The sequence below is a fragment of the Panthera uncia genome, chromosome D1 (genome assembly GCF_023721935.1).
Source record: "Panthera uncia isolate 11264 chromosome D1, Puncia_PCG_1.0, whole genome shotgun sequence".
NCBI classification, from domain to species: domain Eukaryota; kingdom Metazoa; phylum Chordata; class Mammalia; order Carnivora; family Felidae; genus Panthera; species Panthera uncia.
In genome coordinates, this window is record NC_064808.1 from 73,711,759 (window position 1) to 73,855,937 (window position 144,179).

The 144,179-nt window shown below is 41.5% G+C and overlaps 2 protein-coding genes and 3 long non-coding RNA genes across 5 annotated transcripts; 2 read left to right on the plus strand and 3 right to left on the minus strand.

Annotated features, from left to right (window-relative positions):
• Positions 1 to 49: 49 nt before the first annotated feature.
• LOC125929516 (serine/arginine repetitive matrix protein 3-like) lies at positions 50 to 960 on the minus strand. Its single transcript, XM_049640805.1, has 3 exons — positions 907 to 960; positions 316 to 844; positions 50 to 235 (listed from the first exon to the last, which is right to left on the minus strand). Exons 1-2 carry the CDS (start codon positions 958 to 960, stop codon positions 335 to 337), a joined length of 564 nt encoding a protein of 187 aa, XP_049496762.1. The 3' UTR covers positions 50 to 235; positions 316 to 334.
• An 18,104-nt stretch (positions 961 to 19,064) lies between these two features.
• On the minus strand, positions 19,065 to 91,984 carry SESN3 (sestrin 3). Its single transcript, XM_049620430.1, has 10 exons — positions 91,815 to 91,984; positions 48,062 to 48,127; positions 45,024 to 45,221; positions 43,387 to 43,569; positions 39,281 to 39,517; positions 38,615 to 38,789; positions 32,588 to 32,706; positions 31,574 to 31,764; positions 28,668 to 28,812; positions 19,065 to 26,918 (listed from the first exon to the last, which is right to left on the minus strand). Exons 1-10 carry the CDS (start codon positions 91,890 to 91,892, stop codon positions 26,832 to 26,834), a joined length of 1,479 nt encoding a protein of 492 aa, XP_049476387.1. The 5' UTR covers positions 91,893 to 91,984; the 3' UTR covers positions 19,065 to 26,831.
• Positions 31,600 to 43,864, plus strand: LOC125914899 (uncharacterized). Its single transcript, XR_007455473.1, has 3 exons — positions 31,600 to 31,663; positions 38,373 to 38,551; positions 43,691 to 43,864. It is a non-coding gene; the product is annotated as an uncharacterized LOC125914899 (long non-coding RNA).
• Positions 91,985 to 93,036: 1,052 nt separating the features above from the next.
• LOC125914885 (uncharacterized) lies at positions 93,037 to 93,541 on the minus strand. Its single transcript, XR_007455470.1, has 2 exons — positions 93,453 to 93,541; positions 93,037 to 93,264 (listed from the first exon to the last, which is right to left on the minus strand). It is a non-coding gene; the product is annotated as an uncharacterized LOC125914885 (long non-coding RNA).
• Positions 93,542 to 93,546: 5 nt separating this feature from the next.
• On the plus strand, positions 93,547 to 95,541 carry LOC125914890 (uncharacterized). The gene is made up of 3 exons (XR_007455471.1): positions 93,547 to 93,734; positions 95,010 to 95,151; positions 95,321 to 95,541. It is a non-coding gene; the product is annotated as an uncharacterized LOC125914890 (long non-coding RNA).
• Positions 95,542 to 144,179: the final 48,638 nt, after the last annotated feature.

A 144,179-nucleotide genomic window follows, 5' to 3' on the forward strand; every position in this document is an offset into this window, starting at 1 on the left:
GTTGAAAATCAGGAATGCAGGAAAATGCCAGCGACTGTTTATTTTCCCCTGGGGTAGTTGGGGGAGAAAGCCACTCCTTCTCTTGGGCTGGACCGAGTCTGTCCACCCCCTCCCCCCCACCGCTGCGTGTGGCTGCACCAAGTTCCGAAGTCGTCGGGGAGGCGGCCAGGTGACAGCACTGTCCCTTCCTCCGGGCGACCGCGCGCCTTTCCGAGGCCGCTCGGCCAGTTTCCTCCTGGGCAAAAGGACAGGCCGATGCTTAGGACACAAGGCCCAAACCGGGATGAAACCCCCTTCCCTATCCCAATCCAGTACCGGGAGACTGAGCGGAGACTCAGTTCTGAAAGCTGGTGGTCCCGCAGCCGTCACTGGGCAACTGACTTAGACGCAGGGAAAGCCGGCGCCGCCTCTGACAGCCCCTGGGCCCTCGAGGGCAGCGGTGGGGCGGACTCTCGGGGAGGAGGGCGGCGGGGCGCCCGTCGCTGCTCGGGGCTGTCGGCCGCCTGGGGGGGGGGGTCCGGAGGCGCCGCGGCGAGAACCGTTCTCCAGGGTCGCCGTGGGCCCCGCGGCCTCCAGGTGGCGCGCCCTGCGACTGCAGCCGGCCCAGTCCGACGGCGGCGGCACAAGGTGGGGTGGGGTCCTGTCGGCGCAGGGCCCTGCGTGTCCGAGGGCGGCGGCCCCACCAATCTCCCGACACCCACCCGCTCCCTGCATCCCTGGTGACGGCCGCCGCCGCGGGGAAGGTGGGCCCAAGGGAAAGGGCTGAGACGAGTCGGACAGCCAGGGGGATCGCTGGCGGGACCTCCGTCCTTCCTTCCGGCGCGGGGTCTTCCCCGGCCTCCGGCTGCGAAGGAAGGAGGCCTTAGACTCCCAGGAAAGGGCACTCTCATCCACCCAATTCCGCACTGTCGCCTGGGCCTCCCTGTAGCCGCCGAGGGCCCCGCTGGGGCTCGAGCCCATCCCGCGAAGGGCGGAGCACGCGGGAGGCCAGCGCTCGGCTCCGGGGTCTGGGCCCCGGCCCGCCCCAGGGTGACCCTACCCGGCCAGCGTTGGCGGCTCCGGCAGAGCTGGGCGCCCCCGACCGCCAACGGCCTCACCTGGTGACCCGACTGGTAAGGACCGGGAGGCGCTGACCCGGCTGAGGGTCACTTGTGACCTTACACCGAGAAGGGGCTGCGGGGGGTCCACACCTGTGAATCCGCCTATGCAGTGTCTCTCCCTGGAGGCGAGCTCCAAGGGAGGCCCGAACAAGCGAAGTTGCTGGAAGACCGTGAACTCAGAGCAGGGGAGTTAGGTGAATCAAAGGTACACTTGCATCAGGCTCGGACAGTCTGTTAACCCACCTCAGTGGGGCCCGTAGGGCCCGCCCTTCCCTACCCGTGTGCCCTTTTTTGTGTGTGACGCGCCGCATCTGAGATGTGCTAACAAGTGCATCGGGTTTCAGCTGAGTCCGGCAGGTATTTGCTCCCATTATCCCTGCGCTCTTCCTCTGTGCGCTGATTTCATAGGTTTGCCAGCAGGGGGCAGTCTTATCCCAAGTTCCCTCCCTAACGGGTGAGGCGGGACTAGGTGACTTCCTTCACAGCCATCGCGGTCACCTTGCAGGAAGGCTTCCGGGGAGGGTCTCCTGCGCCTCTTGTCTCTTGCAGAGCCAGTGCGAGTCCGGTTGATTGTACTTGTATTCGTCCTCTTGAGAGCTGTTTGCATTTTAAGGAGCCACAAAGTCTCCACACGAAAGAAAGCGGGCCAAGGAGGGCAGGGTGTATGGAATCCCTCAGATTCCAAGTCAGGTCTCATGGGAAAGCGCCTACTCTGTGCACACCGTCTGGGCGGAAGAAGCCCTGGCTGGGGAGCTGTTACATCCAGCTGGAGTTCCCCCTCCCTCCCTGTGAATTTCCTCTTACCAAAGTGCATCTTCTTTCTAGCACTTACCACTCTACGATTCAGTGCTTGAATAGTCACTTTAACCATTCAACACATATTTATAGAGTGCCCACTCTGTGCCAGTTAATGGTTCCTTGCTGAGCTTGTAGTCAGACAATAGACAATACATATAATAGCGAAATCGTTTCTGTTGGAAGGGGGCCGATTATACAGGGCTTGGCAGTTTATGACTTTGGCCTTCACGTGAAAGAAATGGGGAGCCACTCCTGGGGTTTTGAGCAGCAGGTGGACATTTGCTTTTCACAAGGTTCCCCTTGGTTGCTGTGTTGAGAATAGACGGTGGGAGACAATTAAGCAAAATGGAGGCCACAGTAATGAGCCAGGTGAGAAGGGTGTTCTCTCAGGCCAGTGGGGGGGGGGGGGGGGGGGGGGGGGGGCGGGAGAGGGGGGGGAGCGGGGTGGTCACATAGTGGGTGTGCATTTCAAACTAGAGTAAAAAAGATTCTTGGGGCTCCTGGGGGGCTCAGCCAGTTGAACGTCCAACTCTTGATTTCAGCTCCCTTTATGATCCCAGGGTCGTGGGATCGAGCCCCATGACAGGCTCCGCACTGAGTGTGGAGCCTGCTTGGGATTCTCTCTTGAGCTTCCTCTGCCCCTCTCCCCCGCTCACTTTCTCTCTCTCTCTAAAATAAAGTTTTTGGTTTTTTTTTTTAAGTCTTAAAAAAAAAAAAAGATTTTTGTCTGATTGTGGACATAGAGCCGCTACCGACCGAGACTGGAAGACTGTGGAGAAAGGCACAGAAAAGCTTAAGTTTGGGACATTTCAAGGTTGAGTCGTCTACTAGAAGAACTATTGGAGAGGTTGTCTGGAGAGGGCCGGGCTGGAGATAGAAGTGTGGGGCTGTCAGGGTACATAGAGGTGGCACTGAAAGGCATGAGTTTGGAAAGATCCAGAAAGAGTGAGTAGGATGTAGGAGTGTAAGCACTGCTCCCGGGGCTGCCAATAGGCACGCCGCGGCTGTTCCCTTTGCTCGGTTGTAGTTCCTGTGATCCTCTCTTCTTCATGGCTCCATTGGTACCTGCTCACAGAACATCTGATTCTTACATGTAAGATCCACCTAAACGTGCTTCCTACTTTATAAGATTGCTGTCAGGAAGAGTTAGATGAGGTCATGAAAGTGAAAATGCCTTACAAAATAGTAGGCACTTAGTAGACAGTTTTTAAATGTCAGCTTGATTATCTCATTCTTACTTACAACTCAGGTTTTATGAACTTCACGGTCTGTGTTACTTGGTGGTATCTTCGCACTTCCTAATACGTGCAGGGAAAACACTGTTATTCTCAGTTTTATAGATGAGGGAAGTAGGCTTGGTGAGGTAAAAGAACTTCCTGAAGGCGGACACATAATAGTAACACCAGTGGCTAATTATGTGTCGGGCACTGTTTAACTCTTTTGCGTATATCTTGCAACGGTGCTCTGAGGTGGGTATTATTCCCCTTGTTTGCAAATGAGGAACCTGAAGCATAGAAAGGGTGGTTAACTCAGCCAAGGTCACATGCTGAGTGGGTGGCAGAGCCTGGGTCAGGAAGCACACACCTCCTGACCCTGAAGTGAATGTTCTTTTCCCAACCTTGCGGCTCCCTTTCCTCCACATCCTAGCCTCCTGCCAGGGCTGAGCCTCACCACAGGCAAAGTGAGTGGCTACCTCCTGGCTTTGAAGTTAGCAAAATTCTCTCTCCTTACACTTCTCTCCTACCAGGCCCACTGCGGAATCTGAACGTTCAGTCGCTCCTTGGGAACTTTCTAGAGCAAGAGAGGTCAAAGCATTCTGGTTCAGGGCTCCCTCCCTCTGGAATGTCCTTTCCCAGGCTCTCTTCATGGGGAGCATTTCCTGTGTGTTTCTCCAAATTCCGGTGAACCCCTATGTGTTTTTCCAAACCCAACGCATATGTCTCTTCCACTGTGAGGTCTTGCCTGCTTGCTGCCGACAGAGTTAGTCACGACTTAGTTCACGTGACGCTTTGTTCATACCTCTGTTGCAGCAAGTGTCACAACGAACGGACAGTTTCCTGTGGATTTGACTGATGCCACTGTAAGATGATGATTTCCTCTAGGGAAGACCTATTTTTTGTGCGTCTTTGTATTGACGTGGTGTTTACTTCATGAACACAGAAGTGAATGAATGACCCATCAACAATCACTATCACAAAGCAATTTTACGCATATTAAATACTGTTTTAGAGATAAGGAAACAGGCCCAAAGCAGTGACCGGCCCAAAGTCCCTCAGCTAATTAAATGTTGGAGGGTGAGCTCCAGAGGGATGATGATGTTACGTTGTGCCTCACGAAGTCTCCGACAGCGAGGGAAGCCCAAAGACTTCACGCTGCTGTTAACCTGCTTTTTCCACTGCCGTCCAAGGTCACTGAACTCTCCCCCAAATGATCCTGCAGGTGGCAACAGAGGCCAAGGAAAGGTGCGGTGTCCTGAAAGGGGCCCCTGTTTAGGGGTGTGTGTGTGAGGCAGGCAGAGCCCCCTCCCGCCCCCCAGGGCGAGGTGACCTGAGGAAATCCAGGCAGGGGAGAGCATCTGATGCCCCGATCCTTTGTAACCCAGAGAGAAATTGTTTAGACTCATGAAATTGACATGAAGAAAAAAAACAATTAAAAGGACATCAAAAGGCGAAATGGAACTTTATCTCTGGATGGAAAAGCCGCATGACCTGTCCCGAGTGACAGAGGTGGAAAGTGGCAGAGAAGAGGGTTGGACTCCGAACCCACCGGCATTTGTCATCTCCAGAGCAAGCTTCTGCCTGATGGCTGAGCACAGAGAAGCCAGGTGTGGGTATAGGCACATTAGATGGGCCCCGCAGGGTGTTTGGTCATGGACGGAGGGCCAGAATTTATAGCCTGTGGGGCTCTGTCCCTAACTCTGCCCTCAGAAACATTTTTACCCAGGCTCACTAAAAAAGTGGAGGAAACCTCATCAAGTTTGCCGAGGGAAAGAACCTCTGAGCACGTGCGAGTGCCCACGTGGGAGAGCAGGGAATTGCACAAGTCCAAGGGGCACGGGCCAGGGGGAAATGGGACAAGGTGACATTTCACCCTTGCGTTCAAAATAACCAGGCACAGGGGCGCCTGGGTGGCTCAGTCGGTTGAGCGTCCGACTGACTTCGGCTCAGGTCATGATCTCTCGGTCTGTGAGTTTGAGCCCCGCGTCGGTCTCTGTGCTGACAGCTTGGAGCCTGCTTCGGATTCTGTGTCTCCCTCTCTCTCTGCCCCTTCCCCACTCATGCTCTGTCTCTCTCTCTGTCAAAAATAAATAAAAAATTAAAAAGAACAAATAATCAGGCACAGACAGCGTGGAAGACACATGGCTTTAGCAGCCGTGGATGTGGAGAAGAACAGGGCTGGGGCCTTGTGATAACAATTCATGCTTGTGCAGTGCCTGTAAGGCATTTCCACCACCTCTTTACTCCTCGTGACACATTTTGAGGTGCTAATGGGGAAACTGAGGCGGGGAGAATCCTGCCTAATTAAGTGGCAGAGCGACAGTGTGAATTGTCCTTCTCTAACTCTTAGGGAACTTCTCTGTCTTTGCTCCGCATCTCTGACCAGGCTGTGGGTTCTTTTTTTTTTTTTTTTCATAAGTTTATTTTAAGAGAGAGAGAGTGTGCACATGCACGCAAGTGGGGGAGGGGCAGAGAGAGGGAGAGACTCCCAAGCAGGATCTACACCATCTGACCCCACAAACTGAGATCGTGACCTGAGCCGAAACCAAGAGTCGGACCCTGAACCCGCTGAGCCACCCAGGTGCCCCTGGATGTTCTGCCTGTTCCTTCTTCAGAACCTCTGTCCCCTCCTGTCCAGCCACCTGCCCAGTAAGGGGGATTATCGATCTCTTTTGGGGGATCCTGTACAACCTCCACATTTGATCTCATCCTCTTTTCCTCCCAATAATCTGATACACACCACATGAGTACAGTTGCCAGATTCAGCCAAAACCAAAACCACAATGCTCAGTTAAGTTTGAATTTTAGAAAAGCAGTGAAAACTTTTTATTGTATGGGACATACTCGCATTAAAAATATTTTTGTTGTTTCCCTGAAATTCAAATTGTTTTTTAAATTTTTTTAGTGTTTATTTCTGAGACAGAAAGAAACAGACAGAGCATGAGTTGGGGGAGGGACAGAGAGAGAAGGAAACACAGAATCAGAAGCAGGCTCCAGGCTCTGTGCTGTCAGCATAGAGCCCGACGCAGGGCTCGAACTCACAAACCGTGAGATCATGACCTGAGCCAAAGTCAGTCGCTCAACTGACTGAGCCACCCAGGCACCCCCTGAAATTCAAATTTAACTGGGCATCTGTATTTGATCTGCCAACCCTACGTGCGAGTGATAGTTCTGAAACACCATTTCCATCCTTCTGAAAACATCCCCTTTTCCCGTTGCCCATCGGGTTAGGATCCACAAACTCAAGTTCCTACAGGACCTGGGGGAGGGTAACAGAAACGTATGAATCCGGTGGTCAGCAGGAGGAGTGGGGCCTGGAGCAAAATTGAAAATTGAAGAGCAACTTTTCCCCCACCCCAGACATTCAAATTCAGATTTTGCAAATCTATAAGAAATCCCTAGTAAAGCAAAAAGCAAACACACACACACACACACACACACACACACACACACAGCTGTCAGAGTCTGGCACCCCAATCTCGAAGCCAGGATAATCCAAACCAGTTGGCCTGGCGGTGGGGGCCCCTGACTGAACGTTCTGTGCCCCTCTCCCATCTCCCTTCCAGCACCAGCTAGAGCTCACTCATCATGGCCCACCTCACCCCTGGCCGTGTCTCCCGTGCCGATCCTGCTGGCCACTCAGGCCCACCCAGGTCTTTCCCTTTCCATGGTCAAAGTGCATCTGTCTGCCCCAGGACATCTCTAGTGGTCACCTCACTTCCTCTCCAACAGCCCAAAGAGAAGACAGGAAGTGACTTGGAGAGGCCCTGCCACGTGCCACGTCCTTTATACACCGATCTTCGCTTATTTCAGGCCCCGAACTCCCTGGTGAGGTGATGAATCACTCGGAGGGTGGCGCCCTGTGGCTGACACCTTCAGATTCCACACTAAGTTTTAGTTCCAGGACGTGCTCAGTATATACTTGCCAATGGGGCCAAGAGTGTGCAAGCTCATGAACTCAGTCATCGCAGACTGGAAGCCAAACCCTACACCAGTGTTTCCCCCGCCCCCACATTTCCTTACCACCTCCCATGTCCTCTCCCAGTTCTGGTTGTAAACATTTTTCAAATCTGGGGCTTCAACACATGTTTAAGCTTTGGCTGAAAAATCCATTTTTTTACAGAGCTGACAAGGACCTGAATTTGAAAGATGTCTGTTCTTTATCTGGCCTCGATCCCGCTGGGTAGTTTTGCGTTATTAGAAAAATTAGCCGTAGCACCTTCAAAGGCCTCCTCTTGTGCGCGTTGAACTGAGCCAGACTGGGGAGTTTTGAAAGACAGGCCATTTAATCTTGGCAAAGCCACACTTTTTGTTTCTAAGTGTGTGTGTTGGGGGCGGGGGGTCGGGGGGGCGCAAGAACGTGGAACACTCAGGGCAAAGGACCAGTTGGCCCCAGACCTGATCCAGGTCTGATGGGAAAGGAAAGAATCCTGGAGATGTGCAATTTAGACCATAAACTGTGAGGCAAGAAAAGGGACAATCACCAGCCGGGCAGCCTTTCAGTCTTGCTAACTCCAAGGATTTTGCCCAAATCCTCTGTCTCTCAGGACTGCTTATCTTCGTGCTACATTCTGGCTGAGAGACGAGCACGGGGCTGTGCAGCCTTCACAGTGCTCCCCTTGTGGCTCTCCAGCGGCCTCCAGGAGCTGCCCCGCCAGAGAGCGACCTTTCTGGAAGCCCCATTGCCATTTGAATTCTGCTATTATTCTTTTCTTTAAAAACAGAATCCCTTGGGGCACCTGGGTGGCTCAGTTGGTTAGGCGGCCGACTTCAGCTCAGGTCATGATCTTGCGGTCCGTGAGTTCTAGCCCCGTGTCGGGCTCTGTGCTGACAGCTCAGAGCCTGGAGCCTGCTTCATATTCTGTGTCTCCCGCTCTCTGACCCTCCCCTGTTCATGCTCTGTCTCTCCCTGTCTCAAAAATAAATAAACGTTAAAATAAATTTAAAAAAAAATAAAAATAAAAACAGAATCCCTCTCTTTCAATGGGAAAAGGTGTCACTACAAATGCTATGTCTCTGTTTATAATTAGGCTCCAGGCTTCTCTCCATGGGGAAAAATAAAAGCTGTTTTAAAAAGCATTGGATGAACTAGAAGTTCTTTATTAGACATCAACTTCAAAGAGACTGTACTTGGCCCCTTGCACAGGAATCAGAGTGGAATTTCCCAATCAGAAATCAGGGACAGAAAGAAAAGGAGACCAGGACACGTGGGTGAGTTTTCTTGGATTAGTGGTTTTTCCTTTAATAATCTGTTTATTGTCTTGGGGGAAGGAGGTTGCATGAGCTTGTGTGCCGGGTACTGTGCTGAGATCCTGGGGTGGTTGGGGGGGGCCAGGAATGATGGAACACAGTCCCCCGGCTCTCCCTGCCTGACACGGAAGAGAAGGGCCCAGGCACCCTGCACCAAGAGAAGCAGCATAGTGTGGTGACCACGGTCCTAGCTCTGCAGTTTGTGCCCTGGCCCTGCTGCTTCTGGGCTGTGTGGCACTGGGCAAGTTACTTAGCATCTCCGTGCCTCACGTTTTGTATCTAAAGCAGAGTCAATTATAAAACCTGCATTATAGGGTCCCTGCGGTTATTTGATGGGTTTAGAAAGCTAAGGGACTTCAGCGCATTGCTCAGCGCTTGTGTTTATCAGTCTTAGGTGTGGAGGAAGTGTGTGGGAGCGCTGAGGAAGGTGCAGCTGACTGCGGCCTGCCTGCAGCCCCCGGAGGCTTCAAAGAAAAGGGGGCGTTTGGTTTGCACCTGAAAAGCGAGTAGGAGTTGGGGAGACAGAGGTGGTGGGAGGGAGCCCAGTTGGAGCCTGTGGTCAGAGGCAGGAGAGAAGGTGGGGGCTGTAAGAAGGAGCGAGGCCAGTGTGGCTGCAGTCAAGGCCCTGTATTGGGCTTAAGGAGTGGGGAAGGGCACAAGGAAGGATGTGGAGAGGCGGGACCAGGCAAAAAGGCCTGGACTTCTGGGAAATAGGTCATTCTTTCACTCGTTCATTCATGTAAACCGCTTTGACCGTATCAGGTGTACTGTAAGTGTGCAGTCAACATTAGCATCATAATTACTCCTATTATCATCAAGTCCTTTACAGGCATTATCTCACTGAATTCTCAAAACATCCCTGGGAAGGAAGTTCTATTATCCGCATTCTAGAAGACCGAGAAGGAAGATGAAGTTGTGGAATCTGCCCAAGGTCACAGAACCAGTTGGGGTGGAGCCGGTAGGTGGCAGAGCTGGGCTTTGAATCTGGGTCTGAGTCCCGGGAGGGCGCCTGGGTGGCTCAGTCAGGTCAGCATCCAACTTGGGCTCAGGTCGAACTTGGAGAGTTCAAGCCCCGCATTGGGCTTGCTGCTGTCAGGCGGGGCGGCTTCCGATCCTCTGTCCCTTCTCTCTCTGCCCCTCCCCCGCTCTCTCTCTCTCAAAAAGAAATAAACATTTAAATCTGGATCTGAGGCCAGAGCCTAAGGACTCCCTTCACAGTGACTTGGTGCTTTCTCACAGTGTTTAAGGCTGCCGCCTTACAAGGGTGCTTCTCATTTGCCTTGGTTAAATGGGATTGTGTATGAATAATACCACACCGTTTACTTTGCAAAGAATTAAATTAAAGAAATCCAATAAAGCAGTCTGACAGGGACCTTGGGTGGAGAAATGCACCTTTAGTCTGGGGTGTATTTCAGGCAGCCTGGGCAGGAAAAGTCTTGGGCTGTATCTCCAAGGCCATCAGAATCCCTGGTGCCCTCACCACAAAAATCACCATGGCAACCCCAGTTAGCATTTCTTTGCAGACTGCTTGGCAGGGCTGAGTGGTACCTGACACCCTCTCTGTCACTTTACTTTGAACAAGGGCTTGGCTCCCTCACGGGTCAGTGCAGGCCAGGTTGTACATGTCCCTAGGCTGTGGACAAGAGCCCAAACATCTTCCAACTGGACCAGGGCCTGTGGTACCTTCTCTCCACTTATTGATGGCCGGCCAGACATTCGTCCTGGGCCAATCCCACCAGTCCTGTCCCCTTCTTTTGGGAGATACTCACTGGTCAAAAATAGTCAGTGGGTCCCCATGGGTCCTCAGCACCTCCTAGCAGTTGCTGGGGAGGGAAGAATGGGCTCCAGTGGGGAGGCAGACAATGGGCGCCAGGAGCACCCCTCCTCCCCAAACACGTCCCTGTTCCCTGTGCACTGGTGTCTTCAATCCAGGAGTTAAAGAAATCAACGTGGATCCTGGGGCGTATTTACCTGGGACCAGCGGCCCCCCATTAGCATCCCAGTGGAGAGGAGCTGATCTGCGGAACGTCCCCTCCTCCAACAACCCTTCCCTGAGCCACAATTCACCCTTATTCCCCCTGTCTTTCCCTTTACAACACTTACTGCGATTTGTAGTTCTATTGTTTTGTGGATTGCAAAGTCCCCGGGAGCATATGTATTTATCCCCTGTTGTGTGGCTCCCACTGAGAACAGGTGGGGCACGAGGCCTTTCTGCCTGCGTCTCTGGGAGTCCCTTTGCTACCTCCTAACCTGGCACAGTGCCTTCTCCTCGTCCTGGCCTCCAGGCTGGCTTTCAGGTCACCTTCAACCCTCACTCTTCATCCTAAGCCATCGCACCTAGGAGCAGAGCTTCAGCTCACCTACGTGACATTTTTGTGTGTCTTAAAGGCACCCCAGACCCCCAGGGACCAAGGCAAAAGACACATGGTCTCTTCCCTATGACTTGGCCCCCTCCCATGTTCTCTAAGTGGCTCCAGCAGGTGGCGACTTGGGCCAGGCAAGAACCTGGGGGTCGTCCTGACATCTTCTTACTGTTTACGCCTGTCCCCCCATCTGTGTGCTTGCGGCTACTCCTCACGTGTCCTGGAATCCATCTACTCTCACCCTCTGTGCAGCGCCCACCCCAGTGGGTGCCACCTGCACCTCTTACTGCTCTGCCTGCCTCCTTAAACCAGCCTTCACACTTCTATTCTGGGCCCCTCCATTCTCTGTGCCCCCTCCAGAATGTTCTTGAAATGCAAATCCCATCATGTCCCTATCCTTCCTTCCTCCCTCCTCCACACACAGTTTTAAACTCTGCTGTAGCTTTTGTTGCTCTTATAATAAAAGCCAACAGCGCAGGCCACAGTGGATGCAATCGGAAGACGTACTCTGGGGGTGGTCTCTTGCGGACCCTCTCCCCAGTCTGGCCTATGTTTGTGTTTGGGGGTGGGGTGGGGCGGGCAACCTTACTCTGGCAGATCCTCTTCCTCTTTTATTTTTTTAATGCTTATTTTTTTTATTTTTGAGAGAGCACGAGCAGGGGAGGGGAAGGGGGGGACAGAGCATCCGAGGCAGGCTCAGTGCAGACATTTTAATGTTTATTTTTTATTTTTGAGAGAGCAGGAGCAGGGGAGGGGAGGGGGGGAGGAGACAGAAGATCTGAGGCAAGCTCAGTGCTGACAGCAGTGACCCAACACAGGGCTCGAACTCAAGAACCACAAGATCGTGACCTGAGCCCGAGTCAGATGCTCAACCGACTGAGCCACCCAGGCGCCCCAAGGGTGCTCTTCCTAAACAGTGTCCCTTCAAATGCTGCAGCCTGGTTACCCCTCCTGGCCTCCGTAAGGGGAGCAGACATCCTTGCCATGGCAGGTGCTGGGCGGGTAGTTGTGTCTGCCCCTTGCCCCCTCTCCCGGGCTGGCCTGCCCACCAGGGAAGCCCAGGCCACAGTTTCGCTGTGTGCTTCCTTAGAGTGGAGTTGAATAGCAATCTGTAAGTTTCTCTAAACTCCCCAAGACATGTATAAATTCCTCAGAGTGGTCTCTGTGAAGGGAGCTGGGACTCGAGCCCAGTTCTTTCTAAAGAAAGAACTCTTCTCTCTCGGCTCTTTCATAGCCAGTAGCGGGGCTGGAGGAAGGGTCGCCGAGAGGATTAGGGTCACCTCTGTTGCCAGTCCCGAATACATGGGGCATCATTCCACTTTGGCATACGGGGGCACTTTACCTTCTCCTGAATCCTTTTGGGGGCCACAGGCAGAATTGGTAGAAAGAGTTACAGAATCCTGTATTACGTAGCAGGGTTCAGTGAAAGGAGTTGGTTAGAATCTACTATTCTGAGATGAGAAGGGGCATATTCCTTTCGGAAAAGTCAGGCCAGTACAGCTCTGAGCAGCTAGAGGCCCCACGAGAGCCCAGGAAGTAGACAGGCTGTACCAGCTATCTTGCCTCCATCACCACCATGCCTGGTGCCCGCAGTCAGGGTGGAGGGGCTTCTGAAGCCCACAACCTCCCCCTCCCCTGCTCACCTCCCAGCCTCCCAGTCAGCTCCTGGACCCCATCTGGTTTCCCAGTCCAATACTGAACACAGAGAGAGTATAGGCAGTCAAGGTGCATTTAAGGGCATGTAACTCTGTGGATAATGTGGTCTAAGGAGACTTGCTCCCAAAAGCTACATGGTTCTCAAAAGCAGGACTTCGAGGGATGGTGCTGAATGCATAAAAATTTGTGTGCAGAGCTCATAGAAAGGGAAACCGTCTGAGCCCTTACCTTTCAGTCTAATCCAGTAAATCTGAGTGTTTCCAGGAATGTTTATTTTTAAGGAACTTTCCTGTAGATTTTGATGCTCCGAGGGAAGGTTTGAGAACCACAATTTAGACTACAGTCTAGCATAGTCCATTTAATTTTTTTTTTAATTTCTACCCAAGTTAGTTAGCATATGGTACAACAATGATTTCAGGAGTAGATTCCTTAGTGGCCCTTACCCCTTTAGCCCATCCCCCCTCCCACACCCCCTCCAGTAACCCTCTGTTTGTTCTGCATATTTAAGAGTCTCTTATGTTTTGTTGCCCTCCCTGTTTTTATATTATTTTTGCTTCCCTTCCCTTATGTTCATCTGTTGTGTATCTTAAAGTCCTCGTATGAGTGAAGTCATATGATATTCGTCTTCCTCTGACTAATTTCGCTCCAGTTCCATCCACGTGCTTGCAAATGGCAAGATTTCATTCTTTTTGACTGCCGAGTGATACTCCATTGTGCATATATACCACATCTTCTTTATCCATTCATCCACCGAAAGCAGAGTCCGTTTAATTTTTAGATTCCCCCTATGTCTTTTTTTCATGGGTGTATCTCATTCTTACCACAAAGTTACAGGGAGCAGAGTGATGACAGAAGACACAATGTAGCTCATGCACCATCCTGGTAAGTACACATATAGGCACAGCAATGTAGATACATAGAAATACAGATGTAAAAATGTAGAGAAATCTAGAATGACTTCAATGTGCACTGGTGCTCTGCTCAGAAGCGGGCAGGGGCGCTTGTCTTCTTTTCCTAGGGGTCCTGTGAGATGGGTGTGTGTTTCCCTGTTCACCTTCCCAGCACTTCTGAGATCCCACCGTGAGGACGCCGTCTTAGAAGCGGCTGGGAATTCTTTTTCATTTCTGCCTAATCTTTCTTCTCCGCATTCTGCCTGCAGGTCAGTGTGGTAAATCAGGGCTGCAATTTTTTCCACTGTTAGAAAGAAATCTCTTCAAGTGGGATGTGTTCTAATTCTGCCCGCTGGTTCTCAAAATGGGCTGGGCATTGGAATCACCAGGAGAGATTTCAAAACCAATTGACCTGGACGCAACTCAAACTAATTCCATCAAAGTCTCAGCGTGGGGGATCGTTTTCAGATATCAGTATTTTTAAAGTCCCCAGGGTTGAGAACTATTAATTTGGCCTACACTCCACCTGAGAGAGCAATAAAAGTATAGCAGGAACCTTCACTGAGATGCCGGGAGAAAACTATTCCTTTTCCTTGTACCTACCCCCATTCATGATTTCATCATTACTTTCTGTAGCCACTTGTCCTTCTGGGGTTGATTTCCTTTTTCTTTTTCCGTGGTGTGTACCTGTATTGTAGTTTTAGTACATTTAGAACTGTGAAGTTCTTTTTTAAATTTTTAAATGTTTTTTATTTTGAAAGTGAGAGAAAGAGAGAGAGCACAAGCAGGGGAGGGAGGGAGAGAGAGAGAGAGAAGAGAGAGGGAATCCCAAACAGGCTCCACGCTGTCACATAGAGCCCAACATGGGGCTCGATCCCGTGACCCTGGGATGATGACCTGAGCCGAGATCAAGAGTCAGATGCTTAACCGACTGAGCCACCCAGGCGCCCCAGAACTGTAAAGTTCTTATAACCCAACCATTTTCCTTCCAGGTCTGACTATGTGGCCCCCGGTTACTTGAGATTTTAAAAATGGAGGTCTGTACTCACTCAGTCAGAATTGCTGCGGGTGGTTTCCTGAATCTGGATTTTTAAAAAGCTCCTCAGTCATTCTTATCCTCTGAAGTTTGGATATTTTGGCCCTGACCTCACCAGGCCAGGTATGGGTACAGTCATGCTTAAGGGCCCAAAGTATAGAGGGTGAAGACCTAAGAACAAGCTTAGTAGGAATGTGATATATCAACCTCGCAAAGATGGACATTCTGACAAAGGGCTGATTGGTAAGTTCCTAACTGCATTGACTCTGGAGATACAAATGAAAATCCCTAAGACTATTCTCCAGGCTATCCTTCATGAACTGCGATCTGAGCAAGACATTTCCCAATGCAGATTCTGTACGGGGTGCAGTACTGACCGCATCCAGCACGTACACGACACCAGCTACCTGTTGCCACGACAATGCTGTCTAACATTCAAGCAGAGAACCTCAGTAGGAATAATGAGGTATGCTCATGTGTCTGGGTCGCCTGGGTGATTATGCTTATCTGCACTGAGCTCAGTGAGCTATCAGTCAGGTGGAGGTCAGCTAACGACTACTGATCTTGGGTGAGCTTCTCTACCCAAGGCCTTGGCCAGAGTATCTGGATCAACTCGTTGCGGGTGTCCTATCCTCCAGCAGCCTGGCCCCAGGCACGGCAGGATTCCGAGAGAGGGCAGACGCATGCGAGGTTTCTTAGAACCTAGGTCTGCAACTTATACAATGTCACTTCTGCCATACTGTGGGCCACACCAAGTCACAAGACGAACCAAGAAAAATAGGCTCTACTCCTTGATAAGTTGTTAAAGTCACATTTCAAAGGTTGTGGCTGCTGGCAGGACATTAATTGTTGCATTTATGCAAACAATCTACCTGAACTTTAGGTAATGCACAGCCAGAAAGCACGAAGTTCCCTTCTGACGGCTCTCGGGTTGGTCCTGGGCATCAGAAGGGTCTTGCGTGGGAAGGGAAGGCCTTGCATGTCCACAGTATGGCTTCCAGGATCTCATTCCGGTACAGTGAGGGTGTGCCATACATCACTGTCGGGGATGTGCGAAAATATTCAGGAAATTATTCAAGATACTCAGGACACCTCCCAAAGACGGCATCCCAGCTACCTGCTTCCACGAGGCCCTGAAATTCTAGTCAGGCTCTGGTTGTCAAGGAGATGCTGTGGTTTCAAAGCGGGACATGTCCATTCCCGTGCTCAAGACCTATTGAAAATGGCTTTCATCCATGAATAAGTACACGTATTTTAGCCTAACCCTTAAGACCCTGCACAGTCTGAGCAAATTACACTTTCCAAATTCATCTTCTAATGCAAAGTGCCACACCCATGGCCTGAGCATGGCGCTCGGGGGCTTGCTCCCTCTGGCTTCTCTACCTAAATGTGCCGTTCTGCAGTCTGCAAATCCAAATCGTAGCAATTCTACAAGCGCCCGTTAGACCTTCACTCAGAACACCAAGCAGAATGTGATGGCGTAGAAGAAACAGAAGAGCAACTCAAGCTAGACAAACCTGAGGGTGGTTCTACCATCCACCTGTTTGACCTTAGACAAGTCACTTCATTTTGCTCAGCCTATTTTTTTTTAACTCTTTTTTTTTTTAATATATTTTTTTAACGTTTATTTATTTTTGAGAGAGAGAGACAGAGCATGAATGGGGGAGGGTCAGAGAGAGGGAGACATAGAATCTGAAACAGGCTCCGGGCTCTGAGCTGTCAGCACAGGGGCCCGATGCGGGGCTCGAACTCACAGACCGCGAGATCGTGACCTGAGCCGAAGTCGGCGCTCAACCGACTGAGCCACCCAGGCGCCCCTTTTTTTAACTCTTTAAACTGGAGGAAATACCCACTTGCAGATTATAATAAAATAATGTCTTCAAAGTTCCTAACACTGAGAGAAGGTTCTTGGTAAATGATAGCTATTTTTATGACCCCGGGCTACAAACGATTACTTTATTCTTTTCTATGTTGTCTGATGTCGCTATATTACCTTCTTCCTACCCATACCTCCCCTTTCTTAAGGACAGGGGCTATGTCCTTCTTAATACTGTGATCTGCAGTTTACAGTTGAGGAAACAGAGAAACCACAGCATTAAGTTCCTTGTTCAAGGCCAGATAGCTAGCAATGGTGGCACTGAGATTTGAATTTATTCTAGGATGTGTTTTCTAAGCTCCTATCTCGCACTGCCTTGTCAATGCGCTGGTCAGTACTGGTTATACATGCCTCGTGCAAAGGCGGTTGGCTCTGGCATCCTGCCACGAGCACTCACTTGGAGCATCCCCAGGGCCAGAAGCCAGAAGCCAGCTGTCCACGGCCCATCGAACATTCTCCCCCATCGAACCTGGCCAGTGCCTCCAACCTGGCCAGAGGCCTACAACTGGCCTCAGCAGCAAGGCGGGAGGGAGTTAGCAAGAGGCCACCGTGACCAAGTGAAGGAGAGAGTTAATGGGTGGTGGAAAGTTGTGTAACCAGGGCCATTTTCAGAAATTCCGCCTTGAAACGAAAATGACGGATTTGTTAATGTTTATTTTAGGAGCAGGCTGATGCCAAACAGGGAGCATGAAGAAGTCTAGCCTCACCTTCCTTTGAAAGAGTTCTGTGGAGAGTTTGGCTCACCTGTGTTTTGACACAGGTCAAGGATGTGAGATTAGGGAGAAGAGACATTTTCTGCCACTGACTTCTCTTCTCCATCCATAGTGAGAAAGTTAGGTGCATTAGAAACTATGACTTTGAATTGGTAACTTCCACCAAATAGTAGAGTGCTCCTAAGAATAAAAATGCAATACATTAAAAAAAATTTTTTTTAATTAATTTATTTATTTAGAGAGAGTGAGCAGGGGAGGGGCAGAGAGAGAGGGGGAGAAAGAACCCCAAGCAGGCTCCACACTGTCAGCGTGAAACCTGATGTGGGACTTGAACTCATGAACTGTGATATCATGACCTGAGCCGAAACCAAGAGTCTGGACGCTTGACCAGCTGAGCCGCCCAGGCACCCCGGAAATGCAATACATTCTTAAATTTTCCTCAGTCTTCTTTAGGATCAGGCTTGTTCTCTTGGGAAAAATTTTTAGCTTTTAAATTTACAGCTACTGATTTGATATAATTGGTCTGGGAACCTTTCCCCTGGGGACTGTATTTTAAATAGAAGCGCCCCTACAGGACTGGAAGAAAAAACAAACAAAAAAACCCCTATTTTTTAAAATTCAAAAAAGTTGCAAGTTACCCAGAGAGGAAAATTCTCTAACCTCTTGTTTGGAGCATGGACTAGCCTTTCATTTTTTAGTAAAATATCATGCTGATGGTACTTACATCATCAAGTAAGAAGTGTAGGCTGAATAAAGGTGGAGAAGTTTAGTATAAAAAGTGATATTAGAAAGACGACTTCAGGTCCTCAGTGTGACTCTTCTAGGTGCCAACTCTTAGGCAGACAAAGCTCTCTAAGGCTCAACTTCCTCGTCTGCAAAATGGACACAGTGGCTCTTTCCAAAGTTACCATGAGACATAAATGAGATCGTGTATGTGAAACGACCAAGCATACACGTAAACATGGACTTTTATTTCACTTTAAAAAATGGTTCAGGGTTGTTAACAAATTCTCAGGGAACCAGTGTTCAAAAGGGGGATTTTGAGTTGAGGGAGGCCGTGGGGAAGGGCCAGGCTGCTGGCTGAGTTGGCCGGATGTGCCCTCCCCTAATTCTCCCCCGGAAGTTGCATATTATTAAAAGAGACAGACTCTCATCAGCAAGGAGGTGGTTTCTGCCGATCCTCCCTTACAGCTGGACAGGCGGCACAAAGGGAAAGCGCTCGCCTTTGATAGGGATTTTTATGTAATCAGCATAAATCAAAATTAGGACTTGGCTTAGAAAACCCTACATGAAAGACTTTACACATCCTCTGTAGCTTTCCAAAAGCCTATCTTACATTTCTACTTGGGACTTTACCATCACTTCCCATTACACATTATAACCTCCCTTTCCCCATCTGTTCTTATCTGTTTCAATTAGCCACAACACTGCTTTCAGGCTTTCTCATTTAGCTGCTCAAACTCACCACTGTATGTATATTTCGAATACATGGCTACATTTCACCTAATTCTCAAATAACCACGTCAAGGAGGTATTACTCCCCTCAGACTGTGGTGTGGAAATCATGGATCACAGAGATTAAATTACTTCTAGGGTCACAAAGCTAACACTGGAATACAAAGAGAAAGTTTCGAAGCCAGGCTCTGACCCCAGGTTCAATGCTCCATTCCCATTCTACATTACTGTTTTGGCTCACAAGAGACAATGGTGAAATTAATTTGCCTCTTGCTGTGATCACAACTGACATTTTATGCTTTTGGGGGGGTGGGCACGGAGGGGGAGGCAGAGGATCTGAAGCAGGCTCCGCACTGACAGCAATGAGCCTGATGGGGCTTGAACTCCTGAACCAGGAGATCGTGACCTGAGCAGAAATCAGACGCTCAACTGAATGAGCCACCCAGGTGCCCCTCACAAATGACATTTAAAAAGGTAACAGGATTTATATATTTTGCACAACTTAACGCTATTGCAATATTCCATTAATACAATATCAAGTGATAATAAGAACTGTCACCAGAAATCTGTGGGTCAGGAATTCGGGGAAAAAACGACTTACTGTTGTGATGTCTTTCCGAACGCATGTCTCAATAATTGAGCAGAAACAAACCTACGCAAGAATGCTACTCCAATAAAAATGTAAATATATAAAAGCAAATAATCAAGGATCAGTTTTGCCAATTTTATTGAACCAATAAAATTCCTACTAATAACAATGAAATAAATTTCTGCAAGTATAAATGTGATACAGTTTAACAAAACCCATTGTTCTGTACCTATAAATAGATTTTCAAAATGTCATAAAAAGTGCAGTTATGAATTGTTAACATGTTAATACACAGTTCCTTTATTTCAAATGTGTTTGTCTTGACTCACTAACAGTTCCTTCTGCATCTGTTCAAATAATATTACCCATCCCTCCAAAAAAAAAAAAAAAAAGCCATTAAAGCACTAGAATATTACACATAAACTGATCCATTCAGGTCAGCTTTAGTCAGAATTGTAAAATCAGCAACATAAGAAAAATAAAACCTACTTATACATACAAAAAGCTTTCATGGGTTCTATAATCTCCTTAACTGCTGACTCTGTGGAGGGCATAATAGTTGAAAAGGCTTATATGGTTAACTACCTTAGACTACTACATCTAGAGCAGGGTCTGGTTTGCCAGAACAAGTTTAAAGTGGCTGTTTATCAAGTTTGCTATCTTCAGAATTGAAACTATAAATATAAGACCGCCATTGGACGCTGAAAACTGCGTGAATCCTAAATTGCATCAATGATCTATTTGATAAAAGCTTATTCTAATTGAAAACCTTATATAGTAAGAGACTGATATATATAGCAGTCTTAAAGATCATGTCATCTGCCTCACATTAGTCCAAAGTCACGTGCTTCGTAAAAAAAAAAAAAAAATTACAGTAACAAAGCACAGGACTACAAAGGCAAAACATCACAGCTTCTGATTACACTGAATAAAAAGTACCAAGGAACGCAAAAGATAATTCTGTATTAATACTGATGAATTAAAGAACTATAATAGACGTTTCACAGCATGCTACATATATCGCTCACAACTTAAGGATAAAATGATGTCTAAAATTGAAAGTCAAGAAGTTGGCAATCTGATTTCATGTGCAATTCAGCTACAAAGTCTTAATATATACATTCATTATGTAGCTGCCCTGCAGAATCAGGATTTAAAAAAAAAAAAAAAAGATTTCAAGTTCAAATCCTATTTCATAAGCTAAAGGATACATCCAGTTCTTCCATGACCAGGAAAGTTATTTTCAGGTTCGAAGGAGCTAATCCAAGAAGCAAGGCCAGGTTCCGAGTTGACCTGACAAGGTTCTTTTTTACCTTGCTCAAACTGTGCATGTGGATGGGACTATTCTATTAGCATGGAGATGATGCCGAACTGGCTTGATTTGCTTCCTGTGTCTGTCTTATTTTGAGTTGAAAAGAGTACATATGAAGAGAAAGAGGAAGGGAAAAATCGTATTTTCTTTCCAGAGAAGATATGCGGATGCAAAGAAAATATGTGCACGAGATAGAGAGTTTGGATCACTTGCCTTGATGAACAAGGGTACCAGTGAACTCTTACCTTTAATTTTAGAGAACCAGTGAAATTCAGAAAGGAGAAAATAGTCTCTCAATGTTACAAAGGAAACGACTTGGCTACCCAACTGATAGGTTTCCTTTATCCTACCTTTGGGTCCTTCCTTACAAGATTTGGAAGTCAGTGGAAAATCTGTAAAGACTGATTAAGAAAGATATCTGCTAAATGTCATAGTGCATACACTTAGCTAATCAGAATTCATGAACAATACTTTAGCATTACATACCAGAGATTCTCTCTCCCTTTGATAATCTTTCTGTGGAAATTATACATTCATTTCTAAGAGGGTAAGCTGAGGGATGCAAGAAAATAGACTGTTTTAGCAAAATTTATATACCAAAAATTATATTTATCGTACTTAGACTCACTAATGTTTGATGTTGTCCTATAAGCTAGAAGTAAAATGGGGTGTTTGTTCTAAAGGCTATTTTATAGTATGCATATCGTTACCTCAAAGATTTCCACAAGCACTGAAAAAAATCAGATACTCCTTCTTCCCCCACCCCTGTATTTTTTTCTTTGTTAGTTCTGTATTTCATGGTGGTGCAGCCAGAATTAATTTAAGCTAGAATGAACCCTTCACCACATACGATTTTGCGAGAACCATCCCTTCGGTCTCCATTATTAAGTGTCACTTCTCAATGAGGCATCGATTCACTCCTGGGAACCTTAAAGACATCTATGAGACTCTGCCATCAGGTTGGGTTGTTCACGAATGGAACGTAAAGCATTCAAATGCCACCACAGATTGTATTAATCTACACTTCCAAACAGGGTGGTTCATCACCGGGTCAGCCAGCCATCTGTAGATGAACATGCCCCGTGTTAGAAACCGGACAGAGTCGTCAGCCATGAACAGGGTGCACACTGGCTGGAGAGGAAGACTGTTGTTGCTTCTTCTGTGCACTTGTTCCTTAAGGACAGTCTGGATATACCCGAACTGCAGCCAGGGGAATAAAGACTACAAAGTCAATGCATTCCCTTTTCACCCCATAGTACTTTTCTCCCCCGTGGAGAACACAAGGTAGGAATGGGGGCTAGAAGCCTAGTCTAATCCAGGAGAGCTTGTTCAAAAACCCTTATGTACCCAATTGTGTAGTATTTTATCTATGTTATATATCAAATGGGCTTCTGCGATCCAATGGGACCACCTCAACACTCTTTATCATACGTCCTTCTCTTAGAAGCGTGTTTCAAGGCCCAAGTAACGACACCCATGGATATGCCAGAAATTTCCTGTTTCCCCGAGGGGTTACACATCAGTCTGGATTGCTAGAGAATTGTTCATTTACATTCAAATAACTTGGACTAACACCAGTATTTATTACCTAATATAGATCCAGGTTAGGGTGGTAACTCAATCAATCACTTTACAGTCCTGCTAAATGCTAAATTCTGCATGGTAGAAATAGTTCCATTTCTGTATCGTGTATAAATATAAAGACTTCTACTTTGATAGAAGGCAAAAATCTTCTAAGATTTATTAAAATATGGAAGTAGCATTACTGAACAACAGAGAGTGAATCCATGAAAAGGTTGGATACTCTGAATTTATAGGCTCTTTGGGGATGAGGTAGAGGCAGCCGGGAAAGGGTATTCGAGTATGGGATGGACAGGATTACACTCGGTGCTGCATAATATCTGCTAGGGTGTCTATGGAGAAGGTTAGCCGACATGTCGCTGGATGACTGGGGGATGTAGAGGAGCGGGGACAAAGTCCTATTCTTAACGAGTGGAGAAAAAGGAACTCAGAAAAGTAAATGCTGGTGACTATCAGCAGGTGGCTGGTGATGTTTGGTTTGGATTGTGAAGAGGCCTTCAGACCAAGATGGGCTGAGGGAAGGGGAAGATGGCGAGCATGTAGAGGTTGAGGCACTTGGGGGAAGAAAGCAGGCAGGAAAGGGTGGACTGAATGCAGATAGGAACTCCCACATGGGAATGTTCCTTAATATCAGGCGCACGATGCTGAGGATGGCCACGCTCGAATGTTCCATGCGTTCACTGAAAACCTTCTCCTTCCTCACAGGGCTCTGCCTCCACCTCTAGGATCCGTTTCACCCCAGCGATGTTTGTTCTACTTCTCACCTGAGCAGACACTACTAACTAAGCCAAATCAGCGTGGACGTAGGCTCCACACACAGGGGGGCGTTGCAGTTCTGTGGACTGAGAGGGATACATTCATGTTACAGTACTGCTCTGAGGAAAGACGACGTCATTTGATTCTCTGTCTCCGGAGGGATACGATAGGGAAACAGATTAAAATGACGGCCACCGAGAATAGGTTCTGATTATACAAATTAGGTGACTTAACACTCGATCCGAACTGTGGGGCCCCGTGTCTTTCAGGGCGCTGTTGCATTATACTACTAAGAAAATTTCATATGCTATTTATACAACGTTACTGTTGCATACTTTTTACTCCATGCAAGACCGTCTATTTGCATAAAAGAAGAAAAAGTCCATTAGGTAAAGAGAAGAGTTTAAGGTCTTGCTTTCCAGAGGGATGATTTAGAATCGTCTTCAAAACACAACACAAAACGAAAACCTCATTTTACTATCACAGTGCAAATCATTCTTATAACATGCACTGAAATTAATTTTTGTCCCCGATGAACCGGATTTACGAGTTTAAAAGAATCTTACCTTCACACATGCATGCACTCTGCACTAAAGTGGTAAACTATTTTTAAGTATAGATCTTTGATTGTTTGCTGATCATTTTATTTTGCTGCGGCCTAAGAATCTAGGATTTTGGATTAAACAAAACAAAACAAAACTCTGTAAGGTGGAAAAGGGAAAAGCTGCTGTAGACTAATGTGATTTAGTTTTTAGAAGAATTTAAAATCCTTAGGGGACTTCCTAACAATTAAAATAGGGGCTCTGGTTCAAATATGATTTTAATATAAAGCTTCCACTGAGTTTTCTGTTTGAAAACAGCCCTGTGTTGCTCTGCCATTGTTTGGGTTTAAAGCCATAACTAAAGGCCAAGGCCATGGCCCAGATTCCACATTAGCCATCTTTTATTGTAAAAGTACCCCGGATGGGACAAAGATTCTTCCTGAGACTGAGACAACATACTTGGTTCAAAAAGGTAAAGAAGGTAATGAGTGGTCTCATCTCAGCAAGCCTCGTTTCCTCTGATTATCAAGGATCCATCTGAGGAGACCGAAGCTGAAGGATCCAGGGGGCCAGCTGCCTGGCCAACCCCACAGTCAAGGGATGGGTTTACAGATCAGATTGACGTTCAGGTGGGAGAGTCTTTATTTAGGTATTTCCTAAGGTGCTCTGAGAAATTAAGAATGACAAGGGAAGCCGGGAAGTAAATAGACATCAACCAGGCAGATTATCAGTGGCTTGTTAGACTAATTTCAACGTAATAAGCAACGAAGTTAGAGAATTCACAGTCACATGTGCTGTTTTTCCAAGTACACTTGCACATTTAAGTTTGGCACAATGTGAGCCCCAAGGTGGAGGTTAGCGTATCGTATAATCATATCGTTACACTAATTGAACCAGATATCTCTTTGAAAAATATCACATTTTAATATAAAAAGCTATACTATAAATTACTACATAGTAAATTCAATACTCTGAAAAAATACCACCCTGGAAAACCGCATCAGAATTTCAAGTCTGCATTAGAGAAAGTTCACAGCAACCTCGCTGTAAAATGGTACTCATGTTGTGCGTGCTGCGTCTCAGTAGGTGCCCCAGCACCTTCGGAAGTCAATTTTTCTAGGCTGGTTCACTGAGGTTCATAAAGACATTGTTTTGTTTTTGTTTATAGTTCCAAGTCAATTTACGTTCCTGATTACTGATGAGTAGAGCAATGCTGAGCTAAAAAGAAACTCTGCTAGAAAAGAGATCTAGTAAAGGCACTAATATTTCCAAAACCCAAACTCCAACTACTTCCATTTCTGGGGTAAAAAAAAAAAAAAAAAAAAAGACAAAAACTAAGTGGCCATTTTCATTACGTACACCTTGTTTCCCCTTTTGGTCTAAAGCTCATAATGGTTTTTCTGTGAGAATTTCTCCTTCTTTTCCATTTTATAAAGATCCTTTTTTATCCTGTAATACAGGTCACCTGCACAATAATACAGGGTTATTAACTGAAAGGATTGTAGTTAAAAAACAAAACAAAATAAAAAAACATCAAGAATAAAAGATATCCTCAACTCGAAAGTTCTAAGGTTAGGGAAGTCAAATATGCATTGATGTTATTATCCGTGTTTTATCATTTTCCTAAATACTTTCCTTGCAGTTAACAGACATATCTACATGATGTGATGCCGAATGAAGTCAACATATGGCATATGCAATAAACAGAAGAGATCTGGCATGAATTATCTGAATGATATCTTTAAATAAACCACCCTGTCTTAAAAAATATTAGCGATTTTTTCCTCACGTGGAAGATTTCAAATGAGATCCTGGAATCTAAAAATGCAGAACCACCTTGTGTTAGTAGGTTTACAGTCATCTTTCTATTTTCTTATCTGGGACAAACTCTAAAAGAAAGCAACCTAATGTACTGTATCAGAAAAGGATAGTGAACAGAAGGGGAAAATGACTTAACAAAACCCAAGATTCTTTCATGAGAGAAAAAGTCCTATACAACAAATAAGTCAGTCTTTGATGAAATCTTTGTGGGAACTCTAATGGAGAATTTTGACTCTATTATTTACCATGAGAAAATGGAGTTGTTTTTAAAAAATTAGCAGATTTGTGAAAATTCAAGTCACCCTTAGTTAACCAAAAAGTGTTTAAGCAGTGTGGTCGTGTCCTACTGGATAGTTGTAAGCATCTCTTAGGCACTTCACTGGTTCATTAACACAATACAAATTAAAGCTAGAAACACATAATATTGTGCTCTGTAAGGATAGTCTAATCAGGCAACACAAACCGATGCAAAAATGTGACTTTTTGGATGCTTCTTCCTCCCCTAAGACTTGATAGCTTTTTTAAACCAGTTGTCCAAAGAGATTTTTTTTTTTTTCTGGGGAAGGGGGTGCTTTGGCATTAGGAAAACAATATTGTTCAACCCCAGTAAGGCAAAAGCCTTGTGCAATAAAGAAATTTGAACAAAATTTCTTTATGGCTCTGTTTACAAGGACACTTCTGCAATGACATAATGGGGGGAAAGTTCAGCTGAGTATTTTTTTCCCGACATATTGCACTTTTTTTGTTGTTGTTGTTGCTGTTCAATCACATTAATGCATAGAAACACAATTGTTACCTCTGAATATTCAACTCCTCAGCCTATTAGAAGAAAAATCATGGGAAAGAAGTTCTAAAAGCTACCAGGAAAAAATACAACTACATTAACCTTCCTCTGCTTACTGCGATATAGAAAACGCTATGAGAAAAGAAAAACGTGCAAAGAAACTTTTTTGGTCAGTCTTGTGTGGGTACAGGCTTGCGTGTGCCAACTGAATGAGCGGTGAGCAGCTCTGTGAGCGCTGATGACTTACATGACTGAGGAGGACTGTTAGTGATAGAAAGGATTGTGCATAATTCTGCTTTTAATATATACATCTGATACGGAAAACGGAAACTTCTGTTTCAGAAGAGAAAGAAAAGAGCTGAATTTGGCATTTCAGTAGCATGCTATAAAATTCATCATGATTAATTTCACATTAAATTATGGACAATGGCTGTATCACATTTCACGTTATCGCCAATAGCAGTAAAAAAAAAAAAAAAAACCCAAAAAACAAAAACAAACAAACAAACAAAAACCACAAACAGTGCCTGACAAATAATCTCCTGGGGACACAGATATGTGTCCTGTGAGCAGCTTAGTTCAACAGCGCATGCTTCTCCTCCATCAGATTTAGGACACAACGTTAAAAGTTTAGAATGGCCAGAAGAGGTCATTCTTTGCTGAATTCCAATATCTGAAAAACAATCACTTGAGCAGATTGTAAGCGCTTTTCCTTATTCCAAAAAAAAAAAATAATAATAATAATAAAAAAAAAGAAAGAAGGAAATAAAAGAATACACATACATACAAACCCAAAAGCGCTGAAGTTAAGCATTAATAAACCAGGTTCGTGATTTATGATCAGTATCCAAAACTCCAACTATAAAACAATGCAAAGTAGTGCTCCTCAGTATTATTTTTGCAATTGTTAGTAATGTTAAGCATCAAGAAAAATAAAACACATCATTGCACATTACAGCCGCCAAAGAGAACGGCTAAACTTTGACACTAGAGAATTGAATAACTTTTGATGCCCATCACAAACAGCTTCTGATGTATGTTCTTGTGTGGAAAGGTCTTTACACACATATGACGTTTCCGCTGGGTGATGCTTCAGGTCAAATGCCGAGTTATGGCACGAAGGGCATAAAGAAGTTCAGCTTGCATCCGTGCTTCCATTAAAAGCAAATTTACGTGAACCTAGAAACGACAACGTTAGCAACTTAGTGACAATTACAAACAACTGAAAAAACTTCCTTTTTTTTTTTTTAACAGACATTCACAAGGGTTTGTCTTGTGTACAACACACATGCAAACACACATGCCTCGGCATATCTACGCGTGTAAATGATGGAACGCTCATAACAAAACTGTGTCTATAAAAGAGAAAGGGATCTTGTGAGTGGCAAAAATGACCTCTAAAAGTCTTGAAAGTACCAAGCATTATGTCAGAATGTACACGATGTGTATAAAGCCAATCAATCTTCTGGATTACGAAATCACATACTTTTCAATTTTTTAATAAATTGCAACTTTCTCTTCTTCCAGTTGTATGTGGCTAAAAATCAGCTCTACATGTCTCAGAGCCTATGTTCAGTCCTCGGAAAGCTTTTAAAAACATTTCTTCCTGTATACTTGGAAAGGTACGGAAGTGAAAACCTGAAGCTTACAGCAGTTTGCAATTACTGTCTGGTCCTTGTTAGATATGTGTACCTTCCCTGGAGTCTTTCGGATACAAGCCCCTAAGTGTTGGGGGAGACACACATTAGCTGATAGGTTAAAATTAATACCAATGTATTTTTCAAAATAGACTACAAAGAAATGTGTTTTGATATTGGATTTATTTTGATAATGTTCTACGGGTTAGGGATATTCTCTCGATGAATAAAGGGAATTTCTAGATACAACCCAGTAAAGTAATGCAAACATATAAATATATCGTATGTGTGACTGGCCCAAAGACTTCATAAAATCCGTTAGGTATGGAGGCCATAACATTTTCTGTCAAGGCCACAGAGTTAATTAGTGAATATTAGGACCCTAAATGGATTTTCTTACTCTCAAAAGCTGGGAACCTGTGGTGTAAATGGAAGATTCTTGGACTTACAGGTCAAAATGATCTAGGATTTAAGGCCAGTTCTTCAACTACAACGTTGGTAAAGATCCTTAACATTTATTAGATCTTACATAATGATTCCTATGTATTTCATCCAAAGAAATATTCTTTTTTTTTTTTAATTTTTTTTAACGCTTATTTATTATTGAGAGACAGAGCATGAGCATGGGAGGGGCAGAGAGAGAGGGAGACACAGAATCTGAAGCAGGTTCCAGGCTCTGAGCTGGAGCACAGAGAGTCTAACCTGGGGCTCGAACTTGTAAACCGCGAGATCATGACCTGAGCTGAAGTCGGACACTTAACTGACTGAGCCACCCAGGCGCCCCGAAAGAAATATTCTTACATAAGGGTATATATATTTGGCTCAAAGGTCCTGCATTATATTGTCAAAATACAAAATTACCAAATTGGAATGAGAGACTATCGTACAAATAGGTTAACTCTAATGGCTAGTTCATCTAAATGGATATACCTTCTGGGCACGGCACAACCACACCTAACACATCTCAGTAGGGTTGATTTTTGTTAGTTGCTGGACTGGTAGACATTTTCCTAAATGGACTTCAAAAATACCAATATTCAGATCCAGTCTTGCAACGGCTGATTCTATGCTTTTGCCGTACTTACCACACCGGACAAAACGCACAACAAAAATTTAATCTTCAGTAAACCTGAATTTGAAAACATTGTTCAAGGGATAGCCAGATGACGCCGCTTCCTCTTCTTTAATGGCGCTGATTTATTAACACTTTCACGTGCAATTTTTCACAGTCCTTCCTAATGATAGTGGACACGTGTCTAAGGCACACAGAACGTGCAGTCATGCAACGCACCTTTTCTGAGTGCTTGAACTGACGCCAGTAACTATCATACATGCGCTTGGTAGTTCTCTCAGGATAGCAGGTCACTGTCTTAATGTAAACCTTCAGGCTTCGTTCAAGTAGTTGATTAACTTCTCCGTAATCATAGTCATCATACCTACGAGCAGGAGGACAACAGTTTTATAATGACAAAATCAAACTTCTGATTTCTCGATCTGCCTCAAGAGATGTTTATGGTCTAGCAGTTAAATGCCAACAGCTCATCAACTAACTGTTCTAACAGATATTCACTGAGTGCCTCTTAGGTGCCGTGCGCTTTGCGTGTCCTCTTCTAGGTACTGGTGATACACTGATGAACAGACTGAACAAAAAAATCCTTGGTCTCATGGAACTGAAATCCTATTGGAGAGAAAAGAGGGAAAAAAAAAAAGACAAGCACATAATATGTCAGGTGGTGCTAACCGCTTCGGAGAGAAAAGGAAATTGAAGCCTGTGGTAGGAGGAGCTGCTGATTTTAGGTAGGGTGGCTGACATCTGAGCAAAGGCTAGGAGGAACAGGGCACATGTAAAGCCCCAAGGCAGGAGCCAGGGTTCCAAGGCGGAGGGAGTTAATCCACTGTGTCAGATGCCGCCGGCTGATCGGATCAGATAGGAGCTGAGCACCGAGCACTGGGAGCAGCCGTCCAGAGATCACCGGGAACCTCCCCAAAAGTGGTTTCTCTGGTGTAGTACCTTAGTGCACTCAACGGGGAATGGGGGATGAGAAGATGGTGACAGATGTGCGGCGCCTGGGAGCAGGAAAAGGATGCAGCAGCCAGAAGGAAAAGTAGGATGAAGAAAGGATTTTGTTTTTAAAGATCAGAGAAGGAACAGGATTGTTTACATACTAACGGGAACGATCCAATAAACAGGGTAAAGTTGATTTTGCAGGAAAGAGAAGGAAGAATTTTTACTTTTTTTTTTTTTGTTTTAATGTTTATTTGTTTCTGAGAGAGAGAGAGAGACAGAGTGTGAGCAGGGGAGCAGAGAGAGAGGGAGACACAGAATCCAAAGCAGGCTCCAGACTCCGAGCTGTCAGCATAGAGCCCGTAGGGCTTGAACCCACGAACCGCGAGATCATGACCTAAGCTGAAGTCAGACGCTCAGCTGTCTGAGCCACCCAGGCACCCCGAAGTTTTACTTTTAATTACAGTTGACAACCAACTGTATTGGTTATAGGTGTATGACATAGTGATTCAACATTAATGTATTTTACAAAATGCTCACCGCAAAGGTAGTTACCATCTGCCACCATACAAAGTTATTACAATCTTACTGACTGGATTCCTTGTGCTGAACATTACATCATCATGACTTATTTTATAACTTTAAGTTTTACCTCTTGATTCCCTTCACCAATTCTGGCCTTCCCTCCACACACACACACATACACACACACACACCCGCCCCCCTCCCACCATCAGTTTGTTCTCTTTAACTGTCCGTTTCTGTTTCTCTGCTTTGTTTTCTAGATTCCACATATAAGTGAAATCATATGGTATTTGTCTCTCTCTGACTTATTTCACTTAGCATCATACCCTCTAAGTCTATCCCTGTTGTCACAAATGGCAAGATCTGATTATTTTTTTATGGCTGAGTAATATTCCATTGTATGTATATACCACATCTCCTTTATCCTAGAATAGGGATCCTAAATGAGAGGAGATGAGATTTTGTGCCCAAGTGTACAGGGGGACAGTTCATCCATAATACGAGGGAAGAGACAGCAGAGTAAAGGGACACAGAGGCAGACGGGAGGGTAAAGGCAGTAGTGGGAGGTTGTGGGATTTCTCTTCTATGTTTTCAGTTCATTTTTAACCCCAAAATATGCTTAGTTAAACATAAGTATTCAAAGATTTTTATCTGAGCTTTTTAGGGTAGTATCCAACAGGTAAATATAATCACCATAACATATGTTATTTAGTGTCTTGAATACAATTTATCATAATTGAATTAAATTGTTAGTATTTATTTTTCTTAATTAGGTAGATATAATGTGTGTGTTTCAAAATGTGATGGTTCTGTGATAATTTATCGTCTGGACTGGTAAATGAGCAAAGAGCACAGTTATTATTTACCATCACAATAGTGTCTTCTAGGTAGAATGCTTTACTCTTAGATGTTTCAGGAAAATTTCTGTAAATTAAAACTACAGAAGATACTTTGCTCAACAAATTGCATTCTAATTCCATTCCATAAAGATTTTCTGATCCTGTATCAGAAAGGATACAGTAGAGTCAAGTTGAATGTATTCATGACGGCAAATCTTCTCTTTCTGCAAATCTATCTCCATAAACGCCTTCAAAACCCAGCTCAAAAAGGCACATTCTCCCAAAAAAGCTTTCCTGATTAGACCATTCAATCTCATTCGCTCATGTACTCACTGTTCTCTCAATGCCAATTTTCTAAAGTTAGAGGCCATTAATTTATATTGACTGATGGTTTCATTTCAGTGTTCTCCTGTGATCTTTATGAGGACACAATCTATCCTACTTTTATTTAAACCCTAATTACTATTCTTTTAAAAATAAACAAACAAACCAACATTTAAGGGACATAATAGATGGTTTTTTAACTCCCTGATTCTTACAGGAAGGATTCTTAAAATGAGTCTGAGCCGATCCTATCCCCCGATGATTACTGATTTTTTTCCCTCCTCAATAAATTCTTATTATTGTATTTACAGGTACATGCTAAGATTCCCCACAGTTAAACAAAGAAAAATGTTCTTCTCTAAAATGGAAGGAATTTTTAAAAATCAGAAGCCCACAGGTAATATTCTCTCCCTAGGACTATATAGCGTTGAAGAAGACAGAAGCGAGGCTCAGGCCAGAATTTTCATTTAGAAATGTTCCAAACTGTCTTGACAACGAACATACCTGATTCCAAACATACAGTGAACATAGTTGAATAAAGCTCTGCGCAGCATGGTGGTGTCAACATCCTCGTGGGTGGCCATAGTGTTATAGGTGAGATTGTAGACCATGCGAAACTTCTCATCAAGAAGGTGTCCAATGTCAGAATAAAGTCTGTTCACCAGGGAGAATCCATGATTTTCCCAGGTATAGTCCTAAAAGGAGAAGTTGTATCCAGTTGCAAAATGGTCACTCTCCATTTACACTGTGTATTTTTATTAAATATAATTACTGAAGCAAGTACGTGAACGTATTTCAACTCTAATTCTAAGTTGATAGCTTTACGAAGAACCTTTCACGTCGGTCTGTAGATGAGAGTGCCTCCTCAGTGGGGACCACGGTTTGACATGTTGGGATGAACTCTGGCCACCTCCTGTAGTCAGGTAGGATGCAAACGACACCCTTATCTGGAAGAACACCTTCCAGAATGCTGGAATATTCCTACGTGACCAAAGCTGCTCAGTGACACAATCAGCAGATCACGTGGACAAGTGTCAAGGAGTCTGTCTTAATTCAAACTTACACTCTTGTTAGGAGCCGTATCGCTATGGTGGCTCCGTTTTGTAGGGGTGGGAGTAGGGTGGTGCTTGAGCCCAGAGCTACCGGTGGGTGATCTTATTACCAAACGCCATTTTATTATAAATGGAACTTTAATCGCTTGATTTCCTCCCTGCTCCTCTCCAAGAAGAAAAAATGGTATGAACATTATACAATTACCATGTAATAATGCAAGTAACTGACCAAGACAGATTCCTTTTCCTTTCTTAGAGGGGGAAACATAGAAATAATAAAATAATAAGCTGTCTACTGGGAGATCAAATTAGACTAGGCTAAAAACAAGGTTACGTAAAAGGATTTACAGACTCTATCAAAATGACCATTAATTTCTTTAGAAGTCAATGGATTTACATTTCAACGTTTCACAGTTAGAGGACAGTATTTATTCTCTAGTTCCTCTGAACAAAAGGCATCTTCTACCTGAGCTCGGAATGTTGGCAAATGCTCTTCTCCTCGTCTGGCAAAATCCTCATACCCAAAACCAGGGTCTTCAATGTATCGGGAGACATCAGATGTTATAATCATGTCATCTTCAAAATCTAAGGGCAACAATGAACATTCTAGTATAAAGGAAACTGAATACAGATCAATGCAACTGTTCCATTTCCCTCCACTTTTTAGCTTTTCCATGGATTTCCGAAGTGACAATATTGACTTTACGGCTTAAGGTTTGAATACAATTTCATTACCAAAACAGAGGCAAGTGTAGTTGTCTGGGCGAGAAAATGACTACACTGAAATATCTAAGCAGTAGTGGCAAAGGATCAATACACTAGTTTTACTCGCGCATCTAAATGGAGTATAAAGCTTAAACGTTATTTGAACTCAACGCGGGATGAAGAGGGAAAGAGAGGAGGCGAAGGGAAAAGACCACTTCAGTGGAGCTTAAAGTTAAGGTAGATTTTGTTAAAATTTGATGGTGTTTCATCTGGATGTGTTCGTGGTAAAAAATTAATGCAGTGTAGTTCATGATTAGCTCACCAGCCGGCATTTACGGAGAGGGCCTGGGAAGGGAACTCAGCAGGGAGGAAAGTGGCCTTTTTGGGTACCACTGTTCTAATTCTTAGTTGACTTGGGTGCTAAAATAGGAAGATTCAGTTTGGGAAAATTCACTGAGTTTTACACCTAACCTATGTGTGCTTTCCTGTGCATGTGGAGATAAAAAAAGCTTGCATGCAACATAGGAAGTAAACAATGTGTTGATGAGATTGTGATTAAAATATTATAAACGTGGCATTCAGGAAGATAGACTACAAGAACCTTTAAGACAGCTGGCTTCTGCATATTTGAGAAGAGTAAAAATTTACCACTGAAAAATTTTATTTCATTTTTTAAAGTTTATTTATTTTGAGACAGAGAGAGAGAGAGAGAAACAAGAGAGAATCCCAAGCAAGCTCCACACCATGAGCATGGAGCCTGATGTGGGGCTCGAACTCACAAACCAGGAGATCATGACCTGAGCTGAAGTCAAGAGTTAGATGCCCAACCAACTGAGTGCTACCCAGGAGCCCACCACTGAAAAATTTAAAATGCTCAGTGCATGTTAATTTGGTGTAAAAACAACTCTCTTCTAACTCACTTTTTTTTTAGGTTAGTCTGTCTTCATACTTTTTTCCGATTTCAACCACTGAAAGGGAATGAGCTACCTTTATTTACTACCTTCTACTCTAGAAAGTGAACATGCTCTTTTCAAAATAAGAGAAAAAATACTCCTTCCATGCAAAGACCAATGTTTTCTTATTAAGTTATTTTAATCAGTATCAAATAAGTCTAATACTTAATAAGTAATTAATAAACAAATATTAAGTAGCTCCTAAAACAATTTGATGGCTTAAAAAAACGAATTCTTAACCAGTCTTGAGAAGCTTAAATAAACAAGTACAATTATAGTAATGCATCCAGAAGATGTGGTCAATTAGTACTGCCTTCATTATCTTTAATCTCTGTTCTTTTGTGAAAATCCTAGCAATAATTATTCTTTCCTTACAAGGTTTAACCTTTCCTTAGGTCACTGCCATGGCCTAATGGGTGCTTGATAATGTCAGGGGAGATCAAGCATCCAGGCTACCCAACTTTGGAAATATTAAAATTCTTACCTAACTTCTTTATTATACCAAATGAGAAGAGACTGGCATTTGTTGAGGACTTACTATATACAAGGTACTATGCTATGTACTTAATATCTATTTTTTTTTGTTTGTTTCATTAATGTAAAAAGAAGTACCTCCTTAAGAAAAAAGTAAACTAAGTGTCAGTTACACCACTGTCAGTAAGAAATACCATGCGGATTCATTTAGGAGGATGTGGAAAACTTGGAAACACTGGACTACGTAATCTGATCTGAAGCTTTCAAGTGACTTTCCGTTTTCTAAAACAAAATCTCAGACTTATCCCTCGCCCAACCCACAACCACTGCGCTGTCTCCCCCTGTTGCACAACTCTCTTCGGGTAAATGGAAACACTTTGAAAATGGCATTTTCGATCCTTTATCTCTTAACATTTACGATTGACGTTAGGCTTTCCTTAAGTCAGTCCATCACAGACTAATCAATAGAAACGAGGGAAAAAATTAAAAATTTGCAGCGATCACTGCAGTGCTAGGAAAACGAGAAGTTTTGTAGGTTGTGAAGTAAAATCAAACCAAGAACAGTGAGTGATAACTAAAGTGTGTGAAACAGTTTCTCTCCTGACGTGATCCTTCCACCCACACTGCACAACCAGTTGGGTTTCATTTGGCAAATACCGATACGAGAGTTGACCATTACACAACTGGTTCATTTGATGGTGATGCTAGTTTTTGTTTTGCTCATACGCATTTTCAAAGTTGTCGTATGCCTTTCAACGTTTTTAAATAAACAATGAGTAACTAAACAAATAAGATAGAATTTATCCTACGAATAATATCCCTTTATTCATTTTAAAATTAGGAGTTAGGGTGCCAGCGTGGCTCAGTCAGTTAAGCATCTGACTCTTGACTTCAGCTCAGGTCATGATCTCACGGTTCGTGGGCTCAAGCCCTGCATCAGGCTCTGCGTCTCTCCTTCTCTGCCCTTCCCCTACTTGCTCTCTCTCTTTCTCTCTCACTCTCACTCTCAAAATAAATAAACTTAAAACAATAAAAAATTTAAAAAAATAAATAAAATTAAGAGTCAATCAAAACCTGTTTGCCGATTTCATCCACGGAAAGAAATGTACAAAGGTCTCTTAAACTACAAATGCTTTTTCTCTAAATTTATTTCGAGAAGTTAAAATTAGTACTCTGATCAACAAATCTAAAACTCCAATTTTAACTCTATCTAAAACAAATATTTCAGTCTAGACTCAAAGGAAATAGTATGTTGCACACAGGCTGGATTCGTCTGCCCCTAACAGAACACAGAAAACACTCTATTACAGTAATGGGATGGCTTTCTAACTTGAGCAACAAAAAAAGAATAAAAGCTAGTTAACTCGATTACCAAGCTATAGAATACTACCTCTGTAGAACATTTTAAACATTTTCTTCAAAAGGCTTGAAAAGCTATTCTTAGAATCTCCACATGGAATCTGGAATGCTTTACCACACTGGTCAAACCAAGAAATTCATTACAGAAAAAATATAAATTTCTATTTTCATTTTAAAACATGGTTAAGATTATAAAAATGACTCCATAAGCCATCGTACAGAGTCCTTTTGCTGTTACCTTTGTGGGACTAGCAAATGTAGTATTGGGAATGGTTAAGAGTAAACAACAAAATGATTTCTTTCCCTGAATGATTTACAAATGATACAGCCTCTCTTGTCAAAACTAGAACATAATTTCTGGCTAGGATTTAAAACTTGCTAGTAAAAATTCACTGTAGAAGGCAGAAGTCCCTGCTCAAGGGTCCAAGAAGGCAGAGGCTGGGGTCCAGAATGTATTTTCAATATTAAAAACAAAACCGACTAAAAGAAATAAAATATTTCTATCCTTCAAGCTCTAGTGATGTTAGAGAAGCTCTTAAAAGTTAATGTCTGGGGGTCCATGGGTGGCTCAGTTGGTTAGGCAACCGACTTCAGCTCAGGTCATGATCTCACAGTTCTTGAGTTCGAGCCCTGCATCGGGCTCTGTGCTGACAGCTCAGAGCCTGGAGCCTACTTCAGATTCTGTGTCTCCCCTCTCTCTACCCCTCCCCTACTCACGCTCTGTATCTCCCTGTCTCTCAATAATAAATAAACGTTAAAAAATTTTAAAAAAAGTTAATGTCTGAAAGCAAATAGATATTACTAACCTTAATAAAAATGTTCACATTTTAAAATATTGGTTTACCCAGAAGGTTCACCCTAAGTTTATAATTTTCCTTTGTCCCATGTATTCTCTCTGGATGGTTTTTATAAATAACTCTTTTGATTTTAACTCCCAATTACATGCCTATAACTTCCAAAATTTCATCCTGAGTTTAAAACCCTCTCCTGGGGGCACCTGGGTGGCTCAGTCGGTTAAGCATCTGACTCTTGATTTCTGCTCAGGTCATGATCTCATGGTTTGTGGGTTCAAGCTCTGCCTTAGGCTCTGTGCTGACAGTGGGAGCCTGCTTGGGATTCTCTATCTCTCCCCCACTTGTGTGCACACACATGCTCTATCAAGATAAATAAACTTAAAAAATTAAAAAAACAAACACACAAATCAAACCCTTTCCTGACCCTCAGACTATCTGCCAGCCCCTTCCTACTCAGGTGTGGTTTGCAGACTGGCAGCACTGACAGGACTTGGGGGGAATTTTAGAAATGTGGCCTCTCAGGTCCTAGCCCAGACTGACTGAATCAAAATCGGCATTTCAACAAGATTCCCCCAGGGACTCACATGCAGTGAAAGTCTGAGAAGCAGTGTACTAGACATCTCCAGACCTCTTAGCTCAAAATGTCCCAAATATGGCAGACTGCATGCTCCTGAAGGTTAGAAAGGTCATCACGATAAGGCCTCTGTTTACCTAACCGGCTTATGTGATGACATTACCTACATCATCACCTCTGCCCTAACAACACGGAACCACTTGTTCCTGTGCCCAGCATCCTGTTTCCTTACCATCATGCCTTGGCTCACTTGACTGTTTGCCACCAACCCCCTTGCACTCAAGTCTCTTAGAACCAAATGGCTGGAGGAAGTCTTGTAGGGCCCCTTCTGTGCAGGTTCCTCTCCCACCAACAGTGGATTCAGGGCCCTCTTCTAGGCTCCTATACTGTTCACATTCTGCTACATAATTGAAATTGTTTCTCTCCCATCAGCACTGAGAGCTCCCAAAGGGTAGGAGTTGGGTCCTATTTAGCCTGAAAGCCTTAGCTCCCATTACAGTGCCAAGACCATCTAGGGAACTCAAGGCATGTTTGTAGAATGGATATTAAGCTAATACCTAAAACACCATGTTTCTTTACTTGGGATTTCCTGCCGCTTAGAAGCTCTGAGAAACTAGAACTTAATATACTCAATTTGGTGGATAAAAATCTATCATAAAAAAGATCGTCAGGGGAGATGATAAAAGAGGTTTTTGTTCTTTTTGGCAAAACTTCTGAGAACTACTGGTCAGTGCTATGTTTAACAAGCAAGTTATGTTTAACAAACAAGTTGTGGCCAAATCAGTTACCCTTGGAATTTATGAGACTGGGCTTAAGACTAAAAATTTTTTAAATCAATGGAACTCTATTTTTAAAATGTGATGTAGATTGATGACTTTGAAGGGTTTCGGCTTTCTACCGAGTCAATGCTATTTTAATAACATTTACTATGTGGTATTCAACATCTTTTTTAGTCATAACTGAAAAGTCTCCTAATTCAATGTCTCTGAGAGTATTAGAAAAAAAAGTACATTTTTAAGACTAGAGCCAAGAAGCCTAGCTTTTAATACAGAATGAATTCCTCCTTTTAAAAGAGAATGAATTCCTCCAAATTCCATACAAGAAAATGACCTAAATAATACATTTTTATTAAATTCTGAAGATTTCTCCAAAGAAATCTTGCAAACGCAAGTACAATGTAATTTTAGAACTAATGTGGAAAAGTAACAGTGCGAGAACAATCCTCCCACACGCTCCCCACGCGCACACAAAAAAGGCAGAGATGTATTATAAGAATGTTATCTATTGAAACAGGATTTCACTTATCACTTGAAAACATCACAAAAGTAGAATGAATCAGGTATCTCTTAACTTTCTAAGCAACTGTTCTGCTTTGAATAACATTTTCTGCAGGACAGAGTGCGTCCTGCGAAGCTGGAAGTTCCTGTCAGCTGGACCTGGGGTGCATTGAAAGATGCATGAACCTAACGGGAGAGCACCAGCATTCGGGCAAGGTGGAGGAGGAGGCCTACATAAGAGGAACATGGTGGTCGCAGAGTCGCTTCTACATGTCTATATGAAAAATACCGAAGGTGGTCTGTCAGGGATACAGCAAGTCAAGGGCAAAGACAGTGGGGGCTTAGGCAGAAGCACACCTGAATGAGGAAATGAATGAAAAGTATCTCCAGAGACCACAAAAAGACTTTCTTTCTTCTCCTTCTCAAAGCGAGTGGTCATTTCTTCCTGAGATGCCTCTTCATCTTCCCTTTCTTCATGAAGCCTTTTCATTCTTTCCATTAAGGCCTCTAGCTCGCTTAGAGAATCTACAATCTGGAGCCAGGAAAGATCATGTTGGGTGTTATTAAGAATTATTCTAGTACATGTCTCTGTCTCCCAATGTCACCTTATTATGTACAGTGGCACGGGCACAGTTTAGGCGGGTTTTAACTCCAAAGGGAATCAAATGACAGATTTCAGACATTTTCAGAAGTATGATGTTTCTGCTTCAGTTGCAAACACAGAAAATTGATAAGTATAGATATATTTAACCTAGAATTCTAGCATTTGGTATATATTACAGTTTATTTTAAAAAATGAGGCAGCCTTATGATTTGTAATAATATCTATTTGCTTTAAAAGCCTCTTAAGACAATTCAGAACTTCGTGTACAGGTTGCATTTTTACAGTAAGAAAAACTGTACAAAAATATTTCAAGTATATGATATCCTGTAGAGTCCGACAATGATTTCTTTCTAGATATTTTTAACATTGGGGAATTTAAAGGCAAAATAGTAAAGAAAAACAAAGTTCAGAAAACTGACCCCGAAGTTGCTGCCTGTGAGGGATGCATTCTCTATGCTGTTGTCATTAGCGAGATCGCAAACACAGAAATTGTTGACTGATATTAGCCTGAATCCGTTGGAGATTTCTGGATCTCTCTCTGGATTGATGCCACTACCAAAAACAAAGCTTGCCAAAGCATGATAATGTGCCAGTAGGACCACAGCATGTACCAGTTCGGGCAGAGACCAATTATTTTCTCCAGTTTTGACAAGTTTCTGAAACGAGAAAAGCAAATCAGAGTAAAAATGAAAATCACAGAATGCTACAAAGCAATTTTGGAAAGCATGAAAACTCCGCCAGTTTTACGTCCATTTATAGTAATCAAACATAAAACTCCCTTTTGAAAATGTTTCACATAACAAAGATATGGCTTTGGCCAAACAATATTGCATTAAACTGTGAAACCTAACAATATAATTCTGTGGCAGATTCTTCTAAATCCCTTATACGCTCAATGGAACTTCTGCTTCCAAAGCACTTTTACATGTTATGTGGTTTTCATAAGATATTTCAGAGAATCAAAGAACACGGAAGCTAGAAGGGACTTTAGGGATGATCTTGCAAAACCATTCATTTTAAGGTTTTTAGGTAAAGACTTTTACCTGAAAAGTGACACAAAAAAACCCAATTCAGTAAGGCAACTCTGTTAGTCGTCTTTTAGATATCTTTCCTGATGGAGAAAGAGCCTACGGCAGATGATAGAAACCATACCTCACCTTTGAACAAGAACTTCAAAAGTTTCAGAGCACTGTTTCGTATGCTATTTTACTTCATCCTCCAGCTGAATGATGGAATCACAAGTGAAGCCATTGAAAACAGTGCTGCTTCCATCCCCATTTTCTCCGAGACCCAATTCCATCTGGCAATCCACTGGGGATTCTTTCCCATCAGTGTTCTTGCTCTCTTGCTTGGGGTACATGTCTGTGTCCTGCTGCTCCCCACGAACCTAAACTTTTATTTAATTTTGCTCACTTCACAGCCAACCCCCCACCAAAACCTCTTTTGCTTTACTCTCCATTAACCACACACACACACAAACACGCACACTCAGACACACACACACTCACACACATGAAATTTAATATATTACCAAAGGCTCAGGAAAAAGGAAAAATTAATCACAATTTACCATCCTAATATAGTTTTTATGTATTTTATTTTATTTTATTTTTATAAGCATAATTACGTCATCAGAGGATACCTCTATTTTGGGGGGCCTCACATTTTGACATGTTCAGTTTTCACGAGGCTCCACGGTCTTACGTTAAGCGTGGGCCATCTATCGCATGGCAGTGGAAATATGGAACTAATTCTCCATCTTCGAATACCCTGTCAGATCCTCAAATTGCTTCTATTTTTTTGTGTACCTGTTATTATAAATAGCATCTTCATGCTACAGCTGTGTTCATATTCTAGCAACAACTCCTAATAGGACTTTTAGGGCAATTATGATGTGAAGACTTTTGCTAATGCTGCCAAAGAGACTTCCAAAAGGATTGGTAGAATTTACAATGCCTTTGCCAGTCTTCTCCAAGAGTATTAAACCTGAGAGGACAGCCAGCCAACACTCATCACCCTCAAAATTCGCATCTCACATTCATTTCTGTATCTTTAGTTCATTAGAACCTGCTTTTTGAAGCAAGCTCCAGAAGCTACTTTCACTAAGGGCACATATGACCTCCAACAGGGCAGATCTATTTCTTTTTTAGCACGTATCCTATTTGATCTCTGTAGAATTTATGTTTTCCTTACTTCCTCCCTTGAAATTAACCTCCCTTGCCTTCAGCACTCCCACTAATTTGTTTTGCACCCTGTCTACCCTGCGATGCATGTCTCCCCATCTCCCTCCCAGCCCCCTTCTTCTGCTTGCCTCTGAAATGCTCTCTTCTACCCATGATCTCCTTTCCTTGTGCAGTATCTCCCTGGAAGGATCGGCCATTCGTTCAACTTGATCTTCACTTATCTGTAAATAACTGTCTGATTTTATTTCTAATCTATCCTTTATCTTGAGTCACAGACCTGTGTTTCCTCCGGTAACTGGACATCACTAAACAGATGTCACAATCTTCCATTCTCAGGGCTGCGTGTATGCCGTCCCGCTCATGGCACTGCCTCTTTCCCGGTCAGGAAGGTAGAAACCTTACTGATTCCCCTCTCTCACCCAGCCCCTCCACCCTCACATTCTATGAGTCAGCAAGCCCTGCTTTTTCTCATGCAGACTGCTTACATACAGTCTGATCGCTCCTCTTTATCTCTCCAGGGCTTAAAAAAAGTCATCTCTCAAGTGGACTGCGGCAATGGCTTTATGACTGGCTCCCCTGTGTCTAGCCTGTACCATTTGTGATTTGTCTTCTGCACCACCACATACACTCATATTACAACTCAGCTCAAGAACCTTTAATGGTTCTTCATTCTTTATCCTAGGGATTCCCTAGGATCGACATCTTCTGATCACATATACTTCTGACAGTGCCAGTTGGAGGGGCCCAACCCCCGAGAGCACGTACATTTACGTATAAATTAAGACATACTAAAAAAAAATACTCAATAAAGTACATTTTATATAGTTAGTTATAAAAATATACTGTACTACTAATATTGTAAAATATACAAGTAGAGGAACTGATTAAGGAGAGAATACATGTGCACACATGCATGCATATACACGATTTGCTAACATTTTGAAGAACTGCCTTGTGTACCCCTGAGGTGACATAACATGACTCTGGAGAACACAGCTTTCTAAGGATAGGACATAAATTCTTTAGTACAGTATCTGCCGTGTCATAACAACATGCTCTCAATTCTTCCCATCTCTTACCCCCACCTCACATAACCTGCCCTTGATTCAGTCACCCAAAGCTATTGGCTACTTTCCCAACATAAAATGTTTCCATTGTCTGTCTGGAATACCTTCTGCTACCTGAAAATTCCCACTTACTCTTCAAGACCTGTCTCAAACGTTACCTCTTTCATGCAACTTCCTGGTCCCATTCTTTTTATTCATACCTTCATACACTACGGTGCGGTGATCATCGTCATTACCTCTCTTTCTTTCCTCCCCTAGATTCCAAGCATGGGTAAGGGAAGGGTCTCCCTTTTTAGACCCACCAAACCACAGGGCACCAAGTTATTAACATATGACATAAAAATAATGATTACTTCTTCTATCTAAGTTACACATGATCAAATCAGAACATAAACTTCAGGACAGCATTATGTTTTCACGTGTTCCCAGACAGATGTTCAAAAGCTACGAGTATAAAGAATAACCAAAGCTCGGCCTGGTTTAACTGGGGAAATAATTAACAAAAATGTAGTCTAATAAGAGTATCAAAAAAACCAAGAACATTTATATACATTAGAAGCAGAGATTTTAAATACCTAAGACTTCTCTGATAGTAATTTCAATGACAGCTGCTAGGTACTGAATAGTTACCAAATGCCAAGCACAGTGCAGGGATATTGCATAATGGCCTCACTGAAGCTCCTTTCTGCTACCAAGTGCTCTAGTCAATTGCAACTCTGTTTCTCGTCTAAGCTGGCGGGTCCAGGGAGCATTTCAGTGTTCACACCACTTGGCAAATCATTTTGTATTTGCAAAACTGTATCTTGCAAATCTTAAAATTATGAAATGTTGAGGACCAGAAAAGGGTATAGAACTCATTTAATCCAGGCCCCTCATTTTACAGATGGGGGAACTGAGGCCCACAGAAGTGAATTCACTAAAAGTCACAAACATGTGAGAACCCAGGTATCCTAAACTGCCAGTTTATTTTCTTTGTTCCACTTCCTGCCTGAAAACAGAAATCAACTTTTCTCTTGGCCACTCACTAAAGTACCCATAGAGCTAATTATTGATTACCTAAGGAGGCATATTCATCTGCATCTAAATTACAGACTTCCTACATTTATCTCTTCTACATACTGATATACTATGTTTAACTTTCTAATATGCAAGTATTTAAAACTAAGTCTTAAGCAAAAACAAAAACAAAAAAACCAAACAAACAAAAAAACCCAAAACAAAAAAGCTCTTAGTTAGAATCATTAGTAAACCTTCTTACAACCCAGCACTTGGTACCTGAATGTGCTCTTTCGTGATGAGCCAGGGTCGGTGTGCTAGCAGCTTATTTATTTCATTAAGATTCTTCAGTCTTTGTGGTACGTATTCCAAGCCATTCAACCACTCAGCAATGCCTCCTGTCTTTAAAAATTCATCCACGTGCATGTTTATTAAGTAAGAACACTGATGTCTAGCTGCAGCCTAAAACACAAAAAGAGTTAGTTGACAGAACCATCATGGTAAAAGTCTTAGTCTACTATTTCTAAACAAATCATTTATTTGGCATTTAATAATTTTAACACCAGTAATTCTTTTCTTACAGATTCCTCTTCCTTCTAAAACTTCTATCACAATACTGCCATAGATTCCTGACTCAATACACGTGGCTGATATCTGTACAAGCAAACACTTGTCACATGAAGGCAATTCCTTCCTCATCCAGAAGCTGGCACAGATCAACCTAGAATCCACTTTCTAGCTGTGTCAAGAAAATACATGTCCGTTTCATTATGGTAAGTGATATAAACTATATTCTACCTGAGACACAGTAAAAGCTCACTAACTTGTATTCTCCCCACTCAAGAAGGCAGGCTAATTTGGCCGTCTCTCTTACCCCGGCAAGATAACTGTGATTTCAGAATTATCTGTGCACATCAGCCCTACTGAGATAAAACTGAAGCCGGCGGACACTGTTCCTTCCTATGCAGTCAAAACCGCCAATCTGGGAAATCCATGCGAAGCAGACTTTTCACAGCTCTCTTCCCCAGGAACTGCCTCTCAGCGAAATAGCAGTGTTTGCTCGTTCTGCTTTCTGTATCTTGTTTCTCTCTTAGTTTGTGATCATTCTAAGTCTGCCTTCGGCCTGTCGTCAACACTGTAAGCCGGCATTACAGTCTCGGGCGTGTTCATCAGTCGACAGAACACAGAACGCTGCCCTTCTCTTGTTTAAAACCGCAGGGAGTGCATAAACAGGATCATCACGTTAAACTAGCCTGCTAACTCCCCAGCTGTTCTCCTACACTCTCAACACATGGCACTTGGGCCATGTCCCTCCTCTTTTTCTCCACTAACAGTCCAACTGTAACACTGTTTCTTTCTATCCTTCTCGCTCCTGCTGCCTACCATCCCGATTTATAATTCTCTCCCCACCCCCAGCGAAACATTAACTAGTTTGTACCAAGTACGATACTTGGCAGTGTTATCATCCATTTAAGAATTCTCTCATCCAGAGTCTCCACTGGTGCTGATACTTTTCTTTGGCCAAATTACTGATGCACTTCACGTATTAAACGGCTAAACAAGAGGTCACAACCAACCTGTTTCATATTCGTAATAAAAACAAGGTGTCAGTAGCAAACCCCAAACTTGTGGGATATTAGGGGTATCGCTTTGGACCCTAGACGCATCATTAACAAGAGAAGAGACTGACACACTTAAGTGAGAAATATTCAGTGCCTTAAGGAATTTGAAAGCAGTCAAAATGTATCCAAGAGACGGTGTCCGAAAAGCCACGGGCTTCTTCAATTCTTAGTTCTACAAAATGATACGCAGCTCTACACACACGAACACACACACACACACACACACTAGAAGGGCGGAGAAGGAGCGCGCGAGGACGACGTCCCGCGAATCAGGAGCCGGGGAACCCAGCGCACCATTATTGCGATGTAGTGCCGGTGTGGCAGAGGAAGGGGGCCGTCCATGCGCAGCATGTAGAACTGGCTCCGCAGGAAAGACTCCAGGTACTGAGCGTGCAAACTCATGACCTGTGTGATGTTGTCCAGGCGACCGGATGTAGAGTATTCTTCCACGAGAAAGTTAGTACGTTCATCCACTGTGTTTGCTTGGACAACCTAAGAAACGCACAAAATGATTACCGAGAACTAACGTATCTTTCGTTGACCGAAATTATGCCACCATCGGAGCAAATGAATGTTCTTTTCATACGAACAGACACTGAAATTACGCAGTTGCTCAGGCTAGAAACAGAAATAAAAAAAAAAAAAAAAAAAAAAAAAAAGAAAGCACCACTCTTTCTTGGCTCTGGGACCACCATTTATTAGACAACAAATGTCGAGTTATCAAACACTATACACACAGCTACGAGTCTGGAGAAAAGAAGCTTCCATCTGCTGCACCAGGCACATAAGGCAAAATTTTCAGGGCCCACTTGCCTGGCCGTTATTACACCACTTCGTGGTGCGGCGAAAGCAGTGGCGTTTGATTCATGTATTTACAATTTTATCGCAATGGCCCACGAAGATACTTAATCACATAATCTTAAGGCAAATATTTTCGGTCTGATCTTTTGCTTGTTTTCGTTCAACATAAAATAAAAAGCTTTCTGAAGTTCTTTTAGGGACAAAGGAAAATATGATAATTTGTAGAAAGTGTTCATTGGAAAAATTAGTAAGGACACTAGAATACGGTCATTCCTATTTTCAGCCTATTGTATTAATGACTACAAACAAGGTCAGTTATTAAAATGGACGTCCTCCATCTCAGGGAATCAAAAGAGCTGTCTCAAGAATACATGAGTCCATATAGCTTTATACACAATGACAGCTTGGGCATCACACCAAGAATTGACTCTGAAGGTGCTAAGAGCTTATCAGCACCTTGTAGAAGAGAGCTGGCTCTGTGGGAATTAATGGACAGGAGATGAATATTTCTATGATTGGTTCATTACTTACTGATACTTTAGAATTAGAATTCCAGACTTAAGAATATTTTCCCCACTTTAGATTCAGAATGAAATTCGAGCTCTTGCATCGAGTTAACAGCACAGCCTGGTCTAGAATCCAGATTTTCTGAAGTCCAGGCTAATGGTCTTTCTAAAGACCCGTACTGCTATCAGAAACTCTGCTTACTCTTTAGGGCTGGCTTCACAGTCTCTTCTGAAAAAATAAGTACAAATTACACAAAGGCACTATTGACTGAGGAAAATGTAATCCCAAAGGAAATACAATGTTTGAAAAGTGTGAACTGTGAGGAAATGTTAATTACAATGGTGTAAAAGAGCAATTTCAGTTCAGCTAGTTAAAAAGCCACATACACTTTCATTTGCCCATTTCCCCACATTTTGTCAACTACAGGGACCAAGTGATGTGAACAGCAGTAAGATCTGGGTCAACCACGTGTCATTAAAAAGAGATTTGTTGGTTTGGTTTTGTTTTCCCCAGCAGTTTCTTTTGTTTAACTGATGCGGAAGACATTAATAGATGCAAGAGGTCCCGAAAACAGTGGTGGCTTCTGCAAACCAGATGACCTTCAGATACACAGCGTGAACACAGCTGTTTCTGGAAGTCTTTATGTATATGAGGCAATCACTCCGCCAAGAGCCGCCCCTACCCTGTCTGAGGAAAATGGGCATCGGCACAGCTGTCTTTCTAATGACTGGTCACTACCAAGATCAGCTAGAGATGCCGAGTTCTCCAAACATTACTGTTCACTTTCCTTTAACCTTTCCATTCAAACGGTAAGGTCACTAAAAAAGCAAAATGAAGATGCAGAAAAACTGACACTGGCCATGACCTGGTAGACATTCTTCAAATTCTATTCTTCCCTTCTGTTCAGAAAATGCCCCGCAGATAAGAGCTGCTCTGTAAACAATCTTTTTTGACTACTTTAAGAACAGTATAGGAATAACGCCGATGCTCTAAGATGAATGTCTTTACAGTAAATAGTCAATCAGCATATACAATCATATTCAGTAAGTTAATAACTCCTTCAAGCAGAGAAAAACTCCTCAATCAGTGGTTCTTAAACTTTTCTTAGCTCAAGTTTCTATCTGCGAGGCACCTAGGAATCTAGGAAGTCCTGCACATTGCTATGATCTTTCATGGAGATGTATATCCACAAAACAGGCACAAATCTTCTATTGGTTATAATTTCCTTTGCATTATGTTTTACAACCTCTCTTTCTGGCATTTACCATCTTGACTCCCCACCTTCGCCAAAGGTACAGATTATACAGATTATGTTGACATTCCTCCCGGAGACTTAGAACCAAAACAAAAGAGTAATTGCTAATGATGTAACAGCATGTTTTGTTTAATAGGTTTAGTTGGGAAACTCATATTTTCATTTCAAAATATTTATTTTCTTAACATTTATATAACCTATATTCACCATGAAATGGTGGCTATTTAAAAACCCAAAAACCTTCAAGTTAATATTAAACTTAATTAAAAAAAAAACTTCATTACTGTTAGCAGCTTTGTTCAGAAAAGTTATATTTGAAGTCAAATAGGGTAAAATTTAATTTTTCTAACCTCATAGGACAACTAACTCTAAAATAAAAAGGCAGATTCTTATACACATAAACTTGCAAGTGACATTCAAAAGAAAATACCTCTGTGGTTCTCTGACATATAAATAAGAAACAAGAGCAAAACACAGGTTTACTTCCATATTAAAAACGGAGAGGGGAGCCTGGGTGACTCATTCGGTTGAGTGTCCACCTCTTAATCTTGGCTCAGGTCATGATCTCACAGTTAGTGAGATCGAGCCTCATGTCGGGCTCTGTGCTGACAGTGTGGAGCCTGCTTAGGATTCACTCTATCTGCCCCTCCCCTCCCCCCAAAATAAATAAACTTAAAAAAATATTTAAAAAAATGGAAATATTCTTTGATATAATGAAGTTGCTTTTTTGTGAGTCACACTTAGTGTATTTTAACACAGATAAACTTACTTCCTTCTCTGGAATAAAGGCACTTGGTCCTCTTGTCAAGGGTTGAGACACTCTGATTCTTTTATCCTGTTTTTAAAAGAAAAGTTTTATGTGTTAATGATGACTTTCTAAGGAAAGTTAAATTGGTACAGATTTATTGCTGAGGTACTCAACCAAATTGAATAAATAAATAGAATTATATAAAATCAAAATAAAGTTTAAATCTCAGAACCCAGAAAACCTGGCAATCGCACTACTGGGTATTTACCCAGAGAATATAAGAACACTAATTCAAAGGTGCACGCATCCCTATGTTTATAGCACCATTACTTAGAATAGCCAAGATATGGAAGCAGCCCCAGTGTCCATCCATTGATGGATGGACAAAAAAGAAGTGAGATATTTCACTGTGTGTATGTATATATATGTATACATACACACAGTGGAATATCATTCAGCCATAAAAAAGAATGAAGTCTTGGGGCACCAGGGTGGCTCAGTCGGTTGAGTGTCCGACTTCGGCTCAGGTCATGATCTCGCGGTTAGTGAGTTTGAGCCCCGTGTCGGGCTCTGTGCTGACAGCTCAGAGCCTGGAGCCTGCTTCAGATTCTGTGTCTCCCTCTCTCTCTGCCCCACCCCTGCTTGTGCTCTGTCTCTCTCTGTCTTTCAAAAAATGAATAAACATTAAAAAAAAATTAAAAAAAAAAGAACGAAGTCTTGCCATTTGCAGCAACATGAATGTACCTAGAGAGTATAAATAAATCAGTTAGAGAAAGACAAATAGCATATGATTTCACTCCTATGTGGAATTTAAGAAACAAAACAAACATACAAGGGGGAAAAAATAAGAGAGAGAGAGACAAAACAAGAAACACTCTTAACTACAGAGGACAAACTGATGGTTGCCAGAGGGGAGGGGGGAGGGGGATGGGTGAAACAGGTGATGGGGATTAAGGAGTGCACTTGAGACAAGCTCCGGGTGATGTAAGGGAAGTGCTGAATCGCTACAGTGTATACCTGAAGCTAATATGAAAACTGTATTTAACTAACTGGAATCAAAATAAAACTTAAAAACAAAAACAGATAATGGGGTAAGCTCCTATCCCAGCGCGGGATACACAGTAGGCTTCTGAAATTTCATTTCCCTTTGTCATATTCTGTAGCACCAGAGATTTTTAGCCCGTTTTTGACATGGCTGAAAACGGTCGGTCTCCCTAATAAAATCGTATCTGATATTATACTAGCGGACTGTTACACCTCAACTGAGCTACAACGAAAGGTGGAATTCAGAGGATTGCTTGCGACTCCTCAGAGCAATGACCTGACCTGTGGGGGTTTTTCCTGAATAAGGCAGGAATAAACATGCCCAAGATAAAGTTGTGAAGCTTTAAGAAAAAATGTGAAACGTGGAGAAGTGGAGGTTCACTTAATCCAAGAAATGGAGAGCACAGTGATGCTTAGGGCAACTCTTGCTACACTGAGAAGGAACTGGTAGACCGCCAATGGTGTGTCTGAGGGTTAGAGTTTTTCAAGTTAGAAAATTTTTGTTAAAAAATTTTTAATTAAAAATATATGTGGTATCCCTATTTAAGTGTGATATTCACAAAGCCAGAAATATTTCAATCAGGTAATAATAACTTCTCTGCAGGCATGCTGAAGAACAGAAATGGTCAGAGGGAGGCTCTCAAGTCTTGAAGTCCTTCTTAGCCAGAAGGAGAGGGAGGAGAGCCACTTAATTTTCTATAATAAAAGCAATATTCTAAAGTTTTAAAAAAGAAGCCCTAAGAAACCGCAACACAAAAATGGGGACTATACTTACCCCACACACAAAAATTGTCTCAATATGGATTAAAGACTTGAATGGAGGGGTGCCCACTCTTGATTTTGACTCAGGTCATGATCCCAGGGTCGGGGGATCGAGCTCAGCGTTGGCTCCCTCTTTCTCTGCCCCTCCCCCACCTGCATGAGCGTTTTCTCTCTCTCTCAAAAATGAATAATAAACTTAAAAAAAATTAAAAATAGAACTACCATATGATCTAGCCATCCTACTGCTAGGAACTTATCTGAAGAAAATGAAAACACTAATTTGGAAAGATATAAATACACCTCTATGTTTACTGCAGCATTATTTACAATAATCAAGATATGGAAATAATCTAAGTATTCATGAATGGATGAATGGGTAAAGATGTACTATACTGTATATGACAATGGAATACCTTTCAGCCATAAAAAAAGAAAGGAATCTTTCCATCTGTGACAACACGAATAGACCTTGAGGACATTATGCCAAATGACGGAAGTTAGACAAAGGTAAATACTGTATGATTTCACTACATGTGGAATCTAAATGATAAAAAAAATGAACACACAAAACCAAACCAAACTCCTAGACAGAGAAAACCGATGGCTGACTCCCAGAGGGGAGAAGGGTGGAGAGGTGGGCAAAGTGGTGAGGAAGATAAAGAGGCACCAACTTCCAGTTATAAAACGAGTAAGTCACAGGGATCGATGTGCAGCACGGCGACTACGGTCAATAATATTGCGTAGCAAATTTGAAAGTTGCTAAGAAAGTACTTCTTAAAAAGTTCTCATCACAAGACCAAAAAATGTGGACCTCTGCATGGTGACAGATGGTAACTCGACTTTTGCAATGTAGGTGAGCGTTGGATCATTATGTTGTACACCTGAAACTAACACAATGTATGTCAATGTCACGGTTGACAAAGATTATAAAGACTGCGTGGGAAATCAAACATGAGAACAGAGGTCTACTGGAAAAGAGTGTACTAAGTTTCAGATGCCACTAAGTCCTCCTCAGGAAACCTGTAAACTGAGGAAGCCACTCTAAACGGTTCCTTATGCAAGGATGGCAGTATCTAGTTCACGTGACCTCATCTCCTGGCCACAGCAGACTAGACCAATCAACACAGAGGTTCATCTGCAGCCTACGGGTGCCTTGATGCAAAAGTTCTGCCCAAACAGAATTGAGGGTACTCAGCTGGACCCCTAAGATCTAGAGTTGCTAGACTTGTATGAAAGGAATGCACTGTGACAGAGAGAAGAGCAACAAAATAGCACTCAGAAGCAGAGCAGAGAACACAAGAAGGAAGCATTAGAGGAGGCAACAATAGTACCTGCTTCCAAGGAGAACAGCACTAGAGTTTCTATGGAGTCACTAGAGGAAGTCAAGTCTAACCATGGGCTCTCCTGTGTCTTTTTCTCCCTTCCTCCTGCCCCTTTCTCCCTCCAGAAAGGTAGCCAGAATCTTTTTTATTCCTTACAATCAGAAAGCCTACCAAACACAAAATAGCTAATCAAATCCCTTACTTCAATCGCAGTTACAAAACAAACTGACAAAAGGAGGTGGCCAGGCATTCAACGAGTTTTTGAGAACCTAATCAGATACTGCGTCAGACTCGGGGCATACAGAGGAAGTGAAACAGAAAGGGTCCCTGCCCTCATGAGCCTGGCACACAATCCCCATCAATTTTCGGAATCGTATCAGAATAAATACATTGAATAATGGTCACCTAAACCTGCTCAAGTTTCAGAAAGGCATCTAGGCTGTATTTATCAAGTAATGATAAGCATATCGCAGCCTACTGGTCAAATACACTAGAGGACTCCATGTAAAAAGGAGTGATTTAGAATTTCTAATATTGGCATTTCCGGTCTACATCAACCACAATCTAGTTTTACCCAGAAAAATAATTTAAAAGAAAATAACAGCTTTCGTCCCTCTGCTAGCCTCTGTAAGTTATAGAAAACAAAATTTCAAATATTCTCTTTATAGTACAGCCTAATTACATGAAAAGTAATTTCCTTGATGACTAATCATTTAAATGAAAAAAGCAGTTAAGAGACTGTGAGGACCAATCACAGGTGTGAGGAGGAAAATGCCCATGGGGAGATGAGTGGAGGTTTTTATGTCCTTTAGAAATAATAAATAAAATTCAAAGAAAATATAGGGAAGGAAAAATAAACTAAAAGTGTACAAAGGGACTGTGGGAGACAAAGAATGATTTACTACCAATATGACTGGTTTCTAAAAATCACTATGTAATTCAGTTAATAAATCAGGTCATGATTTCAGGGTTCGTAGGACTGAGCCCCACAACTGGCTCTGCGCTCACAAGGCAGAGCCTGCTTGGGATTCTCTCCCCCCACTCTGCCCCTCCCCTGCTCACGCTCTCCCTCTTTGTGTGTCAGAAATAAAGAAACTTTATATAACAACAACAACAAGCATCCAGGACTGATTTCCTACCTCATTCATACCCCGATTAACTTTTCTGAAGTCCCTAGACCTGTGTTGCCTTGTAAGGTAGTCATCAGCCACATGTGACTACATCTAGATTAATTAAAGCTAAATAAAGTTAAAAGTACAGTTCCTCAGTCACACTAGTCACACTTCACACACTCACCAGCCACATGCGCCCATGGCTACTGCAAAGGACAGTGCAGACATTCCGTGTGCCAAGGCAGAAGGTTCTGCCAGACAGCACCTCTCTAGACTCTTCATTTACTTTTTTAAAATCACATCTTAGGCATTTTTAATGCCTTTTTGACACGAGAAATGATTTCTCTGCTGAGCTATCAGCTTGATGATCACACCTCCTCAATCCCATAACCAAGCATTTTAACGTAATTGCAGAAATGCTCTCAAATTAAGAGTGAATCCAGAGAAGGACAATTCAGGAAAAACACACAAAATCGGCCCGTTCCAAGAATCGTTATCTCCGTTTCTGTTCGTATTACAGATCATCTCCAGAAAAATAAAAACTGTTTCTCCCTTTCAAAAAATTATGCTAAGAAACAGATAACATGAGACCTACCCTCGGGACAAGTCAGGTAGTACGGTACAGTATTGTTAACTGTTAAGTACAATGTTATACAACAGATGTCTAGGACTTTTTCTCTTGCATAACTGAAATTTTATACCCACTGAACAACAACTCTGCTTTTCCCTCCACCCCCCCCCCAGCCCTTGGCAACCACTACTTTTGTGGTTTTCACACAAGCGTGCTCTTCAGATCCCAGCTGAGATGCTCCTTACACAATGGCCAGTTTTCTTGCCTCCTTGCATGATTCAGATGTGTCCCCTTGGTTGCTTCCATAACGCTGGACCACCTGATCTACCTAGTCTTTGGCCATTTTTACACTTTTCCTAGACACCCTCTGCCTTTGTTTCATGAACAGTCGTTCTCTCAAGTGAGTATTTTCTTCCAGGGCTTCCATCTTCCTTACATAAAACCACATTTACTGAATGGTGTGACAGTCACTGTCCTGGGGAGAGGAGGGAGGAGAGAAAAGGGCATGTGAATGAAAACGAGCAAGCCATGCAATGGACTCCTTGTATCTGGCTCTTCTCTGCCCTTCAGTCTGGCTTTGGGGCGCTTTGATTGGCCTGTGACATCACCTGTTTGTACTCTCTGCACCTTAAAACCAAGCTTAAAACTAACCTTCTATCCCAGAGCCACTGTCCCGTCTCACCTTCCTGTCTGACTTATAAAATCACTGCCACGCACCAGTAGCCCTGGTTCTGATTCAGAGTTATCTTGGACTCTGCACCCTACGAGTCTGCGTTCAAACGCTAGACAAATCCTGTAACTGCCTTTTCCCAACTAAAGCTTTAAGTCATCCTCTCCACAGATCCTCCCCAGCCACAGGAGTTGAGAAATACTTTCCTCTCACAAATAAGAATAATTTTCACTTGTTCCCTCTTTTCGGGAGGCTTTGAGAACATAACACACACAAAAATGCAAAGCACCTGGGGGGCTCAGCCGGTTAAGCATCTGACTCTTGATTTCAGGTCAGGTCATGATCTCACAGTTCATGAGTTCGGGCCCCGCGTCCAGCCCCAGGTCCAGCCTGGCGTCGAGCCCCACACTGATACTACCAGCATGGAGCCTGCTTGGGATCTTCTCTCTCAAAAATAAACATTTAAAAAAAAATGCAAAGCACAATACAAAATAAGGTCTTAGTTTTATTTTTCTTCTGCCAATTTTCCCTAATGTAAAACAACAAAGCACCCAAACTAGAAGAGCTATATTTTCTCAACAGATGCTGCTCTAATTCAAGAATTCAAGGGTTGTTCTAGAAGTGAAAGTCACCTGCAGCTGCATTAGTTTTGAGAAGAATAGTGCCATATTTTCCTCTTTCTAAGTATAAAACTAATATCTTATTCTGCAGAAACAAATGGTTTTGTTTGTACTAGCGACTCTTGTACAATGGCCTTGTTTTATTCCTACAAACATCGAAAATCCCAGGGCGCCGGTCTGGCTCAGTTGGTGGAGCATGTGACTCTTGATCTTTGGGGTTGTGGGTTCAAGCCCCACGTTGGGTTTAGAAAAATTAAAAAATGTAAAGACATCTAAAATCCCAAAATTGGGGCGCCTGGGTGGCTCAGTCGGGTTAAGTGTCCGACTTTGGCTCAGGTCATGATCTCACAGTCCGTGAGTTCGAGCCCCGCATCGGGCTCTGTGCTGACAGCTCAGAGCCTGGAGCCTGTTTCAGATTCTGTGTCTCCCTCTCTCTGACCCTCCCCCGTTCATGCTCTGTCTCTCTCTGTCTCAAAAATAAATAAACGTTAAAAAAAAATTAAAAAAAATAAAATAAAATCCCCAAATTAGCCCTTAAGGTTTTTGAAGCTACACTGTCCATTACAGTAGCCACTAGTCACAATGTGGCAATTGAAATTTAAGTTAACATTAAATAAAGTTAAAAATTTAGTGCCTTAATTACACTTGTCATGTCTGATGGTGTACAATAGTCACATGTTGCTAATGAGTGTCATGCTGTATACAATGCCAATCTAGACTTTTCGAATCATCGCCAAAGGGTCTGTGGTACAGCATTGCTCCATAACATCAATCAGTCCTGACTTTAGCAACTGGGATGTTGCAAAAATACAGAATGGTTAAAATTTCAGGGATGAATATAAGCATAATAAACATGTATCACGTATTACAGTCACTTTATGGAAATCAAATCAAAGTTAATTTGCATATTAAAACTGGAAAACCAACAAATTAACTGTAATGGCAGAAAAGCCAGAAGATCCCATTCTTTGGAGTCTTAATTTGATGACAATGTTCAAATTACTAATGAAAAAGAAGAAAGTCTCTAAAATGTTGACTTTAGTGTTAAAAAATCAAAGAGTATAGAAAATTTCAAGAAACTTTAGACAACAGTAAATGTAATTGTGCTTTGTTTTCAAATGTCTTAGCAGTCACAGGATTTGTTTACATTTTTTTCCCACAAAACTCTGTAATTTCAATCAAGAAAAAAAAATAGTTATAGGAACTGATATTCTGTCAGTTCTATGTGTTTTAAGATTGTTTTACAAGGGTTTTAAGGTCAAGAATGCTACCATTCTTACCATAAGGAAAGTTTCTTTTTTTCAGATATGTCATTATAGCTGAAAGAAACTGTGCTTGAAATTCATCAGCAGAGATTATGCTTATTAAGTAATAATCTGCTAGAAAACACTGAAAGGATGAAGATTAATTATATTTAGAAAGTTGTTTCTTTTGACATGCAACAGCCAAGCAGTTTACCAGATAACTTTATATAAATTAATCCCAATAGGAAATTAAGATACTTGGAAGTTAGGAATTCTTAAAATTATGAGTTTTTAGAGGTAATCAACAAATTACTTGGCTCTAAAAAGCTGACTGCTCAGCGGAATTAATTTCTGCACTTCCTGCTCCTAAATACTTTTAATTAAATTTAATTTTTACCCATCTCACCAGTTTACAATGGAAAAGCAAAACACATAACATTCTATTTATTAAAATGTAAAAACCGCTTATGAATTTATCTCTATAGGACAGAAAAATACTGAGTAATATGTACAATTAAGTTTTTACATAGAGACACTTACAAGAAGAGCTTTTTTTTTCTTTTTATATCTTCAACATATAAAAATTATGGCAAGAACACCTGGGTGGTTCAGTCGATTAAGCGTCTGACTCTTGATCTTGGCTCAGGTCATGATCTCACGGTCTGTGAGATCGAGCCCCACATCAGGCTCACACTGACAGCCAGAGTCTGCTAGGGATTCTGTCTCCCTCTCTCTCTGCCCTCCCTTGTTCTCTCTCTCAATATAAATAAATAAACTTAATAAAATTTTTTAAAAATGATGGCAAAACAGAGATTTGACTCTACGGAGCATACTAATCCCACAGTTTTAAAAGATATCCTGAGAAGACAGTTTTATAGCTTCAACGTTCTTTTTTTTTTTTTTTTTAACACATGACAGTGACAAAACATCTGACATATGAAACACATGCCCCAAACAGAGTTTTTAAGTGTGACTATAAGAAAGCCAACTGCAATTATCAACACGAATAGTACATTTCGGTTGTTGAATCTCCTTTTTTTACAGATGTTTCACTTTGGCACAAACCACTGCAAAAAGGGCAGAGATGGACAGGTGGCTCTATGCTATGAAATAATGCTGATGCCATTTTTTTATTCCTTGGCAGACAATTTCAGGAATAATAGCTGGCTTTATAAAAATTGATGACATTACATATTTCAGAGGAAAAGGGCAAATGGAGAGGAACAGAGATATAAACTCTCTCTATCCATACCTTAATGAGAAAAGAACAGGCTTCAAGATGAACTACAACAGAGGTAATTTTACGGTAAATTCACATTTAAATTTCTGTAATGACCTGGAATATACCTTATGTTCCCACCACCCCAAAATGGCCTAAAAGACAATTTAACAAAATTGTGACTTCTCCTACACTAGATTATAATACGTATTAGCCTACCTGATATTATAATAATGGAGATCTAAGGTTATTTTGTGAGAAAAGATATGGAAGCAGAAAATGGCAATTGTACCCAGGGGGAAATCTCACCAACATCTCTCCTATTCCTTAGAGTGAAGGGTGGTGCAAAGAACCACTGGGCATCAGAAGCCGAGCCAGGCATCGGAGGGTGTGGCAGAAATGCACTGACACTCCAAAGAACACTTCAAATTCCCGCTCACAGGTAGGGGATTCTGCCTCATTCTCAGGGCCTGGGCCCAAGAGTGGACTCCTTTGAACTGATCTAGTGAAAGAAAGCCTATCGAGTCCTTCCTACGACAGTAGCTCCAACCCTGGGTAGAATCACCGGAAGAACAATGCAAAGACCTTGTTGACTGTGAACTTCAGCATTAACAACACATACTGATGAAAATTTTAACTTGCAATCTCATAACACTTCCACCAAAAGCAATGCACTCATCAAGTGTATTTGTTTCAGTGATGTCTTTACCTCCTCATTCCCTTACTAGGCTGCCCAGTCCAGGTGGGCTCAGAAAGTGCCTTGTTCGTCTTTGAGGATTTCATCTTAATACAGTATACAGTGTGAGGGAAACGTCTCGTCCATTTCTGGAAGTCTTATGTAATCATCATTTAAATAATAGTATTTATCGATTTCATTTTTCAAAAAAGGAGCTCCAAGAAATAACGAGACATCATGATTAAGCAACTCTCATTAAAAATATTAAAAACCTTGGTGTGCCAAAGTAGTAGGAACCATCTGGGAAATTTGTTTTACCAACTGTGGGCCTAAAGGTAGACAAACTCGCCTATGGAGAAGTATTATTTGTCACTAGCAGGAATCAGTAATCATAGTTGTTGCGGTAGGTGTATTTAAGTATGCAAAGATGAATACGTCTCATCCCACCAATAATTAAACATGTATATCCATAGAGCAAAGGGTAGCTACTGAGTTAAATTTGCACTGCAGAATAGCTGAATTTCTAAATGAAAAAATTTCTAAATGACTTTCTAAATGTTGGCTAGTGCAAAATCTCTTAAATTTTACTCATTAGAACACACGGTGAACACGTGTGCAAAGTGCAGGCAAGTGCTTCCATTTTCATACTGACTACGGGATAGCAAACTTGCAAAAACGAAAGGACCACTAGCACCCTGTACAGCCACAGAGTGGCACAAATTTACAAAGGTGGAAACATTAAAAACAAATCGGAAGCTAGGATAGTCTTTAAACAGCACAAGTAGTATCATACTGCTAGCTAGGTAACCCTTTAGACCGGAGCCAATCTAAAATCATGTTCATGTCCAAGGTCACCCGAGAGGCGAGCAGCAAAGAACACACCTCCCTTTCTACGTTCCATGTAATGCCACAGAGTAGCATGAATCCATCAAGTTAGATTCACCTATAAATTAAAAGTTGGTAGTTCTGGGGCGCCTGGGTGGCTCAGTCAGTTAAGCGTCTGGCTCTTGATTTCGGCTCAGGTCACGATCTCACAGTTGTAAGATCGAGCCCTGCATCAGGCTCCGCAATAAGCGTGGAGCCTGCTTGGAATTCTCTGTCTCTCTCTCTGGTCCTCACCTGCTCTCTCTCTGTCTCTTTCAAAATAAATAAAAACATTTAAAAAAAAATAAATAAAAGTTGGTAGTTCTAATACGGCAAGTCTTTTCTGTAGTCTGTGGAATCCAGATAGATTTGAACCAGCATTCCCCAAGACTCTGTCTTCCCTTTTTTATGTCTATTGAAATTCTCCCCATTCCTTGAGGTGCTAAGATCCAGCTCCAATACTGTCTCTTTTGGGCTCCCCTCTCCCCATTCCTACCAATTCCCAATCTCTGCTATGAATTTAAAGCTATTCTTCTTAAGATTCACAATTTTGTTTCTCTTATAGCTATGAATGTGTATCATTATCTTATTACTCCTCTCAAACAATAAATAAGCACCTTAAAGAGCATGATCGATTTCTGATGCAATATCTGTAGTATTGCATAACACAGCAACATAAAAATAATAGCTACTCGTATATTTGTTGCACTGAACTTAGGAGACAGGAGTCTGGTACAGGCTCTTCCATCCTTTTACTCTTCTTTCAGCACGGCAAGAGCATCCTATGGACTTGAGGTCATTCTCTGTATTCTTATTGAGAAACAAGAAGTTAAACTAATAAACACAGTCCTGGATATCAATCCATTACCTTCCTCGTACCCTCTGAATTCCCTATGTGACACTTTTTCCCACTTGTTTATTTTTTTATATTGATAAAACAAGCAATATCTGCAATTTCCTATAATCTGTAGTATTTTCTAGAAATCAGTAATAATGTTATAACATGCTGTGACACTAATCTTGAGCCACAAAGGCTCCTATATAAGTTTTTCAGCATTGAGCACTTTTTTTAAGAGATGCAGAAGTACGAAATATATGTGCTGACTATGCTATTAAAATTTTGGGCTAAAGTCCAAGAAAATGAGGAGAGAGAGGCGCCTGGGTGGCTCAATCAGTTGAGCGTCCAACTCTTGATTTAGGCTCAGGTCATGATCCCAGAGTCATGGGATTGAGCCCTGTGTGGAGCCTGCTTGAGATTCTCTCTCTCAAAAAAAAAAAAAAAAAAAAAAAAAAAGAAGAGAGAACTATTACTCTTTGTATCTGAGAGATAATGCAAATCTGTAATAACTACCTAACTCAATACTTCTCTATTAACATATAGACAATATACTTTTCTACCACCAATTATAAGATCTCTCCCCAAGTTCCCCAAAAGTATTAACAAGAGCCTTACATCCCTATAAACATTTTTTAAAGGGGCGCCTGGGTGGCTCAGTCGGTTAAGCGTCCGACTTCAGCTCAGGTCACGATCTCGCGGTCCGTGAGTTCGAGCCCCACGTCGGGCTCTGGGTTGATGGCTCAGAGCCTGGAGCCTGCTTCCGATTCTGTGTCTCCCTCTCTCTCTGCCCCTCCCCCGTTCATGCTCTGTCTCTCTCTGTCTCAAAAATAAATAAAACGTTAAAAAAAATTTTTTTTTAAGTTTTGTATTCTGTAATAATAAAAACTCTCCTTGATTTTACAAAGATTTACTATTAAAATTATGTACTCGTTAGATTCAAAGAAATTAAAATTGTGAGTTTTAGAAAGTAAGACTCCTATTAGAGACAAATACAGTTTCATAATATTCTGATGGTAATCAGTATATGGTCGATAGTACAAGTCTTGGAAAAACAAAAAAAGTGCTGTGAATGTAGTCCCCTTGGTATATAGGGAAACATAGTCTTTTTCTTTTCAAATGTTCACTTACTGATTTGAGAGAGAGAGATAGCAAGCAAGCAGGGGAGGGGCAAAGAGAGAAGGAGAGAGAATCCCTAGCGGGCTCTACACTGTCAGCACCGAGTCGAACGCTGGGCTCAATCCCACAAACCATGAGATCATGACCTGAGTTGAAACTAAGAGTCAGATGCTTAATCCACTGAGCCACCCAGGCGCCCCAATGGAAACACAGTTTTAAATCAAACTTCTATAACTCAGCATCTACTGACTAGGTTGTAAGAAAATCAAAAGGCCTTTATGTCACCCTACTGGAACACAAAACGCCAGGCCAATTTCCAGATCCTTCAAGCCACAGTGATTAACAAAATACAGATCCCTTGCTTAGCTTAGAGGACACAACGGAAGAAAACATTAAATACAGTTGATTTCTAGAGATTCGCAAAATGTAAGCATTTTCACCACTTGAAAACCAATACTTCTTTACACACTGAGTATTCAAAAATAACAAGAACTCATGCTCTTCTTTGAATGGAGAAAATACCTTTCACACAGCCTTCCAGGAACACAACAGCTGAGCCAATTAAAGTATGCTTGATTTTACGTTGAATTATACTCAACCTCAGTTTTAGTGAAATTTAAAAAGAAAAATGGAAGTTTCTGCGTAGTTTTGAAAAGAACTGTTGTGTTTTAATTTTTGCCCGGAATAGAAAAATCTGATCTGTAAATTCTCATTAAGTTCATTTCTGTTCTAAGTTGTCAAAGTCTATAAACAGAGGACTACAAAATTGTGCTTTAATATTCACAAGGGAAGCTTAACACCTATTGTAATTACAATGAAAACCATTAATGGTTATGCTCATTTAAATGGATGGTTCACAAACTTCCTGATGTCAGGACATCTTTATGTTAAAATTATTGACCCCAGATGTAAGTAACATCTCTCAATAATCACCGTTTAAGGAATTAAACCAACGAACATTTCAAAAATTTATTTGTTTACATTTAAAAGTAAAAAAAAAACCATTACATGTTAACACAAATGAGTTTTTTGGAAACTATAAACAAAAACAAATTACTGAGAAGAGAAGCATTATTTTACATTTGTGCAAATATCTGGCTTAATTAAAAAGAACTGGAGTCTTGTGGCACCTGGGTGGCTCAGTCGGTTGGGCGTCCGACTTCGGCTCAGGTCATGATCTCACAGTCCGTGAGTTCGAGCCCCGCGTCGGGCTCTGTATTGACAGCTCGGAGTCTGAAGCCTGCTTTGGATTCTGTGTCTCCCTCTCTCTCTGCACCTCCCTCGTTCATGCTGACTCTCTCTCACCAATAAATAAGTGTTAAAAAATTAAAAAAAAAAAAAAAAAGAAAAAGAGCTGGAGTCTTATATTTCCTTCTTCATTCAAAATGTTGTTATCTGGTGCAGTGATTATACACCATGAGTAAAATCTGGCCTCACAAAGGTGTAGCTGTGAAAAGCAGGCATATTTTAATAGCCTTTTCACATAATTTTGCACATCCTTTGGTACTACACTAAAACCGGACAAATGGTAGTTTTTAAAAGTTTGTTGCACTGTGGAATCTGAAGACTTATCAATAAACTCTTTACTCCGTCACATTAAAAGCCATTGGCTTATCTTGTACTTTGAATCGATCATTTACCCACTTGTGCTTCTGTAATGTTAACCACTGGTCATTTAGAAAGTATTGGTTCCCTGGGCTTTGCGGGTTTTTAAAATATTGACACATTTAACATAAAATTAAAAATAAGATTTGTTACTACCACCACTGATCACATCAGAAACACCCGCAAGTACTGAGAAGTGGTCAAAGCTCATGGTAAAGGATACCAGTCTTCTAAAATTCTTTTCTCGTGAAAGCTCAAATTTTATCATTGGCAATAAATCCTGTCAGTTGTTTGCCTTAAAGCGGCAGGCTCACCGTGTTCATTTTTGTGAAAATGTCTGCTAAATACCCAAGTCTGAAACGATGGTTATCAGTCATCCTTTCACGAAAAATGGTGTTCAATAAAATGAACAGTTTGACTCACAACTCAGTCACACTTGCTTTGCCTTGAGACAACCACCATGTTTGGCGAGCAGAAGAGCTTTGCCCATATTCTCTATTCTGAAACAGACTCAAAAAGGTAAGTATTCAATGGTCGAGATATAATAAAATGTATAATCTCTACTGTCTCATCAACATCAAGATTATTCTTGAGTGAAATTGACTTGTTTACTGTGACTACAGGGCGGTGAGGAAAACAGGGGTTACCATTACCGTGTGATGCCTCTGCTCTGACTTGACCTAAGGTCTAGAGATCCACAGACTGCACTTTGGGAACCACTGATTGAAATAAATGTTTCCAATACGCTCTTGTCCCTCTTTTAATTATGTATCCTTATAAATGGTTTCAGTCATCCGCAAAAGGATTGCTACATTTAACCTTCATATTAAGACAAAGTATTAAGAAACTCTTAAGAACAATTATGATGGTTTGTTTTTCTCATTACTACATGGTCACAGAACTTCTATGGAAGCGCTCATTTTCTTATTTGTAAAATAAACATTCAATTACAAATGACCAAGCAAACCCTGTGGAAGAAGCACAATTTGGGAGTGGGGGCTACCTGTACCATATAGTAAAATATATTTCTATAAGTAAGAGTTGTGTTGACATATGAACACATGCACAAACCGATGAACTTTCTTAATTATGACTCGAAGTCCAGAAACAATAAAAAAAAAACAACCTGGTAGTTCAACCACACATGCACACACACATATGCATGTGCGCATACACACACATACACAATTTGCACGCTACAAAAATACCGTAAGCAAAATCAGATGGCAAATACTTGCAACTTAACACAGGTAATAGTTAATTCTCTAATTTTATAATGAGCTCCTAAAAATCAAGAGGAAAAAACCAAAACCAAATCAAAAACTAGATAAAGAATGGGCATTAAGAGAAGAAATTACTCATAAAAGAGAAGAGCAAATATATTTCTTATATCAGATTGGCAAAAATCCAAGTTAGGCAACATATTATTTATTGACAACACTATAAGGGAACAGACACTCTCAAAACTTGTGGGAATGCCAAAATCAAAGAACTCTCACGGACAGGAATTTGACAACTCCTGGAAAAATTACATATGCATTTATCCTTTGACCCAGCAAGGTCACTTCTAAGAATCTATCCCATTGATACAGCCATAAAGAAGGATTAGGAAAATGTCTATGTACAAAAAGTAACTTGAACCTGAATCTAATCAAGCTTTGAGTCCAAACTTCAAGTTAACAGGAAACAGAGGGTTAGAGGCACACTTAAAAGACAACACGAGGAAATGCAGAAAAATATCCAGATTATGAAATATTCTGTAGGACAACTAGCCAACTGTTTAAAGGCCTGAGAAACAACAACAGCAGCAAAAGAGGAGAGACTACTCTTAAGTGAGACTTCCAAGACGTGGCTTTGGTGGACCTAATTCAGAAAAGGTCAACCCGAAAGACAGAAGCAATGGGAGGAAAATGAGTACAGTGAAATATTACATGGTATTAAGCAATTACTGCCAATTCTGTTAGGTGTGGTGTTACCACTGTAGTTATACAGGAATATATTCGCGTATTTTAGAAATGCAAGGGTAAAAGAAAACGGGTTTACGGGGCGCCTGGGTGGCTCAGTCGGTTAAGCGGCCGACTTTGGCTCAGGTCATGATCTCGCGGTCCGTGAGTTCGAGCCCCGAGTCGGGCTGTGTGCTGACAGTTCAGAGCCTGGAGCCTGTTTCAGATTCTGTCTCCCTCTCTCTGACCCTCCCCCGTTCATGCTCTGTCTCTCCCTGTCTCAAAAATAAATAACTGTTAAAAAAAAATTAAAAAAAAGAAAATGGGTTTTGAGATCGAATTTAAATTACTTCAGCAACAATGACAATACCAGATCGAAGAAGTAAAAGTGGCAAAGTCTTAACCAATACTGAATTTGGCGATGGCTTTTGGAGGTTCAGTGTGCTATGTTTTCTGCTTTTGTACAGCTAGACATGTTTATGGTAATATTTTAATGGTGCCTATCAGTGCACCTGCCACATAACAGGCACTTATTACATGGCAATTATTAAAATAAAGTTGTGGTAACTTATAATACAACTAGAAGATGAAAAAATGTGTTACGTGTGTTTAAACCTTACTGAGATTAAAGTGAAACACTGGGACTTTTATAAAGAACTATTAATTTGTTCAACAGATGTTTTGTTTTTAAAAGGCTGTTATTTGGAAGGGCTTGGGCTGAGTACTGGGAGTATGAAGATAAAGCGTAAGTGCTGACCTCCAGGCAACATCAGGTAAATAAAAATGGATGTACAATTACAATAGACGTTAGGAGCTATAGCGGAGATGACCAAAGGAGGAATACTTAGCTCTGCCTGCAAGGCGGATCAAAAAAGCTTTCCCAATGGGATACATCTCTAGGAAGAGACAGAAGTGTTTCAGGCCACCTAGAAAATAGATGGGTATATGTGGGTACAACATCCCAGGTAAAAGGAATAGAAAATGTAAAGCTGTGGCACAGCTGGGGAACTACATGCTGGTCTACATTATCCCTGAGGGATTCTCTGAGGGAATAAGGCTAGAGACACAATAAGGCAAGAGTCATATCCTGAATGCCATACCAAAGAGTTTAGGACTTCATATAAATAACAGACAATATTAAACAGATTCTATTTATCTTTTAAGAAAACATTTCTGACATCGACGAGAAAATGGACTGGTGTGGGGGAGGCTGGAGAACAGAACACGTGTTAGAGGGCTACTATGATTTCTAGGAGAGAAGGCTTGGGTTAACTAAGCAGTAAGGATTAAGAAAAGGCATTTTGGGGAGAGCTACTTAGGAGACAGAATAAATGGAATGGACTGGCTGACTAGATACGAGAGGAGGTAGTGAGAGAAGTCTAGGCTGCCTCACAGAATGCTGAATTGGAAGCGTGGATAGATGGATAATGGTGACACCAACAGATAAAAAAGAAATAAGAGAAGGAGGCATCTTGGATTTAGGTGGACTCTAATGATCCTGAGATAGAAGTTTACAAGGTAGGTATACAGAAGGATATGCATTTCATGGAGATGAGACTGCTGGCAAGAGTGAAGTCTTTGATTATTTTCATCCACATTTAAAGACCCACACTTCCAGGGTGCCTGGGTGGCACAGTCGGTTGAGCATCGGACACTTGATTTGGGTTCAGGTCATGATCCCAGGGTCTTGAGATCAAGCCCCAGATCAGGCTCTGTGGTGAGTGTGGGGTCTGCTTAAGATTCTCTCTCCCTCTGCCCCTCTCCCCCTGCTCATGTGCCCTCTCTCTCTAAAATAAAAAAAAATTAAAAACAAAACAAAACTTTGAAGGCATGCACTTCCTACCATTCAGGACACTCTAACATTTAATAGCAACCTCACACTAGGTTATCTTACTACCAGTTCACAAAGTCTCTTTTCGGGATGAGTATGTGTTCCATTTCCACCACCACTATCCCATTTTAATACATCATTATATCCCCAGCTATGGGGGTAGGGTGGGGGGAGCAAGGGGACAGTAGAAAGAAGAAGGCAAAGTTTTCAACCTTCTGCCCCTTGCATAGCTTTCCAGTATGTGTTTTCCAAGTGTTCTGACACGAGCACTTCACGTCAGCTACCCTGGTGTGCTGACTCCCAAAAACTCTTTGGCGTATTTCTGTTTTAAACAATTTTTTTTTAATTTAAAAATTTATTCATTTTTGAGAGACAGAACATGAGTGGGGGAGGGACAGAGAGAGAAGGAGACACAGAATCCGAGGCAGACTCCAGGCTCTGAGCTATCAGCACAGAGCCCGACACGGGGCTCGAACTCACAGACTGCAAGATCATGACCCCTGAACTGAAGTCGGATGCTCAACCGACTGAGCCACCCAGGTGCCCCTGCATATTCCTGTGCCTTTTGTTCCTTTGTCCTTGAACGTCTAGGTGGAATGCCACATTCCTTCTTCATATTAAAAAAATTCTTTTAAGGTTTATTTATTTTTGAGAGAGAGAGAAAGAGCATAAGTGGGGGAGGAAAAGAGAGAGAAGGGAACAGAGGATCCCAAGCTGGCTTGGGGCTGACAGTAGAGAGCCCAATGCAGGGCCCGAACTCACGAACCGTGAGATCATGGCCTGAGCCGAAGTCAGATGCCTAGCCAACTGAGCCACCCAGGCGTCCCCTTCATATTTTTTAAAAGTTCATTTATTTATTTTGAGAGACAGAGAGAGTACAAACAGAGAAAGGTCAGAGAGAGAGAAAGAATCCCAAGCAGGCTCTGCACTGTCAGTGGGGGATGATCCCATGAACTGTGAGATCATGACCCGAGCCGAAACCAAGAGGTGCCCCTCTTCTTCGTATTTATTAAAGTGTTGCCAACTCCTCTCACAAGACCTCACTCAGTTCCTACATTCTCTACATTGAGTCATTCAAACCGATCCTCTTCTGGGTTCTCACTTAAATGACACCTGATCATACCTTTAAATGGATTTTCCCTCTGTTTCACTAACATAATTCTAAAAGAAGTGTTCTAGGGGTACCCAGGTGGCTCAGTTGGTTAAACGTCTGACTACTGACTTCAGCTCAGGTCATGATCTCACATTTGTGGGATCGAGCCCCATGTTGGGCTCTGCACTGACAGTGCAGAAGGATTCTCTCTCTCTCTCTCTCTCTCTCTGCCCTCCACTTGTGTGCTCTTTCTCTCTCAAAATAAATAAAATAAACTTAAAAAAAAACTAAAAAAATAAAAGAAGGGTTCCATCTTACTTGATAATAAATTTAAACGTTTTGCTCAATAAATGTTGACTGGTCATATAACATCTCTATATATTACTAAGACTGTTATACATTTAATGATATTAAGTAGCTACTTTTGGACAACAACCATGTTAAGCAATTATTATCATCATAGACTCATGCTACTTCTAACACATACACACAACACACACACACACACACACACACACACACACACACACTTAACACTGAATAGAATTATTCCACATCCGAATATTTTGAATTTGTTTTGGCAACAAAATTCTCAGTATAGTTTTGATTTAAAGAGCTGTAATTATGTTACAATTAAATTCTCTGAAAGTTATCTTCTAATTATCAAAAAGACTTTCTCCAATTTGTTATTCTTCTGATATCTCCTCCCATTTTCCAGATTAGCTTGTATACAGATGCTATTCATGCACCCTTCTCTTCTTTATCCTTCTATGTAACTAATTTAACTTAAAAACTAAGGACAGCCTCTTCTTAAGGCTTGAGTGTTAGTAGACTAAATCCCTAGTATTTTAGTTAACTCAAAATAAAGATGATTCATATGATCTAAGCTTTAATAATTTTTAAGCACTAAAAAGACATAGACTAGGAACCAGAGTATTGCACTGGACATTCCAAGTTAAAAACACACATTCAAATCAACCAACCAATCAATCAGTATGCACTACCTGAATTCTTCACTGTTCAATAGCTTACATAATTGCTCTTTCAAGACTATAAAAAGTAGAAAAGCTACCTAAAGGAATTTACAACTAGTTGGTGGGATTAGCTATAGGTACCTCAAACAATAATAAACAGAATACTATGTAACTAAATGCTACAGGCAAAATGATATAATGAAAAAGGTACCAACAACCTGAGTTCTCTTCCCTTCTTAAGCACTGAGAGATCTTGATCAGTTTCCAGGGCATCAATTTTCTCATTTGAAAAATGAAAGAAATGATCTCTAAGGGCCTTTTTGTATTCACATTCTCTGGTTTTACAAAATGCTGTGAGCAATTCTAAATGCCAAAAAAGAGTTTTCAGAAGCAAAATAACCAAAATGCTTTCAAATTACATTCTCATTGTCTTTATTAGTTTAAAACAAACATTATATTTTAGATAGCCATTTTACTTAACCTATTAATAAACTGATAAACTCAGATTTTGAATTTCTGGTAAAATGTTATAAAACATTTTATAGAAATATAAATAGAAAATAACCCATTATAGATATACTATATAATTTACATATTTTTATAACGGAATGACTTTCACTTTAAACATATCTAAAAACCTTTTTAGTGTTCTACACTCTATGTTCTGTATAAATGATCCAGTTAAAAAAACATACTATACTCTTAAAAAAAACTTAAAATAAAACAAAATCTATTTCTTATAAAGATCCATGCTGCTTTATGAGATTAAAAATCTTTATAATCTAGTATTGTAAATGATCTTTCAAAGTCCTCACAATGATGTATGGTCTTGTTCTCAGATATTTCCATTTAAAAATGTATTGTAGGGGCGCCTGGGTGGCTCAGAAGGTTCAGCACCCAACTTCGGCTCAGATCATGATCTCACGGTTTGGGAGTTCGAGCCTTGCATCAGGCCCTCTGCCGTCAGCACACTGCCTACTTCATATCCTCTGTCCCCCTCTCTCTCTGCCCCTCCCTCATGCATATGCACACATACACACACACACACACACACACACACACACACTCTCTCTCTCTCTCTCTCTCACACACACACACACACACACACATACACACACACACAAATAAATAAACATTTAAAAAAATAAATAATGTAGAATTTTAGCTTCACCATTAAGGATTACTCAGTGAGTCCATTTTCCATAACTTATTTTTTAGGGAATTCACATAATCTTAACCAGTCTTCAAATTCAGCTATTTCTTCACTAGAATGCAATTTCCCCATAATACATTTTCTTCTCTTCTAAAAGAAGAGTCATATGATCATCAGTATGTCAAACAGATACACAACTATCAGAGTGTGTAGGTTGGCTACTAGGTCAAGGTGCCTCCCTCAAATGGCTGGCAGGTGCTAGTTACTGGCTGGGGTGTCATGCTTCTCCTCCACATGGGCTGCTTTGGCCTCCTTCCAGTATGGCAGCTGGGTTCCAAATAGCAGCATCCAAATGGCAAAGGCTGAAGCTATAGATCTTCCCCATGAGTTTTTATTGATAGCCCTTCAAAGCCTAGTTTTACTTTCTAAAGCAAAGACTTTTAGTCTTCTTAGTTGCACCCCAGACTATCTTCGCTCCAAGATTGGTGTATTAGAGTGGGAACAATTCAGTTCCTTCAGCATAAGTGGTACCAAGACCTAAAGACTGAGTTCACAAAGTACATTTCTAAGCCAATAGAACTAGTCCAGTGATAATTTTTAGAGGATTTAAAGACTAATCAAATGCCGGGGCACCTGGCTGGCTCAGTAGGTTAAGTGTCCAACTTCAGCTCAGGTCATGATCTTGCGGCTCATGGCTCATGAGTTCAAGCCCTGTGTCAGGCTCCGTGCTGACAGCTCAGGGCCTGAAGCTTGCTTTGGATTCTCTCTCTCCCTCTCTCTCTGCCCTTCCCCCTGCTTGTGCTCCGTCTCTCTCTCTCTGTCTCTCAAAAATAAACATTTAAAACTAAAGACGAATCAAATGGTGATTTTAAAGTATGATCAAGAGCAGAAGTGAACTTAGTCAAAGTTAAATCACTCTTGCCCATAATGTGACTAAAATTATTTTTAATAACAGTCTGATTAGACATGTGATTATTTAACCAGCAAGATTTAGTTGGTAAATATTTTTACATACTTTTAACACACTAAACAGGCTCTTGCATTTCAGATAGCCAATAATTTCTTTTGTATTTTGTTAATGTTATTACTTGATCTTAGAGAAAAGCATGGAAGTTTCAAATAAGAATGTTACATGGAACTGAGGGCATGGTTTAAGTTCCTTCAGAAGTACTGAAGTCACATTTATTTCTATAGTGGCAAAACACAAAGTACAGATTCTTCAGTCTTGAATGGTAATATTCTACAACATTATAAGGCTTTGGTGTCCTTCTCCACAAAAGCTAACAAACTCTTTTCCCCAGAAAATGTGTTTTGTCTAATTTGGAGAACGATAGTGCTTTGCTTATTACAAAAAGATAAACCAATGTTTCAAAAAATACACATTTCCCCAGAGAAAAAGAAAAGCAATACATTATAACGGTAACACGGTAGCATCCAAGCAGCAGGTAAATATTTAATCTCTTCAAGCCTCAATTTATTCTTTCATAAAGTGAGGATGGTATCTCAACTTTGTGAGATTGTTATGAAAGTGGAATGAGATAAGGTATGAAGAAAAAGCCCACTACTGGGTCAGGAATATAGTGGGCATAAAATGAAAAGTAGCCCTATATTCAAATTTTAGATAGAATTTCTGATACGATTTACTAATTTCCCTTCATTCTGGATTATGTTTTCCTAAGACCTTCCTGCATTAAGAAATGCATTAGCTTATTGTTAGTACTATATCCTCCCACCCCATTTTTGAGTTACAAAGCAGTGGAAAGAGGATGATGGGAAATCGGATGGAAAGCTCTAACACCAGATGAGTATGGGTGGAACTCATAACACTGGTTATGATTCAACACTGTATCACTTAAACACAAGTCTTATTGGGGCGCTTGGGTAGCTCAGTCAGTTAAGCGGCTGACTGTTGGTTTTAGTTCAGGTCATGATCTCACAGTTCCTCAGTTCAAGCCCCGCAAGGGATTCTCTCTTCCTCTCCCTCTGCCCCTTCCCCCCTACCCTGCCCCCCCCACCCCACTCTCAAAAGTAAATAAACTTTAAAAAAAAAAAAAACAAGGAAGACTAAAGAAATTTATTATCATCATCCCACTATCCCAGACTCAAGACTCTTTAACACATCGAAGTTAAATTGTTTCATGTAAAAAAAGTTAACTTGACAAAGTTCACAGGCAAGATGAAGGGAATGAGAGGAACTCAAATGTGGAAAATTTGCCTTTAAATATGTCATATAGTTTATTATAAATAATACTCTATAAAAATACTTATCTTCCTTACATCAAAGATTTGGTCCTATTTTTTTTAAAAGAACAAAAACAGTTAATTTAGGCAATTTATAATTAGATTTGCATTATTTGAAAACCAAACTCACAGGAAAAGATGACCAATTGTATCAAGAATATTGAGATGCCCTGACACCAGTAGAGTAAAAAAATACGATATATATCTCAGATAATAACCAATTACTTCTTGGCATACAATAAAGTATGTTTATAAAACAACAGGGACAATCAAGTGACAAATCAAGTCTGTAAATTCTAAGGTTGTAATCAAGCAAACCAGCAAAATTTCTATCAACCAAAAGGTATCTTACCTATTTATCAAAAATATAACTTACTCATAGAAATACTAGCCTTTAGAAATGAAGACCAGTAGACCATTCCCTCTATGCTAGATAAAATAAAATCTAAATTATCTTACTATTTTTCTGCTTTCAAAGGCTCTCTAAAGAAGAAACCAAAACTATCACCTCTCTTCATAAGAACTACGTGTAGCAATTCTCAATTAAGAAATGCAAATATTGAAGTATAAGAGTTTATAGACTTATGAAAAGAAATGAAATAAAATCATCAGGGCACTTAGATGAAAACTCGTTGGCAATTAGTAATAAAAATGCCGAGTTAGTTCATTTCTATATGCTTTTCTTTTCGGATACTGAGAATTTCCATCTAGGTTGAGGGAAAGCAAATGTACAAGAAAATAGTTGAGGGCATGGTTGTCATAGTTTTAAGCAAGTTACCTCGTGTACCTGGTAACTTTATCCCATGAAATGGGGCTAATAAGAGTACCTACCTGAAAGGGTAGTATGGCGTGAACTCTAAAATTAAGGCTCGGGGCGCCTGGGTGGCGCAGTCGGTTAAGCGTCCGACTTCAGCCAGGTCACGATCTCACGGTCCGTGAGTTCGAGCCCCGCGTCAGGCTCTGGGCTGATGGCTCGGAGCCTGGAGCCTGTTTCCGATTCTGTGTCTCCCTCTCTCTCTGCCCCTCCCCCGTTCATGCTCTGTCGCTCTCTGTCCCAAAAATAAATAAAAAATGTTGAAAAAAAAAAATAAAAAAATAAAAAAATAAAATAAAATTAAGGCTCAATATCATGTGCTGCCTTGACATCTAATAAAACGAGGAGGATCTCAAATAGCCTAAGTACAAAGTCCTATCCTTACACTGTTCACCATGGATAAGGTCCCCAGGCCAAACAACTCTCCTCACCAATGGACCAGGTACAATTCCTGCTTATTCCCGAGTAGAAGGTTTCAGTTCCTTATCAGCCAATGGAATTACTCAAATAAGCCAATCACAGATTCCCACAGGAGCGGGTATTTTAATCTCCTGATACGACAAAAGCCTTTTTCCCCACAGACCGTGGTCATTCACTCCTGAATGCAACCGCCACGTGGCCCTGTGTGACATGCAGTGTTTTCTTCCCTTGGACTGTGAGTATATATAACAAACTGCTCATCTCATCTGTCCAATGTTTTGTGTGTCTGGCCATCGCCATGACCCAGAGTTGGGAATCTCTCCCTCACCTAAGGGGTAAAAAGCAAGCTATTAAACAGGTAGTGAGAAAAATTATATGAGTGAATGAATGAATACCTGTAAACTGCTTAAAACAGTGCCATATTACCAACTACATATTTGCTGTTATTGGAATTAGGCAACACTGAGTTCTCAGAGCACCATGTAACTAGTCAAAATGTTTAAACATTATCAAACAAGTTAAAGGAGAGATTTATAGCATAGACTGGATTTATAAAACTATTAATTGGCTCACAGTAGTCCTTTAACTCAATATTTTGCTCAACAAATGACCCAGACAATTAAGAATGGAAAACGGAATTGGAAAATACGGCCACTTAAGTGAGAAACCCTCATTAAGAAAATAATTGGTTATAGATACTCCTTACTGAGTGATGATCATTTTCAAAAATTAAAATTTAGATTAAAAAAATCGTTAAAAATAGTCACCAAGATCACATCGCTCTGCCTTGAAAATTTTTAAAAAGTATTTAATATTTAACTATCCTTTTCCACACATTGTATTTAGATGATCGACATTTTATTCACGCCTTCGCAATTGCTAAAGACAAGTAATAATCGACGAATATCTATAAAACGCCAAAATAATATATGTTTTCCATTTTTACCTTCTTTCATAGTTATCTAGAAAATATATTTCTCTCCAACCACACAGTAAGCTCTCTGAAACCTAGGTTATACTATGCATACCCTCTTATTCTTCAAAAATGCTGGAATATAATTATTAATTAACTAAATTATTTCATAAAGTAACCACCTATTCCTATCTTCAGGTCCTAATAAGTAACACCTCTAGATTAATAGATGATGTTCAAATTAAATAATTGATAAATTCCTGGAATTTATACAGTAAGTCTTATCTACCACATGGTATAAAGGTAAAACAATACAACTATAGCTATCTTTTGAATTCAAAATTAAAGAGAAAAACTAATTTTCTGTTTAAATATTAGTAAGGACATCAGGTTCCTCAAGAGAAATCCTGGAATAACTAATATGATAACGGAGAGCTACAATACCTTCATTCCTTTCCAGATTGTGTACATCTATGCCTACATATCTGGGTCCTTATTAACCACCTACACACACATTATTATTCCCTTGGCAATTTACCCACAGCTACTATGGATATCTATTAAATCTATGAGCTTTTGTTTTTGTCTCAATGGGCCTTTAATTTACCATCTCATTTGGATTTACTCTCGGCACTATCCTTCCATTAAATTATTTGTTCAACTTATTATTTCAAAATAGTAATAGCTCTTAAAATTTGTGAAATATGTGTTTACTGTTAAAACAAACAAAAGACAATGAAGGGAAGTAAAAGATAAAAAAAGAATTTCCAGTAATCCCATCACAGAGGAATTGATACTATTAATTTTGGAGTCTAACTCTTCTGTATCTCTTTACCTTTTTGAAAATGAAAATGAAAAATAAATAAATAAATATGAAAAACTTCACATCCTGGAAAAAAAAAAAAAGCCTTTTCCACTCAACAACCTGTTATAGACATCAGTTCACTTCAATACATAGATCTAATCCTAAGAGCTGCCCAGTATTCCATTGGATTTATGTCGCATGTTTGTTTCATGAATTCCCTTGTTAAAAGTAACCTTAGACTATTAAGCATTTAATGATGATACTTGCAAGGTAAGACATGATTCAACTGGAAATTAACCCTATACTGAGATAAGGCTTAGTCAAGAAGGAAATATAGAAAAGACGAAAGATTACAAATGATAATGTGGTCTCATTCTTTAGCCCCTAGGATACAGTACTCTCACTGACCTTTACTGAAAGCTCGGTGGCCCAACCAAAGTTTTGCCTCTTAAGTGGGTATAGATGCAAGAAGGAACAAGGAAGGCAGGCAGGTTGCCAGGACAGTCTTTTAAACAGAACTGATCCAGAGACTCATAATTATAGGAAGCAGTTAGGGGGGAAACATAAGCATAAAGTGTTGATTTGTAATCTTGTCATTGCTTCCAGTGTTCCCCAGAGAACTCTATTTCAATATAATGAAGAACGACCCATAACTCAGTATTTTTATTCTTCATGAGAATAAAATTACAACTAAAGCTAGGCAACCCCCCCCCCTTTCTTTTTTCACAGACAGGGGTCCCAATCCTAAACATACATCTGAGCTTCTCAAGTTTTCCATTAATCTGAAGATAATGATTATCACTCATTAATTAAGAGAAGGAATTGTGTAGCATTTTGAAATGCTCAGATAAAAAGTGCTATGTAAAAAAAGAGATATGCTAGCTTAATCAGACATGCAATAACTGACAGGAAATATTCTCATACCTCACTTTCGCTGCACTGCTATTTTAGACCATGAAAATGCCTCTCTAAATTTCCTTTTTTATGAGTCTCAAAGTCAAAAGCTGACTGCCCATTGCCATGGAGACAGTTCTATTTAAGGTACTATATTAGTCCTTTCCTCAAAGAAGGATAGAAAAGTGGTCAATACAAACGCATCACTCTCCATGGGTTAGAATCAAGTAATTACATATGCTTCTGGGGCAGCTAACACATAAGGGAATTTGGGAGTGGGGGGCAATTTAGTACAATCCATTATTTTTCCTCAGATCAACACAGGTTAGATTTTACTACTCAGTGAGAGACAATAAGAGAAAAATTCCCATGACCTCGAAATTATATGCAACCAAGTAAGAAAATAAAATTATTCATATTCACTATCCTGGACAGAACTGCAACTAGCCAAAACACTGTTTCCTTTCAACGAGCAATTTTTTATCCTTTTGATTTATATATAGAGCCCACATATAATAAATAGTGCTTAAGTTTCCTTTGTGTTACTTTTCAGACTTCCTGATTCAGCTTTCTGACACCCTGTGTGTAACTGAACAGTAAGCTATCAGTTTACAGGTAAAAAAGAATATCCGTAGTTTACATGCATATTTAAATTTGCCTAAAAGACTCAAAACAATACACAAACAAATAGACAAACAAAAAAAACCCATCTTTCGATCCTAAACCTGTCTTCAGGACAAATAGTGTCACTTCTCCTTCTGTTTAAGAAAAACAAAATGTCCCGTATAATCTTCTCCACAAAAGCTTAAAACATCAATCTTCTGTGAAATAAAAATAATCTAAGATGGTGAGGCCCAGCAAAGTCTATCAATGCTGGTGCTAAAACACTTATTTCTATGTAAACAAGCAATTCCAAAAGATATTTTCATTTGATTTCAGTCATAAAACAGCTTCCAAAATCCAACTCTCTTTTTTTCCTGAAGCTAAACTTCAGAATCCAGCAACAATAGAATATGACATTAGATTTCTTCAGGTGAGAACATATTGTACCAGATGGTCTCAAATCTGCAACTATATTTTTTAAACAGGCAAAGGAATCCTTCTGATTCTGGAGCTCGTCCTACTTTTACTACCTATAAAGGGTAGGGATTTAGTATTGATTTAATCTGAAACAATCTCCTCTTTTCACCGTATTTCTCAATTAATAATACATACTGAAAATAAAAGGGACACACACAATTCTGATTTGTATAAGCATTAGGTTAATGACCATAGACCAGAGGTTCGCAATCCTTAAGAGTACATCAGGATCACCTGGAGGGATTGCTAAACCACAGATGGACAGACCTCACCTCCAACGTTCCTGATTCAGCAGCTCTGGAGTGGATTCCAAAATAGTGCATTTCTAGCAATCTCCCAGGTGATGCTGATGCTGCTGGTTCCAGGACCACACTTCAAGAACCATTGTCCTAGACATTAAACAAGCTTACTAACTTACGGACTTGTTATTTCTGTTAATAAATGACTTCAACCCAAGTGAACCATTTTAAATAAAACAATAGCTTCAGTCTGAGGGTGGGACGGGAGAGTCAATCCTAGCAATCTGGAAAGGATATTACTTCAATCAAAACCAAATTAATTCCTAAAACTTGCTATCCAGTGGTTAGGTCATTGCTGGGGTTGCAATGACGTTCAGGAAAACACACCCTTGCCCATCAGAAAATGGCTTGTGTCTCCCGTGAATCAACTAACTGGTCTTGAAAAGCAACTCTCTGCTATAAACTTGTGCAAAGGTACTTAGTATTTGAATGTAAATTTCTTTTAGCAACAACTGTAAACCAATTATGCATTACATATGTTCCAGAAAAGGTATGTTGCAGTTTCTGTGAGTCCAGTCTAGCCTTCCCACGGATTTCCATTTTCATTTTAGAAATCCTTTATCTTGAATTGACCGATCTACAACTGGCAGCACACTGCATTTTGGTTTTCAAGTGTTCCACGGCTCTGTAAAATAGTTAATCATCCAGAAACACTAAAAGGCATTAAAATGACTATAACGATCGAATAAAAAGAAACGGACTTTTACAGTCACAATATCCTCCTCTACTATTTTACGGTTATGAAATGCATACCTGTTACTGACAAAGTGAGGGACAAGTCAGAAGTATGAGAGGACAAACTACTTCATTTTTTCACATCAGAGTACTTTTCATAAATGGGAACACAGTGGTTTATTAAAAGCTACAATTGTTGGATGAAGTCACGACAGGTTCAAATTTTAGTGGCCCTCGGCAACAAAAGATGCAACACCTGCCAGGGCTTTGATGGCAGGATTCTGAGTTTCTTACTCAGGTTTTAAAAAATTCAACTGCTGCTATAAATATCTGCAGTGAAATGGAGTTATCATCAAGGTACTCGTTAGTTAACAATTCTTTCCATTTGCCGTTGTGACAAATATGTTCTCTGCAATAGCTTTAATAAAGGTCATTCGTAAAGGAAACAAAAGAAAAAGGCACTGATGTACTTACCTTTAAAAGCTTACCATCAATTAAAAGTAAAATATTTTCCATTAATGGCTGCTTTTACATCACAGGATTAGTTTTTTACTTTTTTATTAAAAGAATTTTTTTTAATGTTTTTATTTATTCTTGAAGGAGAGAGACAGACAGAGCATGAGTTGGGGAGGAGCAGAGAGAGAGGGAGACACAGAATTCGAAGCAGGCTCCAGGCTCTAAGCTATCAGCACAGAGCCCGATGCGGGGCTCGAACACACAAACTGAGATCATGACCTGAGCCGAAGCTAGACGCTCAACCGACTGAGCCACCCAGGAGCCCCAGACAGGATTTGTTTTTTAAAAAAACCAAGTGCATCAGTCCTAAAATGAATATGGAACCACAAAAGATTCCAAACAGCCAAAGCTATCTTGAGAAAAAAAGCAAAGATCATACTCCCTGACATCATACATTACAAAGCTATAGTAATCAAAATAGTACAGTACTGGCAAACAAACAAACAAAAAAAACAGATACATAGATCAACAGAACAGAATAGAGGACCCAGAAATAAACCCAAGCATATATAGTCAATTAATTTAGGACAAAGGAGGCAAGAACATTCAACAGGGAAGGTCAATCTCTTCAATAATTTGTTGGGAAAATTGGACAGTCACATACAAAAGAGTGAAACTGATCACTATCTTAACCCATATACAAAAGTTGGCTCAAAATTAAGACTTGAATGTAAAATGAGAAACATGTAATTCCTAGAAGAAAACAAGGGTGGTCAGCTCCTGGACATCATTCTTGGTGCTTTTGTGTTTGTTTGTTTGTTTATCTGACTCCAAAGGCAAAGGCAACAAGAGCAAAAATGGTACTACATCAAACTAAAAAGCTTCTGCACAGCAAGGAAACCATCAATAAAATAAAAAAGCAACTACCAAATGGGAGAAAATATTTGCAAATCATATATCTGGGAAGGAGTTAATATTGAAAACATATAAAGAACACATACGATGACAAAAAAAAACACCAAAAAATCCAAATTAAAAAATGGGCAGAGGATCTAAATAGACATTTTTCCAAAGACATCCAGATGGCCAATACGCACATGAAAAGATGCTAAACATCACTAATCATCAGGGAAATGCAAATCAAAACCGCAATGAGATATCTCACACCTGTCAGAATGGCTATTATCAAAAGGACAAGGAATAACAAGTGTCAGTGAGGATGTGAAGAAAAGGGAGGCTTTGTATCCTACTGGTGGGAATGTAAAGTGGTATAGCCACTATGGATGGAAAAGTATGGAGGCTCCTCAATTAAAAATAGAACTACCATACGATTCAGCAATTCCACTTCTGGGTATTTATCGTAAGAAAACAAAAAGACTAATCTAAAAAGATATATACACCTCTATGTTCACTGCAGCATTATTTACAACAGCCAAGATATGGAAACAACCTAAACGCCCATCAACGGATGAATGGACAAAGATGTGATATATACATACAATGGAATACCACTCAGCCATGGGGGGGAAAAAAAAAAGAAATCTTGTCATTTACAACAACAAGGATAGACCCTGATGGTATTATGCTATGTGAAATAAGTCAGACAGGGAAAGACAAAAACTGTATGGTTTCACTTACCTGTCAAAATCTAAAAAAATAAAGGAATGCACAGGACAAAATCAAACTCATCGATACAAAGAATGGATTGGTGGAAAGGGGAGATATAGAGGGAAGGAAAGATATAGAGGGGTGGGTTAAATTGGTGAAGGGGATCAAGAGGCACAAATTTCCAGGTATAAAATAAATAAGTAGTGGGGATGTAATATACAGCATGGTGACTACAGTCAACGATATTGTATAGCAAAATTGAAAGTTTCAAAGAAAGTAAATCTTAAAGGTTCTCATCACAAGAGAAAAACTTTGAAACTCCGTATGGTGCCGGGTGGTAACTAGACATATTGTGGTCATCATTTTGCAATGCATATAAACATCTAATCATTATGCTGTATACCTGAAACTAACATAACGTACGTCAATTATACTTAAAACCAAGTGCATCAGATTAGTGGTTACTTCATAACATAGTCAACCATATCAATACTTGGGTTATGCACATTTATTTCTCCCATGTATAACCATAACAATATGCAATCATAACAAGGGTTGGTCAAAAGAACTCCCTATCAGATCTCATTTGAAGCACACAATATTAACATGCATAGCTGTCGATCTTCATTTCAATGAAAATTCTGGACTGAACACGGTCTAAATCTTGTACTTTGTACCAACTGCGTCATTGCTTTGGATGTCATTAGATCTCAACCACGGAAAAACATCATATACTCATGCTTTTACAAATGTTCAACCCTGATAAACGGTGCCACATTTTACTCACTGACTAAATGCTCAGTGTGAAATTTTTAAAGCTCACTGTCCTAAAAAGTATTCTGGATAATTAATGGTTTTCCATTTTTATAAAGTATTGACAGCCATCACGTCTGCTCGCTGGAGGTGGGGTTTGTCTCCACTGAATCACCCTCCCCTCACACACACTGCCCACATCAACGCTCATACATCTCTGCATTCAGGTACTACCTCTGTCGGCTCTGGAGTGTGTGTTTTTTTCCTTTACCAGATGACACATTTCTTGACTGCCACTGTGATACTGTTGGTGGAGGAAGGTAGTTAGGGAATTAGGACTTTAATGGAATAAGACAATGAGTTCAACAGTTTAAAATTTACTACAGAAAAAGTACGAAGCTTCTTGCCTTGCCTAGCTGCAGTCCTAAGAAATATCTATGGAATTATCATATGCCCGCTCCACCCAAGACCTCAAAGACAATATGAATGACACAGCTCTGCAGTCCTAACTGGGGACTCTGACCAGCACAAAATACATTCGGACTCTTAAGAAACTAGTTTTGCACTATGGCCTATCAATCCAAACTATTCGTATAAATTAGGTTTCGAGAAACTCTCAAAAAAGTAACCATAATTACAATGTAAAGCTCTGTAATACATACCGGTTCTGCTACTGAAAATCAAACAAGGTGTGAAAAGGTGTTACTTCCAAAGAGGTGAAAAAGCACTCTGTTTAGAAGTGCTCAATGGCCTGACATGTGGGCTTTCTAGTGTGTTTAGTAACTACAGATTTTCAGAAGTTTTACTTTGGATCCGTCCTAACTTATCCAGGTACTAAATAGGTCATTCCAATTAGACGTTTTTATAAATGTAGTGTTTATTACAGAGTGGCATTTGATTAGTTTTATACAGTTAGAATGACACAGACATTTTTTTTAACAGGTACTATTACCTATTACATATTACCTATGTTAGCATGAGCTGGCACAACTCAGAAGATGCCAAATTCCTTGTGCCGTCTTTTACACCTGGAGGTCAGCAAGCTAGCCTGCGGGCTAAACCCAGCCCGCTGTCTCTTTTTGTACTGCCTGGGTTTTACATTTTTAAATAATTGAAAAAAAAACCCACAAAAGAATATTCATGACATGTGAAAATAATATAAAGTTAAAATTAGAGTGTCCATAAACAAAGTTTTATTGGTACAAAACCATCCATTCTGTAATGGGTTATCTATTGCTCTCGCAACACTGGGACAGAGCTGAGTAGCTGTCACACAACTACTTAGGCCTTACTTTAGGCTCGCAAACCTAAACTGTTTACTAGCTAGTCCTTTACAGAAAAAAAAAAAAATCTGCCAAACACTGTTCTATACCATCTGTCAAATGAGGAGCATAATCTTGAAGTTCTCTTTATGAGATCCAGATGTATGCTGCAACTAATTACACTGCTTAGGCAAGAGCCCTGATGTCCTTGCTGTCGGTGAGTTCAGTACCTAAGAGGTAGGAGCTGAATTAATAAATATAACAGACATTCATATAGTATGCAAGTGGTTTATAAATGCTAACAGCCTTTACATTCCTTGACTCCTTAAGAGTATGAAGGCCATGAAGGGGTAATAACATTGAGATGTAGAATAAGCATAAAAGGGCAATGTATATATTTTTACCAAAAGAGAGAATTGTTTCTACATTCTTATTTACCTAAACATGTACTGTCCCTCACTCTAAGGGCACTATATACTAAGTAGTTCTCTTGCATAAAAGAACACTTGCAAATTCATGCTAATCTTGGGTGTTCAACCATGCACTTTGCCTCAAGAATATTAAAACCTAGACCTTGTAGTTATCTTAATAGTTACATAATACAAAACAGTATCTTAGAAGATTATTAACTATACAGGTCATACTGTATTTCAAAAACTAAGACTACAACAAATATTCTTTACCCCACCTGAGAATTCACTAATTTCAACTAATACACAAAAATGTTTATGTAAAATAAAAGAATTTGAATATTACTTGGGGTTTAGTGCTAAGGTACCATTAGCTTAGGTGATTTTTGTTTTAATTCTCTTTTGGTGAAGTCAATTGGCTGGGTTTGTTTTCTTTATCGTTTTATACCCCAAACAATAAGATATGCAAGTTAAATTCCTAGCTTCATATAAAAAGGAAACTCGCTGAGGATTTATTTTGATTTTCTTGGGGCACCTGGGTTGTTCAGTTGGTTAAGTGCCCAACTCTTGGTTTTGGCTCAGGTCATGATCTCACCGTTTGTGGGTTTGAGACCCACATCTGGCTCTGTGCTGACAGTGCGGAGCCTGCCTGGGATTCTCTCTCTCCCTCTCTCTACCTCTCCCCTGCTCATGCTCTCTCTCTCAAAATAAATAAACTTTAAAAAAATAATAAAAATAAAATAAAATTGATTTTCATTTATATTACCTTAAAGACAAAATGGGTAGTAAAAAATATGCCACCCAGCTTAAAATGCACCAAGCTGGGGCAGAGCCTTAGTAAACACAAAGCACCGAAGGATAAGCCAGCCTGATGCTGGGCCCTTGGTTACCCCAACACCTGATTATCACCCAATTTTTATCCCCTTCTTTTCAACCGTTACGTGAATATTGGATAGAGCTGCATTAACAGAATTTTCTATTGGATAGAGATGCATTAACAGAATTAGACACAATGACCAAACATATTCCCAGAATGAACATACTAAAAACTATTTTTTTGTCAAAATCACTTACCCTTTTTTTAGTGTTAAGCATACCAAAGTTAGGGAAGCCTCCAGTGAAGCAGTTACTCAGATTTTGGAGTGTATTTTCCCTTGGAAACAATGTTCCACCTAGTGGCTAGGTTTCTAAGATAATCAGTAAACGCCTATTGAGTATACCTGTAATATTCATAGTGCTTAACTAGGAATCTTTTTGTGTTGCTATGGAAAACTCTCAAGAGTTCTATTTCACGAATAGCAGAACTGCCATCTTCCCACAAACTCTTCTCCCTAACATACACCTTTGGTAAGACTGGAAACTCTTCTGTAAGTCTTCTGTGGACGTAGAACACAGAATGCAGGTGGGGAAGCCAGTGGAAGGACAGCAGTCCCAGGGGCTCTTTGTTTCCTTTTACCATCATTTTTGCCTTACCACAGAAAGCCAAAATGAATGGTGGAAATGAGCATTCACATGATCTCTTATCTTCATAAATAACTCTTTTTTACCCAAAGAGATTACCAAAAGCTGGGAACATTTCTTAGGGGTCCTATTCAAAAGACCAAACACTTAAAATATTTTTAGACAGTGTCCCTTGTCAGATTATTTCAACAGTACTGAGTGAATCGATGTTACCGAACTAATGAATGACTGATTGGCTAAAGAAATAGGTCACAGTTTGCTGGAAAATTAGGAAAAAATGTATCCTGGGATTAGGAAGACTGGTAAGATAATTAACAACAGATTTAGAGATAAGAGAGCTAACCAGATAGGGCAAAACTGTCAATGAGAACTTCAATTTATTTCTCAATCAATTTAATCTTTCAGAGAAATTTGCATTTCTAATGTAAAAATAAACTAGTAGAAAATATCTGAATTTGAAATCACTCTTATTAATCTCTTAAGTAATCAAGTCCTGTTAAGTTTCATTAATTTTATGTCTTGTGCGAGTCGTTCACATAAAGAAAACGTGGAATGTAAGGAAATGCGGTGCTTATACCTGTATAATGAGCCAGGCTTTGGAGTTAGACCTGTTTTGGTACTATGATCCTAATGGAGTCACTAAAGCTCTCTGAGCCCTAATCTCTTCATCCATAAAATGTGAGTAATAATTCTTTATAGGTTCATTGTGATGATTGAATAGGATACATATGCAGGGTTTCGATATTTAGCAGCCTATGGCACACAGGCGGTATTCAAAAGAAGCTAGTATCGTTATTGATTTTATAAAATGCATTTCGAAACTAAGAGTTACGATCTCAGATAATTACAATGATCTTCCACAAAATCCAGCTCTAGTTAGCCATGAGGTCAATTTCAGTCTTCTCAATATTCAGCCTCTAGCTACTAGAAAGAGAGATTTCATTTCTTCTGGTGACTAGTTTCGTCTTTGCGATAAGGGAGAGGTAAGAATAAAATGTTATCTAGAAATGAGAACATATGCCTCCATTACAAGTTGCTATTACTTAGGAAAAAAAGTTAAGTCTTACTCAAATATGTATTTTATACCTTAAGAAATCTCTGGTGCAAGAAAGAATATGGCCCTAAATCAGCCATTTTTATACTTGGTCATACTTATGTATATTTGGTATGTTCAATATATTCTTCATGAAATGTAAGGTAGAATGCCTGTTACTCCTTATTAGAAGCTTTGAGCAACAAAATGTCGACCCACCATTAAATATCCGATAATATTGAGGTGCCCCTCAGGAGGCAGTCAATAACCTGGCCCACGGACCAGCAAGTGACTCACTTTTGGGTGGATCTGAAAAGTGAAGGCTAACTAAGGGGCAGTCCAGGCCTAGGACCAATTCTCTGGTTCAGTTACCAAGGGAGTGCGTGCTGGCCAAGAAGATCACAGCTGGCTTGGGAGATTTCCAAAATAGAGGACTTGGGGGAAGTAGAAGAGGAAAAGCCTCAGCCAGGATAATATGTGGAAAGAACCTTAGGAGGTGGCCTACAAAGAATCTTGTAAGTTTGAAGGTATGTCCTAAGTACTCCAAAACTGCCATCCCTTATAAAACACTAGCACATTCCAGGAGACAGGTGTCCATATGAAAGCAATGGACATTTTATGTTTCTCAGAAGGACCAATAGCTAACATCAGTGTCCTGACCCTCTTAGTGAACTGATGTGTGTGCTCCCTATCAGAACTCCCTACAGGGGCGCCTGGGTGGCTCAGTCGGTTAAGTGTCCAACTTCAGCCAGGTCGTGATCTCACACTCCGTGAGTTCGAGCCCCGCGTCGGGCTCTGTGTTGACAGCTCAGAGCCTGGAGCCTGGAGCCTGCTGCTGGAGCCTGCTTCAGATTCTGTGTCTCCCTCTCTCTCTGCCCCTCCCCTGCTCATGCTCTGTCTCTCTCTGTCTCAAAAATAAATAAAAACATTAAAAAAAAAAAAGAAAAAAAAAGAACCTCTTACAAAAAGTAGATACTTCATTGAAACATTTCCGTGGTTGCAAAGATGATTTTATCACTAAAATCATCTTTGTTCTGAACTTCTCAATGTGTTCTTCATAAATAGAACAAAATATGACCACAAAGAACAGATATATCAGACAAATATCAAACATCTCTTGGAAAAAGAGAAAAGTCTTCATTTTAACAGATTGTATGTATCCAATATAGGTACACCGCCAGTAGTTATAAGAATAATAGATCTTTAAATCAAAATTCTACTTTGCTAAAAATAAACTTTCTATTAACCAGATCCCAAAGAACAGGCAACCTAGTAGCAGAAAGATCTATGTAAATTGTTCATCATAATTTAACGTGTGAAGTGTGATAAATGGACAGCATGGCAGTCTTGAGATAGAAGGAAAACGGTTTAAAGATTAGGAAACACTTTTGAGACCTCCTAAGAGTTTTGAAGAAGAATTTCCAAAGACAAGCAGGAATTCTACATGTTAACTATAGATTTTGATGGTATGCGATATGTATTTTTAAACAGTTTATACCACATGTACTTCTTTGTTTAATGTAACTGTGGGACACAGGACTAAACATCTTGGCTTTGCTGTGTATTTACTATATATGGTGAATCCCACCTCCTCCCCCCCTCCCCCCCCCCCCCCGTGATATCCGAGGACAGTTCAGATACTGGTAGTCATTTATAGGTGTCATCAGATCTAATCAGATAAATAGATCCTTATGCGGGTGCCTTGGGGACCACATTGAACAGATTGTCTGCCATAGCTTGTGTGGACAGGGTAACTGCACCCCCTACACACAAAATACAAAATGCGCTGTATCTTTGGGGATTGCAGTATTTAGGAACTCCTACATTCAGGGTCGTCCTATCTTCTGTCTACAGTGGTGGTTTTCATTCCTTTATTCTACCCATGCTTGTTATCAGCAGCCTGCACTGATACTTTTCTGATTCTTTCTTGTCTCTTCTTTGGTTGCTTCTCCCACGTCTCAGCTTTCAAGAAAAAAAGGCTAACCCGGCTACTCAGAGCCTTTCTTTCCTTTTCAGCCCCAAACAAACCAATTAGAGCACAATGGACATAATCTTTGGATCTGACCATTCTTCAGTCATTGTGTAGAACTTAGGAGAATATTCCTTCAGAGCCAGAGATGTGTGTTTTCCCCCTCCCTGGTTTCTACCAGATGCCCACAAAAAGTAAAGATCACTTCTAGTCAGCCTCAGTCTCACTATGGTAGTAGAGAAGCTTTTAGAATGTCACTGAAAAGGTGCCAGGCAGCATATGCAAGTCATCCCCACACAAAATAGAGGTGATGAGATGGCCTTATCCACATTTTCTGTCAGTGGTATCAGCCTCTTATTTTCCCCCATAGACTCCTGAGAATTACATTTATATGTACCATACATTTATATGAACTCTGACTCAGCAGTTCTCAAATGTTTTGGTCTCAGAACTCCTTCACTCTTAAAAATTACTGAGAATGCCGAACAGCTTTTGTTGATGTGTGGGTTATAACTGTCAATATTTACTGTATTAGAAGTTAAAACTGAGAAAATGTTAAATGTTAGTTCCCTTAAAATAATAAAACCATTACATGTTAACATAAGGCACGTATTTTTACGAAAATAACTTTATTTTCCAAAACAAAAAAACAGCGAGCAGAGTGACATTTACGTTTGTGCAAATCTCTTTAGTGTCTGTTTAATATAAGACAGCTGAATTTCATGGCTGATTCTGCATGCAATCTGTTGCGATGTTTTGACTGAAGTATGTGAGGAAAATCTGGCCTGACACAGATAAGAAGTTGAGAGATAAAAGAGTTAACTGTGAGTCGTCTTCTTTGATAGCACACCAAAACTCCACGAGCAGACCTCCTTGTTAGTTACAATGTGGGATCTGAAACCCTATCAGTAAACTTAACTTTCTATACCCTCATATAGGAAAATCCATTTGTCTAGCTTGCACTTTTAATGGCTCTATTACCCAGGCATGATATTGATAAATATTTGCTCCAAAATACGAAAAGTGGTCCTGAAAATTCAGGAACGCCTGACAACATTCATTGCTAGGAATAAAAAGAGTGGTCAGACGGAGAGTTTGTGGGGACCTACAGGCACTCACAGAGGCGGAGGCTGGCAGTGAGGACACTCCCTGGCAGCTTCAATACTGCAGGGGACAATTAGAATACAGTTTTATTATAGAAGCAGTTCTAAGAATGAAATGGACTTTTTATGACAGAGGTCATGGCACTTAAATTTTCTGTTTGTGAGAAACAGCTGACATCATGTGAAAGCACTCTAAAAACTGTGAAAGTCTAGGCAAACTGAAGTTACAACCCAATAGTTTCAAAAGGGAAAAAAAGGGAGAAGGGAGAAGATGAAAAGACTAAGACACTTTTACTCCCATAACTCTTCTCCTAAATTAGAATTATTAAACATTCTTTGCTTAACCCAGCTGGATTTCCCCCAGCTTGTATTAAATATGATCATCTCTGACTTGTAGTCTTTTCAAACTAAATGCTAATTCCCCTCATCTGCTGAAGTGCCCAAAAGGCAATTTCATTTTATTTAATTATTGGAAAAAATGAAAGCAGCGCTCACCGGCTCGCTCTGTTTAAGAGGGGGTGGGGTAGGTACAAATAGAAATATGCAAATCAAAAATCAGTATGTTGCAGAATATCTTTACTTCTCATTTATAGACAATAATTAAAAAGGACAGAAAGGTGAAGACTAACCAAATCACTCAGTATGTATTGAAATAGACTGCCACGACTCACAAAGAACTACAGTCTTCTGGGAACATAAATAGGCTCATGTTTTTCTTAGATTCATAGTCGTACTTTATGGTTTACAAAGTACTCGCACGCACATTACCTCTCCTGAGCTACGCAGCAACCCCTAAGTCAAGTAGAGATTATCTACATTTTGCAGAGGAAGCTAGCCTTCCAGGAATTTAATTTGCCCCACATTACAAGACCTGCCTATGAGTACATCTTGTGGCTCCCAGCATCACTACTTTAGCAGTTATGTTTTGGCAGTTTACTTATTGGGTGGTGGGGAGGTGGGAGAAAGCAACAGAATCCCTTTTACCAATGAACTTTCAATTGAAACTGAACTATGAAACATATAAACATACAAAGCAATGGATTGTAATATGCTTCAGCTATAAAGTAACAACTACTGATAACAACACCTTTGCGTTCTCACAAGTAAAAGTATGAACAGGTATGTGCAGGAAGGATTTTTTTTTTTTTTTTGAAGGCCAAAGCCTTCGTAATCAATGACAATCTTTCCTATCAATATCATATTAACAAAAAAGTTCAAATACGTACAAAGGTAGCGGAACAAGTTTTAATTCAAGGCCTGCACAAGAATAATCCTGGAACAAAAGATAACTTTTATAACAACTTTGTTAAAATTTGGGAAAACGTATTTTTGGGTAGCTGTATTTTTAAGTTCTAACTTAAAAATAATTTTAAAGGTACTGAAAAATGTAATCCAACTCATGCATTTATGAACACTGACGCCTCTTAGGGCTCCCTGAAAAGCAGTGTGAAAACCACTGCATAATGGTTTGCTGTCATAAATTCACTGCTTAATCTCCACCTAGTTCAGTTAAGATAAAATAAAAACTGTTATTTTTTTATCAAAAATATATATGCAAGAAACCAGATTAACCGAGGTAGACTAGGGCTACTAAATCAGTCAAAGCAATTATATTCTATTGGTTGGACCTGAAAAAATTGCTATTAATTGACAATTTTAATTATAAAAGTGGTTCATACGGTTCCATCTAATAGTCCCCATTTTATTTTCAGTCTTTACACTTAAAAACCCACCAAAAGCTGTCAAAATAAGTGGTTATATAAACAAAGCAGAAAAATGTAATAACCAATAAAGATCTATCACTAGAACTACCTGAACACATGAAGAATTTTCAAATGTTAAATCTTCCAACTTACATGCAGTTTTACTCACCTCAGTAGCACGAGCTGCTCAATACTCAAAAAAACATTGTCATATGCCCCCTTTTATTCATCAGAAAATGAGTGGGCTGATAGTTACCTACCTTAATGCAGTTTGGTACTTCGCTTTAAAATTTATCTAGGCGTCACTGGAATTTCTTCAAGTAAAATGTATGACACTTCAAAACTCATTAACTTTCCCAAAGTAAGTAGAAGCAATTCCTCTTTTATTAGAAGCTTTATTGAATTGTTTCACTGATAACAGAGCAAGTTAGACTTTATATAGAGTTATAGATGTGAGGATAGTTTTTTGTTTGCTCATTTGTTCTCCTATCTGGGAAATATATTGTTGTTCCTGACCTAAGATACCAAATTAGGTATATTCAATATTTTAAAAAGTGTTTCTACTTTTGATGGCACTGAATCCAAATTGTAAAGGCACTTCTAATTATAAATGTTAACTCCCATACAATATACAGCTCAATTTTCAGACATCGGGTTAAATAAACCAAGTTATTCCATTTGAAGAATCCAGTTCCTTTTGAAGTTCCCCCCAAACTCAACACATTGCAACAGATTAAGCTACATAAAGATATAGCTTCATGCCACATAAAAGGTGACTCTTTCCCCATCATTAATGAGGATTATAACAGCAAAGAGTAATATACCCGAGCTTCATTCCTCATTATGGACTACGCTGAACTAAAATTCAGTATGCTGTGACTCACTTGGTTAGCACTGAACACTTTATTAAGTAGAAAACACAAGATCAATTCAAAGAATTGCATTTTGAGAGTTACAGATGAATTTTAAAGTCATATACTTTCTAGCAAAAAGAAAATCATCTCTTTATTAGAAATAAACTCTTCCATGCTATTTTTAGAATGACAAAGAATTTAAAATGCTGAGCACTTGATCTCTTTTAAGAGCACTGAAGAATAGCACTCTTTAAAAGCTACAAATGTTGCCAAGTCATGTCATAACTGGCTCAAACAATCCCATTTCCATCTAAAGTTATTTCATGCTACTGCATGAATCAATATTAAATACCTTGGAGTTACTAAAAACTGGAATACTGGCAGAGGTACATAGCAATTATAAAATATGAAAATGGTGAATATCCATTTTCCATACACCTCTTTCTTTTAATAATGACTAGAAATGAGGATGTTCTTTCTAGGTAAATAGAAATAGTTTCTCAAAAGCTAAGAGAAAAATATAAAGAATGCTAGCAAAGTGTGATGGATCCATAACCATGGTTCTCCTAAAAGAAAAACTAGATTTTGAAGCCTAATATCACCTCCAAACAAATTTATTAGCCTACCAAATTGCCAGAGGCATTAAAAAAAAGTCAAAGTCAATATAGTTCCTTGTTCAGTCAAAAAAAAAATAACTAGCTGTTATTTTAACCAGGCTTGTGTTTAAGCAAATGTGTCTCAACAATTTGTTTCGTGTTAAAAACATAACTAACCACTTTTGAAGTTAGCAAATAATAATTTTTTTAAAGCTAGGTTCCCATGACATCTAACCCTGAAGTGAAAGAGTTAACATTCAACTAAGCTGATCTGCACTTCTGATCCATTACATTTCTCACAAGCTGCCCTACAATGAGCTGAGCAAGTATCAACTGTAATTCGATCCCAGAGTTTATGGAAAAAAATAACTGCACATACTCAACATGCACATTTAATAAAAATCTGTTTCAAGAGAAACATATCCAATAAACACAATTTAAGGCATATTTAACTGTTCGATTAACTTCAAATCTAAAATCTCTTTGCTTTCTTCATGATCTCAAATAAAATAGCGGGGGGGGGGGGGGGGCAGCAGCCCTACTGCAGGGAAAAGAGGCTTGGAAAACAACTTTGATTGGCACTTGGCCTGACCCACAGAGGAAGAAAAACAGTTTTTGGACAAAGAGCGCAAATATTTGAGCTTGCTTACTTACATGCTTTCTTTATATTTTTAATATATAAATAACAATCCCAATTGAACTGTATTTGGGGAAATTGACTAAAAACGGTGCCGTATTCACCCTAGTCTTTCAGTCCCGATGTATTTGCACAGCTCAGCAATTTTAATTCATTTGTACTGGACAAACAGAAGCACCCCAACTAACGTTTCCACTTGATGAAATGTAATAATAGAGTTTGGAGAAAAATAAACTGATCATAGTATTACCCAGTGGAGGCTGTTAAAGTCTGATTAAAAGCTTTTCTCGCTCTAAAGCGACATCTTTTCACTCCCCTCCCCCACCCCTCAACGGAGTGATTAAGCCAAGTAAACTAAACAATTCTGGAGTAAACTTTCTATCAGTCACTCTGGAGCAATAAACTGATTGTACTTCTGATTTTTCTGGACCTACAAGGGGCGGCGGGTGGGGGGGGTGCTGCTAAGGAGTGATAACCTACGTCCACCTCCGTCTCCTCCTCCCCCAACCCCAAAGGAACTGTAAGGTCGAACAGCATTTCCCATGGACATAAAGTTCAAGCTGCTTTACCAGTTCCTTTCAACACTGAACTACAGACACAAGACTACCGTCAAAAGAATGTAAAAAGGGGGGGGGGGGTATTAAGGGAGAGCAGGCAAGGAAGGCAGAAGCGACCGAATAAACAAAAACAACCCCCGCCGAGAGTTAGCCACAGCAAAGACGCAGCCAGGTTCCTCAAGCCCAGACCAGGCTGTTCAGATTTCACACCGACCTCCATCAACAGCACCGGGAGGAGGATCGAACCGCTCCCCCCCTCCCTCCGCCCGCGGAGCAGGCCGGAGGTGGCAAGGCAGGGAGGTGAGCCGAAAAAGACTACCGGCAGCAAAAAGAAAATCGGAAGAAAAAAAAAAAATCCCCAACCCCTCGGGACTAGCATCTGTCCCGGCGGAGATAAAAAGCAGCAGTGCAAACCTCCACCCTCAACCCACGCCCCCTTCTTCGGTCTCGGCGTGGGGAAGGTGCCCCGGGATGGCTTTGAGCCTCGCCCCAACAGTGCGCCCCCGGCCGAGCTGCCCGAGCCCCGCCGGCAGGAAGCGCCCCTCTCGGGCTGGACCCCAGGCCGAGCCCGTACCTTCCGCAGCACTTTCCGGCAGTTGGTACAGAGCAGGTAGTTGGCGGCGGCCGACGGGCTGCTGCCGCCCCGGTTCATCTTGGCTGCGGGCGCCGAGGGCGAAGACGGACGGCGGGCCGGGGCTGGGTATCACTGCGGCCGCCCGCGCCGCTGCGGGGCCGGGGCCGGACCGTCCCCCTGCCGCCGGCCGCGCTTCAGCCTCAGCCTCCCCCGGGCGAGATGTCGGGATGGCAGGCGCCGGCCCGAGAGTGAACGGCGCTGACCGAGGCGACCACCGCGGCGGCTGCCGAAGCGCCGGCGGAGACGGCGGCGGCTGCTCCTCACCGGCCCGTTGTTCCTCCCGCCCCCATCCTCCAGACCCCCGCCCCCGCCAGGCTAGGACGAGCAGCCGCCACCGCTGCCGCCGCCTCCGCCGCCGCCGCAGCGCCTCAGTGCGGCCCCGCCCCCGCCTCCCCACCACCTTCACCACCTCCACGCTCCGGTACCGCCCCCTCCCGCCATTCGGACAGCCCCGGCCACGCCCCTGGGCCGCTAGCCCGCAGCCAATGAGCAACTAGAGCCCGGTTGGGAGCTGCGCCGGCCAATCACAGACGCCGAGGACGCCTTGAATCTCCGGGCAAGTTAAGTTTATCTCCGAGGCTTGGAACTGAAGAGAGATGGCGGGTTAGTTAGGTAGTGGGGTGGGTGGGAATACAGCTTGTGCGGTCCGCCAATAGGAGGAAGAGGGTGTGTCGGATGCAAATTATCCCTGGAGGCCCCGCCCCGCCCCCGAAGACTGGCCACGCCCCCTTCCCTAGGTCCCTGCAAAAATGGTAAGGAGAGTGAGATAAATAGCTGGGAGCTAGAGCCTCGCTAGAGGGTCTAAAACTGAGCTTAATATTTCCTGGTTTCTTGAGAGATGTTGGGGACGGGAGAGGGGCGGTCGCTAAAACGTTCACATTGTCAGGACAGTTGGTAGGCTTTCTCCCAGCCAAAATCTTAGCTTAGCTGTAAAGAAGACTGCAGTCACGTAGCACTTGGCACCCAGGGATCTCAAAGAACTTTATGCATCATTTATCTTGAGCCTTGTTTTGCAAAAGACCCATTACCTAAGGCTTGGGCTGGGGGTAGAGGTAGATGTTTGAGCTAGATTTACACCATTAATCGAGGTAGGAGGAGAAAGACGCAAAACCTCTGGTTTAGCGGTTTCCTCCTCCCTCTGAAACACCTTCTCGCAGTCCTCTCAGCAATGAAAGTTCCTTTATTCGTCCAGCACGAAAAGGCCAAAGAAACAGGGTTATCCTTTCACCTAACAGCCCTTTCTGGGGCAGTTGATCAGAAACATGCAGAGCATAGAGCCTTGGCTTGGAAGGAAGGTTTGGAAGGAAGAACAAATCGTCTGTAAACTATCGGGCTGGACTTGCCTCTTCCAAAGCTAAAAATGGTGAGTCAGGATTTTGGCGTCCACGCTCTAGGGAGAGAAGCCACATGTAAATGGGGAACGCTCTGGCTGGCAGAGCGAGGGGGAACAGGCGAAGGGGGGAGCCAGGTCTCTTGAGGAGGCCAGCAACGCGCGTGCGGGTCGAATGCGGGTTCCCGACGCAAGACGCCCGGAAACCTGCTCCCCAGTGAGAACAAAGGCAGGCGCCAAGCGAGAACCTGATTGGTGCCGGGTCCTCACGGGTGTCCTCTGGGCCCCGGAGACAACTTGCTTCACCCACTGGCGCGGAGCTCCGTGCTCACTGGAGCCCAGGCTCCCCACCCGGCCTTGGCCGTGACCACACAGGACTGTGCGTTATGACATCACCTGTTTTCGCTCTTTAGAACATGATCTGTAGTCTCAGCTTCTCCTTTTTTAGAGGTCTCTAGTGTACCGGGATTTGGGAAGGCCTGCAGTCCGCAGAATGAATCTGGAGATGATGTCAAACAACGGTTTCACTGGTTTGCATTTCTTTTCTTCCTTTTCTTTTTAATTAAAAAACACACGGACACACACACACACACACACACACACAGAGCCTGGTTTCCTTAGGGATTCAGAGTGGTGTTGTAATGCAAAATCAGAAAGGTACACTTGGAGGAGCTAGCAAGTTTAGCATATCAAAGCTATTAGACCAAATTGTGTGGTTAAAAGTGTCAATCTTATTTTTTCAACAGCTGCCTCCTCTGTCCCTTTTAGAGACCAACACACATAAACCAAGTCTACACAAGGAACAAAGGAAGTGGAAATCTGCCAGTGTCAGGTTGAAATACATTAAAATTGACTGGAAAACCCCTGAAGGGCCTGAGTTATGCGGTTGGGTAAATGTGTTGATCCACTTAACTAGTAATAGCTAAAGGTCACTTGATGCTGTTGTAGACATGTATAGCCTAGAATAGCAATGGTGTGGGGAAGGTGCTTGACAATCAGAAAAAAACTGTAAAAGCAAGAACATTAAGGAGGGAAATTACCATAGGCTCGTCAATGCAGAGAACCAAGAAATCCAGGGAGAAAGTTAGCAAGGCACAGTTTTCCTAAGAACTGAAACACATATGTGTCCCTGTTTAGTGGTAAATTTCTTGGGCTATATTCCTGGCTGGTTCTCCCTTGTAAAGCAGATTTTATGTGAATGCATTTTAAAGGATAGGAGATATTGAAGGCTGAAGTGAATTTTTGTGCAGAGATTGAATTTTCTCAAATAGTACTTTAGATTCAAATTGTTTTCCATCGTATTCTTATAACCGTTCCTTTTACTTAGTAGTTAAAATCCTTTCACAATGGTTCTTTAAGCTCTTCAGTAACTAAATTCCCCAGAAAAGATGGCCAAGAGAGTGGAGGCTACACAATTACACCCTCTGACAAAGATTGCTAAAGGGAGGTTTTAAGGGAATAGCTTGACCGATACATAGATTCATGTATGTGACCAAATAATGGTGGTCTCCACCAAACTCCTCCAAACTTTTATAACATTAATTGTCCATAGGGCCATTTATTTGGCATTTAACCAGGTACTGCATTGGGACATTTCTTACATGGAACCCTTACGTATGAGTCTATGTTTCACCCCTGAAATCTTCAATCTGGCAACTCCTCAGCACACAACCCCCACCCTTTCTTCTAGTCCTCACCTCCCACACTCTCATCATACGTGTTCTTTTCTGTTCTCATGTTAACATTCGACTTCTGGATCCTTCCTTGCTCTTCCATTCCTTACGTGGTCTCCTTTCCTTTTCTAGTCAGCCTGGTTATTATAAAGGGAATGCGACTCAGAGGCTAATTGACTTGTGAATCCTGGATCACACTTTTAAGAGGGAAGAAAACAAAAGTCACTTCTTCAGATTTCGCACAGAACAAGGAGAAACTCCCTTTTGTTGTGTGGTATGTATGGAATAAAAAAAAAAAAACCTCAGAAAAGTTAAGATATTGGTGAAAATTACCAACACTGGGAAGTACTTTTCAACTTTTTATTATAAAATTAGGATAATACTTTATTAAATGTTTTACATTGTTCTTTCTTTTTTTCTTTCTTTCTTTTTTTTTTTTTTAGTTTATTTATTTATTTTGCGAGAGTGCACAGGATGGGGAGGGAGAGAGAGAGAGAGAGCGAGAATCCCAGGCAGGCTCTGCACCATCAGCACAGAGCTGGGACCCAGAAACCACAAGATCATGACCTGAGCCGAAACCAAGAGTCAGACGCGTAACCCCCTGAGCCACCCAGGCACCCTTGTTTTACATTGTTTTTTAAAATAACTTTTGCCTGTTTTGAAATACTCTTTTAAGATGTGATTTTTTTTTTCATTTAGAGCTTAAAATCACATGGTTTGAATGTTCCATAACTTATTTAACCATTACTCCATTATTGAACATGGAGGCTGTTTCCAGTTTTTCATGGTTATAAATAATGCTGTGATAAGCTTCCTCATACATACGTTTCTGGCAGTCCCTCTCATTCCTGGAAATGGAATTTCTAACTGAAAGGATGTGAATATGTTTTAAGGGTCCTGTTAACGATTTGCTAAAATATTTTGTGGGAAGGTTCAACCAATTTGCACTCCTCTTATAGTGAATGAGAACACAGGGGAAAGAATATTTGAAAAGCACAAATCTGAACCGTCATTCTCCAACATAAGGCCCATAAATAGTCCACTTACCTCTATCTCTAATGCTTTCCACGCCCTTCTGCCTGGCGATTTTCATCGCCTGTTGAAAGATCTCCTGGTAGAGTCAAGCACTTGTCAAAGTGTCCACGCGCTCACCCTCATATCTCTTCTTTAGCACCCATCTCCGCACTGAGATGTTTGGCTTAAATTTTATTTTCTCATTAGACTGTGAACACCTTCAGGGTAAGGATGAAGTTACGTTTACTTTATTCTCAATTCCTAGCTCAACCCAAAGAGAAGTGCTTCAAAAATCTTGGGCAAAAATAATGAGTTTTCACTGTTACTTTCCTAAATACACCATACACTCTTCCAGGGCATCTTGTGAATCTCTAATAACAGCTTAGCATTTTATAAAAGGGCCTCCATAAATCTCTGTGAATTGAACGGTTCACAAAATTATTGCTATGGAACAGATAGACCAGATTCATGTCCTGAACTGTCACCAATTCCTTCTCTGACATTGAACATAATGGTTGTTATGGCCAGGGCTTGCTATCTCTTTTTATAAATTGGAAGTTCTAGCCACAAACCAAGAGCATAAGAAGAGTTGGGGGCAACTTTTTATGTTCAGACATTTTGAAACAAGTTACTCTGTAAATAACATGCTGTGACTTTTGGATGTGAAATTGTTTACTTCTCTAGATATTCTCCTACTGACCTAAGAACTGGGCCCCTTTATAGTTCCTAAATAAGGATTCAATTGAAAAAATCAATTACTAAAGATGTTTTTAAAATTCCATTTCGTGAGACAATAGGTCATTTTCTAACATTTTGCCTCCTCAGACTTCTGTTTCCTTCTCCCTGGGGGCATCCAAAGCATTTGGATAGCCCAAAGTGCTGCATTATTTACAAATTTGCAAATACTGTAATTTGTTTCGTGCACAAAGGAATTTGCACTTCACACAATTGTAAATTGATTGCTCCCTTTGAGCTGTTAATTAGATTTCTGCTATTTTTTCCTTGGGCCCAAGACCAATGCTACACCAGAGGAGAAATTAAGAGGATCTGATCCAAAAAGTCCACTGCTTTAGTGTCCGTATCCATCCCACACCCTGAAACACCCACCTCCACCAAGAGAATTCTTACCAAAGCTCATTTTTCAAAAAACAAATATTCCACCAAGATCCAAATTTCTGTCAGTCCTCCCTTGTCATTTCCCATTTCGGAGCTTCCTGCATTTAACCCCCTTTGGAGCAGACTGCCAGGGAGAGGCCTACTGATGTGGGGTTTGTTGTTGTGTGTTTGGCCTGCACAATGTTAGCGAGCACAGTGCTTTAAAAACAAAAAAATTTTTTTTTGAATTAGTTTAAAATTTTTACAGTTTAGGAGATTTTACACCAAAAATCTAGATTTCTAGTTTCTCTTGAAGAATGGTCAAGATATGGTCACACTAGGCTTATATTGCCACATGGCAACCGTTTCCTGGAGGCCGGTATCTGCTATTCGAGTTTGGACATGTGGTCTCTACTTTATTTACCAAGGTCTCTGTCACTCCCTAGGGATTACATTTTGCCACTTAATTTACATTATCTTATTGACATTTGTAGGGACTTGCCACCTCGATAGACCTTCTGCAGCATCTAAATCACTGATCCGCTGGTTGTCATTCTTAACTTTATCACAGGATATGAGTCACAAATAAAGTGGCCATCTCTAAGGGACAGCAAAAGTTGAGGACAGGATCAGATGCAGGGAGTATTATGATGTATGGCTTTGACTCTCTCTCTCTCTCTCTCTCTCTCACACACACACACACACACACACACACACACTCAATCACCCATCACCACCAAGAAAATTCTTTTCAAAGCTCATTTTTCAAAGAACAAATATTCCACTAAGATCCAAACGTGTGTGTGTGTGTGTGTGTGTGTGTGTGTGTGTATGTGTACAGTGAGATTATATATAAATCTCACAAGGTGGAGAACAGTCGTCAAAGAAGGGGTTACTATATCCTTTAGGCTGCTAACCCCACTCCTTATTCTAATTCTGCCCACATACCCATTCTAATTGTAACTTTAGGGGAAAGGAACCACAGGAATTGTGGCAATGGTAGGTCATTGAAGGTATTTCCTTGATGGGCAGTATCATGCAGAAACTCAAAGCCCTGACCCTGGAGCCAAGCTTGGATTTGAGTCCTGGCTTTGCCCCTCACCAGACATATGACCTTGGGCACAAATTGTTTAATTTCTCTGTACTTCAGTTTCTCAAGCATAAGATGAAGTAATAATGCTACTTATCTTAACAGGTGATTTTAAAGATTGAACGAGATAATGCACTAACTATAGTGCTTAACAAAGTGCCTAGAACATCATAAGCCCTTAAAAAATGTTTGCTGCTGGATCCACAGTACAAAGGATGTTATAGTCTCTGCAAACTGTGACCTTACTTTAGTTACGTAACCATTCTTTGTACAAATTTTTGTTCTGAAAATGAGGGTATCAATATTAGCTTAATCATAGAGTTGTTTTAAGGATTAAATGAGCTATATGTGAAACACTTTAAAACAATGCCTAACATATAAGAAATGCTATGTAAGGGTTTACTATTATTACATACTGTGGTCAGGAGATTTTTTTTTTTACTTGATTCTTTCTTTCTTTTTTTTTTTTAGTAGAGATATTTGATTTTTTAGGTACTTCTCAAAAGTAAGATGATGTGGGTAAAGATAACAATAGACAAAAAGTCAGGAGACCTAGGGTTTAGTTCAGTACTGCTTGGAACTATGTGGTATGGTTAGGCCTCAGTTTCCCCATCTGTTAAATGTGGAGAGGTGATTAAGTAGGGCTGGGGCCAAATCCAGGTGGGGAGACTGAAGCTTATATAATAAGAATCTTTTTTATGAAAAGAATATAAAATTATAGATCCAAAATTAGCTATGAAAGTGAACAGCTACTTAAAATCAGTAACAAAATGACAACAAATTTTTAGGGTGAAATACCATAAATATCACAAAATCCAATAACTGTTTATCAATTAACTATCCGATACCACCCTTTATTACTTTTTTTCCTACATTTTGGGGGCTGATTTCCTCTTCATGTGACAATGGTTTTTGCAATATTATCTTCTCAGGGAGGATAGAAAGATAATTTATCTTTTCCCTAGCTTACATTGCCAGTGCTGAATGCCCTAAGACAGATATGCATCAGGAAACAGCCTCTAATCCTACATCTTTGTGACATGATGCCAGTTAATGAGCCCACTGGGCACTGGAACTATTCCTAGAATCCATCCTTACACTGGAACAACTCAAAAGAACAACTACCCCCTGAAACAACTGTGATCCACATGTACGTGGATATGACCCAGTATACCCAGGCTAAGGGTATCTCCATCTCAACTGCTCCTTAGCCAGATCAACAAAAATACCCATGGCTGCCCCAGTTCCTCCAGCACAAGGGGGAAGTTTGAAGGAAGTAAATCAGGCTGCAGAGACTATAATCTTTACCAATAATGGTTAAAATAGCTTACTTTTGGGGCACCTGGATGGCTCAGTCCGTTGAATGTCTGACTCTTGATTTTGGCTCAGGTCATGATCTCATGGTTCGTGAGATCAAGCTCCACTTAGGGCTCTGCACTGACAGTGTGGAGCCTGCTTGGGATTCTCTCCCTCTACCTCTTTCTCTCCCTCTTTCTGCCCCTTCCCTGCTTGCGCTCTCTCTTTCTCTCAAAATAAATAAATAAACTTAAAAAACCCTTATTTTTGACATTTAATTAAAAATATAACAATGTGCACACGTTGCTTGGACCTCTCCCAGGGCCTTGGACCCTAAGGCATAAACTTTATTTTATTCGTGGTTAACTCATGTTGGAGTACAGAGACCTTTTCAAGCTCTAATTCTGTGGATCTGCTTTATCTTAGGATTTCCATGAGAATCTAGTATAAGAAGGATAAAGGAGAAGCAGGAGAAGTTCTTCAAGTAGGCAGAGAGAAAGTAAAAGTTCTATTCTTAAAAATTTCCAGAGTTGTGCCGGTTTATACTTTGTTCACTCAGGGATTATTTCTCCTTGTTAACCTGTTTGTCTCCTTGATATTCCAAAATCATGGTCCCAAATTCTCAATATCCTTCTTTCAGAGATGAGAAAACTCAGACAGAGGAATATTTTATATATTTTAAAGCAAGATGATTGTAAAATATGCTGTCCAAAAGGGAAAGTAGATGGATAAAACAGAAAAATCTACATGACAGTAAGGAAGTTTGGGAGTAGGATCTAATTCATAGAGAGGAAGTATAATCTATAGACTCAGAAGTCTTAAATGCCATGGTAGTCTGTTGTGAGGGATTTGTAGGAGTCAACATGCAGGACAGAGGTGAGACTGAAGGGGCCCTTAGAAAGGAATAGTCTACACTTCAACTTTCAGGCCCTCTGAAGGTGGCTATGATACATAAAGACTTGGAGCATCTTTAGGGGCCAGTCTTATTGATCTGAGTAATTCAAGTGCTTGGAACCTAAGAGGTGTTCAAAAAAGCTTGTTGGATGAACTGATGGGATATATTAGAGTTCGCTAACTAGGAAGCAACTGAGCATGTTACTTTTACCAACAAAAGTTCTCAAGTTATCTTAAAATTGTAAAAATATTTTCATGCAACGATAAAATGTTCCTTGTTAACAAGAGAAGAAACATTCAACATTTGTGTGAATGGTAACAACAAAGACAGCAATTTCAACCCAAAATGTTGGCTTGAGGTGATGCATTCCTGCATGATCTATAAGCCTGAAATCACAACAGCAATGTGTGAGGTTCTAGAAGTCTGAAAGTTTGGATAGTGTGCTCTGAAATATGTACTGTCCAGATATTCCCTTAGTCACTTACTTATTTACAGGGACTTTACCAAGTGGTAAGTCCTGGTGAGAAAAGTAACAAAAGACATGTTTATAACGTAATAGTGAGACAGAGGTATAATTTCTGCATTGGTATAAAAAGAATAGAAAATGGAGACTAGAGGGTAAAAAGGATTATTAGTAGAGAGCTCAGAAAGACCTTTGACCATTTATGCCTGTAACTGGATACCTCATAGTGGTGGAGACATATGATGCAGAATTTTTGCTGTGTCTCAACGCAATTTATAATGTCAACAGGAAAGTAGGACTAATCCTTATAAATATTAGAGAACAATGCAGACCAGTATATGATGCAATCACCTCTGAATTCCATGTTCATTACTTAATTCATTCTTGCATTCATGCGTTCATTCACTCAGCATGTTTGTGGAATACCTACCACGTGCCAGGAACTTGGCCAGTTGCGGAAACAAGGCGATAAACGGAGAGTCAGGGTCAAACAGAGCTTATAAGCAGAAGATAGACCTTAAACAAGTAATACCACTGTGCAGTGAGTATTTTAGTAGGGAAAACACAGGAAGAGAATATACAGCAGGGGACACTAACCCAGGAGGTTTAAGCCTCCCCAGGGAAGTGAAATGTACACCCAAGCAGTGGGCTGTCCCTAGTTTCTGACAATGACTTCCATGTCTTCCATCCAATAGGTCCTTTCCATTTGCAATGCTCGATGCTCTAATTCCCCCTTTTAATAGGGTTCATGTTCCAGTTATGAAACTCCTAGGCATCCTGTTACATTACAGCAGATACACTTTCACACTGGGAGCGATCTCTCCTTTCTTTTTGCAGAGGCATTATCCCTATTAAAAATTCACCAGAATTTGAACCTCCTTTTCCCGATTAAAGACTATCGCTTAACATTGTTTCACACATAACATTTCCCACTTAGCCCACCATTTTTCTGAGTCCCGCTTGTGTATGTGCAAATTCTATGCATGCCCACTTCTAATAAGTACATCTATGTCATCTCTCCTAAGATGTCTCGTTTTTGAAGATAATCCTCACATCTCTCATCCACATTCTGCAATCCCCATAACACCCATGTGAATGATAATAGTGAGAGCAATAGAAACCATTACTATCACCTACCGAGTGCTTATTATGTTCCAGGCATGTTGCAATAACCTATGCAGGTTTATCTTGCCTAAATTATCTTGCCTAAATATTTATTTATCTTAAATAATATTATAAATATTATCTTGCCTAGATATTTACAAAACCCCTGTGAACTGGTTCTTATTACATCCACTTAACAAGTGATTCACAGGGACTGGCAATTTTGTCAAAGTCACACAGATATTGCAAGACAGAGCTGTGATTTGAATACATATTTGCTGGATGCCAGAGTTAATAGTCTTAATGCACTCATGTCTTGGCATTGTACAATCGGTCATTATTGTAAATATTCTTTGAACCGATTCTCTGTATTAGGTGACCAAATGGTGAGGTCAGCTGACTTAGATCTCCCAACACTCACCAAATATAGTTTGGGCGCTTCTGTTGATTGAATTCCTATTGCAATAAATGCCATGGGAGTGGGCCAAGGGGTATCTATGATCCCTATTCTAATATTTTATTGTCTACCGGCATGATACTCTAAAATAAAACAATTGAGTGACCCTGGAAAATGAGAAATACTTTTGTTGGCGCTCTAAGTTGAAATTCCGAATACTTTGATACAGAAGTCTGCAGATTCCTCGGCATTTGGTCAGTTATGGCGATAGAGTGGTAGATGTAATGGAGATAAAGGTGATAAAGTTGAGGGCAAGGGAGAGGAAAGAAGATGGCGCTGTCATGCTCCCATGCCACTCCGAAAATAGTCCAGGTCTATTGTGATTAGTTAAGATTAGCTCCACTCAGAAGGAAGATGGATAAACTGGTTTCCTGTAATCTGCCAGCAAACTAGAGATACTTTTCTCAGCCTGTCCCATCCATATCTTTCTCTTTCCACTGGGGCCTCATTCTAAATAGTCATGCTCTTATGCCATGTCTTTGCCCCTCTTCTCAGATGAGTGGACCAAAGGGTAGACACTTGGTTTGAAGGCAACCGTTCTGTAACCCAGCCAGCCATCTGTATAGACTAGCTTAAAATGATAACCAGGGCCAATCAGATGCCTCTCTTGGAGATTTGGCAATGGGAAGCTAAGATGTTAAGCCAGTTGGCAGCAGTCAGATTGTAAGAGGATGCCGTGAACCATATGCAAGCTCAAACTTTGAAGGATCAGAACAGATAGAGAGTGAATGTTGAGGCAGCCATAGTAACACACAGAAAGAAAGCAAAGGCACTAAGACACTCGTCGTTAGAGATGCCTTCAGTGCTGATGTGTTTCCTGTTCAGTCCTTGCTGCATATTCTTGTAATAATTCCCTTCCCCCATCTAATCTCCTCCCGCCACCAATTTTATGGAGTAACTTGAATGCACCTTTGTTTCTTTCAAGCAAAAAAGACGGACTGAAACAGTCTTCCTTCGTTTCCATGTCAAGCACTTACAAATATGACATATTACTTTTAGTTCTCATTAGTAAATGGATGTGAAAGTCAGACAGCCCAGAAGAAAGAACTAGAACTCACTGGGCCAGAAAACCCCAGGTTAGTTTTTGCACATAAAAAATTCTTACAGCCCACGTTTCATGAAGAAAGTCTGCTCTGCACGAACCTCAAACTTTTTAGAAACTTTTTGTGTTCCTAGTTGCACAATGGATATCGGTAATCTATTACCCAAACTGCTTTTCCCCTTCAGGTTAAATGCCAAAGTGATTCCAAAGTGCCTATGCCAGCAACTGCCTGTGAAGAAAACTTTGGGAGACAAAAAGTCTTCTCCCTGCTCACTCTTTATTCTTCATTCAGACTTAATGCCTGCTGGCCCTGTTTAATGATTTTCTAGGGTTTTTGAACCAAAAAGATTTTTTAAAAAAGCAAAACCAAACAGGAATCAAAGTTCAATTTCCTCAAATTTCCTTAGTTCCAAGAACTAAGTAGTCGAGAAAAAGATAAAGTGAATGAGCGTGACTTTGTGTCAACCTGCAGGTTAAAGATCACTTTGGTGGTCTTCATGGGGGTCCAGAGGGGACCAGGCATATATGAGGAGGTCATTTTGGTTTGGAAATATAAGCACATAGAAGTGTTTTAATTTGATTCAACTTGCCAGATGTGGAATGTTCCTAACAAACTGAGCTGTTTCTGTAGAGCCAATCACTAGCCTTAGTAGATCTGGGCTTTTCTTGGTTTCCATTCCTGTGCTTTATATGTCTTGCCTGTGTAGGAGACACTGCTCCTTTCTCTTCCTAAGGTCTCTCTCTTTCTCTCTCTTGCCACTACTCCTTTGTGTTTCTAAGGCCTCTCTCTGTCTCTTTTACATTGGGCTTGTTCTGAGCTCAGCAAGCCTTGAACTGTTCTCTATCTCCTAGGTAAATAGTTCTTAGGATAGGCTAAGCCCTTGGAAAATGAGGGAGGTACCTCACCTCATCAATGAGGATCATCATTGCAGGTGTGCCTTGCCACACGTTTGAAAACTTTATGGATGGGGAAGAGAAGGAAATGGCTCTTCCCCTGGGCCATAAGGGAAGGGTTGTGGTTGTGTTGGACTTGCTATTGATGACATCACTCTGCCGTTATTTCCGTGTGTCTGAGACTTGTCACTTTGCATTTCCTATGTCTCTGAGAAAGCCTGAACATCCAGAGATTCACACATCTATGGGGAGCTAGAATGTCGAGGAATGGAAAATGAAAAACCTTCATATAATTCTATACATATATGTCTTTATAAATGTAAATATAAAGATACAAATTTAGCAGTGACCTGAAATATGTTGCCTAAGAGCTCCGTAAGGGCAACGTATGAAAAAATGCTCAGCATCTCTCATCATCAGGCAAATACAAATCAAAACCACAATGAGATACCACTCACACCAGTCAGAATGATTAAAAATAACAACTCAGACAACAACAGATGTTGGCGAGGATGCGGAGGAAGAGGAACTTTTTGCACTGCTGGTGAGAGTGCAAACTGGTGCAGCCACGCTGGAAAACAGTATGGATGTTCCTCAAAAAATTAAAAATAGAACTACCCTATGAGCCAGCAATTACACTACTAGGTATTTGTGCAAGGGATACAGGTGTGCTGGTTTGAAGGGGCACATGCATCCCAGTGTTTATAGCAGCGCTATTGACAATAGCCAACATGGAAGGAGCCCAAATGTCCATCAACTGATGAATGGATAAAGAAGATGTGGTATATATATACAATGGAATATTCCTCGGCAATCAAAAAGAATGAAATCTTGCCATTTGCAACAACGTGGATGGAGCTAGAGGGTATTATGCTAAGTGAAATAAGTCAGGCGGAGAAAGACAAATATATGACTTCACTCACATGTGGAATTTACGATACAAAACAGATGAACAGAACGGAAGGGAAGCAAAAATAATGTAAAAAAGGGAGGGGGACAGAACGTGAAAGACTCTTAAATACAGAGAATAAATGGTTACTGGAGGGGTTGTAGCTGGAGGGATGGGTTAAACAGGCAAGGAACATTCAGGAGAACACTTGTTGGAATCAACACTGGGTGTTATATGTAGGGGATGAATCACTGGATTCTACTCCTGAAATCATTATTGCACTACATGCTAACTAACTTGGATGTAAATTTAAAAAATTAAAAAATTTTACAAAAGAGCTCTGTAAGGGCAAAATTGAAAACTTTTTGTTCTATCGCGATATTGTGTATTCTAGTCACTGTTCATGTTTCTTCAAATTTCGTTTTTAAGTATCGAACTTTAGAGGGTGTTTGAGGGTTAAATAAAAAGTATATGCCAAGTGCATAGAACAGTGTTCCTCCTATCATGAGCACTCGACAGATGTTCGCTGTTGTTATTTTTATTTTTTTTATTTATTTTTTTTTTTTTAATTTTTTTTTCAACGTTTTTTATTTATTTTTGGGACAGAGAGAGACAGAGCATGAACGGGGGAGGGGCAGAGAGAGAGGGAGACACAGAATTGGAAACAGGCTCCAGGCTCCGAGCCATCAGCCCAGAGCCTGACGCGGGGCTCGAACTCACGGACCGCGAGATCGTGACCTGGCTGAAGTCGGACGCTTAACCGACTGCGCCACCCAGGCGCCCCGCTGTTGTTATTTTTAAAGGTTTCATACAACAATCGTACTTTTTTCCAAGAGGCATTGAAGTTTACTTGAATTTTAATGTTCTGGGTTCCCTCATACCATTTGCCACGGTTTGTTTTGATTTAAAAGGGCCTCAAGTGCTTGATGACATGCAAGGTTTATCATTAAGCATCTTTATTGCACTCGTGTTTGCAAAGAACATTTTTGCTTTCCATTAGCCTATCGAATCACATTCCAAGATAGAGAACTCCCTGTCAGAGATAACGTCGAATAACGAAGAACATAAGTGCTTGGAGAAATGAGGTGACGACAATGTATTCCTCATTCTAACCTCTCTCTGGGTGCAGAAGGATGATCTTCTCTGGAACTTGGGCTTATACATGTATACACGTGAGTGTGTGCACACACACACGTATGTGTATGTACCTTTATGTGTCTTGTGCTCAATGCATTATTTTTGCTAAACTAGAGATAGCCAGTCAGGATTATTACTTAAGGTTTTAACTGAAGGATGGCAGTTTGCCAGCTCAGGAAAAGGAAATATTATATCCATTTAAAAGCTAGAATTCTGAGATAGAGTGGCTTGGAATACTTTAAGAGTTTTGCCTACTAGCCAATAGCTGAAGATCCCCAGTTTTAGTCTGTGGGAGGCAATTACCTTTTGTGACATGAACAAAATCATGAAAGATAATATACCTGATGGATTCTGTATGACTCAAGCAAGGGCTTAACCACATTCATAGGTCTGTTTTTTTTTTTTTAAACATAGGTCTGGGCTGTGAGGGTACTCTGAGTGGTGTAATGGGCAAGTTAAATATAAAGCATGGACCAAACCATCGGTTTTGTCTTTGCCTTTTACAATTGCCCTCTGTTTATAGGAGCCTATTTGTGAGTCTGCCTTGGTCACCAGGCAAAATATCTTATTTGTTTCCTGGTTGTTTACAAAACCAAGGACCCAGGCTACAGGATATTTATACTGTCGTCTATCAAAGCGTTCACTGGGAGAGGAGATAAGAAAGTCTTCTGCCAAAAATACTGTGGCTTGCACATTACGGGTGCACGTAAGAAAGGTCACTGCATTACCAGGTCAAAAGCAAATGATTTTGTTCTCTTGAGCAAACGACACAGCTCACTTAATTTCACCTTCTTTGGATGTGACGAACATGATTTTTGCTTTTTCGCTGTGGTTCTTAGGCTATTGCGCAGTCACGTCTCAGGTAAAAAAGGGCTGAAGTGAAGGCTGAGTTAGATCCTCCTGATAACGTCACGGAGAGTGTTTCCCCTTTTCTGAAGAACTGTGGAGTATATTTAGCCAGACAAGGATGAGGCTGTAGGTGTGGAGGGCAACAAAAATGGATGAGATTGTTCTAGGTAGGAAAGCAAAGAAGGGAAGGAGATGCTTGGGTGTGTTGGTGCGATAGTTTCCGTAGACCTGGTGTTACCCAAAGTAGCTTCAGGATGAAAGCCAGTAGTCCGTTCCACTAGACAGGACAGGAAGCTGAGGTCAGTGGAGGCTCTAGCCCCAACTGTCAGCTCCTGAGCCAGGTCAGCACCACCTCGACTCTGTTGTCTCTGCCCTGTGTCTTCAGGGCTACAGTAACACCATTCTACCTGTATTCTGAGTGAGATCAGGTGAATTGCCCAGAGCCCCTGGATCCCAGTGACGTGTTAGCTACACTGACTTTGTGTCATTACTGCTTCTGGGGCTCCAGGAGTAGATTGAACAAGATTCCATGATTTCAAAGCCTTTAGTGTCTCTTGCCTTTGGCCCAGTCCCTTATCTGACCTACTTCCAATTTTTCACGTTCCAGTCTCCTGTTCCTTATATGAATCAGCGTCTTCTCCACATTGGCAGCCATATTCCCTGCTCCATTCTAACTATAAACAGCTAAGAGGCCTTTGCTCTCTTGTTCACATTTTCCTCAAAAGTCACCCAAAACATCCTGGAAGCAAAGTAGAAGTGTTTAAAAGCATTTTGCAATGAAAAACCAAGGGATGACATGGCCTATTTACCCCTTGATATATCGTTCTTGCTCCTGCCAGAGGGAAGTTATGGGTGGGATTATGCCCAGACACACTTTGGCTTTTCTGTGTTTAGTGCTGTCCATGCTGTCAACTATTGTTTAAGCAAATGAAGGCATGTGTCTTTGGGGAATGGTAATGGAGGCTTTGGTGACATTCACTTGACTGGAAACTTGCAGGTTACCTCTGTTCCTGTCCACGTATAGAATCTCAACCCTAGCCATGTTTGTCCAAAAGAAAAGATCATTTTCACTATGAGCTCCATGGGGAGAAGACATCTCTGTCTATTCATCCATGTTTCCTAGGAGGAGAGAAAGGAGCCTGTCCCAGTCTCGGTGCTCAATAACTCTGTTCATACAAATTCCTACTTGATGAAGTTATACTCCAGCAATATAGTTCAACAAATAGCACAATATCAAATGGGTACAGCAGATGTGCCGATCAAAATACACAGAATTAATGGTCATTGTGTCCACTGTGGGACTTTGAATGGACATGAGCTGAGCACTGTAAATGTGTCTCAGAGTACAGAGTTAGGAACAGAGTGGACATACACTAGATCTTAAGGACTATCTCAAAATGAAGAGTAGTTGATAAAAGGAAAATTTATCTTTTAAATTATGTAAAGGTGAAATTGATAGAGTTCCCTGACACCAAGTGTTTTCTTAGGATCTTGATATTTTGTTATTCCAAACAAAGGGGAGGGGATTTAGACTAGGTAAAATCCCTTCCTAATCTAAAAAGTTATGAAATTCTGATCATAAATGATCAAAACTTATACAAAATAAATAAAACTGAGGAGTTTTCTCTCTTTTTGGAATGGACTTAGCCCTAGAACAAAGGCTCTTAACCTTGCTATACAGCCTTGTGTCTTTGAACTCCCTAAAACTGTGTGCAAACATTTTGTATGTGTGCATTTTTTCCCCCTGAGGAACGAGGACCAATAGTTTTCAGTAGGTTTCCAGAAAGGCTTGAGACCCCAAAAGCCTTATAAGCCACTGGATTCATATAATGTTTTAGATCGTCTGCTTATGAGCCTTGTCAGAACGCTTTCCAGCGGTCAGGCACTATGCTAAACATTTTGTATGTATTACCTAATTTGACCCTAACTTCGCAATACGGTTGCTTTTCTGAGAAGAAGTTCACTTTCTCAGAGTCTGACAGCCAACAAGTGGGGAAGCTGGGGTACCAACCCAGGCTGAACCAGGATGCCACGCTTTGGTTTATTGCATAGAGCTACCTTTGCTTTCAATAGACAGAACAATTACCAAAAAGCAGAGCCCTTTCGTCCTTAACCATCACTTCCCCTTTAAATCATCTTTTATATCTGTATAGCAACTGCTTTCTAAGCATCCACAAGCTTCTCCACATGTGAGCAGCATACCTCTATGGAACCTTCTGAAGTCTTCTAAACACAGAGGCAACCCTCTCCAGACTGCTCCCTTGTTTTTTTCCCATTGTACAGCAAAGCTGCAGTAAACATCATTTTGTCTTAATTGTCTACTCTGGACTCAAGTCTGGCCACATGGCACAAATGGACAACCCATACATTTGGAGTGACTCCAAGGAATCCATCCCAAGCACTGAATGGTCCTGGCACTGTTCCAAAGTTTTACTAGCCTTTCCACAAATTGTGATTCCAGACACGTTTATACCTTGGTCCCCAGGATAATGGAAGCCACAAAAGAAACAAATTAAAATGTCAGCCCAGCTGGGCCCACAGTGTGGGCCAGCAATGACAATGGAACCCCTTGCCTCTTAGATCACCTAAGTGTAGCACATCTGTGCTTCCTGTAAAAGGGGATAACAAAATAATCCCGAGTCTTTCCTAGATGTTCCTTAACTCAGGATAAGTACAGCGTGCTACTTAAGAGCAGCTAGATTTCAATAGGCAACAGGAAACATTTTTTTAAACCAGGTGAAAAGCAGAGAACAGAATTCTGGTAAGCTTTGTAAATTCAGCCACCACTGCTATTATGCGGGACCCAACGAACTTGAAATATATGATCAAGGCTAGAGAGACAAGTAAAATAGCATTGTTATTCTCTGCCTGAGGTTTGTTATTCTCAAACCTTCTCACTTACGGCAGGTTCTGAAGGACGCGGAGCAGGCCATGTTACTACAGACAAAGAAAAGAATGTCTACAGCGAAGGGGACACCTGAGAGGTCGCACGCTTTGTGGGATCATGGTAGAAGTTCAAAACATCAACCTGAGAAAAATCAGTGAAACTGAGGACTTAAGTCAGAAGTATGGGTGATGCAAGGAATTAAAGGGTTTGCGAATCAAGACATTGCTTATCTCCTCCCCTTCTCCTTTTTTATTCTTTATAGACACAGTGGCTGATAGGAGCTGCTCATCTCATTGAAAGTAAGCTGTTGTTTTCTGTGCTCTGAAGGTGGGGGATTGCAATATCCGCGATGTGACGTCCGTGAGTCTTTGCTAGGTTTGGAACTGACGGCCCCAAGCCAGTGGGTAGCGTTTCTTCTTCCCATACGCCAGGGAAACACTGAGATTCCTTCAGCAAAAATAACTTTTCTGCCAATCTGTATCACCACTCAGAGAGGCAGCTGGTCACGTTAACCAAGAAAACTGATATTTAGTGGTGAAGAAGCTTGATTAAACTTCCGTTTTATCTTTTTAGATTTTGATGTGATAATAGGGATATAGGTGATTTCCTCATGCTACTGGTCACCTGCTTTGCAATTGTTTTTGTTCCTGTTTGCCTGCTCCATGAAATTATTGGCTTCATGAGGACAGTTCTCCTCATCATTATATCCTCAATATTATAAACATTTTTTGAAGAGGTGAATAAAGAAAGTCAATGTTACAGGGGCGCCTGAGAGGCTCAGTCGGTTAAGCGTCGGACTCTTGGTTTCCTCTCAGGTCATGCATGATCTCATGGTTTCATGAGTTCGAGCTCTGCGTCTGGCTCTGGGCTGACAACTCAGAGCCTGCTTGAGATTCTCTCTCTCCCTCTCTCTCTGCCCCTCCCCCACTCATGCTGTTGCTGTCTCTCTCAAAATAAATAAATCAACTTTAAAATAAATAAATTTAAAAAAAAAGTCAATATACAAAAGTCCTCTGGTCTAGTGAATTCTCACCAGGTTAGTAACATGTGCGTTGAATTGCTTGGGAGTTTTTAATAACCAGTGGTGGTCAACCAAATGTATATTATGTGCACATCAACTATTGAATGCAATTACACATTTTATGGTAGGAACAAAGATTTGGGCCGTGGTGGCTAACTGTGGTTTTTGTCTCCCTGCTCTTATTTTTCTGTTGGGTAACTCTTTTTTTTATTTAAAAAAAAAAATTTTTTTTAAATGTTTACTTATTTCTGAGACAGAGAGAGAGCATGAGTGGGGGAGGGGCAGAGAGCAAGGGAGACACAGAATCCGAAGCAGGCTCCAGGCTCCGAGCTGTCAGCGCAGAGCCAGATGCGGGGCTCGAACTCACAAACCATGAGATCGTGACCTGAGCCGAAGTCAGTTGCTCAACCGACTGAGCCACCCAGGTGCCCCTCTGTTGGGTAACTCTTATGCTGTCTTGGTCTGAGAAATCGTCCTCTCCTTCACTCTCAGCCCTGTCCCCGTCCTTCTCCCTCAACTGCCCTGGGTCCAACATTGGCAGGTGATACTCTGTTCCACCAGAGAACTGCCTTCCTGGGGCCATGGGTTTTGTTCAGCCACCATCCCAGCTGGACCTGTCACAGGAGTGTGGAGCAGGAGGATGTCCTTCCCTTGCGTTGGGACAAGTGAGCTGGAGCTGTGGGGGACTTTGCACTGAAGCCAGCACAGGGGCAGTGGTGGTGGGAGGAAAAGAGGGGCGCCTAGTGACACCATCGGGCAATCAATCACCCACGACTTAATTTTCTTCTGTCATTTGTCACAAACATAACTCTTACTGGTCCAGAGACTTAGTCGCATCACTTAAAAGAAAGAGAAGGCTTAGATGGCTCCTAGAGTAGAGAGAGAGCAATTTGGTACATCTTGGTCTTGTTAGGAAATTCATCATTTTGTTGGACTGAGATCTCTGCCTTTGGTATAATGTTCAAGCTCCTGGAACGACAGATGACTCAGAACGCAGGTAATCTCTCTTCTAGTTGAGAGCTCCAGATGGAGAGAGCTATTCTGACTCATTTGTTCATTCAGTAAATATTTATTGAGCACCTACTAAACGCAGGCACATCTTTTCTCCACGCTTTATGTTTAGGCCATTTCTTGAACTGTTTCTCGTATCATGTGGATTTTGGACCAATACTGGTGTTCCTTTCTTAGGAGGGCTCCACTGTGGCAAAGGATCCCCCTTAAAATACGACATTTGGAGCAGAGAATAGTAACACCCATTCATTCGTGTTCCACATTCTTTAAGTGCCAGCCATGTGCCAGGCATAAATGGAACAGGGATAAATGAGACACAATTCTGTGCTCAGAGGACTCACTGACAGGAAGGAGACAGCTGTCCTGCAAATAATCTAGAACAGCACAAGGAGCTGCAGCAGAGCCCAAACGAGGCAGAGGCCAGTTCTCCCTGAGAGGGGAATCCTGGAAATGTTCCTCACACAGCCTAAGAGTGTGGATTTCTTCCTTCCTTTCTTTCTTTCTTTTTCTTTCTTTCTTTCAAGTTTATTTTTTTAATTTTTGAGACAGCGTGAGCAGGGGAGGGGCAGAGAGAGAGGAGGACAGAGGATCCGAAGCAGGCTCTGCACAGAGCCCGATGCAGGGCTCGAACCCAGGAAACCAGGAGATCATGACCTGAGCCAAAGTCAGGCACTCAACTGATTGAGCCACCCAAGAGTGTGGCTTTCTGACAGGCAGATGGAGCCGGAGAGGGTATTCCAAGGGAAGTCAGTGGCCTGAGCAAATGTAGAGAGGGGTCAAATAGCCTAGTGAGTCTGAGGATCTGCAAGGGCTTCGAGAGGGCAGGAGTCTGGGATGTAAGATGGTGATGCAGAAGAGGAAGGGCCCGAAAAGTAGGCAGGGTTAAGCCTTGAATGCCACACCCAGAAGCTTGTTTTGTTTGTTTGTTTGTTTTTCCTACAAGGTGGCAGGGAGTCTCTAAAGTTTTGAAAAGAAGGGGGGAAGCATGATTGGGTTCACACTGCAGAAAGACACTTTGAAGGTGTGCGGCCTAGGGGCTGGACCGCTAGGAACCCGAGGTGGGAAGACCGGCTCGGCGGGACTAGATCATCTGAGTGATCTGGGAAGAAGAGGGTGTTGCATAGGCTGTGCTGTGGAACTTGCCTTCTCAAAGTGGATCAGAAGACCAGTAATGTCAGCATCGTCTGGAAGAAATGCAGGATCTCAGGCCCCACCCCAGACCTCCTGAATCAGAATCTGCAGGTTAACAGGATCCCTGAGGCCATTCATAGGCAGTAAAGTTTAAGAAACACTGGCCTGGGTACGTGGGATCCAGTGGCGAAGACACAGGACAGCAAATGCCCCTGCCCTCATGGAGTGCACGCTGTAGCAGGGGAGGCAGATTTTCAACAATAATTCCCTGGCTAACGTTGAAAGAGGCCTGTAGAAAGTGCTAGCAAGGGGACACATTGGGAGCTGGAAGAATGTACAATAAAGGGGTCAGGCCTGGGCTGCGGTTCAGGGAGGGTTCCCTGAGCAAGTTCAAGCAATGTGCCATAGTGAACCGGGAGAAGCAGGTGGAAAACCTGTGGGTGAGGCGGGGCAAGGGTGCGGTGGGGAGGAGTCTCCTGTGCAGAGTCCAGCACTTTTTCTTGGCTTCGGAGGAACCGAAAAAGCTGGAACAGTGTGTGAACAAAAAGAACCCTGTCAAGTGGGACTGGAGGTGAGGCGGGCATCGAGTCAGACTTCTAAGTCTTGCAAAGGATTCTGATTTTGGTTATCAGCTTAAGAAACAGGAGGAGGAAGCCCAGGGCAGTATCAGGAAAGTTGTACATAAGAGAAGAGTTTATAGCTTTCCCCGGTGGTCCTGACCACAACCCATTCTTTAGTGGAGCTTATTACTTGAGGCTTTTTCGCTTCTGACCCCGTTTAAGAAAGTCCTACAGAGCTCATACTCTGTGTTGGGCTCTATGGTAGGCAAAGGAGGGATATTAAAAATATTTAAGGTGTGATCCCTGCCCTTAAGGTCATTACGGTTTAATAATGACATTTTGTTTCGTTAAAGAAGCTTGTTAGTCAAACCAAGAAGAACTTCCAGTTCATCGTTCCCTATGTCTTCTCACATAGGCTGCTTCTGAGCCAGTTCTCTCTCCTCCTGTTTTTATGTATTTGGTTTTTTAATACAAATTTTTACATTTTTCTTGGTTTCAGGCCATCCTCCCAGGCTGCTAGATCTTTTCGAATCTTGCTTTTTAAGTCGTCAATTTACTAGCGCTCTCTCCCAACTTTATGCCATATGCAGATCTGATAAACATGTCTTCTTTTTGCTAATTTGAGATCCTACTTTTAAAATTGGGTGACAGGTCTCAGAGGGACCTTAAGCCCCCTAGCATGGCAGTATTTAGAGATTCCGTTCTGGGTGATTATTGATTGATTAATCAATGCATGTTGGAGACCATATGGTACTGTTATCCTGGGAAGTGTCTCCCTGTCTTGTAGCCTGAGATAAGTGCAGTACTGATGGGAACCCAGGGTCCCTGTGCATCCCCACGTCACAGTACTTGTGACATTGTATTTTGCTTTTGCTGCCTACCTGACTGTCCGTATGGGGCGGCTGTTTTTCTCATCAGGGGATTCCGCACACCGAGCACAGGTGCATTAGTGCTGAGTGCACTGGACACTCAGTACACATTGGCTCAGGAACTTAGCCTGCATGATTTTTCATAGGCTTGAAGAAATTGTACAGAACATCCCGGATATTTGAGACATTTCCAGGACAGAAATGTAAAGTTTAGTCCTTCAGACGTTTCCCAGGTCTCCATGATGATTGAGTAACGCGGGCTCACGTTCATTCCCCAGAGTTGGCACCACAGCCTCATGCGCTTTGCTCTCCGAGATGTTTTCTGTTATCTTGTGAAAGTTTTTGGTCTCTGGAGTTTCTTCTACAGAGCCTGCAAGTGATGCAGTGAGACCAGGAGAAAAGAAATGTGCAACTCCTTCTATGTATCACCGATCCCCAATTTCATCCACAGAGTACATCAAAAGGGCTGGATTTTGCCCCCAGGACTCTAATTAACAAACATACCAAATGTAATAAAAGCCATGGTTTTATTTGGCAAAGCTCAGGAACAACAGCAAAAGTCCTTCATTTTGATGTTAAGCTTCTAGATGTATTTGTAGTTTTTCGTCTTATCCCCGCATATTTCACATTTTTTTTTTCTTTAATGAGACTATGGGTACCACAGGCACTCATTCTTGAAATCTGCTTTCCTGAATGCCTCATCGCCTTGGTTTGTTTCCTTATTGCATCTGAATTTTTGTCTGTTTGGCAAAAATACGCAGTGACGTTTTTTGGGACTTTTTTACATCCTACATCCCAGGTCTGCGATATGGACTTCATGGGCCTCGTGCTCTTTAATCCTCATCTATGAGAAGTACATCCATGACTGTCCTTGACTGATAAAAAGAAGAAGAAAAAAAGAAACAGATGGGGGAGGTTAAATTATCCGCATTGGTTTCTGTCCCTCCTCTCAGTCTGCTGGTGTGTTGTAGAGCTGAGGTTTGAATGAGGCTTGATTCCGGGGCCTGAATTCTCAACCTAGCCCACGTGATTTTGCATAAGGACCGGAAGACCTAGGATGCCATGCAGAAGTGTCCTTTGAGGTCATCTAGCTCAGAGCATGATGTATGTTCCGTGATCTGGTTTGCTCTGTCACCTTCTAGGCAAAATGAATCTTCCAATAGAGAGTGGGAGTCAGGGAGGGGAAGTTGATGGATTAAGAGAAAGGGGTGATCCAGCTCCGGGGATCCCAGGAGAGAGCTTTCATGCCTGGGGTTTTGGAACAAGATGGATTCCGTACACATTTCTTAACCTACGTGAATGTGTTTCTTCCTCAAAAAAATATTTGTTTAAGTGAGGTCAGGATCTAATTTTAATTTCAAGTGCCACCAACTAGCTATGTGGCTGTAGGATTTTTTTTTTTTCTTGAACATTTACTGAGAGCTAACTGTGCTTTTTGTAAGATACACATTTCCGGCAAGGGACGGTAGGAGCAAAGGTGTAGTGTGTTCACTCAACAGAGAGGAGAGGATTGGCTGTGAAGACTGCCTAGGGTCCCTCTGGAGAGTTCATGAGACCAAGATTCTGGCTTTCAATGTGAAAAATGATTTGTCGGCTTGAAATAACACAGAAAGACAAGAATCAGTATGTTTGTACTTCCACAGGCAGTGAAAACATGGACATCTGAGCAGTGTCAGCAGTTTCAGATAGAGCGTTTTGCTGCAATTGAGAGTGACCTGTGAATACGTCAGTCGCACACAGGAGTCATGAAACATGAGGACTGAGAGGGACACGCAGCCCCACAATGTCCCCAAAGGGGGAAAAGGTAACTATTGAGAGAGTGACAGAAACATGTAAAGTACCTGAGATCAGCTACGTAAATTGTGATGTGTAAGTCACAGTACTATGTTTTGGGGCTGCAGTCACAAAGGTCAAGACAGAAAATAAACACCTACAATTCCATGAGGCATCGGTGCCCCTCACTCCTTCATTCCCTCCTCCAACATTTTAGCCTCCAAAGTCATTGCAGAGGGATTTTTGTCCCATTTTAAAATGAAGCTGAGTGAGGGCGTATTGTTTTTGTCTAAGCAAACCAGATGTGGTGGGCTCCAAGGAGTAACTCCTTGGGTTTTGCTCTGCGTATGTACAAATTACTTAGGGAGGCTGAAATATTTCAAATGTGTCTTAAAAGTTGAAGAGCAACTTAGAAGTTTGGAGCAACGAACAAGATGAAAGCCAAGCAAATGGTGGTTCATCAGCCCAGCCGGAGATCGACAAGAGAAATCCAGGGTCTCCTCAGGGACGAGGAGGAGCCCGGCTTTCCATGGCAGAAATGCCTCTGCCATCTAAGTTACTGAGCTGGGTAAGGAGCCTGTGATTTCTGCTCTGTCAAAGTCATTCCATTGCAACTTAAAATAAGCCTGCAACTAGAGACTCCTACCTCTTATAGAAGCCTTATGTAACGTATGCAAATGTGCATCTGAATTATTAGCCTTCTATTTTTTCCCCTGAAAGCTTCACTTAATAAGTAAAAGCTTGTGAAAGCCTAGAGATTTCTAAAATAAATGTGTATCTAAGAACATCCCTAAAGAAAACCTGAAGAATGCTGTCTTGAGAGCTCACAAGAGGTTTAGAAGAAAAGACCCTGTACTGAGAATGAGATGTGCTGGATCCTGGCACTGGGTTAGCCATTTACTTTGGACCGACCCTTGCAAGCCACTTAAGTCCCCCTGGGCTACAGATGCTGCGTCCGAATAAGAAACATTCAGAAAGGAGAGTCAGAAAGCCTGGGTGTGAATCCCAGCTCTGTCATTTTCGACTATGTGGCTGGCAAACAATGTAATATTGGGCGGGGGGGGGGGGGGGGGAAGAGGGGGGGGGGGGGGGGGACTTGTTTCCTTACCTATAACATGGAGGAAGTAATATACTCAGTTCATGGGATTGTCGTGAGGGGCAAATGAGAAGGAGCATAGAAAGTGCTTCGCAAACTGTAAAGGGCAATAAATAGCTCAGCTGGCCTTTGCCATTCACCTCCCCCGTTTATCAATGCCTCATAGAATACCGTGAGAATAAATGAGAGCTGGGAAGGCATTTATTGCAGAAAGTCCGAAGTGCTACTTCACAATTCACAGTAGCCAGTAAGAATATACTTCAATTCTGTTGATAAAGGCGAACATAAGCTAATCGGCAAGCCAGCCTCATCTGGGAGGTGTATAAAACATCTACCACCGACACTCAAAGAAGAAAGGTATTCTAGACGGGGTTGCGGTTGGGTGGCTTGGAGGAGAGTGCCACACAAAAGCTTTTGCCACATTATGGGGTGGGGGTGGGGGGAGGCACACAAAAGAGGCGTAAAATGATTGAAACTATCACCCACGAAGGAGAGCATTCCATTTGAGCTACCATCTGATTTCGCTGTTGATTACAATGTCCCCTTCACAAGAATCTGAAGTCGGGATCCAGGGCTCCGCAGCAGTTTTCCACCCAGCAACAGGATGACGTCAGCGGCCAGGAGAGCGGCCAATCAGCAGGCAGAATGAATCAGAGCGTGCTGGGATTTTGCTCAACGGTTTCCTAGCAAAGCAAACTCAGCTCTGAAGTGCAGAGGCTATTTGCACTTCCTCTGCACTTGAAGCTGAGACTGAATGGCTCCTTAGCTGAAAGGGTACCAATGGGTGTGCAAGCAGTTAAGATTATTTGCATCCAAACAGTGGGTCCTGTGGGTAATAAGAGTCATATCTATGCAAGTGGTTTTTTTTTTTTTTTGCCTCAAAAATTTCAACGTTAATAAATACTTTAAATGCTTGATTTATATGTTGTGCCTTATAACTGTTGGAAACCTGTTTAGTTGCATGCACTATGTGCTGCTGGGCAGCTCTTGGCACATGAACTATATACAAAGTTCAATACTGTACCTTACAGAGTTTGAACTTGCATCTGAGGGTTCAAGCCTTCTCTCTAACTACGAGCAGTCTGGAAGCCAACAGCTGTTTCATTTCTGGGTCAAAGGCTCCAGTTCTCTAATTTCACTGAAATGTGTTTTGTGTATGCTTTAAAAATAAGTCTAAGTGGGAAGGTTATGATGTGACTTGTAGATATCGCTTCATGGTGAGGGAGTGTAGACCTCTGTAGTTGTTCTAAGAACATGATGTTACCGCCTGCCATTTTGTCAGGTTTTCTGACCTTAGCAGACAGTGCCTACAGTACCGGAAAAGGGCTCAAAGGGTTAACCCCACCTAACTGGCATCCCAGGCTATTACACTTCCCAGCAGGTTTCTCACCTATCTGGCCTGCACCCAGAGACCACAGGAAGTCTGTCTCTGCTGAGAGTGGGGAAAACACATCTTTCCAGAAGAGGAAAAGATGTAACAAAGAGGGAGTGATTTTGCATCGTGTCTTCCTGCAGAGTGGTTGGTAGAGCTGAGGAAGGCACACAGACCACCAGGTAGTAGCCCAGACCTGCCTCTCCCCTGACCCCTTGCTTCGCGGTGGCCGAATGCCTCATTTTCCTTGTGCCTGAAATGAAAACAGAGTTTCCGAAAGCCAGCTAATTTGGGCTTAGAGACAGGCCGTTCTGAAATACTGAGGAGACTGAATTTGGGAATATACTTTGGAAGGAAGCAGACTTAGTATGTTCAAACGTTGATAACATGCTGGAGCAGGGCTTTCAGGCTCCCCCGTTTTGCATCCGGCTCAGCAACCTACCTACTACCTAGGCTCCCGGTGCCTTGGGCTAAATCTCCATTCCCCAGGTGCAACCCCGGGGGCACTGCTTAGCTCCGAGGATGGCTGTGAAGATAAAGATAAGCAACCTCTCCTCCCGCACAGGCAAAACACTGTGTAGCCGCTCAATAATTCATAGACCCTTCACTCCCTTTACACTGGAAATAAACAACTTGTTGGCAAATAGAAATCCCAGAGGGACCCGCTTTCACAAACACCGAAGGGTTTGTAATTAGCATGTAAAAGGATTGCTTCCAAGCCTTGAAAGCAGGCTGTCCTTTACAGGCTCTTAGGCGGACTCAAGAAGCCTTGTTTACACTCCTGCATTAATTTGCTCAGCAAATCCTTACTGCTAGGGCAAAATTAAATTTTGTTCACACTCTGTTTGAATGACCCCAAGCTCCAAATGAAGGTGTTTTAGTGTGATCTAAGTTTTACCTTTCTGGGGGAGCTTGGAGGGAATGCAGTGAGCCTTTGAACGCTTCTCTAAAGTCCTGGCACTCTTTACAAGAAAGGTGTAGCCGTGAGGTATCTGAAGCTATCCTGTTCTTAGTCTTCCCCTTCTTCGTCTGAACATCCTTCAAGGGGACGTGCTCCCCGGTGCCGGGAGGAGTTGAGAAAGGCTTTCTGCAGACTGGTCAGACTGGGAGTCCAAGGGGATGTGAAAGCCCCAGGGCAGGTTAGAGGTCAGAGCTGCTGCCCAGGGGAGGAAATAGGAGGAAGTGGGGGGAGAGCATTTCCTGGGCGAGACCAAATCAGCTATTTTAGACTCTGGTTTCTCATTAGTCAGCAGTCAAGAAAACTACAGAGTGGTAATATTCTGTTATTTCCACCAGGCATTTCCTCTGAAAAATGCATTTGCTATGGAAGATGAAATGTTGTCGATTCTCTGTTCATCCAAGGCTTATCGTACCAGGGAGAAGGAATTGAGAAGCTGCTATCTTCCCACTTTACGACCAGATAAACTGATAGCTTGTGGGCAAGCTTGGGAACTGTGAAAGGCCACACCTGAGGCAAAATGCAGAGGCTGACTGGGGAAACACTGCAGGAGCGTGAGATCCCCTCACACTGCCTCCCTTAATCCAATCACTTCAAATCCAAGTGGATTTACCTTGACTGGAGTCAAGATTGCCTGTTTTTGAGGACTTGACCTCCACATATAGGTCCTCACGGAACTTTACATGTATTTAGGCAAGGGAAGCCAAAGTATTCCAAGAGAGACACTTGTACCCCAATGTTTATAGCAGCACTTTCAACAATAGCCAAATTATGGAAAGAACCTAAATGTCCATCAACTGATGAATGGAGAAAGAAATTGTAGTTTATAGACACAATGGAATACTACGTGGCAATGAGAAAGAATGAAATCTGGCCTTTTGTAGCAACGTGGGTAGAACTGGAGAGTGTTATGCTAAGTGAAATAAGTCATACAGAGAAAGACAGACACCATATGTTTTCACTCTTATGTGGATCCTGAGAAACTTAACAGAAGACCATGGAGGAGGGAAAAGGGAAAAAAAAGTTAGAGAGGGAGAGAGCCAAGCCGTAAGAGACACTTAAAAACTGAAAGTAAACTGAGGGTTCATGGGGGGGTGTGGGAGGGAGGGGAAAGTGGGTGATGGGCATTGAGAAGGGCACCTGTTGGGATGAGCACTGGGTGTTGTATGGAAACCAATTTGACGATAAATTTCATATTAAAAAAAAGAAAGTATTCCAAGAGAATGCTGTTTTGTTTCAGGACAACTTGATACGGTGTCATGGGTTGAGTTGAATTTTGGCCTCCCTGCCCCACCCTCCCCACTGAGAATAAAAAAAAAAGAGAGATTGAAGTCCTAAGTACCTCAGAATGTGAACTTCTTTGAGAATAGATTAGTTAAGATGGAGTGGTACTGGAGTAGTGCGGGTCCCCCTCACCAAGTATAATTGGGGCCTTATAAGAAGGTGACAGCGTGGAGACAGACACAAAGAAGGAGAATGCCATGTGAAGAGAATTGGAATGATGCAGCCACAGGCCAAGGAACACCAAAGACTGGCAGCAAACCACCAGAAGCTAGGAGGACGCGAGGAAGGTTTCCCCCAGAAGGCTCAGGGGAAACAGTCCCGCTGGCACCTTGATTTCGGATGTTAGCCTCCAAGCCTGTAAGGCCCTACACTTCTGTTGTTTTAAGCAGCCACCTAATTTGTGGTGTTTTGTTACAAGCAGCCCGAGCTAACCAGTAGGTATGGCAATAACCACAATTGCCGCTGTCGCTTCAGCCCCGGTGAGGTTGGCAATTGCGTGATCTTGGGCAGGTTACTTGACCTCTCTGGTAGGAAGTTCTCCTATCTGTGAAATAGGGGTAACGTAGGTGACTCCAAAGAGTCCAAAAATCCTTTCAGAATATGCACTTATCTCCCCATATTTCAGTGTTTCTTCCTCCCATCTAGTTCTTGAATCCTTCCCCATCTTTCCATCTGCTCTTGCCTTCGTGGTTCAGGGCCCAGTTATTTCTTGCCCGGGAAATTGCAAAACCGTTCTCCCCTTCAACTATATATGATACAAAGGGCCCGAGGGATCTTGGGAGACACAGAACTGATAACATCAGCCCCCTATGTGCCCCATCTACGGCCTGATGCTGCCCACAGAATACTGTTGGAACTTTTCGGCCTGGCATGAGGCTTTTCGTGTCAGAACCAAGCCTCACCCTTCAGGCCTGCCTCCCACCACCCCCTGCCAAGTTCCCCTCATCCCCACGCTTTATGTATTCTAGCCACACTGCTGTCTCCTAACCAAGCCTTGAACTTCCCTCTTCTAAAATCCGATAGCCATCTATTCCCCCAGAGAATTCCCCCTACCCTTTTATTTCCCATAAGACCATGAACAATTTGAAGGCAGGAACTGCGGGTTTTTCACTGTTATTTTTTTCTCCACCACATCACCTAGCACTTTCCTTAGTATAGGGTTTCAGAGCTTGATAAGTATGAATTGAAGCAAGGAATCTTTTATTCTTCCAAACTCATTTCGAAGTTTTTGTGGTTGTCGTTGGTGTTTTTACCTACGTGAAAACCTGAGTTAGGAGCTCCCTTGCAGTCCCCATTGCACAGCCACAAGGTTATTACAGCCGACCCCCTTCCCCCCAGTTTCTCTTTCCACAGTTTCAGTTATCTGTGGTCACACCGCCCTCTGGAAGTAGATGATCCTGCCGACCTATTGCCGACGGTAGCCTAATGCTATGTCACGGAGCCTACGTCACTCACTTCCACTCCTCACTAGGCATCTTATCATCTCACATCATCTCAAAACATTCTATTTTATTATTAGTTATTGTTGTTCATCTCTTACTGCATCTAATTTATAAATTAAACTTTATGACAGGTATGTATGTGCAGGAAAAAACATAACATATATAGGTTTTGTTACCATCTGTGTTTCAGGCATCCACCGGGGGGTCGCAGATCGCATCCTTTGCCCCTAAGGGGGGACTACTGTATATCAGTTCTCTATGAATCCTCTTGTACCATACATGGTGCTTTGCACACAAATACTAAATAAATGACTGTGGAGTAAATGGACAGACAAGTAATGGACATATTATTTACTATGAGTGTTTGTGTGCATTTTTTATTTAGCGTGAAACCGTCTGCGGAAGTAGAAAAGCTTCACCCTCATTCGATGGACTTTTCTTATCTCGGCTGATTGTGACCCCAGCAGTTCAGTTCAGTTGGTCAGTATGTGTGCCGATGGTTGGCTTCCTATACAGTCCTGCCCTTATTTGGGGGTAGGCACAGTTAGCTCCCAAGCCCCAGATGGCACCAGGGAAGTTCTGTGGGGCAGGGCCTCCCCCTCGGTTACGGGGTGGGGGAGTGGGCAGAGTGAAAGAGCGCGAGGGCTTGGCACAAACTCACCATGAGAGCGGTTGGGGCTGGATGGTAACTAGAAATGAGCTGCTTGCAGTGTGTGCCTGACCTTTGGTACGCGTCTCTGCTTCGGTACCCCCCCCTTTCCCTCTTCTCTATGGTTTGGCCACACAAGGCCCCGGGGTGGGTGTGGAGGGAGTGAAGCCTCCTGGGAAGTGACTCACACACACTCTTCTCCAGGTTGGTCTTTATAGCCAAGGGGTCTCAGTGCATGGCATCAGCTGCCAGGCTTAGTTGTACTCCCAGGTTAGGAAAGTCATCCTCTGAATTATGATGATAGATAGATAGATAGATAGATATGAAATGAAATGAATATGTATGATATCTATCCATCCATCTATGATTAAAATGAATTGTAATAACTCTGCAAGGTAGATATTATTATCCCCATTTCCCAGATGTGGACACTGAGGCAATATGTTCAGGTCACACAGCTAGCAAGTGGCAAAGGCATAAATTCAAGTCAGGTCTGTTTGACTTCAAGACTTAGCTCTTTCCCTGTCCATTATAGTCTATCAGATCAATAAATTAATTAAGTAACTAAACAGTATTTATTTAACACCTACTGTATGCCAGTTCCAGTTGAGGTTCTAACGGTGATGTGGCAAACAAGATAGATCAAGTCCCTTACAAGACAGGTAAAGGATAGAGCCCCTGAGACAGCCCCTAATGACCTTCACCTTCTGGTGTATACGTCCTGTGTGATCAGTTGAGTGGGAACAACCCAGTGACTCGCTTCTAACTAATAGAATATGGCAAAGGTGAATGGATGTCATTTCTAAGAATGACAAAATTACAAAAATACATTTTAAAGGGCTTTGAAGTATTTTATGCATATGGGATTCAGTGAGATGCACGTTACTTAAGTAACATTACTACATTAATTTACGTTAAGTTCTGTTAACTAGCAATTAGCCTTAGAGACAAAGCTTGGTTTAAAAAAATATTTTGTAAAAAGAAGAACTCCAACTGTTGATACAGCATGTGTTTAACTTCCTTGAGCCAAAAGACCAACAGATTTTATACCTTCTGCCCAATTTTGTTTAATGTCCCTGTCCAGGTCATTCCAAGTCCTCAATTCATACAGTGGGCCCATTTTGATGTTCTCCAATAACCCAGACTCCTGAAAGCTGGATGTATTAAAAGCCTGACCTTGACTTTTATGGGTACTAAAAAGCAACATTAAGGCTTTCAGGGAGCATTTTTGCATTTTCTCAAGCTATAAAGAAATATGAGATGAGAAATTTCTTCAATTAGACCAGGCCGGAACAAGAGTTTAAAAATTAAACATTTATGAATAATAGATATACAAAAGAAGTATAACCTCACTAGAAATTAAAAAAAAAAGTACAAAGGCAACGATGAGATATAATTTTTCACCTTTCAAATTGGAAAATCTGATTCTTGGTCCATATGGGATTCAGTAAAATGCATTCTCAAGCAGCTTCTGTAGGATAAAATATTGGAACAGCCTTTCAAGTGAAACAGTTGCCCACATGTGTCAAGATTCTTTTCTCTTTTAAAATTTTTTGGAATATTTATTTATTTTTGAGAGAGAGTAAGAGAGAGACAGAGCGCGAACAAGGGAGGGGCAGAGAGAGAGAGGGAGACCCCAAATCCAAAGCAGGCTCCAGGCTCCGAGCTGTCAGCACAGATTCCGATGCGGGGTTAGATCTCACGGACTGTGAGGTCATGCCCCGAGTCGAAGTCAGACGCTTAACTGACTGAGCCACCCAGGTGCCCCCACGTGTCAAGATTCTTAACCACATTCCATCCTTTTGACCCAGTAACACAATAGTACGGTAGCCCCTCAGCTGCAGCTCGTACATCATACATATTGAGTAAGTATTTGTGGAATTAACTAATTAATGAAGTCTGATACAATCCTAATAGAGCCTAAAAAGAAATACTGTTGAAAAAAATGCATAAAGATGTTTATGGAAGCATTAATTTTATTTATTTATTTAATTTTATTTTGTTTTTTACAGAGAGAGAGAGAGCATGCGGAGGAGAGGGCCAGAGGCAGAGAGAGAGAGAGAGAGAGAAAGAACCCTAAGTGGGCTCCACGCTCAGCACAAAGCCTGACGTGGAGATTGACCCTGTGACCCTGGGATCATGACCTGAGCTGAAATCAAGAGTCGGATGCTCAACCAACTGAGCCACCCAGCACCCCTGGAAGCATTTATTTCAGTGAGGGAAATGGTGACAACCCGAATGGCTAAAAGAGTGATTTGATTAAATAAATTATAGAATACACATTTGGTGACATATATTTCTGCCTTTATGATGAGATTTTAGAAGAAATTTTTGTAAAAAAGTACAACACAGACAAAGATTGAGACACTGAACTGAATATACCATGATCCTCAATTTGCCTATCTAGAATGCAAATACATACCCTGGAAAGAATAATTGACATGAAATACTCCAAAATGCAAATAGTGGTTGTCTAAGTGACTTGTTTCTCTTTTTATCTGTTCTATATTTAACATTTTTTCTACAGTGACCTTGACTTACATTACAGTTAGGAAAATAACAATACAAATATTTTAACAATAATTTTTCAAATCTAAGCCTACAAAATTTGGACTGCTAAACTATGGCTATGCATCGAACCAAAAGTTTACAGTAAAACAAGCAAACTAACACTTTTGGCTTCCCCAAATGTTTAGAATCATGCTAGTTTTTCTCCTTTGGTTGCTTGTAACCAGGTAAATCAGTTTGGATAAGCATACCACGTGGAACAATGGTAATGAGCATATTCTGTAGAACTAGGCTTTGTTCGTTTATACCCAGGCTCTGACATTTGACAGCTGAGTGATCTTTGGCAAATTATTTAACCTTTTGGAGTCTGTTTCCTCATCTGTAAAAGGTAAATATTAATAGTATCAATCTCATAGGAAGGTTGCATGTATTGAATGAAAATAATATATAGAGAGTACCTAGGAGCGACCAGGTAGTTCAGTCGGTTAAGCGTCTGACTTCGGCTCAGGTCACGATCTCACGGTTTGTGGGTTCGAGCCCCGCATCAGGCTCTCTGCTGGCAGCACGGAACCTGCTTTGGATCCTCCGTCTTCTTCTCTCTGCCTCTCTCAGTCTCTCTCTCTCAAAAATAAATAAACATTAAAAAAATAGAAAATACATATATATATATAAAGCACTTGGAACCACGCCTGGCACATGGTGAGTGGTACTCATGCTTACTATTGTTATATGATTTCTAACCAAGTGGAGTTCTTTTTATTGTCAAAGATCTGGAATCTAAACTCTCTCCCTTCTCTCCACAAACCAAAAAGAGCATCTTGACAGTAAGACTTTGGCATTACTTGGATATCCATGTATTCATGATTTATAGAAGAAATGACAAAGATGATGAATTGAAAGAATTTAGATGAGCTGAAACTTAAATGTCGTGGCCTTTTAAAGCAAGCACTTGGGAAGGTATTTTATTACGGGCACTTGGAGTTCTCTTGCCTTTGAATTGTCCAAAATAGTATGAAGCTCTCCATTCACAGAGGAGTTCTCTCAACATTAATGGATAAACAGAAAAAGCTTGGGAGTTTCAGCTTCTGGGAAATAGAAGGATTTTTGAACACTGAGTGGACATTTGAGGTCTAGATCCTGTTCTCCAGGAAGTCTCTCTTGGTTTGCACAGCAAGACTAATTCCTCTGTCCATTAAAGTCCCTGAGCCCTTTTTCTAGAGCCCCTTGGTTCTATCTTACATCATGATTATTGTGTGTGTATCAACATAGATCTTAAATTTCATGTTTATTTTTCAGCTACACCTAGCATAGTAGAACCTCAAGTTTTTTTGAATAAATTAAATAATAAATCACACAGATACTTAGAGCTGGGACAAGATCTTAAGGATGCCATGTTAGGGCCAAAGACCAGGAGGTATGGAGAGAAGAACCATAATTTGAAGTCAAGGAGACCTCGGGTTTTAATCAAGCTTTAACACTCATAAGCTGTACGATCTTGGGAACCTTCTAACCTTTCTGATAACCACTGTCCTTATCTGTAATCATGAGGATAATGATACCTATCTCACGGAACTGATGATCGGGTATAGAAATATAACTAACTTGTGAGTGGTTGTCACTCAGTAACACAAGTAAAAAATATTGCTCAAAGCCACGTAGCTTGGCAGTTGCTGAAGACACTGCACTGTAGTCTTTGGTTTCTCCTTCTTTGATCAACTTTTAGGTTTGCCCAAATACTGTGGCTCTATTTGAGGATCTCTTATAGGAGGAGAGTGAGAAGAGGAAGCAAGATTTGTTGAGAGTCAGCTATGTACTGGACAACACCACCCAGAGACTTACCTACAGCTTTTCAAGCCACTCTTGATGGCAAAGCCCATGGGTGGAAAAGCCAAGTGAGCCGACTTTCCATTCTTATGTTTCATGCACTCTTGAGTGTTTCTTGAAATCTTGCTCACTCTGTGCCCCTTTATTCAGACCCCAAGATATCTGGAGATAGCAGATCCGATCGCTGGACGAAAAGCTCTAGGAAATGAGAGTAACATTCACCTATGTGGGATGATTGGAACTTCTGGGTATTTGAAACTCCCTCCATTATGAAGTTTTCAGAGATCAAGGGCTAAAATGGCTTATGGTCTTTCTGTGAATCCTGCACGTGTTTCAAGGAGCACAATGACCTATAGAGCTAGATCATGTACCACCACCAACCTCCTGGAAAGTGGAGTAACTCAGCCCTACGACTGGCCCATCAGTAGCTTTTAAAAATTATAGACAACCGCCGCCTCCACAAAGCAAGAGTTTTCAAGCAAGAATAACGATGCATCCCAGATGTAATCTAACTCTTTTGATCTCTTGTTTCACAAAAAAGTGTAACCCAACACGTGGATTTTCTGTTTTGGATGAAAGAAACATTAGTGGGGACCTACCATGTATCAGCACTGTTCGGCGCTCCACCGAATGTTCTGCTCTATTTTTTCTTCACAGAGTCAAACAAAATAACATCATTCTCATGATACCGCAACTATAGAGCAGTTTATTTACTAGCAAGAAGCCACACGCAATGCAGGTCTTAAGTAGGAAGGAATCAAACTTTTTTGTTATTGAAACCCGCAGGGTCAGTGTTCTTTTGGCAACACTGTACATCTCATATTCAGTTATTTTCAGAGTGATTTAAAAAAAAATAAATTGTTTACTTGTTTATTTTATTCAACAGACATTTGTTGAACAAGGAGTGTGTTCAAGACATAGAGTAGTCAGTAGAGAGAGACACACATTTGAAAGACGGTCCTTTTTTTCCTCAGGGAGTTCACTCTACAGCACCTTATTTTAAGGACTGTTGGAATCCGTCTCTAAGGTCAACTGATTCCATTAGGATCTGGTTGCAAAAGGGATGATATTGAATAAATCACACCAAATCTCCGTAGAAATATCTATGTTGAAATACTGAGAATTTTTAAAATGTGATTTATAAGCTAATCATTGACTCAGTGTGCAGAGAATGGAACCATTGTGAGTAGTTTGAAGTGTTAGGTACGTGGGGTGTGGCAATCTTGCCAAGAGGTTAAGCTGTCCCTGCATGTGACATTGTGAACCCCGAGTTAACAATGGCTGCTCTTCTAATTACGTGACCTTTGGAGAAAGGAACTGCTGGAATCATGTTTTTCTAAACGCAGCAATGGAACTTGTTGAAATTCGTGGAGAAAATGTTGGTAACGTCTACCGAAAGAGGCGTGCAAAGTTTTGGCCGGGAAGTCTGGTGTCAGGGATATTGTACCTCATAGAAGACCAGCAAAATGCAAACTGTGGGTTACGTGATTTACTCTTGTTGGCCTTGAGATGCTTGCCCCAAAGCTCATGGTGGCCTAACACAGTGGTGGGTAGAAAGTATATTTTGGAGACATACCTATCTCTGGGTTCACATTCCAGCTTTCTCATTAATTTATGCTCTTGTGCTCATCTAGGTTATTTAGATCTCATGAGCCATGGTTTCCTCAAATGTAGTAATAGTCCTGACTTCCTAGCATTGTTGTGAGGATAAAATGAAGTGTTTTCTGGTAAGCACTCAGCAGAGTTCCCAACAAAGAAGAAATAATAAATCGTAGTCATTTTAAATAAATATTAGTTATTAATGGGGAAAGTTGGTTTAGAAATAATCAAGAGTTGAATTATTTGCAATACCTTCTTGTCTTGTGCTAACAATGGATTAAGATATATAATATAATATTATATATATTATAAAAATTATGATATATATGTACATATATATATATATCTCCTGAGTCTTTCCTTTTTTAAAATTATTTTATTTTGTTTATTTGAGAGAGAGAGAGAGAGAGAGAGAGAGAGAATTGCAAGCAGGCTCCATGCACAGTGTGGAGACCAACACAGGGCTCAGTCCTACGACCCCAGGATCGTGACCTGCACAGAAATCAAAACAGTCGGTTGCTCAACTGACTGAACCACCCAGGTGCCCCTGTGTCTTTCCTTTTAAACAATTCTGGAAATCATCCCTATAGAATGCGAGCTCCACGAGGACAAGGACTTTGTCTAAGCACCTCTATATCTCCTGTACTTAGAACTGTATCCGGCCCATAGCGAGCAGTCAATAAATATTTGTTGAATGAATGAATTCGCTCAATCAGTCACTCATCCTGTAGTGTTTACTGTTAAGTTCTGTGAGCATTTGGAGAGACACAAAGACGAGTAGCACAGGTTTCTCTCCCGAGTATATTGTACTGAACTAGGGGAGAGAAATGTATACACAGAAAAGCAGCACTGCAAGTTGAATAAAGTGACTCTAAGCTTGGAAATGAGAGGAGGAAGAGGGATATGGGAGCATAAGAGAAATGCTGCTGGGGGGAGCAGTATTTGAATTGAGCTTAAATTGATATGGGGCATTTTGAAAAACAGAGGTAATGGGCATGGGGAGAGAAAGGAGGGAATGGAGGTGGTATTTCTGGGAATGAAACATCACAGTCAAAGTCTCAGAGGCAGGAAAGCACCAGGTATGTTTGGGGACAAGGGGAAGTACAATTTTAGTAAAAAATAGACTTGAAGGGAACTTAAGGACAGGCGCTATGTTTCTGGAACACTTTGCACAGAGCCCAGAAGCCCATCCAAGGTTCAGTAAACAAGCTGTGAGTCACGGCAATGGAGGGTGGGAAATGAGCAGCCAGAAGGCCCAGGGAGAAGATTTTTAGCCACAGGAAGGAGAAGACTCGGCTTTGGAATTCGCTACAGACAAGGATGAAGCATGGGATTGATTAGAGTGTTGTTTCCAAACCTACCCACCAGCACTGTCTGGGAGGATTTCACCAGATTCTAGGAAATTAGAAATTTGGAACCTTGCGTTTATTGGCTCGGGACTTTGACTCTAAATAAAGGATGTTGGTGTTTCCATTACATGAGTCCCTTTATTAGGAGGAGTGCACAGTCCTGAAGAACATGTGTGTTACACAGAGTTGCATCTGGCAGGTGGCATTCAGCCCCATCCATACCACCAAATTTTGGCTGTTAGAACTGATGGAAATCCTGTCTCACCTGTGCACACCAAAGAACGCACAGAACTGAGCTGCAGCATACAAACTTCGGATCTCTTTCAGTGTCTGAAATTTCTACATAAGATCAATTTCCAGACGATCCCCCTCCTGCCTGGATTAGGGGAGGGCAATAGTAACAGTTAATCTTTATTGACCAGACACCGCATCATCTCATTTTTTTTTTTTTAAGGTTATATATTTTTAAGGAGTCTCCACGCCCAACGCGGGGCTTGAACTTACAACCCTGAGATCAAGAGTCGCACGCGCGCTACCCACTGAACCAGCCAGGCACCCCTGCATTATCTCACTTAATTGAATCTTCAAAACAACCCAATGAGGTGACTTTTATTACGCCCATCATTATCTACTTGAGAAAATAAAGTTCTACGAGGTGTAGATTACTGAAGTAGTGAAACACAGAGCTTGGGCTCAAAGCCAGATCTGTTTGCTAAGTTAATTGCATTTCAATACAATCATAGACAACTTTTTTTTTTAAAAGATCAAAGAAAACTTGGCTTGATAGGCACAAAGAATTGAGGGAAAATGCAAAACTTCCTGGAATTTAGGGAGAGTCTCAGAATGCATAAGGGGCAGAGATCCAAAGTTAGCAAGTGACATGGAGAGAATTACAAACCTGACCAGCTCCAGCTTTTTCTCCTAAGGTGACCACAGCTCCCTCCCCCCCCCCCCACAGTCGGGTGGAGGTGGTGGCTTTGGAGGTGGTAGCTTCATGGCCTCCCTGACAAAGGGCAGGTATTTTAAATAAAATCCACACCGTGCATCGGTCCCTTGTCCGTGGCCACAGGTGCAAGTGTGGTCAGGCCTTCCTGAGTCCAAGCAAGCAGTGCTAGAATCCTGGGCGGCCACCTTGCGCAGGACTCTGTTCTCATTCTAGTTAATCATTAAGCCTGGAGATTTGCAGTGACAGGAGCCTGAGCCCGGTGCAGGACACAGGAGCTTACACTTGCCACACCCAGCCTGGTACACTTCCCGCAGTCGGTTCTGCACACCAGCTCCGATCCGCAGGCACCTCTGGAGCTGAGGGGAGGGAAGCAAGCTGTTCCCGTGGATTCCTAGGCTCCCAGGCAACAGGAAATCCAGAAGGAAACTGAGAAGGCAAAATGGACTTCATTCCAAGATTTCCCCCTCTGGAATAAAGTCAGTATTGTTGAGTCAGGTGGAGGCAAAACCCTCCACTCTGACAAAGGGAAATACACCCGTACCGTTCTATGTTGTGAAGTGGAAATTCAGGCTGGCCTCCAAACTCTTCCTGAGGGTCCGGTGGTATCTGCTTCCCAAACCCTGGGCTCTTCCTAATATAAATTTCCCCCCAGAGACTGTGTCTCCATTTGGCCTGAGAGTTGGAGTGCGTAGAAGCAGAAGGGGCCCCCAGACAGTGAAAGTGAAACGTGAGGGTGGAAGGGAAGTGGCTCAGCAGACCCCGCTCAGCCAACACTTGCATTTGGGGCAAAAGCAAAACAAAGTAAAACGGAAAGCGGATCTCGGACCAATCTGCCAGCTGAGAGATGCCTCACTAGGATAAACAATTGGATAAGCGCTCAGACTCCGAGGTGCATCCAGGAATGGCAATCTGTTCATCATTCCCCTGTCTAAAATGGCTTCCCTTTGCTCTTAGGAGAGAGATGAGTATCTCTGAAGTGCCTACAAGGCCCGCATTCTGGGCCTGTCCTCTCTGTCATTGGGCTGTAGCCACACTGGCTCTATCTCAGTTCCGGGAACGTGCCAGCACCAAGCTCCATATTACACCCAGCCTTAGTTTCGCGCGGGCCGTCCTCCCTTCCTGCACGGTTATTGTCTGCCCCATCCTGACCCCGCCCCACCAAAACAAAACAAAACAAAACAAAAAACACAATAAAACAAACCTCCCCTTCGCTCTGAAAGAGAATGTTAGCTCCTTGAGTGCAGGGACCATGTCGTTCTTTTTTCACACTCCATCCCCATGCCTAGAATAGTGCCTGGCATGTAGTCAGTGCTCAATAAATATTTGAATGAATGAATGGAGCCAGATTGTGTCAAGTAGTCACAGTTTCATCGCATAGTATTGTTCTGTTGGACAAACAGTATAAACACAAAGGCTGGTTATATAGCATACTTCCACAATATATTGCAGACTAGGTGCCAATCAATAAACAATTTGCACCTACAGGGTGCCAAGTGCCATGTTGAGTGCTTTCAACTTGACAGTTGAACAATTCTCTGAGTGCAAAAAAAGCTTCTGAGAACAGCCTTAATGGGGGGTGCTGGTGGGGAGGCGAATCTAAGGAAAGTGCCTGTATCTTCTCCGCACATGAGAGAGGAATTGAAATGGTCCGTGTGACATTTTTAACTCAGGCAGAGAACTAGCTCATGTACATAGAATATCTTTGAGTCGACATTCATTCACTTAACTATTTGTTGGGAAATTACTAGATTCTCTTGTGAAAAAGTAGTAAGTGAGACAAGTCTGGAGGAACTGAGAGTCTGATCGCCAGAACCATCGAAGCTCAGGCTGCAATAAACTCTGTGTTTCTGGCTTCCATGGGCCCCCAGTGCTGCTGGGTGGCCTGTCCCTTCTGGGGGCAGAGCATCCCCTTTCATTTGCCTCAGTGTCTTTCCCAAATCTTCACCCTTCTCCTTATGCCCTCTACCACTGGAGGGTGTAACCCTCCACTCCCTGACTCCATTTTCCCCATCTTCCACCCATGGCCTCAGCTCCTACTTGAAGAAACGTGAGGCCGGAAGGCCTGAAATGCCTCAGCGACCTCTGTATCACTACAGATTTATCCTCATTTTTTCCAATTTTACTTTCTTCTAATTTTGGAAGATTCAGAGACTGAAGTTTTAGAGACCGAAAGCAATTTCTCTCATTCCAGGGTCCTTTCAGACGTTAGGCCCTGATCAGTTAGTAGGGCATGAAATCAACTTGGTGGCTTGTGACCAGCAATGGTTCACGAAATAAACCAGAGCAGAAGCGAGAATCTCAGGGTATGTAACATGCAGTAAGGACATATATTGTCTCCTAAACTTTCTTTTACATCTATGATTGGGTGTATATCTTTGTGTGTGTACTGAGTCTTGAGTGAGATGCATTTCTTATAGTGTGTTGTGCTTAGTAAGAGCATTATCCTATTCAAGGCCATGGTCCCCACATTTTTATGTTTCTACAGCCCTCCCATTTCTTCCGCCATTTTCTATTTTTTCTACATAGCCAACATCTTACTTTCTAGTGACTTATTTTTTTAAGGATTTTATTTTTAATTGATCTCCACATCCAACATAGGGCTTGAACCCACAACCTGGAGATCGAGAGCCACAGGTTCCACCCACTGAGCCAGCCAGGTGCCCCACTTTCTTGTGATTCTTAACCTTTATCTTGTCATGACTTCTAATTTCTCCAGCTTAAAATTGTGCCTTTCTTTGACCTAAAGTTCCTTTATCTTTCTCTTCTTGGTCAAGAAACACAACCTAAACTCACTTCTCTTCCTTGTCTTCCAAACCCCACACCATTGAAACTGCTTTTGAAGAGCTTATAAATGCTCTTTACATTGCTAACAGAATGAATATTATTTTAGGCTGATACCAGTTGCATTTTTGTGTGTATTTGTCATTGCTGGCCATTCCCTTGAAACTGTCGACATTGTAGCTTTCTTTCCTGCCATTCTGCCCCCTTTGAGAATTTTTCTTTTTCCTGCTCCTTAAGCTTGAGTGTTCCTCGGGGTGCCAACTCAACTTCTGATCTTTTCCCTTGATATGTTTTTCTGGCTACCTCTCCTTCCCTTCAGTTGATGACTCCCAAATCTATATGCCCTGTCCGTCACTCTCCTCTGAGATTTATTTGTTTGTTATCAAGGTGCCTGCTATGTTTACTTCATTCTCCCACAACATATCCCAGGCTGAGCTCATCATTGCCTCTACGTCTGCCAGCTCCTACTCTTCTTTTGATCAGGCTGTTCCCTGTATCTGAAATGCTCTTCCCTGCCTTATTCACCTGGCTAACCCTCCTGTGTCTTGGAAAGTCAGCTCAGGTGTCATCTCTTTGAAGAAGCCATGGTGTGCTGAAAGTTCTGTGTCACTGATACATTTCTACACATTTACTACACTGTGTCAATATGATTTGGGTGTCTGTCTTTCTCATTAGACCCTAAGTACTTTAAGGACAGGGAAGTTTAAATCACTTTTGCATTCCTGGTACCTAACACATGCATCTGGCACGTTATAAGTGTCCAATAACTACTGTCATAATGGGGAATCAGAAATTATCACGTGAATTCATACTGCAAACAGGTCCTCAGGTCATTTTCAATGAAGCAGGTAGAGTCTGATGTGCCCTATCCATTAACTTTGCCATATTGGCTATATAGTTGTTCTGTCTTTTTTATTTTAATTAGTTTATCTTATTTTAGAGAGAGAGAGAGAGCAAGTGCATGCATATGTGGGGGTGGAGGGGCAGAGCGAGCAGGAGAGAAAGAATCTTAAGCAGGCTCCACACTCAGTGCAGAGCCCCAGTTGGGGCTTGATCCCACGACCATGAGATCATGACCTGAGCCCAAATCAAAAGTCAGATGCCTTCTAGATGGCTAACAGACACATGAAAAGATGCTCAACATCACTCATCATCAGGGAAACACAAATCAAAACCACAATGAGATGTCACCTCACACCAGTCAGAATGGCCAACATTAAAAACTCGGGCAACAACAGATGCTGGTGAGGATGCGGAGAAAGAGGAACCTTCTTGCACTGCTGGTGGGGAAGCAAACTGGTGCAGCCACTCTGGAAAACAAAATGGAAGTTCCTCAAAAAGTTAAAAATAGAACTACCCCACAATCCAACAATTGCACTATTAGGTATTTATCCAAAGGATGCAGGTGTGCTGCTTCAAAGGGGCACATGCACCCCAATGTGTATAGCGGCACTATCAACAATAGCCAAAGTATGGAAGGAGCCCAAATGTCCATCAACTGCTGAATGAATAAAGAAGATATACATATACAATGGAATATTACTCAGTGATCAAAAAGAATGAAATGTTGCCATTTGCAACAACAGTGGCTGGAACTAGAGTGTATTATGCTAAGTGAAGTTAATCAGGCAGAGAAAGACAAACATCATATGACGTCACTCATATGTGGAATTTAAGATATAAAACAGATGAACAGAAGGGAAGGGAAGACAAAACATTCTCTTAAATACAGAGAACAAACTGGGGGTTGTTCTCTTAAATACAGAGAACAAACTGGGGGTTTCCAGAGGGGTTGTGGGTGGAGGGATGGACTAAATGGGTGATGGGCATTAAGGAGGACACTTGCTGGGATGAGCACTGGGTGTTATAGGTAGGGGATGAATCACTGGATTCTACTCCTGAAGTCATTTTTGCACTACATGCTAACTTGGATGTAAATTAAAAAAAAAAAATCAGATGCTTAACTGACTGAGCCACCCAGAAACCCCATATAACTGTTCTGCTTTTTAAATTGCTTTGTGATGTGTAAACCTGGAGATAGATGCAAAGAGGAAATTTGATATAAGAAACTTGACTCCCTGGGATTTGATATAAGAAACTAAAACAAACGACTTAGAGAATTAGACATTACACACCTCATCTAAGTTATTGAATATCCCAAGGAGAAGGAAGTCAAGATGTGGTCAAGTGTGCTCAGAACCGAATTAGAGGGGCGCCTGGGTGGCGCAGTCGGTTAAGCGTCCGACTTCAGCCAGGTCACGATCTCGCGGTCCGTGAGTTCGAGCCCCGCATCAGGCTCTGGGCTGATAGCTCGGAGCCTGGAGCCTGTTTCCGATTCTGTGTCTCCCTCTCTCTCTGTCCCTCCCCCGTTCATGCTCTGTCTCTCTCTGTCCCAAAAATAAATAAAAAACGTTGAAAAAAAATTAAAAAAAAAGAACCGAATTAGAGAAACTCTTTAAAACTGTATCACACCCATTATTGGATATAATCACGTTCCTAAATTGTGACTGAGCCTAGTTCATGCTATTTTTCACGGCAGCCTTGTAACAGAGCTATCTCACCTCTCATCTAAGCTTATAACCAAATTGCTGTCGTGTACTTGTGTTAACCTGAAAAGCCACTCAAAGATTCTTTTTGGTGGGCTCTTCTTCTTGCGTTAATACCTTTGCATCTTTGGTGTTCATCTGCCACTCATTGTGAAAGCCCAGGGAATTGAGAAATTGGTGTTAGGGTGAGTTTGGGAACCAGGTTCAGATATATTTCTTCTCTCAGCTTCTTAGAAGTAGGGTTTGCTGGGAGTGGGGAGAATGCAGCTAGGATTCGTCTATGTGATTATTACTATAAACTGCTTCACAAATACTTGAATGGATGAGCGCACGCTCTACTGATTTCATTCGTTCTAATAATGTGCACAGTGAATAGTGATTCAATTTCTCCCACATGAGTTGATATGTGGGATCAGAAGGCCCTTGGTATATTGAAAATGCCATTGTGCCATGATTTGAATTTGTGGTGATTTAAACCTTTCATGTTTCCTCTGTAGCCTCATCATGGTTACATGTGGGCTCAAAAATAAGAGAAAGAAAACCCCTCTGTAGTCTAGTCCTGAAAAATATTAATATTTTTGCATTTCTGGCTAGCCCTATGTAATGTACAAAGAGTTTTATACACATTATTTCATTTAATTTTCAAAACTACCCTACTGATTACTCTAGATTTATCAATAACCAAATTAAAACTCAGAGACGTTAGGGGTGTCTGGGTGGATCACTCGATTAGGCATCTGACCCTTGATTTCAGCTCAGGTCATGAGCTCATGGTTCATGGGATTGAGCCTCGTGTTAGCTCTGTGCTGACTGCACGGGGCTTGGTTGAGATTCTTTCTCTCCTTTCTCTGCCCCTTGCTCTCTGGCTTTCTCTCTCTTAAAATAAATAAATGAGCTTAAAGAAAATAAATCTGTAAACAAAACAAAACAAAACAAAACAAAACAAAACAAAACCACCTCAGAGAGGTTAGAGTGACTTGTCCAAAGTCATGCAACCTATGCCAGAACCACAATCTTGTTTGAAAGCAAGAGTTTTCAGCAAAGGGCTTTGGAAATTCCCTTCAAATCGAATCCAATCAAATGCTAGTTTTAGAGTAAAGTATTTTGAACACCTAACTCTCCTGACAACTATTATCTAAGAATAGTTAGTTCTTTTCTTTCTGAGTTCTGGTTATCATAAAATAGTTCTTGAAGTAGATTTCTTCTAATGCTTCAGTTATTTCCTGACTTTCTCTGTAGATAACGATCGTGTAGAAATGTCCTCCGTTTTACCTTTTGGGGAGGTTGAAGTGAATTTGGTTGTGTTCACTTTGTCCCAACCCAATGATAAGAATTTCTAATCATCTGTCTCTAAGTCTCTCATAGAGTCAAAAACTGTTAGAACTAGAAGATGCTAGAGACCATACGATTCCAGCTATGGTAAGCTATATCATCTATCTCTTCTTACTCTAGTACATTTCAGGGCACTGTGTTCACAAGGATTGAGAGACTGTGCTGAGCTCAGTTGGAATGAGAGCCATAACTGATTTGCAATGCCAGCTATGAGCTCATAGTTGTACTGTGCTTATTCTTGATTTTTCTTTCTTTTGCCACTTCTCTGTAATCTGTCAGAAAGTCCTATCGGTCAAGCCTCTGAACTGTATCCCAAATCTGATTACATTTCACCATGTCTGCTGTTAGTACCTATATTGGTTAGGATGCGCTAAGTTATGCTGTGGTGACAAATAACTCCCCAGATCTCTGTGGCTTGAACAACAAACGTCTCCCTCTCACTTGGACACATGTTCATTGCAGATCCGCAGGGAGACCTGCTCTGCTTCTTCCTCATTCCAGGCCCCACACTGAAAAGTATCCACAATCTAGAATGCTACCAGCCACACTTACAGAGGCTAAGAGAGCACAGGAAGTTCTCACCCAGCAATCAACTCTCCAGCCTGGAAGTGATACACACCATTGCAGCCCCAAATCCATTGGCCAGAACTAGTCACGTGGTGCCAGCCAACTGCAAAGGGGACAAGGAAGTATAATTCTTCCACGTGTGTGGAAGGCGAAGAAAGCAGGTATAGGTGATCATTAGAATTCTAAGTCACTACCATCCTTCATTTGGATTCCTAAAAAAATCACCCTAAATAGTTTCTCTGCTTCCATTCCTGCCCCGCTGAAGTACACTCTCCATAGGGCAACTAGAAGATTTATTTAAAACGTAAATGAGAGGGGCACCTGGGTGGATCAGTCAGTTGAGCACCGGACTCTTGATTTCGGCTCAGGTTATGATCCCAGGGTCGTGGGATTGAGCCCCATGTTGGGGTCTGTGCTGAGAGTGGAGTCTTCCTGAGATTCTTTCTCTTTCCCTCTGCCCCTTCTCCCCTACTCTTGCTCTCTGTCTCCCTATCTATCTATAAATAAATAAATAAATAAATAAATCGCCCTCCAATTGCTTGATTGGTACAGAAGAATTCTCTTTTAGAAAAGCAACATCTATGATGTTCACAGCACCTTCTATGTTGCCATGTACTTCTTAGAACAACTGCTCTCTTAAGCCTTTCTTTTTGAATGAGGAATGGGTCAGAGCATTTTCACACAGAGCCAGATGGAGATGGCAAGGGAGAGTCCTTATACAGGGTGGCCTTCTGCTCTACTCTGGTGGAATGTCTAAGAAGGCCCATGAAAGAAGCAAAGAGTCTGACAGCTACTGTGTGGAGCCTCAACAAGGGTGGGGATTGTGACCTTGCCTTCATGACCCAGATCATGTTCCCTGGTGTTAGGGCCACTGGTTCAGCTTTGCACGAAAGTGAAAGGGAAGTAGGGAGTGGCTTATTCTCCTTCCAAACAGGACCAGGACAAAATAAGTGTCTAAGACATATCGATTGCTTTCCCCTTTCTTATCACATCTCTTACCTCCCGTATCTCTAAATCGGCTTATTTTTTCTGATGCTCTTTGATAGAAAGCAACCCTTCAAAAATTTTGTCAGTATCTTACTGGAGGCGGTATCTTACTTCCTCAGTATACTTTTCACATTATTCTGACTACAATGAGCACCATAGGGACATAATTACCCATAGGTATAAACAGCTTAGAGAGGAAATAAACTGTAAATAAATAAGCCCTAACATCGGATCCCTCCTTGATGTTTTCTGTTTTTCAGTGCTATTAATATCCATTCTCTGATCTCAGACTCTGGACTCTGTCTACACTGACCGACAGCCCTTACTCTACCCTTCCTGCATTGGCTGATTGGTTTGGACCTGATGTCCAACTTCTCTAGATTTATGTTGTCTGTGCAACCTTTTTAGTCTTGAGTACTTCTCCAGAGTCACCACCCAGATATTTGGTCTTGTAAAACTTCCTTTCATTATGTCCATCATATTTTCCTTTTTCACATATCTGGCCTCAACATGCTTTCAAGAACAATACCAATATATTTCATACTAGCAGACCTCAGCATGACATAGGTTTTTAGGGGAGAAAGTTCTGTTTTGTCAAATCACCACAGCCTAAAAAGAAATGCTCTGAGAAATATAATCCACCTAATTTGGAAAAATTATTACAGAGGTTGTGACATCTTTCTCCAAAGTGCTTAAGCTAATTTCATACGTGTGAATTCACATAAAGATAGAGCTGGAAGACACTCTAGGGATTGTCTAGCTCAGTCCTCTCAAAATGCCATCGAAGAAACTGAAACCAAGAAAGATTAAGTAAGATGCCAAATATCACAAAATTAGTTTGTGTTGGGCTGGAAGCCAGGTCCCCCAGGCCCAGGGCACTGAGCCCTCCACTCTACAGCACCATCTTTGAGTATCACGTTATAATCATTTTTTGAGATATCGATAGCCAAATGTCCTTTACTGAAACAAAAATATGTGTTTGGGAATCTTTGTTTTGGGTGATACAACTTAAGAGAATGGAATTCCTTAAAATAAAGCAAAAAATCCACACCTATTAATAGGACATAGTTATAAATTTTATTTTTTATATGCCAGGATCACATTGTGTAATTCTCCTTTTTACACTAGTCCCACAACCCTGGGACTGAGAATCATATGCTCTGCCAATTAAGCCAGCCAGGCACCCCTGTATTTTCTCTGTCTATTGTATTCCCTGTCTATTGTTGCCAACTGCAAATCAAATCTATTTGCTTAATGTTTCATTTATTTATTTATTCTGAGAGAGAGAGAGAGAGAGAGCACTCACACATGTGCGTGCATGCACATGAGTGGGGTAAGGGCAGAGGGAAAGGGAGAGAGAATCTCAAGCAGTCTCTACATGGTCAGCACAGAGCCCACTGTGAGATTTGATCTCACGAACCATGAAATCATGATGAGCCAAAATCGAGAGTCGGATGCTGAACCAATTGAGCCACCCAGGTGCCCCAAATGCAAATCAAATCTAGATAGTGTCTGAAAATCTATAGCATTGGTTTGATAGAAACAAAAAATACCAATGATAGAGAGAATACAGACATCCATGATTCAGCTTGTATTTCTTTTTATTAATTCCATTGAAAGGATCAGAAACATCTATGAGCCACAATTTCAATATAATTTCCCATTCTGTGGGTATTTTCTTTATGTTTTATCATTCTAACCCACAATTAGTCTGTAATATATCTACCTACTATTAACCCTTTCTTGCTCAGACTAGCAAAACATTGTTAAAAGTGTTTAGAAGTTCAAAGTCTCCTTTATGAAAATACAATACACCTCCAAAGTAGATGTACTCCAGAAGCAAAGTAGTCCAAGTATCTCAGGTAAAAATAAATGCCCAAATGGTCCATTTCTCCTAATTTTAAATACTTTAAAGATTGTAATTATACATATTATCCACTCCAAATTCCATTTTAATCTGGTCTATAAGACTGCAAACAAGGATGATCATTCCCTACATATACATATTTTGGTCCCATTCTTGACCAGTAGAATCAGACAAGAGTCAAAATAAGGTTTCTATCAGGGGTTCATCTCTCCCAGTAATGATGAAAACTGTGGATCCATGCAAGATAGCAATCTGAAAGTCTGAGGCATGGGTAAGGAATTTGAAATGCTTGGTTCTGATGAAAATGTATTATGTGGCCTTCATCAACAGAAATCTGCTTTCCCAAGGTGTTAAGAATTTACTTGAAAGTCTGATGCAATAAAATACACTGAAAGATTTTTTAATGTGTCAACTCCGAAGTCTGGCTCTCATCAGAATGTGAAGGAATAGCCAGCTTGGGAAAGGAGAGACTACCTGGTTATCTTGAACTTAAAGATGGGGCAACATATTAATTGCATATTTTGGTTAACTGAGGGTCAGCCACAAACTCTCACTTATTTCTTTTTTTGTCATCAAAAATGTTTCTGAAACATATGCATGAACTCCTGCACTAATGTAGTGTAATATGAGGCACAGAGATTCTGGACCTAGGTAGATTAGGGTTTAAATCCCACCTTAACCACATGGAATGTATGTAAGCAAATTATCTAGCCTCTATTAATTAGCTTGACTAATTTACAGATGATAATAACTGTCATGAAAATTGGTTGTGAGGGTACAATGAAATCAAATTAAATTTCAAGATGGGCACAATGTCTCAAAAATAGAGTACGATACGTAGTAGATAATAAAAAAATGCCTGTCTCAGGCTCTGCAGTAGGTCCTTTCATTAATTAATTAATTTTTAAAATTTAAATCCAAGTTAGTTTACATATAGTGTAATCATGATTTCTGGAATACAATTTAGTGATTCATCATTTCCATATGATACCCAGTGGTCATCCCAACAAGCACCCTCCTTAATGCCCATCACCCACTTAGCTCATTTCCTACCCACCTCCCCTCTAGCAAGCCTCACTTTGTTCTCTGTATTTTAGAGTCTCTTAATGGTTCGTCTCCCTCTCTGTTTTTATCTTATTTTTGCTTCCCTTCCCCTGTGTTCATCTGTTTTGTTTTTTACATTCCACATATGAGTGAAATCATGATACTTGTCTTTCTCTGACTGATTTATTTCACTTAGCATAATACTAGTTCCATCCACGTTGTTGCAGATAACAAGATTTCATTCTTTTTGATTGCTGAGTAATATTCCATTGTATGTATATATACATATGTATATGTATATGTATGTGCATATGTACATATGTATGTATATGTATATGTATATATATACATACAAACAAACCACATCTTCTTTATCCATTCATCAGTTGATGAACATTTGGGCTCTTTCCATACTGTGGCTGTTCTGCATTTGTTCTTGAGATGCAGAGTCTGAGACAGGGACTTTTTGTGACAGTGATTTATTGAGGGAATGCTCTCAGGTAAAGGCTGTGAGGAGTGAGTGAGAGAAGCAGGATGAGCAAGAATGGATTAAGATATGTATTCAGCTGCAGGCTAGCTTTCGCTAGAGTTCCCAGGAGGAACTCTAGATGGTGAATGACACCACAGAGTTTTCCCCACACCGAAGCAAGGGAGATAGTTTTTGGATCCCTTTATTAGTCAGCCATTGGCTATAGGCCACCTCTGGAGTTAGTGTTCAGCCTCCTAGGGCTTTCTGGAGAGATGTCCTCATCTGCTAAGGGAAACTCTCAGGAGAAGGGAGCGGCTGCCAGCTGTTTACGCTCACTTAAATGGCTGGGGGTAGGGGGCACTGGTTGACAAAGGAGATCTAGGTGGGGCATGAAGATGTCTTCTACACTAAAGACAAGCAGAGGTTCCATCTTATCTGTTTTTATATATCCTATTCATTCATCATTCAATCATCCATTCAAGAATTACTTACTGTGTGGCCAAATAGTATTATAGGCACATGAGATATACTAGTGAGTGAAATAAAGATCATTCCTTAATGCAGCCCCGATTGCAGTGGGAGAGAGATAATGAGCAAACAGATATAAGAAATAATTAATTACATATCATGTCATATGGTGATAAATACTATGCTGAATGGATAAGAAGATGGTCTCTCTGTCTCTCTCTCTTTTTTGCCAAGTAAAGTTTAATTCTTTGATCCCAGTATTTCTTAACTGGATTGTATTTTAGTCACTAAAAATGTATGGCATCTCAGGGCTGGATTCCTCACCTCAGGTCTCCCTGTGGAGTATTATAGGTGCATATAGTATAGAATCACATAGGCATAGATTATTTTGTAGTAAGAAACCTTAGAGATTACGTTCAAGATTTGAGTGAATTTGTAGTGCTCCCTGAAATACTATATGTTTGCTATAATCTAACTTACCTATTCGTCTTTTTTTCCCCTCCAAAATTAGAGCATTGACACTTTTTTTAGCTGACTATGCTTTGGTAAATTTGACTTCATTCGTTTATTCGCTAATTCTATAAACAGCATTTGACTGTCAACTGTGTGCTACACCCTGATGAAGTGTGGGAAGGATAAGACTCTACCCCCAGAAGCTTACAATACCTTAGGAAAGATAAGATGGGTACACTAACAGCTCTACCCCAAGGAAGAGAGCACTGGGGCCAGGAAACTAC

Excerpts from the sequence above, each read along its gene's own strand:
- LOC125929516 (XM_049640805.1), bottom strand. The coding sequence starts at position 960 with ATGGGCTCGAGCCCCAGCGGGGCCCTCGGCGGCTACAGGGAGGCCCAG. Across the intron at positions 845-906 it reads ACAGGGAGGCCCAGGCGACA|CCGGAGGCCGGGGAAGACCC; the intron begins GTGCGGAATTGG and ends CTTCCTTCGCAG.
- SESN3 (XM_049620430.1), bottom strand. The coding sequence starts at position 91,892 with ATGAACCGGGGCGGCAGCAGCCCGTCGGCCGCCGCCAACTACCTGCTC. Across the intron at positions 43,570-45,023 it reads GGCACTACATCGCAATAATG|GCTGCAGCTAGACATCAGTG; the intron begins GTGCGCTGGGTT and ends TTTGTGTTTTAG. Across the intron at positions 31,765-32,587 it reads TGCCAACATTCCGAGCTCAG|GACTATACCTGGGAAAATCA; the intron begins GTAGAAGATGCC and ends TTCTCCTTTTAG.